The 144,179-nt window shown below is 39.2% G+C and overlaps 1 protein-coding gene and 1 long non-coding RNA gene across 3 annotated transcripts; one reads left to right on the top strand and one right to left on the bottom strand.

Annotated features, from left to right (window-relative positions):
* Window positions 1-25,011: 25,011 nt before the first annotated feature.
* Window positions 25,012-107,417, bottom strand: LOC105481896 (guanylate cyclase 2C). Of its 2 annotated transcripts, none has more exons than XM_011741690.3 (27): window positions 106,995-107,417; window positions 98,938-99,050; window positions 97,152-97,216; window positions 93,797-94,012; window positions 92,207-92,328; window positions 90,494-90,590; window positions 87,687-87,804; window positions 85,455-85,590; window positions 83,708-83,793; window positions 80,468-80,579; window positions 71,550-71,631; window positions 67,078-67,183; window positions 64,917-64,979; window positions 63,940-64,011; window positions 63,387-63,491; window positions 57,119-57,205; window positions 55,478-55,610; window positions 52,359-52,496; window positions 51,134-51,222; window positions 41,202-41,293; window positions 37,913-38,071; window positions 34,436-34,628; window positions 33,483-33,657; window positions 31,672-31,770; window positions 29,092-29,186; window positions 27,308-27,384; window positions 25,012-25,724 (listed from the first exon to the last, which is right to left on the bottom strand). In XM_011741690.3, the coding sequence occupies exons 1-27, from the start codon at window positions 107,209-107,211 to the stop codon at window positions 25,550-25,552; spliced, it is 3,222 nt and encodes a 1,073-aa protein (XP_011739992.1). In that variant the 5' UTR covers window positions 107,212-107,417; the 3' UTR covers window positions 25,012-25,549. The 2 variants fall into 2 exon arrangements, with proteins under 2 accessions (XP_011739992.1, XP_070928273.1); XM_071072172.1 differs by having other exon boundaries at window positions 25,013-25,724; window positions 107,137-107,213.
* Window positions 49,320-63,041, top strand: LOC105481892 (uncharacterized). The gene is made up of 3 exons (XR_987257.2): window positions 49,320-49,454; window positions 50,843-51,041; window positions 62,907-63,041. It is a non-coding gene; the product is annotated as an uncharacterized lncRNA (long non-coding RNA).
* Window positions 107,418-144,179: the final 36,762 nt, after the last annotated feature.

The following is a 144,179-nucleotide window of genomic DNA, read 5'->3' as shown; positions in this document are numbered from 1 at the left end:
GTGGAGTTCAAGCTGAGTCCAAAAGACAGATCGTATTTAGTTAGGAGCAAGGAAGGCACAGGAACAGATACTAACAAGCTCAAGCCAAAAGGAGAAGGCACTGAAGTGTAAGAGGGATGTGCCCCTCCTTCCTCCCTAGCTTGGCCTGTTCCAGTGTGCCCAGCTCCCTTCCCAGAGTATGGGTACTCTAGTTCTTCTCCAAGTGCTTTATTTTTATTTTTATTTTTTTAAGACAGAGTATCTCTCTGTTGCCCAGGCTGGAGTACAGGGGCATGATCTTGGCTCACTGCAACCTCCACCTCCCTGGTTCAAGCAATTCTCATGCCTCAGCCTCCTGAGTAGTTGGGACTACCAGCATGTGCCACCAAGCCCTCCAATTGCTTTATGATAGCAGCGGGTTCCCAACAACCCCCTCTGTACTCTTTAGGCATGAAATCAGGCAAGTAGCCAACAACAGAGTGGAGCCTCCAGAGGGAACCTCTGGGTGTGAGCAGTCCAGGCACTGCCCTGGGCACTGGCATTATGCCCTGTCACAGAAGTCCTCTGCTCTTTCCACAGGCCCTGGCCACCTGCAGACTACATCTCATCAGTTAACAAGCTATTAGGATAGGGTTCTTTCACCAAGTATTCACCTAGAAACAGGATAATTTTCCATCCTTGACGCCTCTGCATACCTCTTACCTGTCCCTTCTTATTTTTCTTAAATTTCTTTTTACCAAATTATTATTTTTTCAGACAAGGTTTCACTCTGTCACCCAGACTGGAGTGCAGTGGTGTGATCATAACTCACTGCACCCTCAACCTCCCAGGCTCCAGCGATTTTCCCACCTCAGCCTCCAGAGTAGCTGGGACCACAAGCATGCCACCATGTCTGGTTAATTTTTGTACTTTTTGTAGAGACAGGATTTCAACAAGTTGCCTAGGCTGGTCTCCAACTCCTGAGCTCAAGCAATTCACCTGTCTTGGCCTCCCAAAGTGTTGGGATTACAGGCATGAGCTACCTTGCCCTGTTTACTTAAAAAAAAAATTTTTTTTTAAATTTATACTATAAGTTAGGTCTGGCTATGTTGCCCAAACTGGTCTCAAACTCCTGGCCTCAAGGGATCCTTCCACCTCAGCCTCCCAAAGTGCTGGGATTAAAGGTGTGAGCCACTATATTCAACCGTCCTTAAGCAAATACTTTTGTTTGTTAGTTATGCCATCCTCCTGACCATGATCATAATTCTAACATGTCTTTGCTAAAGGAGAAAAAAAAAAAAAAAAAAAGCAATAACAGTGAACACTTCAAACACAGAAACTGTTACAGGATCTCTGTGGTGTCAGTTTTCTGGCTGGAAACCTCTGTGGCGGGTGGTGCCTTTGCCTGAGTTCTTGTCCTGCATCCAATGAGAATGAGGTACACAGACAAGCGAAGGGTGAGTAAGACAAAGACGATCTTTAGTAAAGTGTTAGAACAGCTCAGAGGAGAGCCGCAGTGGGACGCTCCTCTCTGTAGGTAGGTTGTCCGTGGAGTGTTCAGCTCTCAGCAGAACAGAGGCCCTGGAGAGGGTTGCTCCTCTCTGCTACTGGTCTTCCCAATGTCTGTTGCTCTCAGCAGAAAAGAGGCCCTGAAGAGGGTTGCTTCTGTCTGCAGAGGGTCATCCCACCCCACCGTTTCTCCCTCTCTGAGTCCTCTCCATCCTCTGCCCTGTTCTGACTGAGCCCTGGGCTTTTATGGACTTCAGAGGGGAGGAAGTGCAGGCTGATTGGTTCATGGGCAGCCAATGGGCAGCCAGACCGGCAGCCCACAGGCCTTCAAGTCCTTTTGTTAGGACTACATGGCTTCCTCCCTGGCCTGAAGGTGGGGCCTCACCAGGGACCTGTCCCCTTCCACCCAGGAATCTGCTTCCTGCTGCCATTCTTGGCCCCGGGGCTTGGCCTCAACCCTGCTCCCAGATCAGAGTGGGCACAGGGAGTGGAGAGAGGCCAGGCAGGGAGAGCAGACACCCCCAAGCCCGCAGGGACAGGGTCTGGGGGCCCCGAGGAGCCCCAGGGGTGCAGGCTACGAAGACTCTCGGGTCCTGCGCTAACTCTGAAGGGTGTAACTCGGCAGGCGTGGGGCTTCTGCTCGTCTCGGGCTCCTGCCTGCCTGCTCTGTAGAGCCTGGTAGGCCCAGGTCTGCAGCCGTGGGTCTATGGCAGAGATTCTGCCTGCTCCTGGGCCCCCCAAGAACACAGGGAGGCTCAGATCCACAGCAGCAGTTTGGGCAGTTGCAGCCCCGCCCAGGAGAGCAGGGCCTCTGCCTGCTCCGTGGAGCGGGAGGCCTGGGTCTGCAGCTGCATTTGGGAGCTCCCAACTTAACTCACAAGGGGCGGGGCTCCCCCTGGCTCCATGTAGAGTGCAGCCCCAACCCCGTGCCTCCTTGCTGCAGCCAGCGTGATGGCAGCAGCCACTGCCATCAAAACCAGTTCATTTCTGGTTGGAGGAGTTCTGCTGAAGGAAGACACCAGGGTTGCCCTTGAATCCCAAGAGCAGGAAGCCCAGGCCTACTCTTTGGCACTTAGGGAGTGAGGATAAACTCTCTCAGAGGTGGTGCAGTCTCTCCTCCTTGCTTTGCTTAGGGTATTTGCTTTATGCTTCTTGGCCTACTCGCTGATTGGCTTCTTTCTCTTCCATCTGCACTTGGTAGAAATATTTCAGTTCCACTCTGGGAGGTCGAGGCAGGTGGATCACCTGCGGTCAGGAGCTCGAGACCAGCCTGACCAATGGGGTGAAACCCCGTCTCTACGAAAAATACAAAAATTAGCCGGGCCTGGTGGTGGGCGCTTGTAATCCCATCTACTTGGGAGGCTGAGGCAGGAGGATTGCTTGAACCTGGGAGGTAGAGGTTGCAGTGAGCCGAGATTCCACCGCTGCACTCCAGCCTGGGCAACAGAGCGAGACTCCATCTCAAAAACAAAATTTTTTTTTAGTTTTCAGCCATAGCTCTACATGACCTGCCATCTTCATCACTCAACTCTGATTGACTTGTGACTTCCTGCAGCATTTCCTAGAAAATGGAATTGGCCCTGCAGGGGTTGGTAGTTTACTTTATCCCAATCAGCTGTGACCAGGGGAGCGTATTTACAGCTATGCAGAGGGCTGTTTCACCTTTTGGCAGGGGTTAGGTGAGGGGTTGTTTACACAGAGGATCTGAGCACCTAAAGATTTCTATTAATACAAGAGAACTTGAAGCAGACACTGAAAATTGGTTCCCTTTTTAATCATTTTCTAGTTTGGCTCCTTGAAAGCTTAACACCGTTTCTCAGACTTCTTTGCAGCTAGGACTCTGCCAGGCAGAAGCAAGATCATGTACAGAGTCCTAGCCGCAAAGAGGTGGAAACCTTAGAGTAATGTGAAGAGGCCGCCATGTTTGGGGAGATGGTATTTCCGGCAGGCAGGTGGCAGAGGCGACTAGTTCCTCCAGGGCGACTGTGGTGCAGTTTCCAGCATACAGTCTCTCATGGTATCGGTGCCAAGCAGTGGCTGCTGTGGTGTTTTTCCGAAATAGTTCTCTATTGTGACTAGGTATCATTTCTGGATTATCCTGACTTTGTGAGGGTAAACGTCTGGAACCTTTGATGGCAGTTGGATATTGTCACAACATGCAAGCATGTAATTTTTGTGGTTTGTAAAAGTATTATTCTGATACAGATTTGAAATGGAAAAAAAGCAAAAGACCCCTTCCTCATAGACTGAGAAGCACTGGCTCTCTATTGCTTTTTTTTTTTCTTTTTTGAGACAGAGTCTCACTCTGTCGCCCAGGCTGAAGTGCAGTGGTGCAATCTCAGCTCGCTGCAACCTCTGCCTCCTGGGTTCAAGCGATTCTCCTGCCTCAGCCTCCTGAGTAGCTGGGACTACAGGCGTATGCCACCATGCCTGGTAATTTTTTGTATTTTTAGTAGAGATGGGGTTTCACTCTGTCAGCCAGGATGGTCTCGATCTCCTGACCTCATGATCCGCCCGCCTCGGCCTCTCAAAGTGCTGGGATTACAGGCGTGAGCCACCGTGCCTGGCCACTGCTTTTGTTCTTGAGCTGAGTGAGCCACTGGGCAAGCCACAATCTGTGTAGAAGCTGCAGAAGGCTCCTGTGCAATTTGCACTCTTACAAAACACCTGTACTTGTATAAACGACAAGGCAGGACTTATTTCCAAAGAAATATAGAACTGAAAGTGATAACTCTTTTTTTTTTTACAACAAACATGAATAGTAAATCATGAATCTGTCCAAATATTAGGACACATTTGAGACAGGACAATGTCACTGCTTTCTTTGCCATGTACTCCATCTACCCTGGGGTTAGGTTAATACATAAAATGATTTGACACTGGAGTAATCTACACAGTGCCAAATTGCAGTTATTTAAAGGTGCAAGATACGATGTATTTTAACTGGGATTGCACTGTATGGTGTCTTTGTATGTGCATACACATACATAAAGTTTTACGTTCCATAAAAGCATGGAAAATTGATGATGATATTTTTAGCAAACATGAAACAATGTGCTGTTGCTGCAAATACAAAGCCTTTCTCCAGGGGGATTATAAAATGGATATTATTATATTTTTATAATGCTTATCACCGCTATTAGAACAAGAACGTTTTGGAATATATCATTCAACAGCTGGCCTGCCATGTGCTGGCTGAATAAAATCATGGGACTCAGGCATAAAAGGAGCAATTTCCCACATCATTTTTGTTGTTGTTCTTTTTTTAGTCATAAAAACAGACTAGATGATCATTCAAAATACACTCTCAGAAAGACAGGAATACTACATTTTGTGCAAATAGTTAGGTCCCTGAAAAAAATTTGTTTGGGTTAATTTTTCCTTCTATAATTGAGTGCCATTTTGTACACATGCGAAACAATACATTTTAAAGAAAATTCTGAATCTTTAAAAAATATAATCATCCTCAATTTTTATGACACAATATTTGTTTCTTACTAATAATCTAAGTAATAAATGCAGATGACTAAAAAGTAAAAATACCATTAATGTAATAAAAAGCAAGTCACCCAGCTGACATTTCTCTTCCGCTAGTCCCATGTCTCTGGGATTGACCCTTTTTACTTTTCCTGTCTTTGCGTCTTCTGAAGATTGTTACCATAAATTGCAACAATATGCCTTTACGGTTGTTTATTGTTTTACTAGCTGAGACATTATATGACTGATTTCCTACTATGATAGATGAAGAGTCAGTTTACTTGCAGTGCTCTCAGTCTTATTCTCTAGCCTCTTCCATTATCAGTGGTATCAGTTCCTCCACTGGCTGTCTCTGTAACTTCAAATTTATTTCATTTCTTAGTCTTGACCCAAGAACCTTATAAAAGCAGTTCCTCTTAGGGTCCCACTATTTCCTCTATTATTTTAGAACTGGCTAAGTATTTAGTAGAATGTTCTTCAATTTGAGTTTGTCTGATGTTTTCTCACGATTACATTAAGGTTATTCATTTTGTTTAACTTTTAAGTTCAGGAGTACATGTGCAGGTTTGTTATATAGGCTAACGTGTGTCATAGGAGTTTGTCATACAGATTATTTTGTCACCCAGATGTTAAGCCTATTACCCAATAGTTATTGTTCCTGATCCTCCTCCCAGCCTCCACATTTTGATAGGCCCCAGTGTGTATTGTTCCCCTCTGTGTGTCCATTTGTTCTCATTTATTTAGCTCTCACACTTGTAAGTGAGAATATGTGGTATTTGGTTTTCTGTTCCTGTGTAAATGAACGTACACATGCGTGTGTCTTTATGGTTAGAATGATTTATATTCCTTTGGGTATATACCCAGTGATGGGATTGCCGAGCTGAATAATAGATTTGTTTTTAGTCCTTTGAGGAATCACTACGATGTTTTCCACAATGGTTGAGCTAATTTACACTCCCACCAACAGTATATAAACATTCCCTTTTCTCTACAACCTTGCCAGCATCTGTGTTTTTTGTTTTGTTTTGTTTTGTTTTTGTTTTTTTTTGAGACAGAGTCTTGCTCTGTCACCCAGGCTGGAATGTAGCGACGTGATCTCAGCTCACTGCAACCTCCACTTCTCGGGCTCAAGCAATTCTCCTGCCTCAGCCTCCCAAGTAGCTGGGATTACAGGTACTTGCCACTATGCCCGGCTAATTTGTGTATTTTTAGTAGAGACAGGATGTTGCCATGTTGGCCAGGCTGGTCTCAAACTCCTGACCTCAGGTGATCTGCTCACCTTAGCTTCCCAAAGTGCTGGGATTACAGGTGTGAGCCACTGTGCTGGGTCTATTTTGACTTTTTAATTGCCATTCTGACTTGAATGAGATGGTATCTCACTGTGGTTTTGATTTGTACTTCTCTAATGATCAGTGATATTAAGCTTTTTTTCATATGCTTGTTGGCTGCATATATGTCTTCTTTTGAAAATTGTCTGTTCTTGTTCTTTGACTACTTTTTGTTTTTTTTCCTATACATTTGTTTTAGTTCCTTATAGATGCTGGATATTAGATCTTTGTCAGATGCATAGTTTGCAAATATTTTCTCCCATTCTGTAGGATGTCTGCTTACTCTGTTGATAGTTTCTTTTGCTGTGCAGAAGCCTTTAGTTTAATTAGATCCCATTTGTCAATTTTTGCTTTTGTTGCAATTGCTTTTGGCGTCTTCATCATGAAATCTATGCCTGTTCCTGTGTCCAGAATGGTATTGCCTAGGTTGTCTTCCAGGGTTTTTATAGTTTTGGGTTGTATGTTTAAATTAAGTCTTTAAGGCTGGGCGTGGTGCATCACGCCTGTAATTCTAGCACTTTGGGAGGCTGAGGTGGGCTGATCATCTGAGGCCAGGAGTTGGAGACCAGCCTGGCCAACATGGAGAAATGCAGTCTCTATTAAAAAAAAAGTAGACAAATGAGCTGGGCATGGTGGTGTGTGCCTGTAATCCCAGCTACTTGAGAGGCTGAAGCAGGAGAATTGCTTGAACCCAGGATGTAGAGGTTGCAGCGAGCCGAGATCATGCCACTGCACTCTAGCCTGGGTGACAGAGGGAGATTCCATCTAAAAAAAAAAAAAAAAAAAAAAAAAAAAAATATATATATATATATATATATATATATATATATATGGTATAAGGAAGGAGTTCAATTCCAGTCTTCTGCATATGACTAGCCAGTTATCCCAGCACCATTTATTGAATAGAGAGTCCTTTCCCATTGCTTGTCTTTGTTAGCTTTGTCAAAGATCGGATGTGGCATCACCTACAGACATGTATGTAGGTATATGGCATTATTTCTAGGCTCTCTATTCTGTTCCATTGGTCCATGTGATTGTTTCTGTACCAGTACCATGCTGTTTTGGTTACTGGAGCCCTATAGTATAGTTTGAAGTCAGGTGGTGAGATGCTTCCAGCTTTTTTCTTTATGCTTAGGATTACCTTGGCTATTTGGGCTCCTTTTTGGTTCCATACAATTTTTAAAATAGATTTTTCTAATTCTGTGAAGAATTTCATTGGTAATTTAATAGGAATAGCACTGAATATATACATTGCTTTGGGCAGTATGGCTACTTTTATTGATTCCTCCTGTCCATGAGCATGAAATGTTTTCCCATTTGTTTGTGTCATCTCTGATTTCTTTTTTCTTTTCTTTTCTTTTTTCCTCCCTCCCTCCCTCCCTCCCTCCCTCCCTCCCTTCCTTCCTTCCTTCTCTCTCTCTTCTCTCTTTCTTTCTCTGTCTCTCTCTCTTTCTCTCTCTCTTTCTCTCTCTCTTTCTCTCTCTCTTTCTTTCTTTCTTTTTGACACAGTTTCACTCTGTCACCCAGCCTGGAGTACAGTCGAGAGATCTTGGCTCACTGCAACCTCCGCCTCCCAGGTTCAAGCAATTTTCATGCCTCAGCCTCACAAGTAGCTGGGGTTACAGGCACGTGCCACCATGCACAGCTAATTTTTGTATTTTTAGTAGAGACGCGGTTTTGCCATGTTGACCAGGCTGGTCTCAAACTCCTGACCTCCAGTAATTCACCTGCCTTGATCTCCTAAAGTGCTGGGATTACAGGTGTGAGTCACCACGCCCGGCCATCTCTGGTTACTTTGAGCAGTGTTTTGTAGTACTCCTTGCGGAGCTCTTTTACCTCCCTGGGTAGCTGTATTCCTCGGTATTGTATTCTTTTTGTGGCAATTGCGAATAGGATTGCATTTCTGATTTGACTGTCAGCTTGACTGTTTTTGGTGTATAGGAATGCTAGTGATTTTGTACATTTGTTTTGTATCCTGAGGCTTTGCTGAAGTTTTTTTATAAGTTTAAGGAGCTTTAAAGTTGAGATTATGGGTTTTTTTTTAAGATATAGGATCATATTGTCTACAAACAGGGATAGTTTGACTTCCTCTTGTCCTATTTGGATGCACTTTATTTGTTTCTTTCTCTTGCCTGATTGCTCTGGCCAGGACTTCCAATATGATGTTAAATGGGAGTGATGAGAGAGGGCATCCTTGTCTTGTGCCAGTTTTCAAAGGGAATGCTTCCAGCTTTTGTCCATTCAGTATGATGTTGGCTGTGGGTTTGTCATAGATGGCTCTTACTATTTTGAGGCATGTTCCTTCAATACCTAGTTTATTGAGAGTTTTCTACATGAAGTGATGTTTGATTTTATTGAAAGCCTTTTTTGCATCTATTGAGATAATCAGTCTTTAGTTCTGGTCATGTGATGAATCACATTTATTGATTTGTGTATGTTGATCCAAACTTGCATCCCAGGGATAAAGCCTACTTGATTATGGTTGATGAGCTTTTTGATGTGCTGCTGGATTTGGTTTGCCAGTGTTTTGTTAGAGGATTTTTGCATCAATGTTCATCAAAGGATTGGCCTGAAGTTTCCTTTTTGTTGTTGTTGTTGTGTCTTTGCCAGGTTTTGGCATCAGGATGATGCTGGCCTCATAGAATCAGTTAGGGAGGAGTCCCTCCTCCTAAGTTTTTTGGAATAGTTTCAGTAGAAATAGTACCAACTCTTCTTTGTACATTTGGTAGAATTTGGCTTGAATATGTCTGGTCCTGGGCTTTTTTTTTTTTTTTTGGTAAGCTATTTATTACTGATTCAGTTTTGGAGCATATTATTGGCCTGTTCAGGGATTTAGTTTCTTCTGGCTCAGTCTTGGGAGGGTGTATGCATCCAGGAATTTGTTCATTTCTTTTATATTTCCTTGTTTATGTGCATAGAAGTGTTTGTAATGTTATTTGATGGTTATTTGTATTTCTGTAGAGTCAGTGGCAATATCCCCTTTAACATTTCTAATTGTGTTTGTTTGGATCTTCTCTCTTTTATTCTTTATTACTCTAGCTAGTGGTCTATCTAGTTCATAAATTTTTCCAGAAAACCACTTCTTGGATTTGCTGATCTTTTGAGTGTTTTCTCATGTCTCAATCTCCTTCAGTTCAGCTCTGAGTTTAGTTATTTCTTGTCTTCTAGCTTTGGGGTTGGTTTTCTCTTGATTCTTTAGTTCTTTTAGTTATGATGCTAGGTTGTTAAATTAAGTTCTTTCTAACTTATTGATGTGGGCATTTAGTGTTGGAAATTTCTCTCTTAACACTCCCTTAGCTGTGTTCCAGAGATTCTGGTATGTTGGATCTTTGTTCTCATTAGTTTCAAAGAACGTCTTATTTTCTGCCTTAGTTTCATTATTTACCCAAAAGTCATTCAGGAGCAGATTGTTCAACTTCCAGGTAATTGTATGGTTTTGAGCAGATTTCCTAGCCTTGATTTCTAATATGATTGTGCTGTGGTCTGAAAGACTGGTTGTTATGATTTCAATTCTTTTACATTTGCAGAGGAGTATTTTGTGTTCAGTAATGTGATCAATTTTAGAGTAAGTGTCATGTGGCAATGTGAAGAATGCATATTCTGTTGCTTTTGGGTGGAGATTTCTGCAGATGTCTATCAGGTCCAGTGCTGAATTCAGGTCCTAGATGTCTTTGTTAATTTTCTGCCTAGGTGATCTGTCTAATACTCAGTGGGTGTTGAAGTCTCCAGATATTATCGTGTGGGAGTCTATGTCTCTTTGAAGGACTCTAAGAACTTGCTTTATGAATCTGGGTGCTCCTGTGTTGAGTGCATATATATTTAGGATAAGTAGGTCGTCTTGTTGAATTGAACCCTTTCCCATTATTTAATGCCCATCATTGTCTTTTTTTATCTTTATTGATTTAAAGTCTGTTTTGTCTGAAATTAGGATTGTAACCTCTGCTTTATTCTGTTTTCCATTTGCTTAGTAGATATTTCTACATTCCTGTATTTTGAGCCTGTGGGTGTCACTGCATGTGAAATGGATCTCTTGAAAGCCACATACCAATGGGTCTTGGTTCTTTATCCAGATTGCCACTCTGCGTCTTTTGATTGGGAGCATTTAGTCCATTTACATTCAAAGTTAGTATTGATATGTGTGGATTTGATCCTGTCATCATGATGTTAGCCAGTTATTATGCAGACTTGTTTATGTGATTGCTTTCTAGTGTCACTGGTCTGTGTACTTCATTGTGTTTTCATAGTGGCTGGTAGCAATCTTTTCTTATTTAGTGCTTCCTTCAGGAGCTCTTGTAAGGCAGGTCTAGTAGTAATGAATTCCCTGAGCATCTGCTTGTCTAAAAAGGATCTTATTTCTCCTTTGGTTTTGAAGCTTAGTTTGGCCAGATATGAAATCCTGGGTTGGAATTTTTTCTTTAAGAATGTTGAATATTGGCCCCCAAACTCTTCTGGCTTATAGAGTTTCTTCTGAGAGGTCCATTATTTGTCTGATGGGCTTCCCTTTGTAGGTGACATAATATTTCTAGCTGCCTTTAACATTGTTTCTTTTATTTCAACCTTGGAGAATCTGATGATTGTTTCTTGGGGATGATCTTCTTGTAAAGTATCTTATTGGGGTTGTCTGCATTTCCTGAATTTGAGGGTCGGCCTCTCTAGCTAGGTTGGGGAAATTCTCATGGATGATATCCTAAAATATGTTTCCCAAATTGCTTACACTGTCCTAATCTCTTTCAGGGGCATCAGTGAATCATAGATATGGTCTCTTTATATTATCCCATATTTCTCAGAGATTTGGTTCATTCCTTTTCATCTTTTTTCTCTATTCTTGTGTTACTGTCTTATATCAGAAAGCCAGTCTTCCAGCTCCGAGATTCTTTCCTCTGCTTGGTCTATTCTGCTATTAATACTTGTGATTACATTATTAAATTCTTATAGTGTGTTTTTCAGCTCTATGAGGTCAGTTACGGTCTTTCCTATACTGGCTATTTTATCTGTCAGTTCCTGAATCATTTTATTGTGATTCTTAGCTTCCTTGGATTGGGTTTCAATGTACTCCTGCATCTCAATGATCTTCATTGCTCTCCATTTTCTGATTTTTTTTTTTTGAAGGAGAGTCTCACTCTGTTGCCCAGGCTGGAGTGTAGTGGCGTGATCTTGGCTAACTGCAACCTCTGCCTCCCAGGTTCAAGTGATCCTCCCACCCCAGCCTCTCGAGTAGCTGGGATTACAGGCGTGCACCACCATGCCTGGCTAAGTTTTGTATTTTTAGTAGAGTTGGGGTTTCACCATGTTGGCCAGGCTGGTCTCAAACTCTTGGCCTCAGGTGATCCTCCCACCTCAGACTCCCATAGTGCTGAGATTACAGGCATGAGCCACCACACCTGTCCCATATTCTGAATTCTATTTCTGTCATTTCAGCCATCTCAGCCTGGTTCAGAACCCTTGCTCCTTGATGGTTCAACTCATCCATTTCCCTGGAGTCACTGGGGGCCAGAAACAAATCCCAGTGCAGGGTAGCCCCATGCAGGATTCCCCGATTCTTCCTGCTTCAGTCCAGCTTCTGTGTCTTCCCTCCATCCACTCTCAGTGCTTTTCTTCTGAAGGTCTGTTAGGAGTGTACCAGTTGTCTTGGTCTCTCAGTAGCAGCTGCTCCCCCTGGCTATGTCTAGTCAGCCATCTTTCTTTCTCTCGAGGTTATTCATTTTAAGGAAGAATATTACAGAGGTATTAGAACCCTCCCAGTGCATAACATGATGTTAATATGTCATTACTTGTGAAATTAACCTTAATTATCTGGTTACTGTGGTATCTGAAGGCTTCTCCACTTTAAATTACTATGTTTTCTGTGTAACAATACATCTTTGAAGGAAGGTACTTTGAAACTATGCAAATATCCTCTTTCTTCTTAAACTTTCACTCACAAATATTAGCATTAATTGGTGGACCTTGCCAGTAGCAATGATTATAGTAGTGTTCTAATATTTATTTTTAAATTTTCTTCATTTTTCTACTTGTTAATACAGTTTTTCGGTAAGGTGGAGTTCTCTCTTCTCCATCAGTTATTTATGGTTAATCATTTATTTATATCTGTATGGAGTCATGGATATTTACTTTATTCTTTAGATTATAATTCTGTATTTTATTTTATTGTTTTCAGCTTTGGTCACTGGGAGCTTTTTAAAATGAACTTCCATGACATTTTGACGAGCCTCCACTTTTTGTTTTTTGGTGTGTGTGTGTGTGTGTGTGTTTTGTTTGTTTGTTTTTTTTTTTTTTGCACCTCATTACTTTCTGGCAATGTGAGATGATCCAGTCTTATTTTGTATTTTTCCTGTCACAGCCTTGAAATCAATCACTTCCCTAAGGAGTCCTGGTTCTTTTTAAGAATGATATCTGGGGGCTGGGTATTGTGGCTCATGCCTGTAATCCCAGCATTTTGGAAGGCTGAGGCAGGAGGATTGCTTGAGGCCAGGAATTTGAGACCAGCCTGGGCAAAATAGTGAGGCCCCATCTCTACAAAAAGTAAATAACAAAACTGGGCATGGTCCACCTGCCAACTACTTGGGAGGCTGAGTTAGGAGGATTGCTTGAACCTGGGAAGTTGTGGCTACAGTGAACCATGGTTGCAATACTGCACTCCATAGCCTGGATGGCAGAGCAAGACCCTATATGAAAAAAAAATGGTATTTAGAAACCACAATCTTGACACTAGTTGTCTTTGTTGCTGTTGGGGGTATGACTAATTCTAGGTCTTCTCAGTGAGTTAGTATATACACATATATACATTTATTTCTCTAGCTATCTATTAAAAATCAACAAGATTCATAATGTTACTACTGATCCAATCCAGTTCTTCAAGGTTGATTCTGGCATTCCCTTTTTGTTTATTTATAACTTTTTTCTCTGACAATGAGAAACCTGTTGCTCAAATCTAAAATACATTTATCTAATTAACCTAGTCTACATTTAGTAGTTTCAATTCTAACTTACACACTTCTGAAAAACAAATTTATCAATTAGACTACAATGTTTTGTACAGTGCCTTTTTTAGCCTTACACTAGGCACTAAAAATGCTGTTTCCCAAAGTATCTTATGTCAGCTCCTTTCTTTACCACCCTCTTCAATGAGGGTATGCCGTTTTGTATAATAAAGTTAGATTTATTTTTCACAGTCTGCATTCCATATTGGGTTCCATCCACATCTGATTGCTTTATAAAGAATTGCCTACAGTGAAAGTTTTCCTTTGTGGTATACAGTTCTGAAATTTTGAGAGATGCATGGTCATGTGTTTACCATCACAGTACCATACCAGACAATTACATTACCTCCAAAATACATTTGTTCTATCATTTTCTTCTTCTTCTTCTTCTTCTTCTTTTTTTTTGAGACAGGTTCTCTCTGTCACCTAGACTGGGGTGCAGTGGCACAATCTTGGCTTGCTACAATCTCTGCTCTCCAGGCTCAAATGATCCTCCCACCTCAGCCTCCCAAGTAGCTGGTAACATGGGCACACACCACCACACTCGGCTATTTTTTCCCTCATTTTTGGTAGAGATGGGGTCTCACCATGTTGCCCAGGCTGGTCTTGAACTCCTGAGCTCAAGCAATCTGCTTGCCTCAGCCTCCCAAAGTGCTGGGATTACAGGCGTGAGCCACGGAAACTGGACTTGTTCTATCTTTTTGTAATCAAATTCTTCCAGCTCACAATTCCTATAAATCACTGACCTGGTTTCCATTTCTAGAATTTTCCCTTTGCCAAAAAGTTATTTAAATGAAATCATGCAATATATAGTCTTTGGGGTCTGGTTTCTCTTAGGGAATTGTGTTTAAGGAATCATCTGTGTTGGCTTTTTAACATTTAATTTTGTTATTTATTATTTTCTATGGATACATAATAGTTCTACATGTTTATGTATTACATATGATATTTAGATATATGCCAACAATGTGTAATAATCAAATATGGGTAATTGGGATACCCATCACCTCAAACATTTATCATTTCTTTGTGTTGGGAACATCCCAAATCTTCTCTTCTAGCTTTGAAATATACAAGAAATTATTGTTAGCCATGAGCACTCTATTGTGCTGCCAAACACTAAATCTTATTCCTTCTATCTAAATATATTTTTATTCATTAACCAATCCCTCTTCACCCCCACTTTTCCACTACCCTTTCCAGCCTTAGGTAAACACCATTATATTTACTACCTCCATGAAATCAATTTTTATTTTAACTCCCACACATGAGTAAGAACACACAATATTTGTCTTTCTGCACCTGGCTTATTTTATTTACCCATAATGTCCTCCAGTTCCATCCATCTTACAGCAAATGACAGTATTTCTTCCTTTTATATGGTTGAATGAGATTTCATTATATATATAGACCACATTTTCTTTAGCTAGTCATCCATTGGTAATCACTTAAGTTGATTCTATATTTTGGTTATTGTGAAGAGTGCTGCAATAGACATGGGAATACAAATATCTCTTCAATATCCTGATTTTCTTTCTCTTGCCTATATACCCAGCATTGGGATTGCTGAGTCACATGGTAGTTCTATTTTTAGTTTTTGGAGGAACCATCATAATGTTCTTTATAGTGGCTGTACTAATTTGCATTCCCACCAACAGTGTACAAGTGTTCCTCTTTCTGTACATCCTCACTAACATTTGTTACTGCCTGCCTTTTGAATAAAAGCCATTTCAACTGGGGTGAGATGATATGTCAGTGTAGTTTTTCTTTGCATTTATCTGATGATTAATGATATTGAACTTTTTTTATATACTCATGGGCCATTTCTATGTTTTATGTTTTTTAAGAAATGTCTATTGAGGTCTTTTTGCCTATTTTTAAATTAGATTAATAAATTTTTGCTATTAAATTGTTTGAATTTCTTATATATTCTGGTTCTTAATGTTGGATTGGTAATTTGCACATATTTTCTCCTTTCTCTGGGTTATCACTTCACTTCATCGATTGGTTTCCTTTGTTCTGCAGAAGCTTTTTAGTTTGATGTACTCTCATTTGTCCATCTTTGCTTTGGTTTGTTTGTGCTTTTGAGATCTTTCCCAAAAAATCCTTGTCCAGACCAATGTCCTGAGTCATTTTTCCTATATTTTCTTCTTGAAGTTTTTTAGTTTCCGTTTTTACATTTAAGTTAATTCATTTTGAGTTGGTTTTTGTATATATTAAGAGATAGAGATTCAGTTCCAGCACCATTTATTGAAAATATCTTTTTCCCCAATGTGTGTTCTTGGTGTCTTCGCCAAAAATTAGTTAGATGTAAGCGCATGAATTTCTTTCTGTGTTCTTTATTCTGTTCCATTGGTCTATGTGTCTATTTTTATTTTAATACCATACTATTTTGATTATTACAGCTTTGTAGCGTATTTTGAAGTCAGGTAGTGTGATGCCTCCAGCTTTGTTCTTTCTGTTTAAAATTGCTTTGGCTATTTGGGGTCTTCTGTGGTTCTGTACAAATTTCAAGATTGTTTTTTCTATTTCTATGAAGAATATCATTGGTATTTTGATAGGGATTGCACAAAATCTGTAGATTGCTTCCTTGATTTTTTTAAGGTTGTTTACTATTGGCATATAGAAACACTACAGATTTTGGTATGTTTATTTTGTTTTCTGCAACTGTACTAAATTTGTTTATTAGTTCTAACAGTATTTTGGTGGTGTCTGTAGGGTTTTGGATATATAAGATTATGTCCCTTGGAAGCAGGGACAATTTGATTTCCTTATTTTCAATTTGGATGCTTTCTTTTCTTTCTCTTGCCTATTTGCTTGGCTAGACTTTCCAATATTATGTTAAATAAAATTAGGCATCTATGTCTTGTTCCAGATCTTAGAGGAAAAGCTTTCCAGTTTCCCCCATTGCGTATGATGCTAGCTGTGAATTTGTCGTATATGGCCTTTATTGTGTTGAGGTATGCTCCTTCCATGTCTAATTTGCTGAGAGTTTTTATCATGAAAGGATGGTTAATTTTATCAAATGCTTTTTCTGGATCTATTGAAATAATCTTATGGTTTTTGTCTTTGATTCTGTTAATGTGGTGTGTTACATTTATTAATGTGCATATACTGAACCATCCTTGCATCCTTGGGATGATTCCCACTTGATCATGATGAATCATCTTTTTAATATGTTGTTGAATCCAGTATTTTGCCAGTATTTTGTTGAGGTTTATTGCATTTATATTTATTAGTGATATTGGCCTATAGCTTTTTGTTGTTGTGGTGGTGGTGGTGTCTTTGCTTTGGAATCAAGGTAGTGCTGACCTCACAGAATGAGTTAGGGAGAATGCCTTCTCATCAATTATTTTCAAAAGTTTGAGCAGAATTGATATTAATTCTTCTTTAAATTTTTGGTTTAATTTAGCAGTAAAGCCATCAGGTCTTGGGCTTTTCTTCGATGGGAAACCTTTTACTATTTCTATCTCATTCTGATTATTAGTCTGTTCAGGTTTTCTGTTTCTTCATGATTCAATCTCGGTAGGTTGTGTCAGTCTAGGATTTTTCCATTTCTTCTAGATTTTCCAACTTATTGGCATATAGTTGCTCATAATAGTATCTACTGTCCTTTGAATTTTTGGTGGTATCAGTTGTAATGTCTCCTTTTTCATCTTTGAAATTTTTATTTGAATATTTTTTCCTTATTAGTTTAGCTAGGCATTTGTCAATTTTGTTTATGTTTTCAAAAAACCAACTTTTCATTTTGTTGATATCATGATTTTAGTCTTAATTTCATTTATTTCTTCTCTAGTCTTTATTTTTTTGTCCTTCTACTAGGTTTGGGCTTAAGTTGTTACTGATTTTATAGTTCTTTAAGGTGCATCATTAGGTTGTTTGTTGAAGATCTTTATCTACTTTTTTGATGTAGGTGTTTATTGCTATAAAATGTCCTCTTAGTACTGGTTTTGCTGCATCCCATTGGTTTTGGTATGTTGAATATCTATTTTTATTTGTTTCAAAATTTTTAAAAATTTTTTTCTTAATGTTTTAATTGACCTATTGCACTCATGATGTTTTATGAACAATAGTTTATTTTTTACTGCTTTGTGGCATATGATTGTATGGGTACTCCATAGTCACTTTATTCATATATCTGTTGAAAAATATGTTTTTTAAAATTTATCAATAATACTAATATAAACATTCAGAAACATATTCATATGAACATAGTTTTCATTTTATTTGCATAATTTGTTGGAGTGGTGTTGTTAGATCCTATTGTAAGTGTCTATTTAATTCATATTTTAAAGGGCTAAAGTATTTTCCAAAGTTTCTTTACTGTTTTAAATACCTGTTAACAATGTATGAGAGTTCCACTTGCTCTGCATCCCCATCAGCACTTCATATTGTCAGACTTTAAGTTGTAGCCATTTGTAGTATTATCTTTTTGTTGTGTTAATTACACTTTACTAATGACTAATGATGTTGAACATTTATATATGTAGATATATGTTTGCATTTATATGTCTCCTTTGGTGAAGTGTCATAAAGGAAACTAAAATAAAGCTACAATTTTCTAAATCTGTGTAATTCAATAGGAAATCAAAAACAAGAAGGTAAATACATGACTAGTTTTAGAACATTAAAAATAAAGAAATTTTACCTGTGTATATTCTGTTTCCGGTACCATTCATTTCTTTGTATGGATCCAAGTCTGTATCTGGTATTGAATGTCTTCTGCCTGAAGAACCTTATTTAAAATTTACTATAGAATTTGTCTGCTGACAATAAATCCTCACATTCATTTTAGGGGCATGAACATCTTTATTTTTTATTTTGAAATATGGTTTTTTTTTTTTTTTTGTGCTGAGTATAAAATTCTTTTTTTTTCCTCTCAGCATTTTGAACATGTCATTCCATTGTCTTTTAGCTTGCATAGTTTCAGAATATGAGTCTGCAGTAATTCTTAATATTTGTCCTTCTGTGTGCAATGTCTTTTTTTCCCCTTTGGCTATCTTCACAATTTTTTCTTTATTTTTGGTTTTCAGCAGTTTAAATATAATATGCCCATATGAGGGTTTGGGAATTTATCCTAACTGGATTTCTCTGAGATTCTTAAACTTGTGATTTGGTGGCTGTCATTACATTTGGTAAATTCTTCCATTCTTCAGCATGTGGATCTATAGTTGTCTTACCCTTATTTATTGAAGAGATTGTCCCTTCTCCAATTTATGTTTATAGTGCTTTTGTTGAAAATCAGTTGAATCTAAAGGCATGAATTTATTTCTGTGTTCTCTATTCTCTTCTATTGGTCTATCTGTCTGTTTTTATGCCAGTAATGTGGTTTTGGTTACTGTAACTTTAGGTATTATTTTTTCAAATATTTCTTCTGAATTATTTTGTCTGCTGGGATTCCAGTCACATACATGTGAGACCATTTGATATTCTCCCACAGCTCTTAGTAGCTCTGTTTTGTTTCATGCACTTCTTTTTCCCGTTGGTTAGTTTGCAAAATTTTTTACTCCTGTGTTAAAGTATATTGATATTTTAAATTAGTTGTGTGTAATTTTTATTATCTATTTTTAATGTCTTGAGAAACCTTCATACTGTTTTTTATAATGGGTGTATTAATTTTCATTCCCACCAACAGTGCACAAGCATTCCATTCTTTACATCCTTGCCAGCATTTGTTATTTTTTGTCTTTTTGATAATAGCCATTCTAACTAGGGTAAGGTGATATCTTTATTTTAATTTTTAAAAATTTAAATAGCTTTACAGGTATAAGTAGGGGTGAAGTGATATCTTACCATGGTTTTGATTTGCATTTCCCTGTTGAACATTTATTTTTTCATATATCTCTTGAACTTTGGTATATCTTATTTTGAGAAATATCTATTCAGGTATTTTGCTTATTTTTGAAATTTTAATTTGGATTGTGTGTGTGTGTGTGTGTGTGTGTGTGTGTGTTGGCTATTGAGTTGTTTGGGTTACTTACATATTTTGGATATTAGTCATTTGTTGGATGAATAGTTTGCAAATATTTTGTTGCACTCAAGCAGGTTGTCTCTTCACTTTGTTGGTTGTTTACTTTGCAGAAATTTTTAGTTAAATATAGTTCCATTTGTCTATTTTGGTTTTTCTGACTATGCTTTTGAGGTCTTAGCCATAAAACTTTTGCCTAAGCCAATGTCTTGGAGTGTTTTCCCTATGTTTTCTTCTAGTACTTTCATAATTTGGGGTTTTATGTTTAAGTCTTTAACCAACTTAGAGTTGATTTTTGTTTATGGTGAGACATGGGGTCTAGTTTCACTCTTTGGCATGTGGATATATAGTTTTCCTACCCTCATTTATTGAAGAGACTATCTTTTCTCCAATGCATGTTCATGATGTTTTTGTTGAAAATCAGTTGAATGTAAAGACATGAATTTATTTCTGTGTTCTCCATTCTATTCTATTGGTCTGTGTGTCTGTTTTTATACCAGTACCCTGTGGTTTTGGTTACTGCAATTTTATAGTACATTTTGAAATCAGGTAGTGAAATGCCTCCAGCTTTGTTCTTTCTGTTTAAAATTGCTTTGGCTTTCTGGGGTCTTTTGGATTTCCATATGGATTTTCTTTTTCTATTTCTGTGAAGAATGCTATTAGTATTTTGATGGGAATTGCATTAAATCTTTACATTGTTTTGGGTAATTTAAACATTTTCAAAATTTTAATTCTTTGAATTCATGAACATGGAATCTTTTCCATTTATTTGTGTCCTCTTCAATTTCTTCAATCATTGTTTTATAGGTTTCATTGTAGAGCTCATTTAACTCCTTTATTAAGTTTTTTCCTAGGTATTTTTTTTTCTTGGAGCTATTGTAAGCAGAATTGCTCTCTTGATTTTTTTCCAGTTAGTTTGTTATGGAAATACAGAAATGTTACTGATTTTTCTATGTTGGTTTTGTATCCTGCAACTTTTCTAAATTTATTTATTAGTTCTAACAGTTTTTGGTGGAGTCTTTTAGGTTTTCTATATATATGCTTATGTTGTCTACCAACAGGGAAAATTTGACTTCCTTCTTTCCAGTTTGGATGCCATCTATTTCTTTCTTTTGCATAACTGCTGTGGCTAGAACTTTCAATACTGTGTTGAAATTATGAGGTAAATGTGGGTATCCTTGTCTTCCTTCAAATCTTACAGAAAAAGTTTTCAACTTTTCTTTGTTCACTATGATGTTAGCTGTGGGTTTGTCATTATGGCCTTTATTGTGTTGAAGTATGTTTCCTCTATGTCCAATTTGTTGAGAATTTTTATCATGAAGGCAGGCTGAATTTCATTAAAAGCTTTTTTAGCATCAGTGAAAATGATTTTATGGTATTTATCCTTCATTTTTAAACTTTGGTGTATCATCTTTATTAATTTGTGTATGTTGAACCATTCTTGCATCCCTGAGATGAATTCCACTTGATCGTGGTGAATGATCATCTTCTCAATATACTGTTGAATTTTATTTGCTAGTATATTGTTGAGGGATTTTGCATGTATGTTCATCAGTGGTATTGGTTTGAAGTCCTTGCCTGGTTTTGGAATCAGAATAATGTTAGCCTCGGACAATGAGTTTGGAAGTATTCCCTTCTGCTTAACTTTTTGAAATAGTTTGAGTAGAATTGGTATTAGTTTTTCTTTAAATGTTGGTAGAATTAAGCAGTAAAGCCATTGAGTCCTGAACTTTTCTTTGATGGGAGAGTTTTTATTACTGCATCAATCTTGTTACTGTTCTGTTCGGGTTTTCTATTTGTTTATGATTCAATTTTGAAAGGTTGTATGTGTTCAGAAATTTATACATTTCTTCTAGATTTTCTAATCTATTGTTATTTAGTTGTTCCTAGTCTGTTATGATTCTTTGTATTTCTGTGGTATCAGTTGTCATGTTTCCTTTATCATCTTTGATTTGATTTATTTGAGTCTTAGTAAGTCTAGCTAAAGGCATGTTGTTTTGTTTATATTTAAAAAATTTTTCTTTGCTTTGTTGATCTTTTGTATTGTTTTAAAAATCTCTATTTCATTTAATTCCATTCTATTACTTCTTTTTTCTACTAATTTTGGGTTAAGTTTGTTCTTGTTTTTCTAGTTCTTGAGATCAAAGTCATCTTGCTTGCCATTTTTCTACTTTTTCAATGTGGGCGTTTATTGCTATAAACTTCCTTCTTAGAACTGCTTTTGCTCTGTTCCATAGATTTTTGTATGTTGTATTTCCATTTTCAGTTGTCTTAAGAAAAATGTCAATTTCCTTCTTAATTTTTTCCTTGACCTAATAGTAATTCAGGAGCATGTCGTTTAATTTCTATGTATTTGTAGAGTTTCCAGCATTGCTCCTGGTTTTTTTTTTTTTTTTCTTTCTTTCTTCTTTTTTCTCACATGCCCATGCCCACTGTGTCAAATTCTCCTGTCATGGATTTCTAGTTTTATTCCATTGTGGTCAGAAAAGATACTTAATATAATTTTGCCTTTAAATTTATTAAGACTTGTTTTATGCCCTCACATATTATCTGTCTGGACAAATGCTCCATGCACTTTTGAGAAAAATGTGTATTTTGTAGTTGTTAGGTAGAATCTTCTGTAAAAGTCTGTTAGGTTCATTTGGTCTAAAATACAGTTTAACCTCCATGTTTATTAATTTTCTGTCTGGATGATATGTCTATTGCTAAAAGTGGGGTGCTAAAGTCCTCTACTACTTTTATATTATAGACAATCTCTCCCTTCAGGTCTATTCATATTTGCTTTACATTTTACCTTAGTATTGGGTTCATATATATTACAATTACTACATCCCCTGTTGTATTGACACCTTTATATTTATATAATAGCTTTCTTTATTGTTTCTATACTATTCTTGACCTGAGTCTATTTTATATGATATAAGTACAGCTACTCCTGATCTTTTTGATTTCCATTTGCATGGAATATCTTTTCCCATTCCTTTGATTTCAGTCTGCACATATCTCCAGAGGTGTAGTTTCTTATAGACAGCATGTAGTTAGGTCCCGTTTTTCTTTAAAAAAAATTCATTCAGCTACTCTGTCTTGTTTTTTTTTTTTTTTTTTTTTTTTTTTTTTTTTTTTTTTTTTTTTTTTTTTTGAGACAGTCTCACTCTGTTGCCCAGGCTGGAGTGCAGTGGCATGATCTCGGCTCACTGCAACCTCCACCTTCTGGGTTCAAGTGATTTTTGTGTCTCAGCTACCTGAATAGCTGGGATTACAGGTGTGTGACACCATGCTGGCTAATTTTTGTATTTTTAGTAGAGATGGAGTTTCACCGTGTTGGCCAGGCTGGTCTCAAACTCCTGGCCTCAAGTGATCCAACTGCCTCAGCCTCCCAAAGTACTGGGATTACAGGCGTTGGGCCACCGTACCTGCCCTACTCTGTGTCTTTTAATTGGAGAATATAATCCATTTACATTCAAGGTTATTATTGATAGGAACATGTTTTCTGTTGCCATTCTTTTAAGTGTTTTTTTTGCATTTTTCTGGTAATTTTTTTATTTTCTTCCTCTCATACTGTCTTCCTCTGTGGTTAAGTAATTTTCTCTAGTAGTATGTTTTAATTCTGTGCTATTTATTGTTAGTGGCTCTATTATAGATTTCTTTCTTTGTGGTTACTATGAGGCTTACATAAAACATTTTATAGTTATAATAAGTTATTTTAAACTGAAAAGAACTTAGCAAAGCAACAAAACACACTACACTTTAACATCATTCCCCCTCCATGTTTTGACTTTTTGATGTTTTAGTTTACATCTCTTTATATTGCCTTTCAACCAATTGTTGTAGTTATTATTATCTTTAATAAGTTTTAGTCTTCATAAATAAGATATTATCAGTTTATATACCATAATTACAGTATTATTCTGAATTTCTATTCTTACTTTTAGCAGTGAGTTTTATACCTTCAGATGTTTTCTTGTTATATGTTAACATTCTTCTCTTTCAGACTGCTGGACTCCCATTAGCATTTCTTGTATGAAAAACCTCATGTTGATTAATTTCCTCAGGGTCTTTTTTTTTTCTCCCGGTCTGGGAATGTCTTTATCTGTTCCTCATGTTTGAAAGATAGCTTTGTTGGGTACAGTATTCTTAGCTGACAGTTTCTTTTTCTCAACACTTTGAATATATATCTCACTCTCTCCTAGTCTGCAAAGTTTCTGCTAAGAGATCTACTGCAAGCTATATTGGAGCTCTATTGAGTGTGCTTTTTTTTCTCTTCCTAGTTTGAATATTCCTTCTTTATCTTTGATTTTTGATAATTTTATTATGATATGATTTGGGGAATTCCTCTCTGAATTTGACTGGTGACCTCTGAGCTTCCTGTACCTGAGTGCTATCATCTTTCTTCAGTTTGAAAATCTTTCAGCTATAATTTTAAAAATATGACCCTTTTCTTTCTCATCTTCTTCAGGAATTCTTATTATATGAAGGTTAGTTTGCTTGATGGTATCCTATAATCCTTTTTAATTCTTCTTTTCTGATGGGTAATTTCATATGTCCTGTCTTCAAGTGTATTGATTATTTCCTCTGATTAAACATGCTATTGAGGCTTTATAATGAGCTTTTTCAGTTTAGCTATTATATCCTTTATGTCTAAGATTTCAATTTTTATGTGTGTTTTTACATTTTTTTCCTTTGTCAATTTTCTCATTTTGTTCCTGGATTGTTTTTCAAATTTCATTTAACTTTTAAATCTATACTCTCTTGTGCTTCCCTGAACTCTTTAAGAAGATTTTTCTGAATTCTGTCAGACATGTTGCAATTATTTGGGGTCTATTACTGGAGCTTTGTTGATTTCTTTTGATGGTATCATATTTCCCTGAGTTTTCACAATCCTTGTATCTTTACATTGATGCTGCACATTTGAGGAGATGGTCACCTCTTCCAGCTTTTACAGTCATTCTTTGGTGGTGTTAGACCTTTAGTGCTTAATAGTGTAACTTAGTCACTGGTCTGCTGTTGCTTCCTGGTCTGGGGAAGCCTTAAGAGAGTGCTAGAATTTAAAGGTTGTTTAAAAGGAAAAAACCTTTTAGTTGTTTCCAAGTGAGAAGAAGATTCCACATTAGCACTGGGCTTTGTGGGAAATCTAACCAGAGATTCAGGCTTTCCTGTGGGTTTTGCCTTAAGACTGTTGCATCATCCAGTTTTCTCAGTGTGGCATCTCTGCTGATTGGAGCAGAGCAGCTGCAAGGTCTGCATGTTAGTTTCAGCAATCAGCACCTCCGCTTTTCGTCCCCAGTTCACCCCTGGTGTTTCAGCCCACCTGGTCCTCACAGTGGTTCATGAGACAGGACCAGAGTGAGCTTCTTGTGAAGATTCTCAGACTGGTGGGGAGATCAAACTTCCATCTCCAATTTTCTCCTTTTACCTTGTAAACTGTGGGTCTAAGGAAATTATCTGTGAGTGGTGCTACGCCAGCTTGGGGGTGGTGCAGTCTAATGAAGTGGGTATTATGATTCCTAATTTACTGATGAAAGATCAGGAGCTTGGAGACATGGAATACTTTATAGTTAGAAAAGTACGGTACAGGAACTTAACTTTTGCCTTGGTCCCATACTTAGATCACTGCCATCCACATTGTTAATTGGACAAGCTGAAGGAATACCTCTGTTTAAAGGTCAGAAATTCCCTCACGTGTAGGAGGTGATACTAACCTTCAATGTTCTCACCCTTGAGTAACAATGCTAGCTTTGCCATACTTCAGGGTGAGTGAATGTAGTCAGTTTTTCAGTAAGCGCGAGATGATGGGACTGATGTATTCCAGGAAAATGGGCAAAATGGGTAGAAACGCATACACAGTCTTGGGAAACCTTTAGCTTTTATTCTTTCCTAATATAGAGCATATTTTCTGCAAAAATTATGAGTTAAATATACTTTAATGAAGATAAGGTATTTAAAATATAATTATGACAATTTAAAAAATCTTATCAATACAGAAGGAAAAAGAGCCAGTAAACAAAAACAATACAAACAAACAAAAAATAAATGAAATAAGAATAAAATCTTCTCAAGTTCTAGATAGTCTATTCATTTCTTTTCTTTTCCAGGGTGGAAGCTGCCTGGAACAACTGCTGGAATGAGGCTCCAGAGTGGAAGGTAAGTATTTCACTGAGAACACACATCTGATTCATGCAGAAAGTCCATGTTCCAGACAGGCAGCCAAGCCTAAGTACACTTCTGCTTCATTGAGGTCTCAGGAAAATGCAGGCTTTCAGGACACTTGAGGTCGCTGCCTCCGTGCAGCTGTATTTTAATTTGCGTGAGTCCTTACACCTCATTTAGGTTTAAAAATAGGTGCTCTCCTTGTCCGTGGTATTCAGTTGCAAGTATTCCAGAGTGCCTTTTTTATAGCTGGCTACTCGTCTGGGTTTTTGGCTTCTTATCCCTGCCGCCTGTCTTTTCTGTAAAGAGTTGGCAATCATGTCTGAAAATTCTGCTTGCAAACGCTGTTGATTCTCCCTGCAAACAGGGTGGGAAGAGAAAATAGAACTTCTCAGCAATTCATACAGAATATTCCTTAGCTCCAGAATAATCAGTTCAGTTACTCAGTTAATCTTTGAATGCCTATTCTGTACAAGACACAGGAAATCCAAAGAATACGAAATGATCCCCGCCTTTGATGAGCTTAAAAAACTATTATCTCTGCTAGGAAATTAGACTTCAATTTCAAAGTGAAACGATCTGCTGCTGGAATTTGGAGGCGTGGTTGGGAGGATCTAGGTTTACATATGCCACTGCAGGAAGGGGAAAAGAAGCAGGGAGGATGCTCGGCCCCTGCCACACAACCCTGAAAACTCATTGGTCCCACACATACCTCACAGTGTGAGTCTTGTTTGGGGAAGGCTTAGAATGGTGGAGGGGGCCACGAGTTTAGAATGGACCTGGGACGCTCCAAGTAAGGAGCTAGGTTTCTCATGCCCCAGGGAAGATTTGGCTTGTTTTGGCTTTTCTAGAAGCTTGCCATCTCTCTGGGTCTGCCATCTAGGCCTCTGCAAGACAGAGTTTCTCAACCATAGCAAAAGCCAAGGAAATGGCCATATGGTTGCAGTAACATGTATTGATAGGCAACTGGATGACAACTTAAGTCACCTTTAGGAGAACTGAAACCTGTCAGTTAACCCTGAAACTTTGTCTTCCTCATCGCAGGGAGAACACAGACTTCATATTAAGACCCAGAACCACAGTCTTGGGGCTGAGGCAGGTCCTGTTTTCATTAGGCAACTCAACAGAAAGATGAAGACAGGAGTGGAATGCAGAGAGCCTCTTTGCCCCCAGTGTGCACCACTCCTGTGAGAACCAGACAGGCATGAGGTGAACTCTAAAGTGTCTTCTGTTCTCCCGAGCGAGCCTGGACCACAATGCTAGCTTTGCCATTGCTTTATTGCAGGGCAATATAGTCAGGTTTTCAGCAGGGACAAAATGATGACTGGTACAGTCTAGGAAAGTGGGCAGAATAGGTAGAAGCTCATATCCAGACTCAGGAAACTTTTAACTCGTTCTTGTCTAATATATAGTATATTTTCTGCATAAACTGTAAGTATACTTTAATGGAGATAAGACATTTAAAACATAATTTTGACAGTTAAAAATATCATGAATACAGAGCCAGTAAACAAAATGAAACAAATGAAATAACAAAATCTCCTCAAGTTCTAAATAGTCTGTTCATTCCTCCTCTTTTCCAGGTGGAAGCTCCTTCTTGGGATAAAGGATCCAGAGCTTAAAAAAAAAAAAAAAAGGTAGTTTTATACTGAGACGACACATCTGATTCATGGAAGCAAGGTCTATGTTCCAGACAGGGAAGCCAAGGCTAAATACTTTTCTGTTGTCATTGAGGTCTCAGGAAAATGCAGGCTTTCAGGATAATTCCCTTCTTGCAGTCTAAGAAGGGAGGTTTCTAAACCTTCTCATGTATAGTCCCTTCTTATGCAATATATGCCACTTGTAAGGCACTTGCCAACTTAAATTGGCTTTAAGTAGCGTAACTTACAAAGCCAAGATCTCTGATTTCCTCCCTGTCCCTGCCACACCCAGAAGCTTACACAGTAGGAGGGGTTGGCAGGTTGAATTTCTGGTCCTTCATCCCGGTCAGCCAGTAGGTAGTCTCATTTCCTCTTCCCTGGTAAGACAAAAGAGTTAGGTACCACGGAGGCCAATGAGTCAGTTCAGCTGTAGACCACTGTTCCCATAGTGATCTGTTTCCGTGACACGTTTCACTTCCGCATTTCTCATCAGTGCCAATATTTAAGCACATCACACATTCCTGTTACGATTTGCATTATCTCTAGACAGATTTTTATTTCCAAGTGCCTTTTTAAAAATAAGTTTCTCATTCAGCAGACATCCTTTTCTTAAAGTAGAGTTTTCTTTTTTTTCCCCAAAAGACATTTTAAAATATCACTCTAGCAACATCACAAGAACTCTAACTTAAAAAGGAAGAAAATTCATCTGCAATTCTGCTACGTCAACAAATCCAACTGCTTGTCATTGTCCATATTTCCTTCTAGCCTTTTTTGCAATAAAGTTTTGTCACAAAACTTTTGCTACAGTTTCCCTATCTTATTACAAACACATGTACATCACAATTAAGAACTCATTAAGTGGCATTTGTGGGGTCCATCTGGAGGCTACGGAATGTATGGAAATTTACTGGAATACTGGAAACTCTGTTTTTGCTAAAGCTGGTATTTGAAAAAGAGATACAAAATACATATTGTCCAAACACAGCCAGTGAACTATTATTTAAAAAAAAAGTGTAATAATATATATCTGTAATATAGATAAATAATTTAAAAATGAATGCTATATATATATATATATATATATATATAACTGTTATATATTATTAAACTCATTTAAAAAAATAGTGGTTCATTGGCTGTGTTTGGACCATAGTAATCCATAAACCGGTTCTATTTTGGGGTAAATGTTCTTTGTAAAAAATGTATCTATGGAGGACTCAAAAAGCAAGTGTGATGATGTTAGGACACTTACATGAAAGGAGACTTTTCCAAGGTGCAATCAAAATACAAAGGCCAGAAGCACTATGGCTACTGGAGGCAAGTAACTTACAGTTAATAGTTGCTTTGCCAGTTGTGGAAAGATTGTAATAACTTTGGAAAAGCAGCCTGAGAAGCAACTGGAGACATCTGATGGCTTTGGAGGGCAGCTGTTTTAAATGTGAGGAACTGCATGAAGACGCTAGAGTAGTGATTCTCAAATATTAGTGTGGTCATTTTGTTAAAAAACACATCATCTTGTTAAAAATATAGATTCCTGATCTACACCCACAGAGAATCTTGCATAGCAGGCCTGGTGGAGTGTCCAGACATCTGCATTTTAACAAACTTCCAGATGAGGAGGAGGAGGAGAATGGGGCCACACCTTGTCATTCACTCCTTGTGATTCTAGAGCTTCGGAATAGTAAAGCAACTGGCAAGAGAGGTGACCTCAGATCATAGCAGCGTTGTGTAGTAAGAGTAGGGAAGTAAGTGGGGGGACAAGGGTTTTGATTTAAATTAAATAAGTCCTGGACCAGACAGTTTGTAGCTCTTGTGTTTGGAGGAGGAACTGGAGACAAAACCTGGATATGGGAGGGGAAATGGTGGCAGAGTTCAGAATGTCAAAAGGGCTCTTTGGAGTAAAGGAAAATTCTGAGTTCACATTTTTTGGTGGTCATTTCTCTTGCAGAGGATGGAGGGTGCTCATTGTGACGAGTACAGAAAAGGATTAGCATGCTCCTCAACTTTCCTGGCCAAGGTTCAAAGGAGGTGGCCCAAGCGTGTCTGAGGGCTTTTTCCATGTATTGTCTCTGTGGACTCCCTACCTTTAAGTACGTTTCTCCTCTCACTTCATACAGGAACTGGCACTCAGTTCTCTTCAGAATGGCTATGGTGGAGCCACTCACATGAATTCTCAAAGCTGGAAATGCAAAATAGATAAATAAAAATCTCAGCCATTACGTGGCCTATTTGTTTTCCATTGATTCAGGATATCAACAACACCTGAGATAAGAATCCTAAATCAAGAAGAAACAATTGTGGCTATTTTAATGAAAGAACACTTAAAAATAACATCAGAGAGATAAGAAATGGTATAGTTTGGATATTTGTCCCCACCCTAATCTCATGTTGAATTTTAATCCCCAGTGCTGGAGCTCTGCCCCCTCGCCAGGTGTCTGGGTCACAGGGGTGGATCCCTCATGACTTGGTGCTGTCTTTGCAATAGTGAGTTGTCACAAGATCTGGTCATTTAAAAATGTGCGGCACCCACCCCCTGCCACTCTCTCTCTTGCTCTTGCTTTCGCCGTATGAAGTGCCTGCTCCGGCTTTGCCTTCTGCCAAGAGTGAAAGCTTCCTGAGGCCTCCTCAGAAGCAGATGCAGGCACTATTCGTACTGTACAGCCTGCAGAACCATAAGCCAATTAAACCTCTATTCCTATAAATAACCCAGTCTCAGGTTTTTCTTTATAGCAATGCAAGAATGGCCTCACACAAGAAATATAATTTCACATGGTAAGAAAGAAGGCCTGGCATCAGTTTTCAGGGCCCTGAGTGATGGGGATCCCAAGGTTTTGCTCCATAGATTCGCATTCCAGCTCAGAGTAGTAGCCTGAGGGACCTCGTTTTAGATTTGACTGGTAGTGCCAAGCTTGGGTGTTGGAGTCTGGCTTTGGGTGCCTGTGGAAAAGTTCCAGTAAATAGCTAAAGACTTGTGGGCAAGGTGAAGATTCGGGAGAGTTGTGGGGTCTTGATTTTCTCCGATTTCCTTCTTCTGGAACATTGTTATCCTTTGACAAAAGACGTGGTGAGGGCACGCCCATTCACAAGTCCATTGATGTGTACCACCTTTCCCAATATAGGGGCCTAATAGCAATACCACGAACAATAACAACAGTAAGAATAACGACAATCCCAAATTGTATACCTGCCATATACCATGATTGCTAAACGTTTAACATGACATCATCCCAAATGATTTCAGAAACCCTCCTGGCAAGGTTGGTATTCCATTTTCAATTTATATCTTTATCTTTCTGAGGGCTAGAAGGATCAGGTAGCTTTCTCCCCAACTTATACTTATAAGGATTAACATAATTTCAATCGTAACCCGTGTGTCTGACCCCGACCTTATCCTTTTCCTTGACGGCATGATTTGCCAGGACAAACTAGTATCAGATTGTCAGTACACTACCAAAATACCATTCTGCCTCCTGTGGTTTTGTAAGCTCCAGCCATGTCTACCAATGCTTTTTTTTTCTCTTCTATATATTTCTACTACTAGCACTGTCATCAGTATTTATTGAACATCTACTTCATGCAGCACATTGTGCCTCTACCTTGCCAAGCAAATGCAATATATTCCTTTGTATATAACAAACGCTTAGATTTTTCTTTACTACAATCAATTCTCAGTTGGGCATGATGGCTGTTGCTTGTAATTCCAACACTTTGGGGGACCAAGGCAGGAGACTTCCTTGAGCCCAGGAGTCTGTGGCCAGCCTAGACAACATAGGGAGACCACATCTCTACAGAAAAACTTAAAAATTTAGCTGTGCATGGTGGCATGCCTGTAGTCCCAGCTTTAAACATTTAGCTGTGCATGGTGGCATGCCTGTAGTCCCAGCTACTCAGGCGGCTGAGGTGGGAGGATCACTAGAGCCGATGAGTTCAAGGATGCAGTGAGCTGTGATTGTGCCATGGCACCAAAGCCTAGGCGACAGAGTGAGACCCCATCTCAAACAAATGCACAAAAATCAATTTCCAGAAAAATCGAATATGCTTTGGGAGGCCAAGGTGGAAGGATTGCTTGAGGTCAGGAGTTTGAGACCAGCCTGGGCAACATGGTGAGACCCAGTCTCTATTAAAAATTAGCTGGATGTGCTGGTATGTTCCTGTAATCCCAGCTACTTGGGAGGAGGAGGCCAGGAGTTCAAGTTTACAGTGAGCTATGATCATGTCACTGCACTCCAGCCTGGATGACAGAATGAGAGCCTATCTCTAAACAACAAAAACAAAAAAGGAAAATAAGAGGGAAACAAGAATGTGAACCAGGGTGTATAGTTCTTACCTTGCCTACTGATTTTTAATTTAACTTTCATATTTCTATGGTAAATGCCATGACTATTCTAAGTAGAATATCCCCGGATTCATTGTATATGAGCCAAAAATATAGAAGCAGTCTAAAACTGAGCAAAAGTGGAAGAATAAAATAATTATCAGTAAACAACAACAAAAGCAAATGTAGCAAAAGCTGGATTGACACAGGTTTGTGTTCAGCTAATGTGAAGAATTATTCTACATCTCACTGGCACTTTGTATCTACTTATTGTGCATTTTATCTCACAGTCGCCCTCTGCTGGAAGACAGAATATTTGTCCTCTGAGAAAAACAATCTCCCTTCTTACGGAGGCCAGTGGATTCCATCCTAGAGGCTGTGTTGACTGTATCTCCAAATAGACAATAACGAGGCATCTTGATTCCCACAACTCCAGCAGCGCAGGGACCTGAAATGAAGGACAGAAAGCAGGAAGTGGAGGCCATAGAAATTGCAGAGTAGAGTGAAGACAGGTAAGCCTCTCTGCATGGTCACAATCTGAATGCTTCCTGTCATGGACAAGTGGCTGACGATGTGAAATGTGAGCTGGGACTTTTGCTTTAAATGGATGAATCCAATGAAGCATCATTATTCAATGCATGCGATCATAAAGTATTTTGCTCTCACAAAGAAAACGACATTTGTAGCAAATAGAAAGGCATCCAGAGTTCCAGATCGCAAAGGTGATTTTAAACAGAAGGCTCTTGGGAAGGATGAAGATGAGCCCCACTGCTTGTTTACTATGCCAAACCACACAACCCTGAATTTCACACTGCTGGAGGGCACTGTAGACTTGAAACTTCAATGGCTGAAGTTTGTTTTATTTTTATTTTAAGGTGGCATTTCTGGGATTGGTGCCATGACAATGGAAGACAGAAGACAAGACAAAGGCATAACCTTCCTTAAGCATTTCATGGACTGGGCGAATGCAGCTGGATGGGGAAGCCTGTGGCACAAGGAGGTTCTAACAAGCAGAACAAAAGCCCAGGCTAGACTATGCACTGTGGGGTATTAGGTAGGAAATAAGGGTTATTCAGTCAAGCATTTGCATAGAATGACTGAGTGCAAGGAGTTAACAGTTTTAGAAGTTAAAGATTAACTCAGAAACTGCAAAGCTGGGTTTTAAGCAATGCTTTGCAAAAGATTCATCTAGATGACTTCTGAGTTCCTCTTACTATGTTTTTCTATAACACCTGTAACTCTTCTCAAATCTTGACGTTCAAGGCTGTTGAATTAAACTACGTTTGGCCTGAGGCTGCCTCTTAGGGGTCCCTACAAAACAAACTGCAACCTAGCTTGACACATAAACAAACTAAAAGCCTAACTAGGGTATACTTATGTTACCGATAGCTGAGTCTCAGCCAATCGCAGTAGCTGAGCTTCAGCCAGTCACAGGCTGTCAGCTGATCTGACCTTGATCAAATCAGGGAAACACAGAGCTGTGACCAATCAAGTTGTTTCTGTCCCTCACTTCTGTTTTCTGTCTATAAACATTGCCTGCCCACCTTGCCCATGGAAGCTCTCTGAACCTCTTCTGGTTCTAAGGGCCATCTGATTTGAAAATTGTTCTTTGCTCAGTCAAACTGCATTAAATTTAATATGCATAAATCTTTTCTTTTAACAAGGCTATGTAACTTTCATGGTCTTTGAAAGCGACTCATGTACTTTCTGTACTACTGCAGTGGCAGGGAGGGGAGGGGGCATAAATAGTATAGAAATTTCACCAGCTGTTTTTTATTTTCCCTGGTAGATAATCTAATCCACTGAAGATACTATAATATTTTAGTGGGAAAATATATTGAAGTTGGGGGTGGGGAGAAAGGGAATGGGGAGGAGATAAATGAAATCATAGGTATGGTGATTTAAATAGGAGTCCAAAGCTTCTTGTTTTTGTACATGTTATTTCAGCAGTCAGTGGTGCCCTCAAAGGTCTTGTTCTTAGAGCTCTTTAGGAACTGGGTCTGAATATCTCAGGATGCATAGTGGGACCTCACATTTGGCAAAAAGAATTAAGAGTAAACGTGAAGTCGATCACACTTGAAGACCTTTTATCCTTTCTGATTTAGTTGGTGCCCAGCAGTACATGTGGTTCCCAATTTGCTAAAATGCTCAACTCCATACCAGAGTGAACGCCAATGCGAATCCATATTGGGAGGCCAGGAAGATGCTCCAGCTCAAAGGTCCCCATGAAGCTGAGGATTTCCAAGGCCATCTTGGCAATGTCTATTGCATGCCGATTGCCATTTCTCTTAGGCAAACCACTAGCCACCATGTAGGCATCACCAATGGTTTCCACCTGTGGAAACAGTTTCTCATGAGTGGCTCTGCCCCTTTGAAAAGCATAGACATTAAACAGAAGTAATTAATCACATATTAAACACAAAAAGTGATTTGGGAACACAGTATGAGCATAGCCCTTTACACTTTTTCTGGGGCCAATTCAATCAGTTCTATGCTGATTCCTTCAGAGTTTTTATGGTTAATGGGTGATAAAATTGCTATAAAGGAATTTAGCCATTTAAAAGTACTTCATAAGTATATAAATTGTCCAGATGTGGTGACAGTTCTAGAAATGTTCAAATAAATAATCTGAATGGTTTTATGTAATTTGAGGAACACCCTTAATTACCTGAAAAATAATCCTTTAGCAAATGTCAACGTACTATTTGACAGAATATTACATTTTGTAATGTGTAATTGTACACATTCTTGTAGTACGATTTTCTATTTATTATAACCCCAGTGTCTTCTCTGCTTCATTTGCAGTCAGCCTAAACACTGCCCATTTTTTTGGAGGTGATTTAAGAGTATGCCATTTTGTCTAAATTTAGTACTTTAAATTCATTCCTGCTGAACTTCCTGTTGTACCTTTTGTGCTGCTGCTTAAATGGTAATTTTGACTTTTCACTCCTCTAATTCTTCTACTTCTCTTCACCTTTAGCTCAGATTCAACCACCAATTCACTAAATGTGAAACTAGAGAGGACAAAAGTAGTAACAGAAACAACCAATTCAGGCTCTGATGACCTGGGGTTGTACAATTAATGGTTTCAGCCTGTTAGGTGATGTGGTTACCTTGTAGACATCATGATGATCAACAATGTGGTCAAAACTCTTATAGATGTCATTAAGCATGTCCACCACTTCCATGGGGGTGCTGTATTTGCAGATAGTAGTGAAACCTACAATGTCACTGAAGTAGATTGTAACTTCCTCATATAGTTCCGGCTCTACAAAGCCTTTCTCCTTCAGAGACTTTACCACTAGCCTAGATGAACAAAGGAAACAAAATGCCTTCAACTTCAGCAAATTTTTTCTTGTTTCACGTAAATCTTTCAGATAGTAGTGATTGTCTACTAGAAATTCTAGAATTTGAGACTTCCAGTGAATTGAGTGAATAGGAAACAAAGAGAGGTTGCTTACATCATATACATGAACATATTACACACATACACATATAATAAATGTTGTGAACACAGATGAATATAAGCAGGTTCAACATTAACTTAGTGTTTGATTATTAGCCCTAATACACATGAACAGAGAACTTTAATAGCCTCAAAACTCTCATATACACATACTTGCCCACTTTTTGCTTCTCTATTGATAATCAACTTCTTACAGATATGGCTCTATATGCAGAGGCTGAGGAGAGTGTGGTATTACTTAAATCACCACAGGTATCAGATCTGAATTTCCCAACAAAATTGATAGTTTTACTTTCCTGGAATGTGTAATACGGCATTGCTTAATATTACTATGAAATAATTATGAAATTAATATGATTTATTACTATGAAATAATATTACTATGAAAAATTACTATGCATTTAAAGAACCAGAGTTTGTTTGATACATTTTGAACCAGATTTGGGTCATTTAAAAAGCAAAATTAATCATGTAAATAAATTACGCTAAAATTGTAGAAGTCAAATTAAAGCAACTTTTAGAATATCTTTGGTGAATGAGGAGCAACATATCAGATTCAAGATTGAGGAAAGAAAACCAGAAGGGACTCCATACTTGGTGTGCCAAGTTACCTCTTCATTGAGAAAAGGGAGTGGAGGCTGACATGAAGTGGGATGTTCCCTGTCTGTCCTTGGCATCACTTTGTAGTGGCCCTGAGTATGGAACCACTAGAATCAGAAACTGGAAGCTGGGAGGTTCCACAGAAGTCATTGAAAATAAATCTTTTATTTTTACAGATGAGAAAGCTGAGTTCTAAAAAAGTATGATTTCCGTAAGGTCCCACAGCCCATTAGAGACAGAGCCAGGATTAGAACTCAGGAACACTTCGGTCGCACCCACCAGTCTTTTTTTGCACTATACTCCCTGCATAACCCAGGCCTTGGATATTCAGGGAGATGGGGAAGATTTGGAGGTATGCTGACTGCAGCAAAGGAGGTGGGCTGTCCCAGAAAGAAAACAACCAATCAACCACAAAGATTTCTAACACTCGTTTGGAGAACCTCCAGAGCATCTGGAGAAACCTTTTTAATTGGTGCAATGACAAAACTTGGAACCTTTGAAAAACATTCCTTTGCCGTGGCTTGGATTCCTAGGGACACATCTGGAGTGGTTGTTCTTGATGTGCCCTGTATAAAGTGCATAGTATTTTGGAGGCTACGTAGACGCAATGACAAAATTGGATATTCTGCCATATTTGCAATTCATTGTACTGCTTATATCTGAAAAGTCATATGAGTTTGGTGATATGGTTTGGCTCCGTGTCCCCACCCAAATCTCATGTTGAACTGTAATCCCCAATGTTAAGGGAGGGACCTGGTGGGAGGTGATGGGATCATGTGTGCAGATTTCCCCATTGCTGTTCTTATGTTAGTGAGTTCTCATGAGATCTAGTTGTTTGAATGTGTGTGGCACCTCGCCCTTTGCTCACTCTCTCTCTTGCTGCCATGTGAAGAAGGTGCTTGCTTCCCTTTCACTCTTCCACCATGATTGTAAATTTCCTGAGGCCTCCCCAGCCATGCTTCTTGTACACCCTGTGGAACTGTGAGTCAATTAAACCTGCTTTCTTCATGAATTACCCAGTTTCAGGCAGTTCTTTATAGCAGGGTGAGAACAGACTATTACACTTGGAAAATAGTGTGTTTTCCAGAGAGAGAAACTCATGTTGTAAATAAATGAAGGAAGGGCTGGGACTTAACATGATGAGCTTTGATAACAGGTCGTTGCTGACATAGATAAAATTAGTATACAGAGTGGATCTCTTAGAAAGTCTTCCCGTAAGAAAAAACTTCTGGCCAGGCACGGTAGCTCAAGCCTGTAATCCCAGCACTTTTGGAGGCAGAGGCGTGTGGATTACCTGAAGTCAGGAGTTTGAGATCAGTCTGGCCAACATGGTGAAACCCTCTCTCTACTAAAAATGCAAAAATTAGCTGGGTGTGGTGGCAGGCACCTGTAATCCCAGCTACTTGGGAGGCTGAGGCAGGAGAATCATTTGAACCCAGGAGGCAGAGGTTGCAGTGAGCTGAGGTTATGCTATTGCACTCCAGCCTGAGCAACAAGAGCAAAACTCCACCTCAAAAAATAAAATAAAATAAAATAAAAATAAAAATAATTTAAAAAGAAGAAACTTCTATTTTAATGTATTTACCCCAAGGGGTACTGTTCAAATAAATGTTTAAGTGATATCTGGTTCCTACATGCAGTCTTAAGTTTATTTGCCCTCTGCTACACGTATTTCTTTTTGATTCTTCTAGTTATTGCTCATGCATGTTTTAGTTTTATCTTGCAAATATAATTTTTACATGAATAACCAAAGTGAGCTGTGTGGAAACCATGATGTATTGTAGCTCCTGAAGAGGCTTGTGTGATATAATCTTTGGAAATCCAATAAAAACATCTACCAACTAATGGTCCAAGTGGCATATTGAACTAAGGCTAGGAAAAAAGCTGAAATGGTGAGCCAGCTGATTCAAATCACTTGAGTGACATTACTGGTTAAAACCACCGCCAATGAAACCCTGGGAAGGCAGCCAGATAACCAGGATATTGTTTTTGTCACAACTCAGCATTAAAGACCAGGCAAGGAATTATGCATTATGTACCCAACATTTATGGAGCTCTGATAGAAATTATCATCCTTGAAGCGAGTAGGAAGGGTTCCCTACTGTTCCCAGGGACTCTGAGGGCTCATGGGTTCTGCCCTTCTATCACAAGGTTACAAGACACCACTTGCCAAGTGTCTTCCAACTCCTTTCCCCCAAGCTGTGATCCGCCTCCTAGTTTTCTTGCAGGTGATTTGACTTTCAGAGGTTTGAGATTTTGAGGTCAGAGTTGCTAAAGGAGATCAGGGACTCCAGCTTGGGCCTCTTGGGTAGAATCCCATCTCTGCCATTCACAGGTGACCTTCAGGACATTACTTAGTGGAGTACAAACTGAAACAAGGCTTAGCAAAATTCATGCATTTTCAAACCAATAATCTACTGAAGAATATATAAAAGGAAACAAATCCTATATAGACACAACGAAAAGCAATGCTAGAAGGATATGCTGAATATTTCAGCTCCCACATCAGCAAGATTTGCCTTACCTTGGAAGCAACATAAAGTTAAGTCTGTCAGCCCTGTCCCTCTCTGCCTTGTATAGCTGTGTCCTTTCCTCTACCAGATGTTCCAGGTTTCGAGAATATAGCTGTAGACGTCGGATCAAGGTATCCATATAGCTTTCATTTTTTTGGTCATGAAAAAGTCTGTAGGTAGTAATAGATAAAGAGCTCTTATATATTATTAAAAAAATGAACATCCAATAAAACAATGGACAAATATGATGAACAGATAATTAAAGAAAAATAAAAGCCAACAAACACAACAAAAAAACTCAACCTCGTCCAGGCACAGTGGCTCACACCTGTAATCCCAGAACTTTGGGAGTCCAAGGTGAGAGGATCACTTGAGGTCAGGAGTTTGAAACCAGCCTGACCAACATGGTGAAACCCTGTCTCTACTAGAAATACAAATATAAGCTGGGCATAGTGGCGCTACTCCAGAGGCTGAGGCAGAAGAATTACTTGAACCTGGGAGGTGGAGGTTGCAGTGAGTCGAGATCGTGCCAGCTACTCCAGAGACTGAGGCAGGAGAATTGCTTGAAGTTGGGAGGTGGAGGTTGCAGTGAGTCGAGATCATGCCACTGCACTCCAGCCTGGGTGACAAAGTGAGACTCTGTCTCAAACCAACAAACAAAAAACCCAACTTAACCTCAGGACAAAAATAAGATTAAAAAAGGGAAAACAAATGTAAAAATGATGGTAATCAGTGTAGAAGGAGGAAATACATACAGTACAAAACCTTCCTGAAGAGCAATTTGGTAAAAGTCTGTCACAAGCTTTAAGAATGCATATACCAATCAGCTTATAACTCTATTTCTGAGAATTATCCTAAGGAAACAATCATGAATGTGTTTAGAGTTAACAACAAAAAAAGTCACAGTATTCTTTACAAGAGCAAACATTTGAAAATAATCTAAATATATAACAAAAATGTAGTTAAAATATGATAGGACAATGGAACATTAACATTCTAATTTGTATCATAAAATACAAATTAGTATTGTCGAATACATAGAAAGACACTCCCTCTGTATTATTAAGTGAAAAAGTCAGTTTATAAAATAGCAAAAATTATAATCTCAATTTTATTTTTTGAAGACTGGTGGTCACCTATTGGGAAACAGGTGATGTTTTACTTTCTTGCTTGCTTATTTATATTTTCTAAAATATAAAAGAAACAATTTGCAATAAAGGAAAATCTTTTAAAAGCTGGTCTAGGCCGGGCGCGGTGGCTCAAGCCTGTAATCCCAGCACTTTGGGAGGCCGAGACGGGTGGATCACGAGGTCAGGAGATCGAGACTATCCTGGCTAACACGGTGAAACCCCGTCTCTACTAAAAAATACAAAAAACTAGCCGGGCGAGGTGGCGGGCGCCTGTAGTCCCAGCTACTCGGGAGGCTGAGGCAGGAGAATGGTCTAAACCCGGGAGGCGGAGCTTGCAGTGAGCTGAGATCGGGCCACTGCACCCCAGCCTGGGCGACAGAGCAAGACTCTGTCTCAAAAAAAAAAAAAAAAAAAAAAAAGCTGGTCTAGAAGTGATAAATGAAAGTGTAGGAGAAGGACTAAGAAAAGCCAAGCCAAGCCTCATATTAGCTCCTCAGTACAGAGAGCCAGGGTCCTGACACCAGAAGCCTAACTCTGGATTATTTTGTCAGATCAAGGAGACTGAGATGAGATGCCAGCTTTGTGTGACAGTGGGTGGTATGACAAACCTTGGTGCAGAGGTCGGGGAGAAGACACATTGAGTTCTCCTAGCATTGTGAGGATCAGAGATAACGTTCATAACGTCTAAGGCACAATTGAAGGTGCTGAATAAATCACAGTCATTTTACTGTTGCAACAATAACAATCACTTCTGATCTCAGGAGAAGATGGCCTGCATCATCATCCCCTGGGATGGGGAGAGATGTTTGTTAAAAATCCAGTACAGTTTTGTGCCCTACACCAGACCTATGTGACTGAAAATTGCTAGGCTTGGAATGAAGAAACAGAATCTTTTAACAAGTTCCCCAGGGAATTTTTACTTGCAACTGCCAGTACAGAGTCTAGTTGGGTAGAATGGATGTGGGAGCAGTTGTAAGAGATGAAGTTGGGTAATCTCACTCTAGGATGAATTGATTCAATTAAAACAGTTTCTCACCTTTGACTGCATATTTTAATCACCTGGGAGCTATTAAAAATCCTGACACCAGCGTGTACCCCAGACCAATTACATCAGCCTCTCTAGGGTAAAACCCCAGTATCAGTATTTTTAAAGTTCCTCAGGTGATTCCAAGCTGCAGCCAAGTTTGAGAACCACCACACACGTTAAAGGCTGAGTGTCAAGGACCCAGTGTCTTCATGAGCATACATTTTATCAGTCACACATAAAGTCTCATCTGGACAGGACAGCGAAGGAGAAAAAAAAAGGGGGCTAGAATTAATTATTATTTCCTGCTCCATTCCCACAACTGACAGCTTAGTTCTACTAATTAATGACCACATGTTCATTAACTTCAATCCACCTCATCTCCTCCAGCTCTAGACTTTTACTCTCATTACGTATCTGAATCTTTTGACCTAATGAGAACTACAGAAAGACCTGGAAAAAATCATAAAAATCATCTTGTTCAATCCAAATTTTCTAACAAGAAAAGTGATACCCAGTGAAGGTAAGTGTTTTGTCTAACGCCCCACAGCAAACTCTTATCAGATTTTAGTCTAGAAATTGGATTGCCTAACTCTTAATTCAGTGTTATTTTTCTCATTCTGCAGTGTATTAACTGAAAACATGGGTTATCTAGAAATTAATCTCACCAGATAATTATGTACTTTTCTCCCCCACCTTGAATTATGCTCTGATTCATGACATGTCTTAAGTACCTAGGGCCAAAGCTGGAGATTTTAAGACTTTAAGATCCTAAGAACATGCCGACATTAAGAATTGTCTAGGAGCTTTACAGATTCTCAGGACTCACGCTACACTTCTAAATCCTAATTACCCACAGAAGGACCCAGAAGCTCTATTTGTAACAGACAAATTTATAATCAGCTAAAGTTTGCTTTTTAATCAGACAAGTTTTGACCTTGACTATTTAACTTTTCAAGTGATTATTTCCCTGGGAAAATGGTCTGATAGTCTCCATATCATTTTAATGTTATGAAACAGGTGTTGGTTGCAACCTGGAATTTTTCACTGGAATAGACATTCTCATTCTTAGGTGCCACTGAATGTCAACTACAATTTTTTTAAAACCCTGAAATTAGTGAATAAAAGTAAACATTGCAGCAATACCCAAATATCTTGGCAAGTGTAGTCTCAATTTTTTTGAAATCTGGTCTCTTTTCTGGATCTTCTTCCCAACAGCTTTTTACAAGTAGGTACACCTGGAAGAAAAAAAAGGACAAATTAGCTCAGTGGATAGTAAACTAAATCAAGAGAGAATTCTTATTCTCATTGATGGGAGTGATTAAGGCAAGGAATAGTTTAAAAATATCTTCAAGTCTGTCAATGCGGACAAGAGATCCCCAGCTCGCTGGTTTCTGTCTCAGGCATGACCACCTGCATTATCTGATCCAGTTATTCCCTTGGGTGAAATTAATGAAAAATGTGATACCAATTTAGAGGAGGACAGGTTGATAGGGGAGACTAAGCGAATTTACAAGAGCTTGCAAGGTTTACGTTGGAGAGAGAAAAACGTAGTGAAGGTATGGCAGGCCTCCATAACAACTGTTTCAGTACTGACTGCATGGTGAACTTAAATATTAAAAGCCAGCGCCCTTATACAAAGGCTGGAATGTAACAAAAGTCCACCAAGAGTTTTGCGTAGGCCTTTCCTGGGCCTTAAAGCATGACAGAATAACGAAGGAATTCTTAACAGGACCCATTTAGGATTAAACAAGTTTTATTGGGGGTCTGAAGAAACTCCCCAGACCTCCACAGAGAAGTTTATTGGGCATCTGAAGGAACTCCCTAAACCTCTGCGATTTAGCAGGAGACAAGAGAAGGGTAATCATCCCAGCACCTGGACTGATTTAGATTAAGTAAACTTACTGAGGCTCTAGAAGAAGGTCTTCAGGACTCAGACCTTAGTTATAGATTAAAAGAAGTTAATCACGCATGTCTTTAAATGAATGCATACTTACATGTAGACATATAGAAGGTATAGAAGCTCTGAAAAAAATTGTAATTTTCAGTTGGTCTGGTGATAATTTCCAGGCCTTCTCCCTATAACTGGTTACAGAAATAAAAACTCTTTTCCTCCTCAGTTCATCTACATCTTGTTATTGGGCCACGAGAAATATCAGCCCAACCCTCAGTTTGGTGGGGGAACAAAGGCTCAGTGAGTATGAGGCAAATGGCTCCAAATGAGAATAAAAGCCCTACTGTCCATGGTTCTAACTTATAGCAAACAATAGTATCACCTGGGGAACATCTGCACAATTTCTTATGCCTAAGCCCCACCCTAAGTCATTCTGATTTAATATATTTTGAAGTGGTCTTACTAGGGTTTCCAGATTTAGCAAGTAAAAGTAAAGGACATCAAGTTAAATTTGGATTTCAGACAAGCGATGAATAATTCATTAGTATAAGTATGTCCCAAATATTGTATGGGCAAAGGACACTCGTAGATTTTTAAGTTCTTCAGGTGATTATAATGCACAGCTGCAGTAGAGAAGTGACATGGAGAGAAGGAGGTATGGAGGAAGAGGTAGGGAGACAGGAGGAAGCCCATGGAAACCTCATCTTATCTCCTACCACCTGTTTGCAGCTTTTTTTGTTTGTATCAAAATGTGTGGTGAAGACCATTTGTCTTAAATAAAGTTTGTTTTTCAGTCTGTCTAAAAACAAGATCATAACTGACACTAGATGCAATCCTTGTCCCTGTACTTTGCCTGAACAATTCCCTGGGAAGGAGCTAGAGTCGCGGTATAGCCTGTAGTTGCCAATATTCACCACTAGATGATGCTCCTGCCTTGGTAAGTCATCTGCCGACTCCCTTAGAGCAGTAGAGGCAGAAACAACAAACAACTGGGCCGATCCAGTGCCACAGAGTGAAATACTGTAGTCAGCCCTCTGTCTCCATGGGTTCTGCATTCAGGATTCAACCAAATGGGGATGGAAAATATTTGGAAAAAACTGGATGGTTGTGTCTGTATTGAACATGTACTGACTTTTTTTTTCTTGTCATTATTCCCTAAACAATACAGTACCACAGATATTTACATAGTATTTACATCATATTAGGTATTATAAGCAATCTGGAGATAATTTAAAGTACATAGGATAATTTATGTAGGTTATATGTACATAATATGCCATTTTATATCAGATCCTTAAGCCGCTGTGGATTTTGGTATCCACAGGGGTTCCTGGGACCAATTCCCTGTGGACAGAGGGATGACTCTACCGGGTGTTTCTGGGCATTGCTGAGTGATCTAGTTTCGACTCTGTATTCTATTGGCATCAGCTACTTGACATGAAATTTTATTCCTCATTTCTAATTCCAGAACTGTCCAACTACACAAATGAATTAAAGACGATGCTGTTTTCGTGAATAAGGTTTTAAATAGTTGGATACACTCAGATTAGAAAAAAAGAGCTTGAGAAAGGATATACTGATTGTGTGGAGGAATCCTGGAATTCAGAAAAGCAGGAGGAAAGAAAGGAATGAGGAAAGAAAGGAATGAGGCTAGGAGCAGCTGTATTTCAGAAAGTTGTATTTCAACATACTATTACTATTGAAAAAGAAAGGGGAAGGGGAGAGGTAAAAATGGCCCACTCATGCCATGCAGACTCTGGCCATAAAATTCATCTGGCAGTGTCTTTGTAAATGGAAGGAAAATGTTTCTATTTTTATCCCACAAGGAACAAAAGATGTTTTTATTTAAAAATAAATATCTCAAAATACTTTACTCGCTATCTTCTTGGATTATTAAGGCTCGGGTAAAATGCTAAAAAGAAAAATAATTAGAAAATTTTCACAGGGCTTCAAGGCCTTTTTGAGGGACTATTTAAAAAGCAAATGTAAAGAGCTTTTGCTCCATTTCCTTCAGAGGAAGGATAAAATGAGTGAAAGTACATTTCTCTATTCTTTCTAGATGTTGGCATATTTCCTTTTAAATTATTAGATGGGATTTATAAGTCTAGTAAGTATTACACATGCACACCTTGTTCATTGAGCTTATAAAAATTGAGAAGGACCCCTGCCTACTGAAGCCAGTGCCTGTACACACCACGGGGTGGCGTCTGAAGACAGGTCTGAGGACAGGTTCACCTGGCTCACTTGCACCCTCCCAGTGCTTCAGCATACCATGCAGGGGGCCCTAGAGATCTCCTAGCCCAGTCCACCACTGTTGGCACCTGAGTACACCTTCTGGGGGCCACATAACCTGCTGCTACCACCACAGCTGGTACCCACCAGTATATACCACTTGTGGACCTGCAGACTGGCCTGCCCAGCCTGTCACAGCCACTACCAACACCAGTGCAGACTGCTTGGGAACCAGAAGCTTGTCCTATCATGGCTACTTCCATTACTCATGCCATGCCTGCTGCCCAGGAACCCGGGAATCCACTCACCAGCCTAGGCCACTGCTGCTACTGCTGGCACCTGAGGAAGTTACTTGGAGGCCAAATAATTGATCTGCCTAGACCCACTAACATTGGTACCAGCATAAGCTGTCCTGGGGCCCAAGGACAGCTTATGCTGGCACCAGTGCCTCCAATGGGCCCTGAGGACTAGCCCACCTGGCATTCCAGTCTTCAACAAAATGTCACCACTGCCTCCACTAACAATGACATCCTAACCCACTAGGGAAATAACAGACCCACTGACACTGCTCACAGATGAGTAAATTATGTGGAGACTACACTACTGCATGCACCCAGAATCAAAGCCAGAGTGCCTCACCCAACCAGTACTATCGATACATCTTCAGGAAAAAAGTCCTCCCCTATGAAAGCAAATGTTAAAATTTGGAAGAAGTAATTGTTACACCAGATGCACAGATATCAACATAAAGGCACAAGAAGTATGAAAAAGCAAGGAAATATGACACCTCCAAAGAAACACAATAGTTCTGCAGTAACAATTTCCAATGAAAAGGAAATTAATAAAATTCTGGAAAAATAATTAAAAATAATATTAAAGGAGCTCAGTGAGATACAGGAGAATAAAGAAAAATAATACAAAGAAATAAAAAAAAAAAAAACTCAGGATATGAATGAGACATTTACCAAAGAAATAGATAGCATAAAAAAGAATAAAACAAACTCTGGAACTGGAGGATTCATTCAATAAAATACAAAATACATTAGAAAGCTTCAACAATATGCTAGATCAAGCAGAAGAATTTCAGAACTTGAAGACAGGTCTTTTGAAATAATCCAGTAAGACAAAAATAAAGACAAAAGAACAAAAAAGAATGAGCAAAGCCTACATGATGTATGAGACACCATAAAGTGGCTAAATATTTAAATTTTTTTGTGTTCCAAAAGGTGAAGAGAAAATAAAAGGAATACAAAACCCATTTAACAAAATAATAGCAAGAGATTTAGACATTCAGATACAGGAAACTCAGAGATCCCCAAATAGATATAATTTAAAAAGATCTTCTGCATGGCACATTATAGTCAAATTGTCAAAAGTTAAAGAGAAAATTATAAAAACAGCAAGAAAAAAAGCATCTGGTTACTTATAAGGAAACCCCCATCAGATTAACAGTGAATTTTTCAGCAGAAACCTTACAGGCCAGGAGAGGAGGGATGATGTAGTCAAAGTGTTGAAAGAAAAACCAAATTCCAGTCAAGGATACTATATCCAGCAAACTTATCTTTCATAAATGAAGAAGAAATAAAGGCTGTCCCAGACAAGTGAAAGCTAGGAAAATTTATCACCACTAGACCTCCCTTACAAGAAATACTTACGGGCGTCCTACACCTTGAAGTGAAAGGATGACATCTACCACCATGAAAACACATGAAAGTATGAAACCCACTAGTAAAGCAATCACACAAAGAGGGAAGAGAAGGGTCTCAAATGTTACCACTACAGAAAACCAGAAACCATAATGATAAACAAGGGAAAGAAGGGAACAAAGGATGTATAAAACAACCAGAAATCAATTAATCAAATGAAAGGAATAAGCCCTTACATAATAATAACCTTGAATGTAAATGGATCAAAAGTTTCACTTAAAAGATATAGACTGGTTGAATGTATTTTTAAAAATGACCCAACTATAGGCTGCCTACAAGAAACTCATCTTGTCTGTAAAGAAACATGTAGACTGAAAGTAAAGGGATGGAAAGATATTCCCTGAAAATGGAAACCAAAAGTGAGCAAGAGTAGCTATACTTATATTAGATAAAACAGACTTTAAGTAAAAATCTGTAAAAAGAGACAAAGGTCATTATATAATGATAAAGGACTCAATTCAGCAAGAGGATATAGCAATTCTAAACATATGCACACTCAACATTGAAGCATAGAGACATTTAAAGCAAATATTATTAGATCTAAAGGAAGAAGTAGATTCCAAACTAATAATAGTTGGGGACTTCAACACTCCACTCTCAGCATTAAGCAGATGATAAAGACAGAAAATTAACAAAGAAACATTGGATTTAAACTGCACATTAGAACAAGTGAACCTAACATTTACAGAACATTTCATTCAATAGCTAAACAATAAACATTCCTGTGTTCAGCACATGGAACATTCTCCAGGATAGACTGTATGTTGTGACACAAAACAAGTCTCAACATATTTATAAAGAATCAGAGTTATATCAAATATGTTCTCAGGCCACAATGGAATAAAAGTAGAACTCAATACCAGGAGGAACTTTGGAAACTACACAAATACATAAAAATTAAACAACATGCTTCTGAATGACCATTGAGTCAATAAAGGAATTAGGAGAAGTTTGAAAAAATTAAGACAAATGAAAATTTAAACACAGCATACCACAACCTATGGGATACAGCAAAAGTACTGCTAAGAGAGAAGTTTATAGCAATAAATGCCTGCATCAAAAAAAAAAAAAAGAAAAATTTCAAATCTAACAAGGCACCAAAAGGAATTAGAAAAGCAAGAACAAACCAAACCCAAAGTTAGTAGAGGGAAAGAAATAATAAAGGTCAGAGTAGAACTAGAGAAAATAGAGGTTGAAAAAATAATACAAAGGATCATTGAAACCAAAAGTTGTTTTTATGAAAAGATAAATAAAGTCGATAAACCATTAGCTAGACTAACCAAGAAAAAAATGAGAAAAGATCCAAATAAACAAAATCAGAAATTAGAAAAAGACCTAAAAACTAATTGCACAAAAACGTGAAAGATTATCAGAGACTATTATGATCAACTATATACCAGCAAACTGAAAAATACAGAGGAAGTGGAGAAATTCCTGGATGAATGCAATCTACATAGATTGAACCAGAAAAAAATAGAATACCATAGAATACATGAACAGACCAACAATGAGTAATGAGACTGAATCACTAATAAAAAGTCTCCCAACAAAGAAAAGTCCAGAACTGGATGACTACTGCTGAATTATGCCAAACTTCCAAAGAAGAACTAACACTAATTATCTTCAAACTATTCAAAAAAATTGAAGAATAGGGAATTCTCCCTCATTCTACAAGGCCAGCATTACCCTCATACCAAAACCAGATAAGGATACAACAAAAAAGGAAAACTGTGGGTCAATATCCCTGATGAACATAGATGCAAAAATCCTCAAAAAAAAAAAAAATACTAGCAAACTGAATCTAACAGCACATCAAAAAGATAATATGCCATGATCAAGTGGGATTTATCCCCAGGAAGCAAAGATGATTTAATAGATGCATATCAATAAACATGATACATCAACAGAATGAAGAAAAAAAGCCATGTGATCATCTCAATTGGTGCAGAAAAAGCATTTGATAATATTCAAGATCCCTTCATGATAAAAACTCTCAAAAACCTAGACATAGAAGGAACATATCTCAACATAATAAAGGCCAGCCATATATCACACACCCACATAATAATAAAAGCCATATATTACAAACCTGTAAGTATCACACAGAATGAGGAAAAGCTGAAAGCTTTCCCTCTAACGACTGGAACTAGACAAGGATGCCCAATTTCACCTCTCCTATTCAACATAGTACTGAAAGTACTAACCAGAGCAATTAGGCAAGAAAAAGAAAAGGCATCCAAATCGGAAAACAGGAGTCAAATTGTCCCTCTTTGCAGATGATATGATCTTACGTCTAGAAAACCTAAAGACTTCAGCAAAAAGCTCTTAGATATGATAAATTTAGTACAGTCAAAGGATATAAAATTAACATACAGGCCGGGTGTGGTGGTTCACGCTTGTAATCCTAGCACTTTGGGAGGCCAAGGAGAGCGGATTGCCTGAGCTCAGGAGTTCAAGACAAGCCTGGAAAACATGGTGAAACCCCGTCTCTACTAAAATATGAAAGAAAAAATTAGCTGGGCTTGGTGGCAGGTGCCTGTAATCCCTGCTACTTGGGAGGCTGAGGCAGTAGAATTGCTTGAACCCAGGAGGCGGAAGTTGCAGTGAGCTGAGATCACTCCACTGCACTCCAGCCTGGGCAACAGAGTGAGACTATCTCAAAAAAAAAAAAAAAATTAACATACAAAAATCAGTAGTGTTTTTATATACCACCAATAATAAACTCAGCGGGAAAGAAATCAAGAAGACAATCCCATTTACAATAGCTACAAAAACAAAAAACAAAAAACAAAAAAACCCACCTAGGAATAAATTTAACAAAGAAGGTAAAAGACCTCTACAAGGAAAACTGCAAACACTGATGAAACTGAAGAGGACAAAAACAAATGGAAAGATATCCCGTGCTCATGGGTTGGAAGAGTTAATATCACTAAAATGATTATACTGCCCAAAGCAACCTATAGATTCAATGTAATCCTATCAAAATACCACGGTCATTTTCTCACAGAAATTGGAAAAACAATCCTAAAATCCATATGGAACCAAAAAAGAGCGCAAATAGCCAAAGCAATCTCAAGTAAAAAGAACAAAGCTGGAGGCATAACATTACCTGATTTCAAAATGTTCTATAAAGTTACAGTAACCAAAACAACCTGTTACTGGCATAGGAACAGACACATAAACAATGGAACAGAATAGAGAACCCAGAAATAAATCCACACATTTACAGCCAGCTGATTTTCAACAACGGCTCCAAGAACATACAATGGGGAAAGGACATCACATCTCTTCCCATATACAAAAATCAACTTAAGATAGATTTAAGACTTAAACAGAGGACCTGAAACTATGAAACTATTAGAAGAAAACATAGAGAAAAGACTTTAGGACATTGGTTTAGGCAAAGACTTTATGGCTAAGACCTCAAAAGCACAGGCAACCAAACCAAAAATAGACAAATGGGACTATATTAGACTAAAAGGCTTCTGCACAGCAAGGGAAACAACAGAGTGAAGAGAGAACGTGCTGAATGGGAGAAAGTATTTGGAAACTATTAATCTGACAAGGGTAATATTCCAGAATATACAAGGAACTCAAACAACTCAGCAGTTAAAAACATTCCATTAAATCAACACACTGTTGATTTGATGGGAATGTAAATTAGTATAGCTACTATGGAAAATAGGATAGAGATTTCTCAAAACACTAAAAATAGAACTACCATATGATCCACCAATCCCCCTGCTGGGTATTTATCCAAAGGAAGAGAATTCAGTGTATCAAAGGATGCCTGCACACTCACATTTATTGCAACACTATTCACAATAGCAAAGATACAGAATCAACTTAAGTGTCCATCAATGGATGAATGGAAAAAGAAAATGCAGGCTGTATACACAATAGAATACTATTTAGCCATAAAAATAATGAAATCATGTCATTTGCAGCAACACATATGGAACTGGAGGTCACTATGTAAAATGAAAGGCACAGAAAGACAAATATCACATGTTCTCACTCATGCAGGTGCTAAGAAAGTTGATCTCATGGAGGTGGAGAGAATAACGATAGCCAGAGACTGGGAAGAGTGTAAGTAGGGGAGGAGATGAATGAAGAGAGGTAGGTTAATGGGTACAAACATATAGTTAGAAGGAATAAGTTATAATGTTTGATAGCAGAGTAGGGTGACTACAGTTAACAACAATGTATTGTATATTTCAAAACAGCTAGAAGAGAGGACTTGAAATGTTCCCAACACATAGAAATGATAACTACTTAAGGTGATGGATCCCCTAAATACATGACTTGATCATTACACATTCTGTGCATATGACAAAATATCACATGTACCCCACAAATATGTACAAATATTATGTATCAATTTAAAAATAGAGAATGAGGTCAGGAGCAATGGCTCACACCTATTATGTAATCCCAGTGCTTTGGGAGGCCAAGGCAGGTGGGATCGCTTGAGGTCAGGAGTTTGAGACCAGCCTGGCCAACACGGTGAAACCCCATCTCTACTAAAAATACAAAATTAGCAGGGCATGACGGCAGGTGCCTGTAGTCTCAGCTACTTGGGAGGCTGAGGCAGAAGAATTGCTTGAAGCCGGGAGGCTGGGGTTGCAGTGAGCCAAGATCCTGCCACTGCACTCCAGCTTGGGAGACAAAGCAAGACTCTGTCTCAAAAAAAAAAAAAAAAAATTAGAGAATGAGATGTGTACTTTAGAAGCCAGATCATTCCTGAGTTGGAGAGTGGTGGGAGGGCATGGGGAATGTGGTAGGCTGAGGCTGGCTCCCAAAGACATGCTGCGTCCTAATCCCTGGATCCTATGAATGCTACTTTATTTAGAAAAAGAGCCTTTGCAGATATAATTAAGTTAAAATTATTGAGATGAGGTGATTATTCTGTATTTTCTGAGTGGACCCAAATGCAATCACATGTGTCCTAATAGAAAGGAGATAGAGGGAGAATAGACAGAAGAGAAGCTGTGACCAAGAAGCAGAGATTGAATTGTGTGGCCATAAGATAAGGAATGTTAATAGCCACCAGAAGCTTCTGGAAGAAGTACAGAATGGATTAGCCCCTTAGCTCTTCTGGAGGAAGTGTGGCCTTGCTGAGCACTTGATTTCGGACTTCTAGCCTCCAGAACTGTAAGTGAATAAATTTTTGTTGTTTTAATCTGTTACATTTATGGTGATTTTCATAGCAGGCCAAGGAAACGAATGCGGGAAGATATACTCACTTCTAGCTCTTTTTCCTCTGCCGTTTCCAAGAATAAATCTGGACGGAAGGGTTTCATTCCATTGGAATTTTCCACTCTGAAAATCTTCTCTGGTTGGGTGAGAAAATTTTAAATTACAAAGAAGAATACAGCATGAAGAAATGGAAGGAATTTCAACAGAAATCCAGTTGGTTCACTCCTCTGGATGGCTCTTAGCTCAGTGAGAGTGCTGCAGAGCCTAGACCAGCACTCAGTAGACAGGTGTTAATTTGATGAGGCACCCAGTGAAAAGGTCTCATCCCACTTATAACCAGAAGGTTACCTTAAGGGATAGGCTACTGAGTGGGGCACAGTGCTTCACACCTGTAATCCCAGCACTTTGGAGGCTGAGGTTGGGGGATCACTTCAGCTCAGGAGCTCAGTCTGGGCAACATGGTGAAACCCTGTCTCTACATAAAGTACGAAAGTTAGCCAGGCATAGCGGTGTGCACCTGTCGCCCAGCTACTTGGAAGGCTGAGCCAGGAGGATTGCTTGAGCCTGGGAGGCAGAGACTGCAGTGAGCCAAGATCATGCCACTATACTTACTCCAGCCTGGGGGCGACAGAGCAAGACACTGTCTGAAAAAAACAAGAAAGAAAGAAAGAAAGAAAGAAAAGAAAAAAAGAAAAAAAATGCTACTGACCCTGTAAAACTCAGCTCGGGCACCACTGCCTTCAGTAGGCTTCTTCTGTTCATACTTGACCCCACCCTCTCTACATCCCTTAGTCACCGTACTCCCCACCAACCAGTTAACAGTTAGCACATAATAAATGCTCAGTAAGTGAGAATTGAATGAATGGAAGGAACCATTTTCCCCTGAGAGGACACGTGGCCAAAAACTATAGATCTACTCTTAGTGAGAACTAAAATATGTATGTCAACCTGTTAGAGTGATCTAGTTTAGATGTTAAGCAGGTACATTCTCTTATTGGAATCAAAAGGAAAGAGGAGAATTGTAAAGGAAGATTGTTAACAATAATACCGACAACAGTAACACCTGGCAGTGTATGTTGTCTTATGCTTTGCAGGGCACTCTAATATTTAATCTTCCTAATCCTCTTATAAAATGTATAATGCCGATAATAAGTCATTAATTTTGCAGATGAAGGAATTGTGATGTGGTTACAAACAGATTAGGGTCTCAGTAAGCCTAGAAAGCAGGTTGGCCGACTCCCAGAGGGGGCACATGAAGGGGTTTAGGTGTACCGTTCCGGTCTCGACAGCTCGAAGTGTAGAAGGTTTCTTTCCGCAGGATGATCTCCTGTGCGATGATCCCGTAGCTGTACACATCTCCTTTCTGAGAGACGTTGGCTTGGCGGAGGTGCTCTGGAGCTGTCCACAGGTCTGTAAATGCAGACATTGAGATTACAAAATTGAGCAGGGTGAGTGGCTCATAGGCCTCCAACCTACCTTTGCTCTCTAATTCCCTACACCATCCACTCTAAATATGGGTGATCGCTTATGAGTGGCCTTGAATTGATATGATTCCAAGCTTTTGAAAACTTTTGGCAAATACCGGTGATCAAAGAGAGAACACACACCTTTTAGACTAACTATGAAATGTTAGGATCTGGGTGAGGTCATATGGCAGTATGTTATTTAAAACTACTAGGATCACAGTCTTGAAAACTCTCAAGGTTTACCTGGAATGGGGTCTGATTGTGGTAAATGCTCAGTAAATGTATGTTGAATGAATACAGTAGAATATGAGAGGTTGAAGAATTTAGTAGTTTATGGGACATATGGAATGAACCTATGAAATCCTTTAAAATACAAATTTTGGCCCAGTGTGGTGGCTCATGCCTGTAATCCCAGCACTTTGGGAGGCTGAGGCAGGCGGATCACAAGGTCAGGAGATTGAGACCAGCCTGGCCAATATGGTGAAACCCCATCTCTACTAAAAATACAAAAATTAACCAGGCGTGGTTGCGGGCGCCTGTAGTCCCAGCTACTCAGGAGACTGAGGCAGGAGAATAGCTTGAACCCAGGAGGTGGAGGTTGCAGTAGGCTGAGATTGCGCCACTGCACTCTAGCCTGGGTGACACAGTGAGACTCCATTTCAAAAAAAAAAAAAAATTTTATGTATACTAAATATATTTTATTTAAATATTATAATTTATTATTTAATGCATCTATATACATATTTAAATATAAATTTACCAAAAGAAGATAAAGACAGTACACTAAGACAAAGAGACTATGACTGATATTTTCGTTTGTTTTTTTTTTTTTTTGAAACGGAGTCTCGCTCTGTCGCCCAAGCTGAAGTGCAGTGGCCGGATCTCAGATCACTGCAAGCTCCGCCTTCCGGGTTTACGCCATTCTCCTGCCTCAGCCTCCCGAGTAGCTGGGACTACAGGCGCCCGCCACCTCGCCCGGCTAGTTTTTTGCATTTTTTAGTAGAGACGGGGTTTCACCATGTTAGCCAGGATGGTCTCGATCTCCTGACCTCGTGATCCGCCCGTCTCGGCCTCCCAAAGTGCTGGGATTACAGGCTTGAGTCACCGCGCCCGGCCATGACTGATATTTTCTAGGCATAACATACTGGCAGCCTCCAACTGAGCTAGGGCCCGCAGTGGCGTTTTTGTTGGTTCCCGCAGTATTCTTAAAAAAGTAATGCACATAATTTACTCACAGTTTACTCCTGTCCCTGCCACTCCCTAGTGTCTACATCTAGTTCACTCACTTCACATGAGTGCAATGCTGTATTTAGCTCCCATAGATACTCAAGTTTTGAATCCTTATTACACACCCTATTTAGTAATAACAGGGGCATGCAATTAATTTTTCTTCAACATGCTTCACAAATTTTTCAGGATCACCTTACTCCTTATAAACTTTCTCAGACTTGTCTTCACCAGTTTCAATGAAACATGTATAGATTCATGTTGTTAGGTGCAGTAACATGTTTATGATGATGCACGTTTTCCTTATTTGGTTCTCTGTCCAAATGTACATCACCTTTTTGAATTTATGTCTTGTGAATTTTTGTGACTTGTGATTCATGCCCAGTTGATCGTAAAGGTCAGGGGTTGTAGAAAAGGTAAGTAAATCTACTTATGCTAGAATTTCAGGTAACCGACACCATAGGTAGGTAGGTATAAGTGAGTGCTGTTCAAGATGATAGGATTTGACTTGTAATTTATCTGATTTTTGTCATGCTGGGTTATCTGATGATGATTTGTACTATTATGTCATGAACGATGCTTGGCACACAGGTCTTCAATAAGAAATTACTGGATTGAGTTCAATATTATATTATACTTTACATGATGTGGATGTAGGGACAGAACTGCAATTTTTCTTTTATTAAGGAAAAACGAAAGGATCGCAAAGTTGAATTAGAAATATAATTTAGTGTTTGGATCTAGGTAGTATTTCTTTTTTTTTTTTTTTTTGGAGACAGAGTTTTGCTCTTTTTGCCCAGGCTGGAGTGCAGTGGTGTGATCTCGGCTCACCGCAACCTCCGCCTCCCGGGTTCAAGCGATTCTCCTGCCTCAGCCTCCTGAGTAGCTGGGATTACAGGCATGCGCCATCACCCTGGCTAATTTTGTATTTTTAGTAGAGACGGGGTTTCTCCATGTTGGTCATGGCTGGTCTTGAACTCCCGACCTCAGGTGATCCACCTGCCTCGGCCTCCCAAAGTGCTGGGATTACAGGCGTGAGCCACCGTGCCCGGTTGATCTAGGTAGTATTTCAAGGCAATGTGAGTGCTAGATATCTGAGTCTGTTTAACTGTGAGTCATAGTAAATGTTCAACATGAAAAGCCTTTTATACTTTACAAATCTGTTTTCTTTATGTTATCTTTTTTGACTCTCACCACAATCCTGAAAGAGGTAAGAATATATTTTACTGGTTAGAGTTTTTTCCTTAATATTTCTTATTGCCACAGATAAATGAATGATGTCTCAAATGGAAAGTCGGTCCTCTGGTTTGTACTCTACCTTCTTGGACAAATCTGAGTCTCAGTGCTGTCCTCCATAAAGGAAAAAGGTTAAATTAGATGATGTCTAAGGTCTTTTCCTGCTCCAACCTTCTGTATTTTTTTCACCTAGTTCAAATCCTACAAGCCATTAAGTTATTCATGATTTCTCAGTGATATCAAGGGACACATGGATGAAGGAAATCCACAGAGGACATTTGTTTAACTCAGGAAATACTTGCTGACTGACAAGTGGGAAGGTCTGGAGAATGAGCCAGCTGTTGTCTCTTGTGGCTTTAAGTGCTTATCTTCTGATCAGTATTACAATTTCCTGACCATGCTACATGGGTTTGAAAAAAAAAATCAGTTAGGTAACTAGTGAACACTTCATTCATTACAGACCTTTTTTTGGAGGTAAAATGGAATTGCAGCCAAAATCAGTGATCTTCACCACCATTCTACTGTCCACTACGCAGTTGGTAGATTTCAGACGACCATGGACTTCTGTCTTACTGGAGTGCAGATATGACATTCCCTGTAATTTTTCAGATGATAGAAAAACAGAAATGTGACACACTTCAGCTGCTTCATTATTTTAAAGAAAAAAGTGACATTTGGAAACCATTTCAGCAGACAGTCACACCATCAGGTTTTAATTTTAGTCCCACTATTTTTACTTTAATGTTACTGAAGCCCTAATATTTGCCTACACATTATATCTCGTTTCAAAGTCTGTTTAAATGACAGAGTAGAAGGGAATTGTCTAAAATCTCTGCTTAAGTAGTTGTATATAATATGAGGCAAAGGGTTGTTTTTTTTTTTAAAGTGTTTCTGCTTACCACTTATTTGGTCTGTGACCCTGGGTAGGTCTCTGGTCCTTTTTTACATGAATTTAAAATAAACATACAAATAATAGTGCCTTGCCTTTCCAAAGGGGCAGGGGTGCCAGGGTAGATTATTTCCTAAAGTGGAATTGGTTTCATCCTATTTTGAAACAATGTTTCATTCATTGTGTTTCAAAAGGGGAAGCCTGGCCCCTTGCAATGGCTCAGGCCTGTAATCCCTGCACTTTGGGAGGCCGAGCTACTCAGGAGGCTGAGGCAGGATAATCGCTTGAACTTGGGAGGCCGAGGTTGCAGTGTGCTGAGATCGCGCCACTGTACTCTAGCCTGGAGGACAGAGTGAGACTCCGTCTCAAAAAGGAAAAACAGAGGAAGCCTGTTTTTGGCTGATGTGCTTCTCTCTGGTGGTTAGAGGGTGTCTCAGCTGAAGCTGATTTTCAGCCTGGATCATAGGAGTGAAATGTGTGTGGCAAATCGATTTTCGTAACACATTTTTCAAACTGATTCTGAACCCATATAACTTTCAGGTGGGTTAAGACTGTATCAAACAGCTCCCTCTCATAACCAACTTTTCTTCATTCTTGAATGAGGCTCTGGTTACTCATGTCCACTTCTGTTTTCCTATCACGTCTGAAAATATACATGTCCACATTTATTATTGATTCCTGCAAGATGGTTTCCTGTACTTAATACTTTCTCTTATAAAGTTGAGGATTCAGTTGTCTTTTTTATTTTTTAAATGGAGTCTCACTCTGTCACCCAGGCTGGAGTGCAATGGCTCCATCTTGGCTCACAGCAACCTCCATCTCCTGGGTTCAAGCAGTTCTCCTGCCTCAGCCTCCCAAAGTGCTGGGATTACAGGCTTGAGCCACTGCACTCAGCCCAGTTGTCTTTCTTGTAGTTTTATATGATTTCGATTTCTGGAAAATTTATGAAACTGCATGCCCCACACCCAGACTACAAAGGATATAATAACATAATAATAACTGATATATATTGAACATTTCCTTGTACCAGGTCTTGTTATAAGCACGTGCATTATTTCACAAAATCCTCACAACCTAAAATCCTACAACCCTATGACATAGCTATTATTATCATTTTACAGATGAAGAAACCAATGCACAGAAGGTTGAATAACTTGTTAGATCTGTTTTCTTATATTTAATTTTCATATTTTCTGTGTGTGTGCTTCTCTTACCTTAGCAATGTCATACAGGACAGAGATCTTAAACTCCCAATCCATGAATGTGCCATCAGGGTAGGAAATTGTGTCATTTAAAACTTCCTGAATAGGAAAAAAAGAAGAAAAGTTGTTGCAAGAAAGGATATTATGGAGAGACTATTATGAAACAAATAATGAACTGCAAATTATGAGACCTTAGGATCAGGAACAAATTGAAATTCCACTGTCTGGGTTTTCATGAACCTATTTTTGTTTTCTTTTCTGCATAAGAAGCTTTGGGCGGTTTTTGCCACCTGGATATGAGCAGGAGGTACCCATAGCACCCCAAACTTCAGTTCTTCCATCAGACAGATGTAGAGGAATAAGCAGCAGGTCGGGAGACTGCTTAACAGGTGACTGCCTTGCATGTTCTGTCTCATCTAAATTGGACCCATGTTTTAAAACAGGCAATTGCTATAAGAAAATTCCTTCATTAAGCTTGTGTTTTTACTCACCTAATCAGTTACATAAATTGGCTTAATTCCTTTTTTTTTAGAGTTTACTAAGTCCTCTCTCAATAAGAGAGATCTTGGATTTTTTTGTGAATTGTATGACCTGGGATTTTTTTTTTCTTTTTTTTCTTTTTTGTTTGTTTTTGAGACAGAATCTTGCTCTGTGGCCCAGGCTGGTGTGCAGTGGCACAATCTCAGCTCATTGCAACCTCTGCCCCCAGGGTTCAAGCGATTCTCCTGCCTTTGCCTCCTGAGTAGCTGAGATTACAGGTGCATGCCACTATGCCCAGCTAATTTTTGTATTTTTAGTAGAGACGGGGTTTCACTACATTGGCCAGGCTGATCTCGAACTCCTGGCCTCAAGCAGTCTGCCTGCCTCAGCCTCCCGAAGTGCTGGGATTACAGGCGCAAGCCACCGCGCCCCGCCTATACCTGGAATTTTCAAGTCACTATTTTAATATGATGATGGTTTTACAAAGTTGCAGGATTTTAATTAAGCTAATACGTAACTGTTCTTCATGGTAGAACTTTAAAAAGGACTCTAACTGATAGCAATAGTTTCTTATTTTAGGAAAAAGCCCAATTTGATTTTTAATTTTAACTCAGGCACCGTACCAAGAATTTCCAAGGAGGGGTCTGAAGTCCTTAATCATTTCAGGTAAGGCTGGTTGGGCTGTGGGTACCAGGCCAAGTTGATGGAGGGGAGTCATGGGCAGACAGATTCTTTTCTATGCCTTCTCTCCCTTTAGCTCACCATTCACCCATCCTACCCTGTTCTCATCTGCCAAATTGTAAAAAGCATATTATTCTGTTTTGATGATAAAAGGAATACATGTTTACTATACAAAATGTGAAAAAAATTATACAATATAAAAAGGAAGTATAAAAAATTATGGCTAATTTGCACCATCTAATTTATTCTCATTTTGGTATTTTCTTCTAGTTTTCTTTAATGTAGATATGGAAAGTATATGTAATAAATATTATAAAAGTGGGATCGTAATGTATATGCAGATTTATATGTTTTTTCTGAGCAATTTTAATAGGTGACCTGCATATTTGTTTTTTAAAATTATTGAGTGTTATCTCTAGAGCAGGGACTGTGTTAGTGCTGGGATTATAAGGGACCTGTTGAAGTGTGCACAGTCTGGTGAAGGAAACTGACATTCATAAAACAATCAGACCAATAAACATAAAATTATCACTGTGATAAGTGCGATGAAAAATTGCCTAAAATCTGGGAATTTGACCCCTAAAATCTGGGGTTTGTTATAAAGATTAAATATGGCTTCCTTCAGGAAATGGCTGTTGAGCTGAGATCAAATGAAATAGGGAGCCAAGAGTTTTGGGAAGAGGTAACAGCAAGGGAAAAGAACCTTTTGTGGAAAAGAGAATGGAAAGGTCCTATTATCTCAGCACCCATTTTTATTTATTTATTTATTTATTTATTTTTAGATGATAAATTGCTTTATTAAGGGATCGTGGTTATTATTTTGTTATGTTTTATACTGTCAGCACCCATTTTTAAAATTACCCTTCTTTAGTTATATTTGTCATATACTTAATGGTATTCCTGGCCCATATGTTTTTCTTCCATAAATCATTTGCTTGTTCATGAGCTGTCACTACACTGCCTTGATTATAATAACTTTCTAGTAAGTGGCTTCTTCATTCTCTTTTTCAAAACTGTTCTGGTTATTATTGCTCATATATATGTGTGCGTGTATATATATGTATTTCTGATGATCTCTGTTAATTAAGAAAAGTCTTTGCCTTCGATTGCAAGTTCGTTGTTTTCAGAAGAATTTATACATTTTCAATGTGAATTTGTCGGTATAGGGTGTCGGTAAACTGGCTGTCTGTTAGCAACAGCCCTGATTTGTAATATGCTTGCTGAGTACGATGTGAAATATTTCCACCCTGAATGATTTCAGCTTCCAGAACTTTAACACTGACTGGCAAATTCTTGAATAACTTAACAGTCAGCTCTGAGCTAGTACCAGCCAGTTCCAGCACATCATTGATTCCTAAGAACTTGACAAAGTTCTGTTAAGATTTATTTAATGTCTTAGAAAACTTTCAGTGTTCTTAACTGATTCTTTGCATTTCATGTTGAGTATTTTCAAATAAATATTTTTGTTAAAAATATTAAGGAGGATTTTTTGAGTTGTATTTTCTGACCAATTACATGATATACACATTATATATGTAAATTATTTTCTATATACTTATTTTGTTTCTGGTCATCATATAAATTTCTTATAATCTTTAGTATTTGAGGCTTTTGCATTTTCTAGGTAAACAATCATATCTTTATATTTATTTATTTATTTGAGATGAAGACTCGCACTGTTGCCCAGGCTGAAGTGCAATGGTGGGATCTCGGCTCATTGCAACCTCCACCTCCTGGGTTCAAGCAATTCTCCTACCTCAACCTTCCAAGTAGTTGGGATTACAGGTGGCCACCATTATGCCCCACTAATTTTTTGTATTTTTAGTGGAGACAAGGTTTCACTGTGTTGGCCAGGCTAGTCTTGAACTCCTGACTTCGTGTCCTGCGCCCCCCCCACCCCAGCCTCTGACTCCTAAAGTGCTGGGATCACAGGCATGAGCCACCACACCTGGCCTCATCTTTAAATTAAAAAAAAAAAAAAAAAATCTATTGCTTTTGTGAAAGTTGTCAAAATCAGAATGGAATCGCAAATGTTGAAAAAATCCTGACACATACAGCTAGAAAAGGCCATGAAAACCAGAGTTGTCATGCTTGTGTACTTCATAACAAAAACTATCACAAAACACTCCACAGAAACCTCAACCTTCCACAAAGGCCATCGCAACCTCACACACAAAAAATACTTATACAAGGACATCTGCTCAACATCTGCCTGTCCAACCTCTGACTGGCATCATCCTTGCTAGTGATCTTTGTAACACAACAATTATATAATCCTCTTTGTTTTTTTTTCCCCTTAAAATCCTTTGTCTTCCTTTATCTCTCTGAATATGCACATAATTTATGATGGCATATGTATTCCCATGACAGTGTTCTTTTCCAAATAAACATCTTTCTTTTAGAGAGCCACTCTCTGTTTGTTATTTATCTGGACACCTTCCAATAACCGTGTATCTTATTTCTGTTTCATGCATTAGTGCTTTGGTTAGAACTTTCAGAAGTTAACTAACAGTAGTAAAGGGTGCGGCTAGGGAGTCTTTGCATTAATAGAGATGAAGTCAGTTGTTATTTTATGATAGACAGTCTTTGCAATGTTAAGAAAGTATTGTTTTATTTCTAACTCTACAGGAGTTGTTATTATGGGGGAGCCTAAGAATATTTCTGAAATGAGGTCTGGGAATTCTCTGGCATATCACCGTTTAATTGTTGTTTTCCTTGTTGAGAACAGGTTGCAAATATTAAATCTGGTATCCTCTTCCCTGAGCTATGGTTTCACAGCTTCATTTCATGCAGGTCTTACTCTAACGTCATCTTGCCAGAGAAATCTTCCATGGCTATCTTATCTTAAGTAGCATAACTCAGGTATGTTTGAAAGGAGGTTATTATAAATAACAAAAGAGCTTTTCTCACCCCCACCACCCAGTAACAACGGGTTTTAGGAACCAAGAATGAAGACAAAATATATTTCTTACTATATCACAATATTACATTAATAGCCATAGAAGAAATGATAATTCCAATAGAGAGAATACCAAAGTCAGCTTAATTCTTCTAATGTTGAAGTTCAGTAAAAGTAATTCTCATTATCTATATAAAAACTATTTTCAAGTTAAACAAAAACATGAACATACTCCAAATTCATTTAACATTGAACAAAGTTAGCATGAGATTGAAACTAAAATCTGACCAAAGGCTAACTGTAGTTGTGAATGCAGAGGAAAAAACATAATAAAATAAAAGAAATGCTAAGCCAGTTGTATATACAAAAAGCATAACACAAACAATTGGATATGGTTAATTCTATGAATGGAACAATATTATTATAATGTACCAAATCAAAAGGTCATAGGAGAAAAACCACGAGTGTTTTAATGGATGATGAAAGTGATCATTTTAATTGATACCTGATCAAATAAATACACATTTCTAGGAATAACAATAACTATTTCAGGTCTTTCAGAATTAGAAATACTTTTCACATGAGGTCTAGACCACACTCTCATTTAATTTCAATGAGACAGAAATTTTAGAATACTAATTAATAGAGCCTGGCCAAAGGGTTTCACATGGCTTATTATTGCCTGAAACTGATTCAGAATTGGTCTAATTAAATTTTTTTTGGAAACAGATTTCATGATTATATCGCTTCTGGAAGTTTCCCTTTTTAAAGATTATAATTTAATAGTCGTAAAGTATTCTTCCACAATTAAAACATCTTTTCACTGCTTTTTTATTCTCGATTTTGTGTATTTGCATGTTTGTTTTAAAAATAATATCTAGAAGTGAAAGGCTTGTGTGTTTTAATAATTTTGTTTTTTAAGTTGCAAGTGCATTTAAAAATCCTATCCTATTTTATTTGATTTATAATGATTGATATTTAATAGCTTCCTTTCCTTATGTTATAGTTATTCTTCTAAATTTTGCATTGGATACTTAAATTATTATTGTTATTATTTATTTTATTATTATTTTTTTGAAACGGAGTCTCACTCTGTTGCCAGGCTGGAGTGCAGTGGCACGATCTCGGCTCACTGCAACCTCTGACTCCCTGGTTCAAGCAATTCTTCTGCCTCAGCCTCCTAAGTAGCTGTAATTACAGGCATGCACCACCACGCCCAGCTAATTTTTGTATTTTTAGTAGAGACGGAGTTTCACCGTGTTGGCCAAGATGGTCTCGATCTCCTGACCTCATGATCCGCCTGCCTCGGCCTCACAAAGTGCTGGGATTACAGGTGTGAGCCACGGTGCCCAGCCTTGTTTATTATTTTTTAAGAACTTCTACCTTAGCACCATTTTCCTCTTTGATCTTAATTCTCCTGGCCAGCTGCCTGCTCAAGATTTCTCTACCACATTCCATTACGCTAGTCCCTCATGGGCTTGCTTTCCCTTCTGCTATACAGCAAATGAATTCTCAAAGTGCTAAATATAGTTAATGGCTTAATGTGTCACTTTTTCCTTATACCACTGTTACATTTCATAGGGATTAATACAGAGAAGAGCCCTCAGATGTCAGAATAACAAGCATGAAAGAATTTTTAAAAGAAATAGTAACATTTAGGGCTACGATTTTTTCTTGGAGGGTAGATTTGAGTTTATACTGCATAGTGTGAAAACTAATATTCTCGCTTTTTTTTCTTAGTTTCTCTGTTTGCTTTGGACTTGCTCAGTCCAAATACCTGACCTCATCTGGCAACTCCTGGATGATCCTTAGTCCAAGAGTGGAGTAATAATTTGGACAGCAGCAGAACCAAGAATGATGACCAAGTCTTCTAATGCTTATTTGGTGCTATCATGATTATCCTTTTCTCTTTTAACACAAAAGCAAGTATTCATGTAAAATAAAATGTATTTGGAGGTAATCACTCATTTTTTCCACTTCCATTCTCTGTTTACTCCCCTCCCTAAATCTATTATCTTTTTCCTGAAATTTTTTTTGGCTTGTTTATAAAAACATAATAAGACTGATTGAAAAAATCTCGGAAAGTCTGGAAAGCTTGTGACCCCACCAACTCTCCATGATCACTCTTTAATATTATTTTACTCGATAAATATTTTTATTTAAAGTCCTGCTGAATATTTTTATATAATTAGAACATTGGAAATGACCATGGTTTCTTACCCGGAGGGATCCTCTCTCACAGTATTCTATCACCCCGAAGATCATGGTATCAAGTTTCACGGTGCCATAGAACTTGGTCAGGTTGTAATAGTCAATCTGAAGCAACTAGAAGAACATGTTTGTTTACAAAGCAAATTAGGCAGAACAGGGTGCCAAAGTAAAAATTAATATGCCAATAAAATGTGTTTTCTTTCAGATCTTTGAGAAGATGTGTTGCTCTTAACAAATTGAATGTCAGTACCCATTGCTTATCACACATTATATTAATCTCATTCAACAACCTTTCCTTTGTTAGTAAGAGGCCTTGAGTACAAACTTTACTTTCAAATAGTATCAGGTCCACTTTCTAGGAAAGACTAGTAGATTTCCAGAATTTTTTACGCCATTGACCTCACTTTCCAATATCTCTTCGTAGAATTTTCAACAAGAAATATAGTCACCATTTCTTGGCCTGAGGGCTTCTCTGTCAGCCTCTTACTCCACGAACAACCTCAGTGATTAGAAGAAATGGAGTGAAGTTATTTCTCAAGAGTTTGAAGTAAGGGCTACATACCTTGTTCAATTCTATCTTCTGTTTTTCAGTGAAATTACCATCATTGTGCTTGAGATCTTTGAGAATCACTCGCTGCAAAAATCAATGAAATTTAGGAGACACTGTTGTGGTATAACTTGTTACATGCATATTATAACAGTTTGTGTGTCTCACTAGACTGTAAACTTTTGAGAGCAGTGACAGTATTTGATTGTTTTTTTTTTTTTTTTTTTTTTAAAGACAGAGCCTTGCTCTGTTGCCTAGGTTGGAGTGCAGTGGTGCAATCTCGGTTCACTTCAACCTCCGCCTCCCGGGTTCAAGCAATTCTCATGCCTCAGCCTTCCCAGTAGCTGGGACTACAGGCATGCACCACCATGCCCCCAGCTAATTTTTGTATTTTCAGGAGAAACGGGGTTTCGCCATATTGGCCAGGCTGGTCTCAAACTCCTGGCCTTAAATGATCCACCCGCCTCAGCCTCCCAAAGTCCTGGGATTACAGACATAAGCCATTGTGCCGGGCCTTGATTGATGTTTGTATCCCTGGTGCCTAGTACCTGGGATATGGTAAGTTCAGTCTTGAATGTTTCTTTAAGAATGACTAAATGGAAGGAAGGCAGGCAGAAGGGAGGGAGGGAAGAAGGAAGGATGGAAATAAGATGCAAATCTCTCATATGAGATTGTTGTATTTCTCAGCAATGAGCCAAAATATAATACTAGGGTTGCCCTCGACTACTCTGAATATCTTTTATATTTCATTTTTCTGCCTACACTCCACCCTTCCCCAACATTCTATTTGTTTTCCATTTTCCCCAGGATTGTGAGTTTTGTAACCCTAGAAGCAGGGCCCTGGCCACCCCTGTGAAGCTCTAAGAACAGCCCTTGGGAACAGACTGGGCACTCCCATCATTGTGATACTGACATCAGGGGCCGGGGCAATGAGGGGTCAGAAAGCCCCGAGCATACCCCAGTGGAGAGTTCAGAGAAGTGGGAGACGTCACCTTTTTGTCGTATTTGCACTGTCGTAGTCTCTGGATTGTATCTCGTCTTTTGTCATCATCGATCTGGCACAAGAAAAGGCTAATTATTCCAGAAACTCCATATCTCTTCCCTCCTTTGAGTTTACTGTCCCAAAGACTTATTTCCTTAGCCAGATGACTCATTCATTCTGATGAACGAATAAAATCTGTACTCATACACATTTTGTACAGAAACTGACAAGAAATAGATGAATTATACTTCTAGGAATATTTAGATTTTAAGAAAACATACAGAGACACATGTTTTGGGCTTACTCCAAAAGAGAAAATATGAAATATGGGGTTTTGAGGCAGTGGGGGGGTGCTTGAGGAATGACACCAAGGCTAGACTTGTGCAGAGGTGGCGCGTGTGGGAGCCCATCAGGTGCTGTGCAGAGACAGAGCGTGCTGCACACGCTCCTTCTGAAAGTCCCCTCTCCTCTTCCTAGTGTTATATTAAATAGACAGGAGACCATTGGCATGAGACTGTCTTTGTATTATGAGTTCCTATAAATGGCAGACCTAACTTAGTATATAGGCAAACTGAAAACTGATCTGGGAGTCTATTTTTGTAACAAATGGCTCGATTTCAGCCAATCACAGGCAGCTAACTGAACAGACCATGCCCAAATAAAGCAAATGCCTAGCTGTAACCAATCAAGTTATTTGTGGACTTTACTTCCTTGTACAACCTATGAAAGCTCACTGCCCATGCTGCGGGGTGGAGCTTTCTGAACCTCTTTTGGTTTTGAGGGCAACACAATTCATGAATCACTTTTTGCTCAAATAAATGATATTTCATCTGTCCAGAGTTTTTCTTTTAACACTAGGTACTTCCAGTTTGTCATTTAGGTCAACAAATTCTCTCTTTGGAAATTCAGTAGTCTTAAGGTTGTTTATACCTGACTGTGAATTACTGTTAAATTGATTTCATCCTGACACTTAGCTGAGACAGATTGGTCTTTGTGGGTAGAATTTTCACAAAAATTCTTTGTGAATAGAATTTTTCTGTTGGAGGTTCAGCAGGAGGAGGGTCACATTGGAGCATGTCATATTTCTGAAAGAAGGGAAGACCTGGTCCTTGGATAGATATGAGGGGATCGGAGCCATTAGAGGGCAGCACGCAGGACTTGGGGAGGAGGGTCAAGAGCTGGTAGAGAGGTTCCAGAGACAAACTTAGACCAAATGCAATTATATTCCTGCTGATTTTAAGCAAGGAAGCATCTCAAATCACACCACATTATCAGTTTGGCCCTAGTCTGAAGGAGTCCACGAATTCCCATCTGTGGAGGTCTTGGGTCTCCATATTCTCTTAATATGCTTTGGTATAAAAGCTGGGATAATTATATGGTATATGGAATGTGTTACAATCTCAGGCTTTGCAGTTAGACAGACTGGGTTTAAATTGTAGCTGTGTTCCTGGAATTTCCGCCCTGCTACTTCACAGTGCTCAGGAGAAGATGAAATGGGTTAATGCATGTGGTGCATTATAAGTGCTCAGTAAGTGTTAGCTATTATTACTTACAGTAATCTTACTCATTAGTTGCATGTGTCCCTGCACTGTTTCTTAATCTTTTGTCCTTCAGTTTCCTCATCAGCAAAATTATGATGATAAAGCTTAATTTTGGGTTCCTGGAGTAGGAGGAGTAGATGAGACAGCACAGGTCCTGCATTGACTGTGCTAAATGGAGTAAGTTATTATTGGCTGCTGCTATTTCCTGGTTGAAGGTGAATGTGAGCAAATATAAGCAGAGGAGGCGTCTTTCTCCAGGAATGAGTAAGACAAGTCATAGGTCCTTCGTACGGATAGATTAGCATCCAAGGTTTAGGGGAACTCAAATGCTCCGCCCATTCCTACATCCCTTCCATGGCAAATTCCCTTTATGTGTATTTCTCTTCTGGGTCAGATGCGGAGAATGAGAACACACCATATCTCAGCCTCCAGGGAGTGCTCACTGGATTAACTAGCTGACATGTAGGAGAATGGAGAAACAAGGGGAAGGCAGAGAGTTGAAAATTAGAAAGCATCTAAGTCTTGCTTTCTAGAACAACTATCCCTACTTGGCACATATCCTGCAATGCTAAGTCTTGTCAAATACCTGGCAAATTGCGCCCATTCTTCAACAAGTAAGGTAGGCTTTACCTTCAGGCTAACGTGATTGGTCTCATTGGTCTCCAGAGGAAAGATATTTTCAGGAGGAATGTGGGACCATTTTTTCTGACGAAGTTCATAATCTTTTTTATATTTTCTGTGAAAGGAATAAAGCCGGTCAATAGGTTTTTCTTAGTATCCACGCCATTCAGCTTCTGAAGACTGGGAGAAGTTTAGAACCCTGGTATGCTCAAGTAGATGTGCGTGGGGGAAGGTAGCCCAATGACAGAACACCATGTTCTCCAAACTGAAAAGTGCTCACTGCCAGTGGACCTGCAAGGGTTTCTGATGGGCTTTCATAGCAGTGGCCCTCAACCTTTTTGACACCAGAGACTGGTTTCCTGGAAGACAGTGTTTCCATGGAGGTGGCAGGGGGTGGTTTCGGGATGAGACTGTTCCACCTCAGATCAGGCATTAGATTCTCATAGGGAGCATGCAACCTAGATCCCCCGCATGCGCAGTTCACGATAGGGTTCACGCTCCTATGAGAATCTAATGCCCTGACTGATCTGACAGGAAGGGTTGCTCAGGACGTAATGCTCGCTCACCCACTGCTCACCTCCTGCTGTGCGGTCGGTTCCTAACAGGCCATGGACTGGCGACTGGGGACCCCTGTTTCCTAGTCTTTCTTTTCTTTTCGCTTCACTTTCCCAGGTTTTTCACTAAGGCAGTCGTTCACGATAGTAAAGGATTTAAACTGATGACATAGAAGGAGTTAGGAAAAAATATAGGAAACAAATGTAAAGTTGGTAACGCTGACAGGCAAAAATGTTAATTTTTAAACCACCAGAGAATACACCAGATCCCTAAATAAGCCAGTTCCTCTTACCCATCTGTGCCTTTTCAAAAAATATGTTTAAAGAAAATGGAAAAGTACAGAGAAAATGTAACAACACCTATCTCAACTACAAAATGTTAAGAATGTATAGTTTCCTTCAGATAGTATCGGTCCCCAGATAGTGTAGGTTGGGGATTAGGCCCCCAACCCCTGGGGCCTGGACTGGTACTGGTCCATGGCCTGTTAGGAACTAAGCTGCACAGCCGGAGGTGAGAGGTCAGCATTACCACCTGAGCTCCGCCTCCTGTCACATCAGCAGTGGCGTTAGATTCTCATAGGAGCGTGAACCCTATTGAGAACTGCACATGGGAGGGATCCAGGTTGTGCACTCCTTATCCTTATGAGAATCTAATGCCTGATGATCTGAGGTGGAGCAGTTACAACCCGAAACTCCCCCACCCCCAAAAATTGTTTTCCACAAAACCAGTCCCTGGTGCCAAAAGGCTGGGGACTGGGTATAGATGAGGCAGAATTCTTGGGCTATAGAGGATGTACACTTTCAACTTTACAGATATCACCAAATTGCTTCCCAAAGCAGTGGTTATCAATTAATTTACCTTCTTATCTTGAGAATTCCCATCTTCTATATTCTTGTCAACATTTGGTATCGATAAACTTTTTTTTAACCTTTGTGATGTAAGCGAAGCAGTGTTTCATTATTGCTTTACTTTGCATTTTCTTGATTACTAGTGAGATTATTCTTTCAAATATTTTCTAGCTATTTAGTAGAATATATAGACTCAGAATTATATAGAATTATGTATTTATAATTTTGCTCATTTTTCCCTACTGTGTATCTTTTTCTTAAGCTTGTTAACTTACATATGTTCTTAATATATTTTGAGAAATAAATCCTTTGTCCTTTTGTTTTTCAAATACCTTTTCGTAGTTTATTACTTCTTTTAACTTTGTTTTCCAGAAAGTTTTGATTTTTATTATGGTCATATTTATGTATTTTTTCTTTGACTTCTCCTTTTTTATCTTGACTGAGAAGTACTTTCCTAATGTGACATCATAAAGTCATTTTTATTGGACAGGCACAGTGGCTCACACCTACAATCCAGCACTTTGGGAGGCCAAGGTGGGTGGATCACTTGAGGTCAAGAGTTGAGTCCAGCCTGGCCAACATGGTGAAACCCCGTCTCCACTAAAAATACAAAAGTTAGCCAGGTGTGGTGGTGCACACCTGTAACTGCAGCTACCACTGAGGCCAAGGCACGAGAATTGCTTGAACCCAGGAGGCAGAGGTTGCAGTGAGCCAAGATGGCGCCCCTGCACTCCAGCCTGAGTGACAAGAGTGAGACTCAGTCTCAAAAAAATAAAAATAATTTTAATTTTAAAAACTCATTTTTATTAATTTATTCTAAGTTTTGAAGTTTGATTTTCACATAATCAAACATTTAAAACTCCATATAAACTATGCTTTAACATTTAAAACTCCATATAGAGTAAACTATGTCTTTGTGTATTCTTTTAAATATATAATAATAATAAAATATAACATGATACACCAAAATAAAAATAACTATTTTCATTTATATAATGCTTATTATATGGTAGTTTGTGTGCATGTTTCATTTCTAATCCCTACAACAGCTCAGATGAAGAAATTGAAGCTAAGTTACCTGTTTTAATTTTGCTTTTTACATGTGGAAAGCCTACTTTACCAACATCATTTCTTTTTTCTTTTTTTTGAGATGGAGTCTCGCTCTGTCGCCCAGGCTGGAGTGCAGTGGTGAGATCTCGGCTCACTGCAACTTCTGCCTCCTGTGTTCAAGATTCTCCTGCCTCAGCCTCCCAAGAAGCTGAGATTACAGGTGCCTGCCACCATGCCCAGCTTATTTTTTGTATTTTTAGGAGATTTTTACCAACAGGGTTTTACCACGTTGGCCAGGCTGTTCTCGAACTCCTGACTTCCTGATTTGCCTACCTCGGCCTTCCAAAATGCTGGGATTACAGGCGTGAGCCACCGTGTCCGGCCACCAACATCATTTCTTAGCTGACACATACTGTCATCTTTGTCATATTATAAGTTCTTGCTTGTATTTGTTTCTGGAACTGATATTCATTGACCTGTTTTGTCCCTAGTTTGCCTTTGCTTTTTGGTTATTTGACAAACTCATACTCACCTTCTCAAGGCCATGCCTTCCTTAATGTCCCCTAAGCAGAAATGATTATTCTCTTCATATGCTTCCATCTAAGTCTGAGTATTCTTCGAGTAAATGCATATAAAATAGCATATTACTGACCCTAAGACCTGGAGGCAAGTAGGATGAATATCAAGACCTTAAAGGCTCTTGGGCTGTCACCTCTGTATCCCAGGAGACTCTTGGGACTCAGCAAAGCCAACTGTCATTCATACTGAATTAGGGGATTTCTTAAATGGTTTGCTAGTTTTCTTGCGTAGGCCGTTGTAATGGCAAACTGCATGTGTACCACCTGTCTGCCAGGCCCCCTCATGGGCATAGCATTGCACTGGCCATTAGGAAGCCCTATCTCTGCCTCCTATGTTTAGAGACAATGAGAAACACCTGTTATTATCTTTGATCTTGTGATTTACCCCTATTTTAAACTGATTCCCATTTAGACTTGCTTTTGGGGGGAAGTTTTGGTTTCTTCTCACTCTTCACTAAATGGTAATGGTCACCACACACTGTAGACCATCACCTATATTTCTGAGCAACACAGTTACAGGAGCCAAGCACTGTTGTCAGATTGAAGAAAATAGTCTACTTCCTTTTCTGGAGAAAACATCAACCATTGTATGGTAGGCTGGACATTCACAAGAGAAAGAATAATGACACACAGACCAAAGTGTATAATACCCAGATAAAACTGTTGTCTTGTTTAGCTAGGAAATGCAAGTGAACCTGGTAGTATAATAGGGTATTATAAGTTTGGCATTTAACATATGCAGATTAGGAGGTAGTGTGGTATTTACTCACTCATTTATGTATTCAACAAATATTTCTTAGTACACACAATGTCTCTGGCTAGGCATTTGGTAGATCCAAGTTGAGCCGAAAAATCTTGGAACTGATGGTGAGAAGGCTTGAGTTCTAGTTCTGGCCCCACCCACTACCTGGTGATAAGATTCTAGAGAAGCCATTTGAGTTTCTGGGCTCTCTCTCCTCAGGCTAAAATAGGAGATTTGGAATAAATTGTTTCTAAAACCTCCCCCAGCCTAAATAGCATGCAATGTAATGAGTTTGATGTCTCCCATGATATACCAACATAATAAAAATAACTATTTTAATCTATATATGCTTATTATATGGTAGTTTGTATACACGTTCCATTTCTAATCCTTCCAACAGCTCAGATGAAGAAATTGAAGCTAAGTTACCTATTTAAGTCACTAAGTAACATGCTTAAGACCGCAGAACTAGTAACTCAAAGAACTGGGATTTGAGTTCAGGCATCTCTGGCTCCAAAGCCCTAATCTATTCACTCAATAATATTCTGCCCTTCACATAGTCTTTGATGCAGAATGTCTTCATTATCTTAGGCCAGTCTACAGGCCTCTTTGTGAATATTCATCATCAGCAGCAGACAACAGGCCTCTCCTGCTTTCCCTCCTTGCCTCTCTGGATACCGAGCACAGGCATGATAGAGGCGACTGTACCTGAGCATCAGAAGAGCGACAAGCAGGAGCAGCACCACAGCTCCGGTGAGGGTGAAGACTGCAATCATCAGGATCTGAGGGCCTGTGGAGGAAAATGCGTTAGGAAGGACCTTTGTCAAGAGAGCAAAGGCATTTCCAAGATTCTAGCTGTACAATGTAATTTGGGGACGGGAAAAGAGAACCCCTTAAAAAAATTGATCTTTTAGCCCGGCGCGGTGGCTCACACCTGTAATCCCAGCACTTTGGGAGGCTGAGGCAGGTGGATCACGAGGTCAGGAGATCGAGACTATCCTGGCTAACACGGTGAACCCCTGTCTCTACTAAAAATACAAAAAATTAGCCGGGCATGGTGACGGGCGCCTGTAGTCCCAGCTACTCGGGAGGCTGAGGCAGGAGAACGACGTGAACCCGGGAAACAGAGTGAGCTGAGATTGAGCCACTGTACTCCAGCCTGGGTGACAGAGCGAGACTCCGTTTGAAAAAAAAAAAACTATCTTTCATTAATTTCTCTCTGGTAACGTAAGTCCCGTGTCTCTACTCTCTGAACAGTCAGGGAAAGTGGCTTAATTTTGGCTATTCTGACAGCATATACATCTCTATTCTTTCTAACAGCAATCACCAAATGTTACACAAACATTAAATAGTTCATAGCACACAAAAAAATGTTGGTGGTAGAAGTCTACCTGGTGTCCTTGAAACCAGTATACCTAAGAAGGGTTCATAGAGGATGAGACATGTTTTTGTTTTCGTTTTTTTCTTTTTGAGACGGAGTCTCACTGTCACCCAGGCTGGAGTGCAGTGGTGCAATCTTGGCTCACTGCAACCTCTGCCTCCCTGGTTCAAGTGAGTCTCCTGCTTCAGCCTCCAGAGTAGCTGGGATTACAGGCGTGCGCCACCATGCCAAGCTAATTTTTATATTTTTTGTAGAAATGGGGTTTCGCCATGTTGCTGGTCATGAACTCCTGGCCTCAAGTGATCCGCCCGCCTCAGTCTCCCAAAGTGCTGGGATTACAGGCATGAGCCACCACACCCAACTGAGACAACTTGTTTTTAAATACAGAGCACACACTGGAAGAAAAGTAAGTCAGTATAGAACATTAAGTGACAGTGTTGCATGCCAGTTCTTTCTAAGCTCTCCTGGGTTAGTGAGGGAAGTCAATGAAGAATGGGATTTTATTTACTAGAACACTAGTGTGTGGGTGGAGTTGTATAGATGGAGTAAGCTGACAGACTGTCAGAAGAGTAAGTGGAATCCAGGAAAATGTGGATCCAACCCAAGGAAGCACTGAAGCAGTGTCTGAGTATGCAAAGGAATACTCCTACACAGAGAAGGACAGCAACAATAAGACTGCATGGGAAAGTCGTGGTTCATATATGCCGCGATGAATCCCTATTAGGAAGTCAGTAGGCTCAAGAACTAAAAACGGAATAGATTCCAAGCAATAGACAGAATGTGGAAGAAGCTGGGAAGTGATTAGGAATATGATGAAAAAGACATGTTTCTTTATATAGCAAGGAAAGAAAAGAGAAACCCAATCAGGAATTCTAAGGAAAAAATGTTCAAGGAAGTTGAACATTTGTCCAAAATGAAACAAAGTAAAATGTGCCCTGACTTTGAGAATTAGGTATTCAAAAAGGAGAGAAAATCAATTTTCCTTTGTGGTACAAAAGGGAGACATTGGGGCTATATAGAAAGATGTTGGCTGGGCATGGTGGCTCATACCTGTAATCCCAGCACTTTGGGGGGCTGAGGGGCAGATCACCTGAAGTCAAGAGTTGAAGACCAGCCTGGCCAACATGGCAAAACCCTGTCTCTACTAAAAAAACAAAAAATTATCTGGGTGTGGTGGTGGGCGCCTGTAATCCCAGCTGTTCGGGAGGCTGAAGCAGGAGAATCGCTTGAACCCAGGAGGTGGAGGTTGCATTGAGCCAAGATTGTGCCACTGCACTCCAGCCTGGGAGACACAATGAGACTCCATCTCAAAAAAAAAAAAAGAAGAAGAAGAAAAAAAGAAAGATGTTATTATGTATACGTAATGAAAATGTTTCCTTGTTTTCAACTTATAGAATCAAGTTATAGGTAAAGAACAGAGGTCTTTATTTTGGTTACCAAATAAATATTATCAACCCTGGCAAAGAAAAATATAGGAGAATTTTGGAGATGGGAAGGAGGTAGAAGAAAGAATTATGGCACTAACATCTTCATCTTACAAAGTGGGAGGCAAGATATTTTATATACAACTGATGGGACAACACTAGAAGCTCATGCATATTAATTAAAATGAAAAAGGTGTTCAATAATTGTACTGACAAAAGAGATATAACTACATGGGAAGAAGTGAGAAAGAGGGCTAGCGAAGATGAGCTAAATCTTCATGTATCAATACAAAAAATAGATAACTGCTAAAGCTTATACATCAAGAAATAGAAGCATCTTATTTAGATATGCAAAACACTAAAAGCAGAAATGACTGAGAGAGCGGAGGTGCGCAGAGGTGGGATCAGGCACATTCACTTTCCATTAGGAACACATCTGCTACTGGATTTTAAAATCATGTGTGTGAATTTTTCTTTTTCTGACACAGAGTTTCGCTCTTTTTGCCCACGTGGAGTGCAATGGCACGATCTCGGCTCACTGCAACCTTCACTCCCCCAGGTTCAGATTCTCCTGCGTCAGCCTCCCAAGTAGCTGGGATTACAGGCACACGCCACCACGTCCAGCTAATTTTTTGTATTTTTAGTAGAGGTGGGGTTTCACCACGTTGGCCAGGCTGGTCTCAAATTCCTGACCTCAGGTGATATGCCCACCTTGGTCTCCCAAAGTGCTGGGATTACAGGCGTGAGCCACCGTGCCCAGGCATATGTGAATTTTTCTGTGCTAAAATATAATGGATGTAGGTGCCCCTGAAAAGGAGGTATTAGGATCTCTTTATGAAAGCAGCATCCTAAACCCTCACGCTGTATTCTCTATCATGGCACCGTAATCTAAACTCCTGGGGGTACAGGCCATGTCCTACTTATTCATTCCTGTTCATCCTTATACCTTTGGCACCCAGCATGAGACCTGGTATGTGGTAAAGTATCAATAAAAATGGCTAATAAAAAATAATAGAAGAAAAACCTGGCCCTGGTCATCTTATTGCCTGAGAAGAGGCAAGGAGAAGGTGCTTGGACATTAAAATACATAAATAAAGACTCCTGTGCCATTAGGGGTCTCATGCCACGTGTATTTTAAAACTGTTTTTGTTTAATCACATTATGTCCTTCTGAAGTAGATGGTTTAGCTTGGGGTAAATACTACAGCTCCTTTGTATAAGGGCTGAATTTGAAGGGTTTATGCTTTGCAAACATGTGACTTTGCCTCTATTACCTTGTTTTGTGTTCAGGGGAAATTTTCAATGGTGAAAATGTGAACTTTGGATTTCTACTCTCAACTGAGCAGAAATAAATTCATACTTTGGAGTTGAACTTGCATTATGGGCACATCTAACTGGTGAATTCTGTTTGTTACCACAATCACCGCTTCCATCACTATCACCACCATTGCCACTACCACCATTCTCACGCCCTAAACCCCAGACAGAAAACAAAAGTGAGTACAAGAAATACATTTTCAACACTCACTGGTCTATCAAATTCTATGAAATTTGCACTTCCCCTAGACTAGAGTATAAACTGGAGGGAATATGGGGACTCCTCAGCCCACCTCAATTCTCTGCCTCCTACAGTATGAACACTTCACTGCACTAGATATAATTATAATATTTATATATAGTATTTAAATATACTATGTAAATGTAGTCATTTTTAATTAAACACGCTTTTTAGTTTTGCCTTTTAGATAAACGCAGTATCACGATCTAAATTCCAAGGTTAAGCTTCTGCTGCCTTCTGGTGGCTGCTGTAGTTATCGCATTCTATTTAACTCATCTCACAATGAATGAGAGAGTATAACCTCCAGGTCAAATGACATTACGGTTGGAAGGAACCTGATAAACTTCTTGATTTAACAGGGGAAGAAACTCACACTTAGAAAAGAGAAATAAATTGACTGAAATTAACAGAGTATAGCTGAGTACTGGAGTCCAGAGTAGAAATATACTCCCTTATCTCACGTTGTCATTCATTCATTCATTTATTCATTCCAAGGCTCTGTGTTGGGGCAAGGAGATATGAATAAAGAATAAGCCCTGAGGGTGCGCGGTGGCTCATGCCTGTAATCCCAGCACTTTGGGAGGCCAACGCGGGTGGATCACGACGAGGTCAGGAGATCGAGACCAGCCTGGCCAACATGGTGAAACCCCATCTCTACTACAAATATAAAAATTAGCCAGCCACAGTGGCAGGTGCCTGTAATCAATCCCAGCTACTTGGAAGGCTGAGGCAGGAGAATGGCGTGAACCTGGGAGGCGGAAGTTGCAGTGAGCTGAGATCGTGCCACTGCACTCCAGGCCGGGCAACACTGCAAGACTCCGTCTCAAAAAAAAAAAAAAAAAAAAAAAAAAGCTAAGGAAAGATGAGATTCAAGTTAAATCTTGAGGATGAGTAGATGTTTCCCACCTCTATGGAGATGTGATAAATTCTATTCAGAGGGAGCAGCATAAATAAGGACACAGTGGCATAAATTTGCACGACCCTTTAAGGAAGTAGGGAGGAAGTTGAGGGCATGGGGAAGGGATAGGTGAGTAAAAGATAAGGCTGGACGAGTAGGGAGATTACAGACACTTTGTGCTGTATTAAGTATTTTGGATTGTATTCTGTAGGTAAAGCAGAGTTGCCAATTGACATGTTAGCAACAGGGCAGTGACATGACTGGACTTGTGCTTTCTCTCTGGTAGCAGGATGGGCTGGATGGAAGTGGGCAGGACTAATGCAGGAAGTCAGTTGGACGTCATTGTGATACAGGAAGCAGATGCTGAGGACTTGAAAATGAGGACGGGCACCAAATCTGCATTGTCCATTGCTGTTTCCCAGGTGCTCAGAACATTGTCTGGCATTAAGTAAACATCTTTGTTAAATAAACGAAAGAACGGGGATAGTGTAATCTCCTGGTGAAATGTTTCGTTACTTAGTAGCTGTGTGCGCACAGATGAAAGTTCTAGTCATGCATATCTTATTTCTATACTATTTCAAAGGTTGAGTTGCTGAAGCGGCTTCATTGTCTGGGGACATACCCAAGGTTCGTCATCTCGTGACAAGAAGGTTAAGGACACAGACACAAACACGGAGCGGGGTAAGGAGCGGAAAAGTGTAATAGGCGGGAAAGAAGAGAACAGCTCACCGTAGAGAGGTAGGAAGGCTCTGAAAGGAAAAATCCCTGCTTGTGATGGGAAGCAGTAGTTTATATAGGGATGCTTGAGGAGGCTGTGTCTGATTTATTTAGGGCCCAGGGGACTGGTTTGACCGGTGTGCCATTAACACAGCCCACGAAGAAAATGACCCTCTCACCCTAATCTTGTATTATGCAAATGTGACCTCTGCCTGGCTGGCGCCATGACACCCACACATGTGGCTTTACCTGGCCGGCACAACGACACCCCCCACACATGGCTACAAAGAAAAGGGAGGGAAAATCGCTATATTGGGTGGATCTGGCTTTTAGTACAGCTGCGGGCATTCATCTATGCGAACTTCCAGCTTGCTTATTTATTCTTGCAGCTCAGCTTTTCAGGCTGCTTTTTGCTAGAAAAGAAATGGTTTGGAGGCTGTTTTCAATTAAAAGAAAAAGCCTGGCTGGGCACCGTGGCTCACATCTGTAATCTCAGCACTTTGGGAGGCCGAGGTGGGCGGATCACATGAGGTCAGGAGTTCAAGACCAGCCTGCCCAACATGGTGAAACCCCATCTCTACTAAAAATACAAAACTTTAGCCGGGCGTGGCGGCAAGCACCTGTAATTCCAGCTACTGGGGAGGCTGAAGCAGGAGAATCGCTTGAATCCGGGAGGGGGAGGTTGCAGTGAGCCAAGATTGCACCACTGTACTCCAGCCTGGGTGATAGAGCCAGACAATGTCTCCAAAAAAAAAAAAAAGAAGAGTAAGAAAAGAAAAGAAAAAGACTTACTGAGGACTCTAGTACCCTCGCTACCTGCCTAAATAATTTCTTTTTAACTCCTATATTATCGCTTCATTGGTAAAGTTTAGAGCTAAATGTAGTAAGTAACAGTTAAGTATTGAAAAGCTCTGGCTAACTGAGGTTGTTAGTTAACTGAGGCTGAAGTAAAGTTGCTCAGGATAATATAACGTCCCTGTAGGATATAGTATGAATATTTAATGTGATCTGTTTTAAGTAAGGAGAACTCTCTCAAAAAATACTTTTTGAGAAGTTCAGCACTTTACAGATCACAGACCTATTGAATAACCAAAATACTAAAAAACTTGAAGGAAATATATTAAAAACAGAAACCTAACATTGTCACTGACGGTTATAATTAAGAAGAAAGAAAACATAATTTGAACTCAAAAAGTTACAAAAGAAAGAAGTTGAGAGTTGCAGAAGCCCATGAGAAAAGAGATATATTTCAGAAGTCAAGTTTGGTTTAAAACTAGAAAACCTGAAGATGGTTCCAGAAATAGTTTTAAAAGCTTATTAAATAAAACTCAACTTTAAAAAGCAACCATAGCAATAAATCTGAAGTCAGCTCAGTATTGCTTATTGTCTAGAAGAATGCCATCTTCATCCCCCCCTCCCTCATTGCGTTAATCAGCTGCTAATGCCTGTTGGATAAAAGTACAGGAATCATTTTGGACTAAATTTGACTCAGAGTGAAAGAAAACTAGAAATGTAGGTATAGCTCTGACACAAGCAAGCCCTTCAAACCAGAAACATTCCCTTTATATCAGATCAAACTTTCAGAGTTTCTGGCTATAGAGTGGAGCTGGTATAAAAATATTTGTAGCTTATAATTTTTAATACTTTTTGAAAATAATAAAGTAATACAGAGTCATTGTGGAAATTTTGGAAAATTCAGAAAAATAGAATAAAGCAAAAAAATATCTTCCAGGATCCCATCACTCAGAGGACACCACTCTTAACAGTTTAACATATTTCTTTCCAGTCTTATTTCTATACATTGTTTTACAAAGTTAGAATCTCATTAAATAAGAAGCTGTATTTTTCTATTACATTACATCATAAGTTTTCCCATGTCATTTAACATTCTTTGCAAATAATTATTTTAATTGGTTGCCTGATGCTCTATTTGTGAATAGATCATAATTTTCTATTTTTTTTTTTTTTTAGGCAGGGTCTTGCTCTGTCATCCAGACTGGTGTTCAGTGGCACAATCATGGCTCACTTCTGCCCTGACTTACTGGGCTCAAGTGATCCTCCCACCTCAGCCTCCTGAGTAGCTGGGACCACAGGTATGCACCACTATGTCCACTAATTTATAATTTTTCCTTTTTTTTGAGACGGAGTCTCGCTCTGTTCCCCAGCCTGGAGTGCAGTGGTGTGATCTCGGCTCACGGCAACCACTGCCTCCTGGATTCAAGCGATTCTCCCACCTCAGCCTCCTGAGTAGCTAGGATTACAGGCATGTGCCACCATGCCCACCTAATTTTTGTATTTTTAGTAGAGACAGAGTTTCACCATGTTGGTCAGGCTGGTTTTGAACTCCTGACCTCGTTATCCGCCCACTTCGGCCTCCCAAAGTGCTGGGATTACAGGCATGAGCCACCACTCCCAGCTTTAATTTATAAATTTTTGTAGAGATGGGATCTCACTGTGTTGCCCAAGCTATCTTGAACTTCTGGCCTCAAGCAATCCTCCCACCTTGGCCTCCCAAAGTGCTGGGATCACAGGCGTGAGCCACCATGCTTGGCTCTAAATAATTTTATTGATGGTGTTTCTACTTTTTTTTTTTTAATCTTTGGACTAAATATCTGTCCAGATTTAAGACTTTTTCCTAAAGACTTTTTCCTAGTCACATGGAATTACTGCTCATTATGGCAAGCCCTGGCCAAGCCAGTCATGGACAGATTTTCCTGAGACCTCATTGCCCGGGAGATCCTGACTGGCCCTGCCTGCTGCAGATGGTCAGTGTGCAGCTTGCACGGGTGAAAGCTGGCCAAGTCATGTTAGGGCTATTCATGACATGATAGGACCTAATCTTAAGTAGGTGGGTGACTATCACTGCAACCCAAATATGTGTCCAGGGAGGGAACAGGGGAGACTATAAAGGCCAGGATCACTGGTCACCCCTCAGCCTGATATGTCAAGTATTTCTTGCTGAAATACACAACCTTTTAGCTTATTGCAGTAAAATGTAAATGGAGTAAGAATGTATGTCTCTGTGCTCATTTTTGCCAGTTATGAAACCCGGTTTTCTGTGGAATAATTTATGTCAAATGGTAAGACATATTTTAAAGACATGTATAGCTAAATGAGAATAAGAATATTTTCTTTCTTTCCTTTTTTTTTTTTTTGAGACAGGATCTCACTCTGTTGCCCAGGCTGGAGTGCAGTAGAACAAAGATAGCTCATTGCAGCCTTGATTTCCTGGGCTCAAGTGGTCCTCCCACCTCAGCCTCCCAAGTAGCTGGGACCTCAGGTGCACACCACTATGCCTGGGCAATTTTTTTTTTTCTTTTAGTATTTTTGGTAGAGACAGGGTTTCACCATGTTGTCCAGGCTGGTCTCAAACTTCTAGGCTTAAGTATTCTTCCCGCCTTGGCCTCACAAAGTGCTGGGATTACAGGCATAAGCCACCACGCCTGGCCAGAAATCAGTGTTGAATCAGAACTATAATATCATTCATTGTGCAGGGAAGTAAAGACCACATTTACAAACCCAGCAAATCAAACTGGGACAGCAGACAAAACACAGCAAAAAGCACAGGCTAATTACATAAACAATAGAGTTTACTTTTCTTATCAGGAAAACAGTGTTAGGGAAAGAAAATTCATTAGGGATATCTTACCCCGGTCTGTAATATCATTAGGAAGTTTAGAGTTCTTCCAAGTGAATGTGGGGCTCATATCCACAGGGTTGGTCTGATTTACGTGGGTATCATAGGTCAAAAGAACCTTGTACTGTGTCAGGGCACAAAAAAGGAAAAGGATGAACAGTAAATCATTTTAGAACAAATTCTGGTGAGATTAATGATTCTACTCAATGACACTTGATTTATACAACACTTCTCAGTGAAAAAAGGCAACTGTTAACCAGCTAGTTAGGATCATTTATTGGTTCCCAGCATGAACATAGATATAAGTTCAGATGGACCGATTACTTTCCTGTTTCATTATGCCCATACACTACACCATTAACTCCTGTCTGTCCAGCACAGATTCTGTGGGCCTTTGGTAACCTAGTTCAAGTCTTTCATTTTTCAAATGTTAAACTAGAGGCCAAGAAATATTAAACGGCTAGCTCCAAGTCACATGACAAATGAAACACTAGTGCTTTCCACAATATTAAGTTGCTTTTGAAAAAAGCTCTCAAGAAAATGCAGCAGAGCTAAAATCCATTATGTCATTTTGATACATGTCAAGGGGCCCTGAAATAACTACACTTCTCAACTTCTATCAGTTACTTAATTTTCTAATCTCTTCTATTCCTTGGCTCTAATATACTTTTCTTGTACATGACACTAATTAGTTTCTAAAATAAAAGATTTCATTTTCAAGTAATTTGCCAATGGAAATATTAATATATTCTTAAATTACTGCTGCATATATTGAGTCAATTTTGTAAGGGAGATCTGAAAGATGACTTGATATGGTTTGGCTGTTTCCCCACCAGAATCTCAATTTGAATTGTATCTCCCAGAATTCCCACGTGTTGTGGGAGGGACCCAGGGGAGGTAATTGAATCATAGAACCGGTCTTTCCCCTGCTATTCTTGTGGTAGTGAATAAATCTCACAAGATCTGATGGTTTTATAAGAGGTTTCCCCTTTCACTGGCTCTTATTCTCTCTTGCCTGCTACCATGTAAGATGTGCCTTTCGCCTTCCACCATGATTGTGGGGCCTCCCCAGCCATGTGGAACTGTGAGTCCATGAAACCTCTGGGAAAAAAAAATTTTTTTCTCGTTTTTGGGGAAGAAAAGGAGGTTTAATTTGACTTACAGTTCCACATGACTGGGGAGGTCTCATAATCATGGTGGAGGGTGAAAGGCACTTCTTACATGGTGGCAGCAAGAGTGAATGAGGAAGAAGCAAAAGCAGAAACTCCCGATAAACCTATCAGATCTTGTGAGAACTTATTCACTATCACGAGAATAGCACGGGAAAGACTGGTTCTATGATTCAATTACCTCCCCTGGGTCCCTCCCACAACACGTGGGAATTCTGGGAGCTGCAACTCAAGTTGAGATTTCGGTGGGGACACAGCCAAACCATATCAATGACCATCCTTTTAAATTTACCACTGTACCCTCAAAATGTTCTGGACAACAATGTTATATTTTCTTTTTCTTTTCTTTTTCTTTTTTCTTTTTTTTTTTTTGAGACAGAGTGTTGCTTTGTCACCGAGACTGGAGTGCAGTAGTGTGAACTTGGCTTACTGCAACCTCCGCCTCCCAGGTTCAAGTGACTGTCCTGTCTCAGCCTCCCAAGTAGATGGAATTACAGGCATGCACCACCATGCCTGGCTAATTTTTGTATTTTTAGTAGAGACGGGGTTTTATCATGTTGGCCAGGCTGGTCTCGAACTCCTGACCTCAAGTAATCCACTTGCCTCGACCTCCAGAAGTGCTGGGATTACAGGGGTGAGCCACTGCACCCAGCCCAATGTTATATTTTCATAACTTTACTCTTTCTTTCTCTCTTTTTCCTTTATATTAGGATGTGGCATATTGAATCTCTCTTGAGACCTATCCTGAATATAGATTATCATCCTTTTAACCTTACATTTTGAGAAGATCCCATTTCCCCAAATATACATGTTATATAGCACAACCGATGGTATTACATTATTGAAAAATTCAACTGAATTTGCTTATAGAGAGAATAAATGCACAGAGCAACATTTTCCATTTAGAAGTGTAGTTATGAGACTGACATTAGATCTCACATGTTTCTGCCTGCTTCTGTCTATGAAGGTCATGGGCACCATCCCAGATGTGAATAACTCAGAGAGGAATGCATGTACCTTTGTAATCACTATTAGTAACTGAAGTATTGATGGGATCTTATGTTAAGGTATTCTTATGGAATGTATACTAAACATAACATTATATTAAAGGTTCAATATAGGATCTAGAAACTACGAATTACATTTATGGAATGCTGCTAGCAAATTTCTGGTTTAGCTTTCTCAACCTGGATGTCGTTTCTCTAGCTTTTCACATTTTCCATTGCAGATATCTTTTACAAAGCTGGGTTGATAGACACATTTAGTATATGACTTAGGGTGTCATAACACTTGCATCGGAAAATAAAGAAAAATGAATACATCTTATGTTATGTTAGGACCTGACCTCCTATATAAACCTTTTTACCGACCACTTGGTTAGCTGAAACAGTGGCTTTTATAGTTTGGATGAATACAACATTGGATGACATGAAGACAGGTGTTTTGTTTGTTTGTTTTTTGTGATTAAATGCTGACCAGCCATCAGTGGTGTGCCAGATAAGAAGCTATGCACCGAAGAGATGGAGAGGTGAGTAGACCACTTCTTTAAAGAACCTACTATGTAGGTGAGGAAAAAAAAAATGAATGTAATATGAATAAAAGCATAGCATTATAGGGCTGTTTATTTGGGGCTCCGATGTATACATTTAATGATTTTCCTGAGAGTTCAAATGGAGATAACAGGGAATATTTCATTGAACTCTTTAGTTGTGAAAATGAGTAAAAAATTATTGGGAAAGACTTGTGATCCTCTCATTGGTATCCCCTCAATAGTCTGGTTGTTATATTATATAATTTGTTCTGGGCGGATATTTAAAATATCTATACCTATCTATATGGATATAGATATAGAGGTATAGATATATTAATAGTAAATAAAGTGGATATTCTTAGTAAGAAGTTTTATGGGTCAAAATGCTTCAGGAATACTACCCGAAGTGGGGTGTAATTGTGAAGTTGAAATGAACTGTCTTCAGATTCTAAACATAATTTCTCTAATTCCTTTGCTAGTGCTCCTCCTCCAAGTTATCCCTCCTCACCCAGTCACAGCACCCTGCATTTTCTGACAAGCAGTGAGACATACTTTCTTGGTGTCCACAGACGTATACAGAAGCACCATGGTACTGTCCACATCCCCCCAGTCATCCAAGGTCACTGGACCGTCATACCCTAGGGCAAGATCAGAGCATGTTAGAGGCCATTGTTGATTTTTGTCTACAGATAAGTTGGATCATGACAGAGAGTGTAAAACAGGTTCAAATAGCTCTGTTTCAAATGTACTGAAAACACTGTTGACATTAATAGTCTAATCAGATGGCACCTGGATTGGCTTCTTGGCCCAGAGATCTCTGGAGGGCATTTTTATGGGAGATGTATTTATTTAGAAAAAACAAAAAACCTTTTCATTGCATTTAGGGTGGTACTAAATGTAATGAGTCAATAAGTCCCTCGATTATTAGTGATACATTTTTGCTAAGAATATTTCCAGAACTCCTAGCATAGTGTGTAGGGTCACTGCACAATCTTAACATAGATTGTAGGAAGATCAAAATTTTTTCACTATCACTTGTTTGCTGAAGACATTGAAGAAAATTACTTAAGTTTTCTGCGTTTCAGTTTTGTCATCTATGAAATAGCAATATAAGATAAACCTATTTAGTTAAAAAAAAAAGTGATCAAATTAGCAACTTCACATGGTTCAACATAACAATGAACATTTATTTCCTATTTACGATATACCAGGCTCTGTGCTAAGTGATTATACGCATTATCATACTATTCTTCCTGGAATGTCATGACATAGAAACTATTATTATCTCTGTTATATTGGTGAGAAATCATTTATTTAGTCAGAGATATGAAGGGTCATACAGCTGGTAGGTGGCGGGAACCAACATTTGTTTGTTTCCTAAATGTTAAGCCAAATGTTAAGCCCGTGCTAATCCATTAAAATGCTCAACCATGGTCATGGAAGTGAGGAAATTAAGAGTTCATATAAAGTGCCTGGTAGAACCTGGGACACATGGGATGACCAACAAATTACTGTGTCTCCCTCGCTGCATCTTCAGTGAAGCAGAAGTGATCTCGTCCCACCTCTGTCACACACCATAGCCACTGGTGCAGCCCTCAGTCCTAATGCTGGGCATCTGCTGCCCTCCGAAGCCTGCAGAGACAGTCACTTCCTCTGCAGTAAAATCAAGGTGTCATAGAGGAAGACTCTGCGGCAAGTTAGAAAAGGCCACTATAATTTTTCTTTGACTTAGTACACATTACATTTAGAGGAAAATTTCTTCACAGTCTCAGGATGAGATCTGGGAAATGAAAGATGGGAGTTTCACTAGGGACTTGTAGGAAAGGGCAACGCTGATCCATGCAGTTCAGGAGATTCATGTTGTTTTGGAGGGTATTATTTCGAGGAGTTTTGATAGCCAAAGGTTTAACACAGGGTCCCAGATCCTAGAAGGATAGAAAAGGGGATATGGACGGACCCAAATCGAACTGCAAATATTTATCCTTTTGTTAGTCTCCAAGCACAGTCAGGACATCACTGCTCAAAATACTTTACGATGAGCTTGGTTCATAAGTACAGAACCTGCACTACCTGCCCTTTCTGTGACATCCAAAGATTCTAAAAGACTGAAGCATAAACTGGGGTTCAGTTATCAATAACAGCACCCTCAAAGTTTATGTAATGATCTTTGCATCCAGTTGAATTTAAAGGAATTTAGCTGTGGAATCATCTATTGTTAAACCCTCTTTGTTGCCCCAAATCCACTCAGAAAGCCCATATTTCTTCACCTTGGGGTTATTTGCTCTTTATAGACCAGTACCTTCAAAAGTGAGATTCCTGAAAGCATGAGCAAATTTGGGGGTGGTAATATTTTCTCCATTTTCAAGAAATGTCTTTAGCATATGTCCAAAGAGCAGGATTCCATTCAAATAGGCAAGAGCAAAGTCTCGTTTTGTCTAAATAAAAAAAGGAAAATATTAAAACGGGTCCTTCAGAAAAGAATCTGGTCTTGAGCCTAGAACAAAAGGTTGTTGGGATCAGCAGGGTAACTGGAAATTTAAAGGGATAGGAGGGGAATTGAAGGGATGTTATTTAATGAGACTTTTAGAAAACTCTTCCTTGGAGGCCGGGTGAGACGGATCATGTCTGTAAACCCAGCACTTTGGGATGCCAAGGTGAGTGGATCACCTGAGGTCAGGAGTTCGAGACCAGCCTGGCCAACATGCAGAAACCCCATCTCTATAACAATATGAAAAAATTAGCCGGCTGTGGTGGCACACGCCTGTAATTCCAGCTACTCGGGAGGCTGAGGCAGGAGAATCACTTGAACCTAGGAGGTGGAGGTTGCAGTGAGTCGAGATCCCACTGCACTCCAGCCTGGGTGACAGAGTGAGACTCCATCTCAAAAAAAAAAAAAAAAAAAAAAAGAAAGAAACAGAGAAAGAAAGAAAAATAACTCTTCTTTGGGTCAGTGTTCTTTATGATCCCATGTCACAATTCTGTCTTCTCTTGGAATCAGTAAAATGAGGGAAGTAACTATAAGCAGTTATACTTCATTCCTATGATGAAAAAAATACAAATCAACCAGGAAAGGCAACATGAAGCATTTTCATAATTCTTATAAGATTTTATATAGAAATAATGTTAGCTTGTAGTTGATTGTTTTTATTAAAGTGCAAAAGAGAAACCCAAAAATCAGAAACCAAAAACAATCCCTGCATTTCAGTATTCTGAATGGAACATGAGCAGTTTTGATTGGATGATACCACTGAACTTGCTTTGAATACAATTCTGATTGGGTATTATTTCATGCCCCAAATGCCTGCCCTGGGAAAAATAATGGAGAGGGTCAGAACTGCTGTGCCTCGGCTGCTGGAGAATGGTGACCTTCACAGGGCTGAGTGATGGATTAAAAGCCCTTGCTGAACTGAGACCAAGTGGGTTCCATTACCTCGGGCATGTTGAACTGCCCATTTGCAAAGAATTGTATTTTTGCTAGAACCATGAAGAGGGTCAAGTGATATCCAGATATTACACTCAGAATTATATTTGCTGGAAAAATAAAACCCTTTCATTGGTTTCAGTTTCTTTTGCTGAAATCATTTCATGAGGTAAAAAAATCCAGTTAAGACCCAGCTCCAAAAGAGGATGCAGTCTCTAATTTTGGCACGGTCGTAAATGGGGGGACTTAGAACTTCTAGCTGGGAAAAACTGTGACACCCCAGAGATATCCATCTTTCTTTGCAGCTTTTTGGGCCTGGCCCTTGACTTGCCATCCCAAAGTTGTTTTAATGTCATCATCATTGCCCCTTCCTTCTCCTCCCATCCCAGTCTGCTCTCAAAGGTTTGTCTCTGTGGGCAGAATGCATCTAATAGATTTAATCGTATGAAAGTACAGGGACTGACAAAGCCCAATATACTATTAGAATCAGGAGCCCTGCATTATAATAAGGTAGCCATGATTTAGTGTCCAAATGGAGGCTCTTATTTCTGCACAAATGCTAAAGCAGATGGTATAGTGGGATAACAGGAATACACCAAAACTCTCCTGGGCAAATTTGGACAATGGTCAACTTAATTATAATGGAAGACAATGTCTTAACCTAGGAATACACATTTCTAATGGGAGGATTTTAATATCAGTGACAGGAAAATTTTGCTTTAGGACATAGGGAACTTTCCCGTAACCCTTGCTTTATTTTACATTGTTTAATGTCTACCTCTTATAAGTGTAAGATTGACCCTCATTAGCAGGGCTTCTTCCTGTCTTTCCATATTGTTACTTTCATGCCAATGTTGCACATGTGTCCGCTGTTGGGCTGTTCTATAGTCTAGCAGAGTGACCTACAGTTAAGAGCTTTGATAGGGACCCTGCTGTTTCAAAATGCTGTACATGTAGTTGGTTTCAGTTGACATTTGTTGAGTGCATTGGAGCAAGTAAAAATAATTGCTCATTTTAGAATTTGGGTCCTAAATGGACAAAAAGTATCTTACCCTTGACAAGGAAAATAATAATATATAATTTATACTATAACATAAAATAATAGCTTACTGGGGATAGATTCCTGGAGAAAGAGCTATTTAGGAGGGAATTCCCAGGAGACTGCGTCAGAACAAGGACATTTTTCATATAGTCAGGGGCTGTGACATTGTCCTCAAAGTACTGGTCACTGTAATAAAAAGCACAGATTCCTCATGAAAATTAGGAAAAATAGAGATATATCTTCTACAGTTCACACAAACTATATCATCATCCTTGAAAATAGTTTAAAACATTTTTTTTCATTAATCTGCAAAACTTTCTACTTTCCCCAGATAGAATTGTTTTCTTCTGTGCTTGCTAGGTTAAATAAGAGAATTTAAGCAATTGTGGTTAACATACATAAAGGAAAAGAAAACGAGAATACAGAATTTCTTGATTTCTTTGAGATTTTGGGGGGCTGTGGACATGTGAGCTCATGCTTGCTTTTAAGGCTTGGTTTGTAGGTAGAAACTTTCTTTTCCTTAAGTGCTTTTAACAATTTAGAGATATTGAGACATGGTAGAGAGAAATTTTATCACTAAACTTATGTTTTAGATGGTGAAACATAAGCATAAAAAGACTAAACCTCTCCTCTAACACGGTAAGCTTTTTGATATATGGAACATTAGCTTATTGATTCTTGTACCCTCAACTCCTAAACAATGCCTGGCACATTGTAGACTCTCAGTACTGTCTAAGATTGCTGTGCAAATGCTATGGTTTATTTTTCCTTTTACTTTTTATTTTATTTTATTTTTAGATGGAGTTTCGCTCTCATTGCCCAGGCTGGAGTGTAATGGCATGATCTCGGCTCACTGCAACCTCCGCCTCCCAGGTTAAAGCGATTCTCCTGCCTCAGCCTCCCGAGTAGCTGGGATTACAGGCACCCACCACCACGCCCGGCTATTTTTTTTTGGATTTTTAGAAGAGACGGGTTTTCAGCATGTTGGTCAGGCTGGTCTTAAACTCCTGACCTCAGGTGAACTGCCTGCCTCTCCTAAAGTGCTGGGATTACAGGTGGGAGCCAATAGCCCGGCCTCAAATGCTATGGTTTCTAAGCTTCCTATTATTTTGAGGTTTGAAAAGAATCTGATGTTTGAACTGCTGTAATTAGGCTGACCATTATTAAATGTTTTATTTAAAAACATTTTTTTTTTAGGAGACAAGGTCTTGCTACGTTACCTAGTCTGGTCTTGAACTCCTAGATTCAAGCTATCCATCCTCCCGCCTCAGCTTCCCAAGCAGCTGAGACAACAGGCATGCACCACTGTGCCCAGCATATTTAATATTTGAACACATCTACTATGTGTTAAGAACTGTATTGGATATTTTACTCCTATTATCACATTAATCCTAGAAGCACCCCTATGAAGAAGGCATTTTAATTCTCATTTTACAAATGAGAAGATTTAATCTCAAAATGCTAACAAAAATCCAAGAGTCAAAACAACCAGAAGTGTCAGAATTAGAATGTGAACATATTATGTCTAATTTAGTCTCATGAGCTTTCCAAAACATAGCCAGGTGTCCTTTGGGATTAGTGACAGAGGAATGCCAGCACTTTGGTGGTTTATTGAGGATTTCTGAAAGTAAAATTACACCAACGTGGGTACACTAAGGGCTCCTTCCAGGGGCAAAGCAGCTATTGAAATCAATGAGGTTCTTGGAGTGAAATATCGGTAACTCTGACCTCTTCCCTGTACTTCTGTAGTTAAGAGTCTAGTTGGTTAATTAAATTACTTTCATGAATGTCTGGCCATCAAACAAGCCTGCAGTTCCTATACTTCATTTCCATTCATGCTGTGAGAAGTATTGTTAGTGTGGGTGAAATGATCAGGCAAATATGGGAAAGATCTAGACAGTAACAGCCTCTTGTCTGAGTACAGACAGGTAATGATTAATGGTCCAGTCAGATAAGTGAAGTCATGTGATCTGGCTTCTGGAGACAAGGGGCATGGGCATGGCAGTGACACCTTCTTCAAGCCTAACTTGATTCAAATATTACCTTGGCACAGCTTGTCAGTGGGGTCTCCAACCATATCAGATAATTAGCGATTAAAAAAAAGATGAGATGTGATCAAAAGTGCTTTCTTCTCTCCAGCAATTTTTCTCCTTGGCCCAGAGAAATGTGGAGGAAAAGAGCACCACCTAGTGACTACACCACAGAGGGTGAGGAATAATTGTGTATATCAGACTCATATAACTGAAACTTCAAGCTTATCAGAGGTGGCTGAAGGAAAAGTAATCTAGGACCAAAGGCCATTAGCAACTGAAGGAAGAAAATGGGGCTGGCATTACCAGGAACAATATTATTGAGTCTTTAGTTGATTTATTATTTCCTGGATAAAGACTTTAAAATCTGGCTAGAGATCAGGGTCATATGTTTTTTCTTTCTTCTTCCTCTTCTTCTTTTTTTTTTTTTTTTAATAGAGATGGGGTGTCACTGTGTTGCTCAGGCTGGTCTGAAACTCCTGGACTCAAGCGATCCTCCTGCCTAGGTCTCCCAAAGTGCCGAGATTACAGGTGTGAGCGACCATACCCAGCCAGGATTCTATGTTGACTGAGCAGGCCTCAGTCATAAATACACATGTGGGTTTAATGGGGGCTATAATAAACCTTTTATATTTACAAATGGTGAAGGTGTCAAAGGAATGCATCTCTGCTAAAGCCACAATTAGGTAAATAAGAATGAGGGTGTGACGGAGTTCAAATATTATCATCATACGTAACCCCATAAGGGGTTGTGCAAAGCAAGAGAAAAGAGAATGTGCCTTTCGGAAATCCTTGGAATACTTCCTTTTTGAAAGGAGGAGGGTTTTTCGAACTATTATACCTACTTGAAAAGATCCACTAGAATAATGACAATGTCTTCAGCCACTGCTCGGTCACCCTTCAACTTGTAGAGGAACTCTGGATCACCACACATAACAATCACTGGAGGAGAAGGTAAGACAAGGAGATAAATATATGACAGTCTACAGACAAACAGAGAGGGAACCAGTTGCCTGAATATGAACCCAGTAGGTTAATGTAAAATTTTTTAAAGATAAACTCCAATTTCTTAAATTCCTCCTTTTTTTTTTCCATTTACAATTATAGAGTCAGAATAGAGCTGAATGGGATCTTTTTTAAAAAATCATCTAGTCCATCATTCTTTTAATTTTATAGATTTAAGGAGGCTGAAGCGAAGATGCCAAAGGGCCAGAGAACTAGTAGATGACAAAGATAGCTGTGACAGTCAAGTTCAGTTCTTATTCCATTATGCCAGGCTGGAGTAATTACAGAATATGTTGTCACAGATAAGTGAAGTATACCTCACCATTTGTAAAAGTGGTTGAAAAAGATATTATAAAAGTGAGAACGGAGAAGAATTTATAAAGTCTCCCTAAGCAACTTGGGCTTTATCTGTAGCCTCTTAACTTAAAACTTCATCTTAGTAACTCCAATGCCAGAGTCCAGTCTGAAGTCTACCACGAATTTCTGCCAGCTATCCTGAATGCACAGTTCTATGAGTGAGAGGAGTCGGGGGAGACTTCATTAGATCTTTTTAGATGCTGTGCCATTATGCTGCCCTGTTGAATTGTAAAGTCTTTAGAGACATAAATACTCACATATTTCTTTCCCACCATATCTTGGTTAATGTTTTTGCAACTGGTAGGTCATTAATATAACAAATGCTTGATAATGGCAATAAATGATAATTTGAATATCAGGGAATCCACCAAGCAAGTATCTTCCCTTGTAGAAAATTCTCACAATTGATTCCTTTGCCCCTGATACATTCTTGTTTGTAGACAGAATTCTGTGGAAAGTGCAACAAATCCCCTAATATCTTAGTGAGGATGAAGTTTGTTTGTTTTTTTTTTTTTTTTATTTGAATAGGTTTTTGGGCGAACAGGCGGTGTTTGGTTACATGAATAAGTTCTTTAGTGGTGATTTCTAAAATTTTGGTGCACCTATCTGCCAAGCAGTGTACACTGTACCCAATGTGTGGTCTTTTATCTGTGGATAAATTTTATCCAATTAGGCTTTCATACTTGGTCTCTAGCTGGTAGATCACTGGGCAGGTAAGATACAGAAAGATTAGGAAAGTGATATAATCTTTGCTTACCTTATAATTTTGCATGAAGCTATATAATCAATAAATTCATCCTCTTGGTCACCAGGAGGACTGGGGCTCAGAATGTGTGAAGATTAGTCACAAATCCAATAATATGTTGCATTGAGGTGAATTTTATAAGAGTTTGCTGAGGGTGGGTCATAATATCATTTGGGTTTATAAAAGCTGGATTTTAGCATTATCATTATTATGTTAATTGTCAGTCATACTTATGGATTTTCTCTCAGAGGATAAGGTTTTAGTCAATGAAAGGAACAATATAATGAAGTTGCACGCAATTATAGATCTCCCAAAATAGACAAAATATGTAGGAGGAATGATGATAGCTCTGCAGTGGAAGATTTGTTGAAATGACTTATAAGGAGGTGGTAGTCATAAAGAAGAAGTTAGCAAAAAAAAAACCAACAAAATTATCTTCATGTCTTCTTACCATTGCTTTTCCTGTTGTGGTCCATTAAGATATCCTGAAACTCCTTATCTTGTCTTAACACCAACTTAAAACTGAGTTCGTGGGAGAAATAGGAAACACTGGCCTCCAGAGCGTTAAGGTACCTGGAATAGGAAAGAGAGAAACTAAGAAAACAGCTTAGTTCCCTCATGGCCTTTCAGGCCTTTCACTTCTTTTTTGCAGATCTATCCTAAGATTTGTTCATCTAAAATTCATTTCTGCTATTAACACGATAGACAGCACACACCATGATACCACTAATTTAGATTGTGAAGCTCTAAATTAGTGAAAGGATGGGGGAGCTTTTAGGGATCTTCATGTATACACGTAAATAGTAGACATTTGGTGAGTCCTTTGTGATGGCTTCCAGCTGCTTGCAGGAAGAGGGTTCTCCTCTGCTTTATCAACTAGTCCCATTATCATAGATAAGTTGAAACCCTTGAATCTACAGTACAAAAATTCAAAGTTGATAGGAATAATTTCTGCTCCTGTTTAAACCTCACATTAGATACTGTGGGTTGATTCCTGTAGGTCCCTGGATGCGCACCCCTGGTGGTATCCCATCTTAGTCTTTTGCATACTTAGGTGGAGAGAGACTGCAGAATTAAGCAGCATCCTGGAAGTACAGGCAGCAACCCAGCCAGAAGATTTCCTCTACCACCTTTGTTGGAGTTGAATGAATCTTTCCATTTTATTTTAGTAATGATACCTGATATGGTTAGGCTTTGTGGCCCCACCCAAATCTCATCTTGAATTGTTATCCCCATAATCTCAATCATCCCCACGTGTCAAAGGAGAGACCAGGTGGAGGTAATTGAACCATGAGGGTGGTTTGCCCCATGCTGTTCTCGTGATAGTGAGTAAGTTCTCATGAGTTCTGATGGTTTTATAAGGGGCTCATCCCTCTTCGCTTAGCACTTGTCCTTCCTGCTGCCTTTTGAAGAAAGTGCCTTGCTTGTTCTTCGCCTTCTGTCATGATTGTAAGTTTCCTGAGGCCTCCCCAGCCATGCTGAACTGTGAGTCAACATTTTTTCCTTCATCAGTTACCCAGTCTCGAGTAGTTCTTTATAGCAGTATGTAAACAAACTATTATTAATACCATACCCATTATTCCTGTTTCTCCCCCACCTCTTGTTCCTCTGAAGAAGTGTAAGATCATCTTTTTCTAATTAATTGTAGGAATAGGCAAGATGCATGTTCTCTGGTATTGTTTCTTACACAGGAGTGTGAAAACATTAACCCCTGGCTTTCATTTACCTTATCTGTAAAATAGGGATCCTATTACTTGTTTTATTTTCTTCAGATAACGTACTGTAGAAAATCAATAAAACTGATGTGAATGTACTTTCAAAATAGTAAAGAGTGTTGCAGATGCAAACTATACTGATTATTTTTACAACTCTATATTTACTTGATCCCCTTTGCTTTTATTTATGTGTGAGAAAGTGAACTGGTGTCTATACCCAATGCTGTTACCGGTGGAAGGTGTACCTGATAATAACTAGGTGGCCTCCATGATCCTATGGCTTCTTTCCATGGCCAGTGCTAATGAAATTTCATGATCCTGCTTACCAGAAACAGTCCTCGGACTCCGTACCATTCTTGTAAACATACGAAGTGCTCCAGGAATAAGTTTTGAAGGGTAGATCATTGGTTTTCCAAAAGTTAACCAAGAAGTATGTCAACTTTCTAGCTGGAGACATCAGCCTGGTTAAGGTTTCTTTATAGTCACATGACAATCCAAAACTTCCAGCTGAGATCATGGGGTAGCTCAATTCCGTGTCAAGGCTGTGTCAAGAGGTTGAGAAGAAAAAACCATTATCAGGATTAACTTTAGTAGCACAAATAAGATCCCTCTTTAACCTGTTTCAGCATGTATGTATGAATGGTAAGAATGAAATCAGGTCATTAAAGCAGATTTATCATGTATATAGGAGTCTTTCTCACAAAGCTGAGTTTAAAAACACTTGTTGAGCATATGCTGTGTTCTAAGCACCCTCTAGGCAATTTTGTGAATATGTGGCTGGGTTATTTTAATTTATTCTAAAGTGAGTTGTCATGATATCTGGGCTGGGATACTAGGGAAGTCGGACTCAGAAAAAGGATGGACCCAGCCACCATTGTTGTAAAGCCAAAAAGATGCCATCTACACTTTGCCGTGCATTGCCTTCTTCCCAGCTCTGCAATGAACTGCCTGTGAGACATCAGCTGGGGATTTGAGAGCTTTCCTTCCCTTGCTCAACACCTGGACCATTTCATAGTTACTTAAACTTATCAATCTTCATTCCCAATCAGGGCCTTGACAAGTGCCAGGAATGATGTTCGCCTGCCTCTTTGCCAGACTGATTCTCACTCATTCTTCAGCTCCTAGATTATGTATCTCTTTATCTATCAGGAAAACTTTCCATGGTACCTAAGACCATGTCACTATTTGGGTGAGTATCTAATATCTGTTTCTTCCACTAGACTATAAGCTCCCTGAAGGCAGGGTCATGCCTGGCTTATTCACCTTGGTGTCTCCAGTCAGCTAGGCTCATATGTAGGTGCTTAATATGTATTTAATGAAGGAAGGAAAACAACATCCCCTTCCTTCTTCAGTGCTCCATCAAAAGGTTTCAGTGAGCTTCCTGCTTGCATCTCAAACTACAGTGTTCACAGTCAGCATTCTCTTTCATTTCTGTTCCTCCAAACTGTTTTTCATTTATTTTAGTGTTTTGAGATTGTAAAGGCTTCTTTGACTACTTTCCATCTCTCACCCCAGCATGATACTATTGATTGATTCTACCTTCAAATATCTTTGCAGTTATTCTCCCTTTCCATGTCCACTTCCTTCTTGCTAATCGAGGCCCTCCTTCTCTGCTGACTTTCCTGTCATCAGTCTCTGCCTGTGTCTTTCCTATACACTGTGGTCAATCATTCTTCTGAAAGTCGGGCTGCTTCTCTTGGCATTCCCAAGCTTAAAACCTTAGTGATTTCTGACGCGAATCTCATTAAATGCAACTTCCTTCACCTGGACTTTCCTCCCATGAACTTCCAAATATGGTCCTACTTAATTTTGCTAGTCTTATCTCTATTATTCCCCTATACATTTCCTGAACTCTGGCTAATACAGAGTTCTTCATTTCCCTGCTTGTTTGCTTTTACACATACTTCTCCCTCTGCCTGGCTAGAAAGCTCATCTCCTCATCTCTCTACCCGTTAAAATTTTACCCATTCTTCAACATGCAAACAATTGCATCTCCTTCATGAGGTTTCTTCCCCCCATTGAATCTTAGTCCCCTCAAACAGAGGTGACTCTTCCTTTCTGTGCACGCTACAGCTTCTCTTTTCTTTTCCCTTTTCTCTCTCTCCCTTCCTCTCTCTTTCTTTTTCCTTCCTTCCTTCCTTCCTTCCTTCCTTCCTTTCTCTCCTTCCTTCCTTCCTTCCTTCCTTTCTCTCCTTCTCTTTCTCTCACCTTTCTCTCTTTCTCTTTTATAGGGTCTCACTCTGACACCCAGGCTGGCGTGAAGTGGTGTGATCTGGATCACTGGAGCCTTGACCTCCTCAGTTCAAGCGATCCTCCCATATTGGCCTGCCACATTGCTGGGCATGCATGACTACACCTGGCTAATTTTTTTATTTTTAAATTTTCTGTAGAGCAGGGTCTCACTATGTTGCCTAGGCTAGTCTCAAACTCCTGGGCTCAAGGGATCCTCCTGCTTCGATCTCCCAAAGCCCTGGGATTACAGGCGGGTGCCACTGATCCCTGCCCTCTGCAATTTCCTCTTTCTATTTCCCTGGTGGCATTGATCTCACTGCCTTGTATTGGTCAGGAGAGTCCTTGTCACCTTCTCTATTTGGGTGGGCAGAGGCTGTGTTTTACTTAATTCTCTCTACTCTGAAACAGCTAAAATGCTTCTTTGCACGTAGAAGGTCTTCATAAATGGTGAATTGGTTTTTCCAATCCTCCTTTCCTTTTGAGCATACTCTATAGCAATATAGTAAGTGATCAGGTTAGATGACAATTAGGAACAAATGCAAGGAAGAGTAAGATTCTGGATCTGTCTGCATTTTGGTATGGAAGAGAAGCTGAAAAAGTGCTCAGTGAGCCTGAGCATCTGAGACTGATTGTAATGGTGGGTGTGAGGTGACAAAAGCAAACTTCGCAACAGAATTTTCAGAGGTCTAATGTTTACCCTCCAAAATCCATTGCGAGTGATCCTCTGCACAGTTTTTTCTGTGTAGATGAAGGGTGATTCTTGATTCAGGGTCAGATTGAACAGGCACAAAAAAGGAACTTGAGCAGGATTTTGATTAGGGAGGTGTAATTAGCAGAACACAGTATATTTTGGTGATAATTACATTGTGTAAAATGAATGAAAGAGATGAGGGTAATTTTCCCAGAGCCAGAAAAATATATTCATTCTAGAATATATTGAGAGCTTTGTTCTAAGATAGTAAGGGCACTGTACAGAGGACTTTAACATCTCATTTATATAATCCTCAAATAACCCCATGAACTAAACATATTGTTATTTTCCCCACTTTCACAGACCTACAGGATAGAACAGAACCCTACTAATACCCTGGGGTGCTGCACTTTCTTTTGTGTTTCCCAGCCCTCTACCCATACTTTTGTGAATATTTTATTTATTAAACTCCTCAAATTATCCAATTTCACTATCTTTCCTGCTTTTGCTCAATACTCTGACTTTTTACTCATACCATGCTTTCTCTCAAGGTCACACGTTAATGACTCAACCTGGGTGGCTACAGACATTCACTCCATGCTGAGCAAGGGAAGTTACCTGGATAAGAGAATGACAGTTATGGAGAGATGGCAAAATACTAGACCTCAACACCTCTGATTGTGTTGCCTGGACTAGACTGTTGTTTCTTTAAGTTGCAATATCATGTCCTGACTTCAGTTCACAGTAGTATTACTTACTACATCTGGAAGGTGGAGTATGTACATGAGGGCCCCATGAGGACACAGCCCATCCGTTTTGCATTCTGTAGGAGAGAAAACAACAATGAATTCCTAAAACTAAGAAAAGTACTCCGTAGACAGGAAAGAAGTAGCAAGGGGAAGGCTCCCAGAGGTTTAGAAAGTGGGGCCTCCCAAGATGCTCAAACTCAGAGCAGCATAGGGTACCTTGAGGTGGACAAGGATCAACTGAGGCATGGAGAGGTTCAAGAGGGAAAAGATGCTACAGGGAGGGAAGGTATTTTACAAAGGTGCGCTGACTGGAGGTGAACCTGGCTTCCTTCTCAGTGCAGGATGGGAAGAGGCAGAAGAGGGACTGGGAGGCTGTAGCATTAGTAGTGTCTGTAGGCCAGATAGTGGTGAGATGAGATTTGGAGGTGCTTTGAAGGGAGAGGGCAAGTTTCAGTTGTGGAGAGAACTATATAACAGGGCTGAAGTGAGTAAAATGCTATGCAATTGATTGGGTGATTATTGATCTTATTTTCTCCTATTTCTTAAGGGGAATCTGATTGGGACCATCTCTTCCCTGGTTTTGGAGAACCAGGTTATACCTCTCTCTGTGGAGGCAGAGAAAAGCAGCATACATTTCTGAAATTGTGATGTGGAGTTTATCGAACTATGCTTGTGCACACCTTACCTTCCCAAGATTGAGAATCACTGCTGTGGGAGCCATTATTCCTGACGGGAGTGTGGTCTGCCTGGTTGGTGTGATATTATTGATTAAAGTTTAGAGGCATGGCTCTACTCCCAGTGCTCTGCTGCTCAGACAGCCTTTCCTTTAGTTTCTGTAGTAAGGGGGTGCATCGCACATCTGTTTGTCTCTAGAGAGCTTGTAATACTCTTTATCTCCATAAAGCTCTGGTTGGGACTGGGGTTTGGGGATTCGGAGGAGGAACTAGGCAAGAATCTCCCTCTTCCCATTTCCATCCTTTGACATTGCAGTTACTACTGTAAGTTAGGTGTCAGATTCAACCCTTAAGCAATTAACTATGATCTGACATATGGCGATGACTTGAAACAGAGATTTTTGGTGTGGGGCCTTGAAATATGTTTTTAAACATGATTTCTCAGTTATTTCTTGAGGGACACAAAGGCATAGCAGTTTATACTATTAAATAAAGAAACTTAAAAACTGGCTGGGTGCAGTGGCTCACACCTGTAATTCCAGCACTTTGGGAGGCCAAGGAGGGCAGATCACTTAATCTCAGGAGTTCGAGACCAGCCTGAGCAACATGGTGAAACCCTGTCTCTAAAATAATATAAGAAATTTGCTGAGCATGGTAGCACATGCCTGTAGTCCCAGATACTTGGGAGGCTGAGATGGGACAATCACTTGAGCCCAGGAGCTCAACTTGCAGTGAGCCATGATTATGCCACTGCACTCCAGCCTGGGCAACAGAGGGAGACCCTGTCTCAGAAAACAAATAAACAAACAACCAAAAAAACAAAACAAAGCAAAATTTTAAAAACAATTTAAAGCAAAAGAATTCCTTTCCTTACAATTGAAAGTGTACGCACAGTACATAGCCAAGGCTCTCCTCACTTTCCTGGATTCATGGAGGGCCCCTGTCATTTGGGTAATCTGTAGGGATAAAGCCAGAGTCTCCTGCCTGGTACTTGGCCACTCATTCATCTATGTGGCTAGAAATGATAGGAGAGCTGCCTCATGGTTATGTGCTTACATTTTACACTAAGATTATCCGGTACCCGTAGGCCATGAGGTGCATCCACAAAAGCAAATACTTACTGAAATTTTCCTGAGTAGGTCAAGGCCTTCACAGGTGCTGCTCCGGCAGTCGCCGGAGTTATGAATCAGACCATCCGAATACATGAAAGAAGCATTCACAGTCACATTTAGGCCTGTCATCCAGAGATGAGGGAAAATAGAACACTAGCGTTATTTTTCAGTAATTGATACCAGCCATGAGATTGATTCCGGGAAAAAGTGGATATCTATTTTCAGGCCTAGGAATATTTACATCCCGGTCCCTTGTTTTACTCCTGGTCACTTTTTTCCTCTCTGTGTCTCTGTCTCTCTATGTCTTTGCATCTGTGTTTCTCTCTCTCTCTCAACGGTTTTATTGAGGTATAATTTATCCATCATAAAAATCACACATGTTGAGTTTACAATGCAATGACTTTTAGTAAATATATATAGTTGTGCAACCATCCACGTGGTCCAGTTTTAGAACATTTTCATTGTGTTCACCGCCCTCTTCATCTTTTCACAACCCTAGATGCAGCAAGTCTCCTGTATGGACTGGAGAGTGTTGGGAAGCAAAGACATAGACATTATGATAACCTGTTCTTTCATGGTCCCCAGGTGCTGTTTGCTGCCAACTTGCAGGAGGCTGCAGTCTTCCTTGGTCTCTGATCTTTATCCATCCAGTCAACAAACAGTTACTAAGTTCCTGCTGTGTGCCAGGCATTCTTCTTTGTGCTCATGATACAGCACTGAACAAAAGTTCCTGCTTTCAAGAGGCTTACATTTTCTTTGGGGGTTACACAGAATAATACATTTCTGATAGGGTGGTCACCAAAGCCCTAGGGGGAACTGGGACCTGCGTGAAGACTGAGCCATGCGATACATGGTTTCTCTGGTCAGAGGGAACAGCAAGGGCAAAAATCCCAGGCAGGACCCTTCTTGGCATTTCAGGGAGAACAGGGAGGCCAGTGTGGTCCTGACAGAGTAAGTGAGAGATAGTGTGGGTGAGATGTGAGGTAGAGTGAGGGCCACACCGTGCATGACCACGTAGGCGTTAGTAAGTGCTTTCAGTTTATTCCAGGATAAGAGTTTTGGAGGACTCTGAGCAGAGAAATGATATTTTCTGACTATTATTTTTAAAGGACATCTCTGGATCTTGATGCAGAGAATAGATTGTGGGGAACAGAAACAGATGCAGGGAGACTAGTGAAGATGCTCTTCATAACCTAGGTTAGATTGGACTACACTAGTTGGAGCAAAAGTAGAGAAAAATGGTTGCATTTAGGGTGTATTTTGAAGGTAGGAAATTAATAAATGCAATATGAAATATGAGAAAAAGAGGACTCAGGATAACGCCAATATTTTTGACCTGAGCAAGTGGGTGAAGGGAACTCCTATTGACCAAGATGAGAAAGAATGTGGGAAGAGCAGGTTTGCTAATGTGGTGTGTGTGGTGATGGAGGTGGACAAGTCAGGTGTGAGATGCCTGTCACACTTCCAGATAGAGAGGACACTAAGCAGTTGAAATACACCCATCAGAAATAGTTATTAATGCAATCATACTTATTGATAAAAGCTGTCACATCTGTGTCTCAGATTTACCATTCTTGCTCAAAAGGGGTGTCTTGGTCAGTTTCCTACAAATCAAAGCCTGAGACAAAAGCTTTATTGAGTTTGTCTTACCAGAGTCCCATATGCAGTAAATAGTGGGATCTGAAATTGAAGCCATGTTGGTCTCGTCCTAAACCAATTATACATTTTTGATATCTCAAATCAAAACTCATACATGAGGGAATGGCCTTTTACCAGCTTAGTGATGCATCAAAGCGTTAAATCCAAAATTTATCAATGGGTATGATTATTTGTTCTCAACGAATCTTGCTGTATTACAATCTTTAGCCCCTGTCTCTCCTGGAGCATTCAAGATACAGAGTAAATAGACGACGAGAAAAATACTTCCTGCATGCCCTCAGGAAGTTCCCTGCAGCCGTGGCCACACTTCTCACATGAAATGAACATGGTTAACAGTCTAACTGTCATCTATTTTTCCCAAAGAAGGTGCTGCAAAATTCTGTTTTCTTTCTTAGTAGACAGGGAAGGAGATTGTATAACGTTACAAAATTTCCAGAAAACCCCTTTGTCTTTAAAACACGTCCTCTTACTTTAAAATGTTTTTCATCAAGGATAAAGAAAACAAAAATGTGTTCATTAGCATCTTAAATTAGATGAGAGTTTTGTTCGGATTTCACTCTGACTCACACATTTCTCCTCTTATAAATTGAAAACAAGTTTCTCTTTGAAATATCTGTTTGGTCACAAGGATGGCTGGCCTTACTGACCAGAACACCATTCCTGGTGTTAGGCATTTCCTCTGTGGGCTACTCCCAAAGCCAAAGTGAATTATGCTCATTCTGGCTTGGGGTGTTTGTATAATGGAGAACTCCCGTATTTAGATGAAAGCAAGGGTCTTGCCGGTGATATCCCTGGGGATTGCTAGGCACCACGTTTTAGAAGGTTATAGCAGAACCATTTGACCTCAATCTGTCTATTACATTTTGGTTCCTTCCATTAAAAAATAATCAGGACAAATGTCTGATTCCTAAGCAGAGATGTTCTTAAGTCTGTCAAGTCCACAGGGAGTCTGGAAACCTCAGTCCACAGTCCGGGATTATGAGTGATTTCTTATGTGTTCTTGTACAAGCCATTTTAATTTCTCTGACTTAGTTTCTCGCATGTAAAATGAGGTTAAAACCAGGTTTGTAAAATTGGATAATTTTTAATCACACCTTTAAAAGAGCAAAGCGTGTCTATAATAGAAGTTGTTCTTCTGAACAAATAATGTTTTAAACGGTAGAGACTTGTTCTTTCAAAGAATGGAGGAGTCTTTGTACTTCTACAGCCACTTGAGAGATGTCTACCAACTAGGCTGCAAGTCATGCCTTGCTTTTTTAAGTTTGAAAACCCTGATACTTTATTTATAAGAGAGCTTAATGAGAGATGCCAGTACTTTGGTAGGACTAACCAAATAGGAGACATCAATGTAATTAGACCAGTCAGGGATATTTAATGGAAGAGAAGAGGGGAGTGATGGGTTTAATAGCAATTCACACTTAATTGAGTGTAACCATGAGCCAGCTTCAGTACTAAGCCCCATATGCCCTTTATTTTCTTTAATTCTCATGCCAATAGAGAGGATATAGATAATTTCAAATGAGGAGAACAGAATGAATGAGGCTACAGTGCATCTGGGGGAATGGCAGAGGGCATGTGAGGAACTATAGAAAATAGGGTTGGAGAGGGTCTTGGAACACTGCAAGAGGACTCAGAAAGTGATGTGAAGGGTAGCACACAGTCACAGGAAGATGGCCACACTTGCAGCTCCTCTCTCTTGACCTCCTGTCTCTATGAGGGCTCTGTTCTCTCCTACCACCATGAGCGACAGTGAAAATGACACTTTAAAATCCAGTGCTCCAGGCAGCCCATGACTGACACAGCTAAACTGAAGTAGAAACTCGGGTACAGTGCCTGGGAAAAAGGGAACCAACATCTGTTGAGTGTGACCTTACACAAGTGACTTCCCTACTGAAGCCCCAGTTCCTCATTCACTTATTAACAGAATAGAGCCAGGTGATCTCTTTCACTATATGCCTAGCTTTGGGCTATGATTTTTAACAGGTATTTTTTCACTTAATCCTCTCTGAATCCTTCAGGGTAATATTTTGTCATCCTTATTTAAACATGAGACAATGGAGGTCTGGAGAGGTAGATTAACTTGTTTAAGGCTACACAGCTAGTAAGTAGTAGGGCGGGGATTTGAACTTAGGGAAGTCTAATTCTAGAACTTGATATGCTGTAGAACAGCATATCCAACAGCATATACAGAACTTGATATGCTGTAGAACAGCAGTTCTCCAAGTATGAGCCACTGAGGTACCCTTAGTCCCTTTCAGGGGATCCATGAGGTCAAAGTTATTTTTATAATTATACTAAGACATTCCTTACTTTTTCCAGTCTCCTTCTCTGATGAGCATATGATAGGGTTCTCCAGAGACTATATGACATATATTATTGTAACAGATTGAATGTAGAAGCCAATATGAGAATATAGATCTCTACCATTAAGCTTGACATTAAAAACATTTGCAAAATTGTAAACCAGTCTTCTCACCCACTTTTTTTTTTTTTTGGCTTGAGAAATATAGATTTTCTTTAATAAAAATATTATTTATGCTAACAGGTATTTATTTTGTTTTTTTTGATGAATTTATAAACAAATGTTTAAAATGTTTCTCAGTTTTAATTTTCAGTACAATCAATACTGATACATGTAACCACATAAACGTAACTCTTCAGCACCCTCAATAATTTTAAAGAGTTTAAAGAGGTCCTAGGCCAGGCGCGGTGGCTCACGCCTGTAATCCCAGCACTTTGGGAGGCTGAGGTGGGCGGATCACCTGAGGTCAGGAGTTCGAGACCAGCCTAACAATATGAAGAAACTGCATCTGTACTAAAAATACAAAAAATTAGCTGGGTGTGGTGGTGCATGCCTGTAATCCCAGCTACTCGGGAGGCTGAGGCAGGAGAATCGCTTGAACCTGGGAGGTGGAGGTTGCGGTGAACCGAGATCACACCACTGCATTCCAGCCTGGGCAACAAGAACGAAACTCCGTCTCAAAAAATAATAATAATAAATAAAAATAAATAAATAGGTCCTAATACCAAAATATTTGAGAACGGCTTCTATGGAGCATAGTATAATATGCTGCCTCTCAATATTTTATTTTTATGTGTACTACTTTCTCTTATTTTTAATTTGATGGGGATAATATCTTCCTTTTTATCACTCCAGAACTCAAGTGATTTCTCTAGAAAATACTAAACATTTTTCGGACAATGACATAACTTCAAATCAAAGGTTTACCTTTAAAATAAGCCATTTCCCCCACTGCAACTTTTCATCCTCTCCTACCGGCACTGTCCGTCCCACAATGATATCTCATTCCTGGGAGGATGGGAAAGCTGAACAATATGGGGTGAGCTCAGAACTCTCTCTTCCTATCGAAGGCTTTAAGGATGGGGTTGGACCAACATGGACCAACATGAAGCTGAAACCTCTGTGCGAGGGTCTAGGAGTGGGACCGGCTCAGCACGAGGGAGCACACCCAGGGTATGGGTCATGTGATTAGCCTTGGAACCATACATCCTCAGGGAGGTGATGTCATGAAGTCGAAGGAATCTCTTTTTTTCATGTTCTTTCCCACTAGATCCTGAATGTTCTTCAAGACCCTCAAAGCTTTTCTGATTCCTAGAAAAAATACTGGTCATTTCCCCTTTGAACATCACCTATAATGCCTGAACTTTTACTTTTCTTCAATGTAATCCTCAGATATATTGTCTTAGAATTTTTCCCAAATAATGATGCTCAACATGTTTAGAACACGAGCTATCTTTCCCTCCAACACCTGTACCTTTTGTGTTTACTATGCATGCATATCCATCCAACAAAATGCATTAACAGATGTAAAAGTCTTGGCATCACAGCTCATTCCTTCATCTCCAAAGAGCTCTCCACTTAAATGATCCATTTAACAACTTGCCCACTAATAACTGTATTTTACAAAGGACATGAGTGAAACCTGGAGATGATAAACAACGCACCCAATGTCACTCAGCTGTAAATAATGGAGTAGGAATTCAAATTCAGGTTGTATGAGTCAGGGACCAAGGCTCTAACTAATATGCTATTTAATTATTTTAGGTGCTTGGTAATATGTTCTAGCAGTAGCAACAGCACAGCAACAATAAAAACAACTACATTAACGTCCTCAACAACAACAACAATGACAACAAAAACTACCATTTATTGAGTTCTTACTATGTTTCAGTCAGTGAAGGAGGTACTTTATATGAGTTTTCTGATTGAATCCACATGCTATCCATATGAGGTAACTACCACTTATTCTAATTTATAGGTGTGGGAACTCAGGTTCCAAAAATTTAGCTGCTTAAGGTCATACCTGTCATAGAATGCTCTGGCTGGAAAATAAATCAAGATCTGTCAGGTTCCAAATATCTGCTTCTAACCATAATGTTCCACTGCCTTGTTTTAGTTAGAAAGTTAGTTCACACTGGGTAAAGATATTACGATGGATTCCAAAGGGTGACCCATGTACTCCCTGGGACCAGACAGATGTGGGTCTGAATTTCACTTCAAACAGACAATCTACATTACCTTACCAAAGTTGTTGAACTCCTGCTGTGAAACCAGTGTCAACCATGCTAACGTCACAGAGCGGTGGTGATTAAAGAGGTGATGTAATTGAAGTACCTAGAACTTAGCTACCCCATGACAGGTACTTAGTAACTGAAGAAACCAAGGTTCAGGGAGACTAACCCAGGATCACAGAGAGAGAAAACTTTGGGGCAGGAATCCCAATCCAGGTCCTCAAAGGACAAATCAAGTGTTCTTTCCATTGCACCACATTGCCTTGGTAAATAAGGGGATTTTATGACCTCCTCGTTCCATTATGGCTCTAGATCAGATCTGTTCACTTATGTGTGAATCTAGTTTCAGAATTGCAGAGATGTTGTGTGTGCACAGAAGTAACTTATTATTCATATCTGAACAGCTGGCCTACTTCCACAGAATTTTAAATAGAGACAATTAAGACATACCATCCTTAAAACCACAAATAACCATTAAGATGCATTAAATACTCATTGACTCAGTAAGTCTATTTCTGGTAATCTAATCTCAGGGAATGGAGAAAAACTACATGAAAATATTCATTGAAGTATTATAAAAATAATGAGAAGTTTAAAACAGATGAAATATCCTACATCAGAGAATTATTATATATATTAACATATGTATCCCCCAAATTAGGTAATTTATATCCAGTGGATATGATATATACTTGATATTATAATATCCAGTGGATATTACACATCAATTCACGTGATGACTAGAAAGGCCATGCCGCTCTTGGAAAGTCACTTGTGCAATAATGTGAAGCGAACCAGAAGGATTCAAAATTGTTTCTATGCCATAGTGATCACCAACCACATTCTTAAAAACAGGAAACTAAGAAGCACATGAAAACAGACTGGAAACATCCAGGTGGCTGGGAATCATGGATGCTTTTTTTCCCCCTTTATTTCATACATTTTATGTAATGTTATAAAATTTATTTTTATAACTAAAAGATACAATGAAGAACTGCAACAATGAATTTGATTGCAAATGTTTTATATTAACTATGTCTGGTAATGACAGCCACAGGATATGTAAAGAGTGAACAGGCTACCCTGTCTCTACTAAAAATACAAAAATTAGCCAAGCGTGGTGGCAGGCACCTGTAGTCCCAGCTACTAGGGAGGCTGAGGCAGGAGAATGGCGTGAACCCGGGAGGTGGAGCTTGCAATGAGCCAAGATCATGCCACTGTACTCCAGCCTGGGTGACAAAGTGAGACTCCATCTCAAAAAAAAAAAAAAAGAGTGAACAGTCTAGAGACAAATGTCTTTGGATAAAAGGCCCAAAGAAAGACTTGGTGTCTATGTGAAACTGACTGAATTCATCTTCTTGATTAGTATCCCTGTGAAATCTTAGGTCTAGACCAAATCTTACCTCTGTGTACAGAAGGAAACATGATGCCTTCCTGGAACTGGGCAATAAACTGAGTTTATTTTTATTTATTTTCTTTTTGAAGAGATGGAGTCTCGCTATGTTGCCCAGGCTGGTCTTGAACTCCTGGGCTCAGTGTCCCTCCTTCCTTGGCCTCCTAAAGTGCTGGGATTACAGACGTGAGCCACAACATCTGGCCTAAACCCAGTTTTAACTGGGACATTTCACTGCCGTGAACACTTTACATTTCCTGAGTCAGGGCTAGTCCCAGAGCAAGGTGAAGTGTGAGTGAGCACAGCATAATAGGGTTCAAATTCTACTCTCTAAGGATCTACTGTCATGAAATAGAGGTTTAGGGACAGCCCTTAGAGAAAGTTGTGTGATCAGACAAAGAACACAAGGTCTTTGCTTAGTAACATTTTGTCCCCAGAGGTAGTAACAGAGTGGAGGAGGATTCTATTAACATTTTCTTACCAGCGTTTTGCAGACGTCCTCTCACTATTTCCAGCCCCTCATTCACCGCATCTTCCACGTTTTCCAGGGGCTCTGCAAAGGCTGAGTTGTCCATCATCAGGACGCTGATTTCATAGCTGCCATTGTGGCAGTTCTGACTCACCTGGGAAGTCAGGTACAGCCACTCAGGCTGGAAGAGCAGTGACCACAAAACCAAGTCCAACAGCAACGTCTTCATGACCCCGATCACGTTAGAACCATACTCCTTGTGCCTACTTGCTTTGCTCTGTTGGGCTTCTTGGGAGGCAGGGAATCCAGATGGTCAGCCTCTAGTGGAGTCCCTCAGCCCACTCTTCCCCACGCTTCTCTCTGGTCATGCCCAACTGGTCACATGGGCCGTGGAATACAGCCTGCTTGCCAGTAATTAGCAGTTACATTATGGCAGGAGATAAACCAAAGTTCACTTTGTGTTTGCACCCAGAAAGGTCAGAGCTATAAACAGAGATTACCTGGGCCTCACCCAATAAAAATGCAATAATTTTTGACGCATCACTGGGAAGAGGGAAAAGAGAAAGAGGGCAATATATCACATACATAACAAACTTTGTGAAATGGAAAATAAAGGTCAAAGGGCTTTAGGAAAACACAGCTACAATGGACTATTAGTGCTTAGGTTTTAGCTGCACATCGAAACGAAATCCTTAACTAGGAAGAGCTGTGTTTCAGTCACTCAAGCAGCAACTGTAAGTTGCTGGGATACATGTGCAGAACATGCAGGTTTGTTATGTAGGTATACACATGTCATGGTGGTTTGCTGCACCCATCAACCTGCCATCTACATTAGGTATTTCTCCTAATGCTATCCCTCTCCTGGCCCCCCACCCCCTAACAGGCCCTGGTGTATGATTTTCCCCTCCCTGTGTCCATGTGTTCTCTTTGTTCAGCTCCCACTTATGAGTGAGAACATGTGATATTTGGTTTTCTGTTCTTGTGTTAGTTTGCTGAGAATGATGGTTTCCAGCTTCATCCCTGTCCCTGCAAAGGACATGAACTCATCCTTTTTTATGCCTGCGTAGAATTCCATGGTGTATATGTGCCACATTTTCTTTATCCAGTCTATTATTGATGGGCATTTGGGTTGGTTCCAAGTCTTTACTATTGTGAACAGTGCTGCGATAAACATGTGTGTGCATGTGTCTTTATAGTAGAGTGATTTATAATCCTTTGGGTATATAGCCAGTAATGGGATTTCTGGGTCAAATGGTATTTCTGGTTCTAGATCGTTGAGGAATTGCCACACTGTCTTCCACAATGGTTGGACTAATTTACACTCCCACCAACAGTGTAAAAGCTTTCCTATTTCTCCACATCCTCTCCAGCATCTGTTGTTTCCTGACTTTTTAATGATCACCATTCTAACTGGCAGGAGATGGTATCTCATGGTGATTTTGATTTGCGTTTCTCTAATGACCAGTGATGATGAGTTTTTTTTTTCATGTTTGTTAGCTGCATAAATGTCTTCTTTTGAGAAGTGTCTGTTCATATCCTTTGCCCACTTCTTGATGGAGTTATTTGTTTTCTTCTTGTAAATTTGATTAAGTTATTTGTAGATTCTGGATAGTGACCCTTTGCCAGATGGATAGATTGCAAAATTTTTCTCCCATTCTGTAGGTTAAGCAGCAACTACTTATTAAGATTTGACTATGTGTTGAGCATTGGCAAGGCACTGAAGATATGGCCATGAACAACATAGATATGTTAATGTCCTCACTGAACATGCACTCTAATGGGAGAAGGCCAACATTAAATAATTATGTCTATTTTCTATTTTTATTTTTTAATTTTAATTTTTTAAAGCTTTTCTTTAATTTTTTTTTTTTTTTGAGACAGAGTCTTGCTCTGTTGCCCAGGCTGGAGTGCACTGGCACAATCTTGGCTCACTGCAAACTCCATCTCCTGGGTTCACGCCATTCTCCTGCCTCAGCCCCCCAAGTAGCTGAGACTACAGGCACCTGCCACCACGCCTGGCTAATTTTGTTTTTGTATTTTTAGTGGAGATGGGGTTTCACCATCTTAGCCAGGATGGTCTAGATCTCCTGATCTCATGATCGGCCCGCCTTGACCTCTCAAAGTGCTGGGATTACAGGCATGAGCCACCATGCCCAGCGTTCATTTTAATTTTTAGGGGTATGTAATAGTTGTTTATTTTTATGGGATAAATAAATATATGAATAACTAAATTCAACAATGAAAAAAATTCAGAGTGCTACGGGAGCATATTGCAAATTAACATAACCTTTTCTAGAGAGTCAAGGAAGCATCCCTGAGACAGTGTCCACTAGCTAAGACAAGAGGATAAATGCATTAGCTGAATGGAAAGGAAGGAGGGCATACCAGGCAGGGGGGACAGCTTGTGCAAAGACCCAGATGTGAGAAGTGGCATAGCATGTTTGAGAAACTGAAGAGCTACAGCCTGGTTGGAGTGGAGAGAACTAGGGAGTCAAGTGGTGGTAGAGGATGCCAAAAGAGTAGGTGGGAGAGGGCATGGACTTTCCTGTAAGGCAATAGGGATTTGGGACTATATCCTAAGAGTCAAGAAAAGGACATGAATTTTGAACAGACTGCTTAGACTTCCATGGAAGAAATGTCCTGGAGAGAGGCAGGCACAGGAACAGGGAACTGATGGGGAGGCTACTGCTATAGACAGAGCCAAAGAACGCCTGGATAAGGATGGTGGCAGTGGAGATGGGTTCAAAAAATATCTAAAAGGTAAAATGTGGGACCAGCCTGGGCAATATAGTTAGATTCCATCTGTACTAAAAAAAAAAAATTAGCTAGACATGGTGGCTCATGCCTGTCATCCTAGTACTTTGGGAGGCCAAGGCTGGAGAACCATTTGAGATCAGGATTTCAAGACCAACCTGGACAACATAGAGAGACCCCGTCTCTATAAAGAAAAATTTTGTAAAAAGTGAACCAGGATGGTGGCCCAGGCCTGTATACCCAGATAGACACTCAGGAGGCTGAGGCAGGAGGAGGATTGCTTGAGGCCAGGAGTTCAAGGTTGCAATGAGCTGTGATCATGCCACTGCACCCTAGCCTAGGTGACAGGGCAAGAACCTGTCTCTAAATAAATGAATAAAATAAAAAAAAAAAGGTAAAATGGATGGGACCTGGTATTTGACTGGATTCAGGACATTAGGAAGAAGGAGGAATCAAAGATGACCCCTGATATGCTCAACTGGTTACTGAGCTCTAGAATTCTGGAACGGGAGCAGGTTTGAGGGAGAAGATAATGACTTCTGTCTTGGGACATATGGATTTTAAGGTGTCTGTGCAGTTGTGAGAACAGTTCCCATGGAATTTTGAGAAGAGAATCTGAACTTAAATGGGAATTGAGAATTAAAATCAGGAACGTGTGATTTATCAGATAACGTCATTGTTGACAACATTGACTTGACCACTAATGGCAACATTTATGTTTTAAAGCTAAAATTGTGAAAAATAAGTGTGTCAACTAGTGCTTCCCTGGAAGCAGCTGCATTTGCAGTTACCTCACCAATCAAAATATATGAATTGTTGATAAGTTCAACCAATCCAAATAGAAGTAACCCACCAAAAAAAAAAAAAAAAAAAAAAACTTTAACATTTAGACTGCAGCCACTCATGAGGTCACTTGAGTGGCCTTTCAGGGACCTTCTGTTTCTCAGCTGATAGCACCCTGGCACTGGGAGCTGCATCTCCCATTGCAGGAGGATGGACTCCTCAGGCCTCAGCCTGGAACTGACTGTATAAGTGAGCATTGTGGGGATTCTGTCTCCTAGGGCAGGACAGGGATTGCTTGATATAACACTGGTTCCCTTAACTCAGCTTTGCTGGTCTCACAGTCCAGCCCCGGTAAAAAGGGGATTACTGAAGCAAACACCTGGAAGGTAGTGTTGGAGTTAGAGGGTAGATTTTCTACATTACTGATTTGAACAGTTCAGGGCAGCTGAGAGAGGGGAGAAGAAAATGACTTTGAACCAAGGAGCTCAAGGAACTCAGAATCCAGTTTGTTGGACAGGTCACGTGTTGAATATTGAAATCAACCAGATTGATAGTAGGTGCTTGCTGGAGAAGACGATCTATAATGCAGCAATAGATGAGGGAGAACAATCAGGACTTCAATAATTGACAGAGACTGATGAAAAGGGATTGAGTGTTATGGTTAAATGACATGTGCCTCAAAAGAACAAAGATTGTGTTTTTATAAAATATTTTAAAATGAGGAAGCAGATCATGCATATAAAGGCTATATGTAATGAATATGTACAGATTAAAAGAATATGAAAATGAACACTCATATAGCCAAGTTACAACCTAGGACCTTCGCACTCCTAGGTACTCTATCCCCAAAACATCATCCTTTTCACCTCCCAGTGTAGCCAAGGGGTGTAGGGAACAGTTAACCAAGAGATAAAGAATATTGAGGCATTTGTTAACCATAGCATGGGTGTTTCAGAAGGCACTGTTAAATGTTTGAGATAAAGAATGGGACGGAAGAAAGATCAGGCGGAGAGGAAATAGTATGAGGGTAAAAGAATACTGGAGGAGACATGATGCCAAGGGCTGTTGTTTTGGAGATGGTTGATGTGGAACAGGATGGGTTCAGTCCTGGGTCTCCTAGAGAGAGGATGGGACCTTCACAGGATTCAGCTTTGATACAGAAGAAAAGTGCTGTGATTATTTTATGGGGTAGGATAGGTTGTGGTAGGTGATTGACAGTGGTCAGGACTGGGTGCCGCATGGGGATTTGTAATGGATGTCAGGAAGAATGGAATATCAGGCTGCAGAGAGGCACACGGCCATCACAAGGAGGCTCAGCCTTTGCTATAGGTAATGATTTTCTGTGTGGCACATTGGTGGCCAAGTTTGAACTCAAACACGGTTTTCTAACTATTAATTTGTTGCTCTTTCCACTTCCTGTGGCAGGAGAAGGAATAGAAGTAAGACACTGTTTTTACTTTTAAAAAATGTGGTCCAGAAATTACAAGTATAAAAGAAAGCCATGTGGAGGGAGTTGGTGAGATAGATAAAACTGCCAGATACTTTGATTCGGCTATCAAGACAGTTGGTAGGTGCAGTTCTGGGAATCCTCTGATTATAGCATGCAATCAGGAACATAATTCCAAATGTGAAGGATCAAAATAGCAGTCCTTCCTGAATCCCTTAAGACAAATAGTGTGTCTTCTACATGTCATAAAACTATAAACATGCAGATCATAATTAAATGTAGGTAGGTTCTGCTGGAGAGTTTCAAGAATCAAAAACAAATAATAGAACATTTGAGTTGGCAGCTTTAGGAGACATATTCTTGGCTGTGGTCTGAATGTTTAGGTCTCCCTCAAATCCATATGTTGAAATCCCCAAAGTGATGCTATTAGAAGGTAGCGGCTTTGGGAAGTGATTAAGTCATAAGAGGAGAGCCGTCATGAATGGGATTATAAAATGTGGGGCCTCTTTTATAAGGGTCCCAGAGGTCTTATAAAAGAGGCCCCAGAGAGACCTCTCCTCCCCCTACCATGTGAGGACACATAAAAAAGGCAGCTGCCCTGGGCCAGAAAGCAGGCCCTTGCCAGACACGGAATCTGCCAGTGCCTTGATCTTGGACTTCCTCCTTGTAGGCCCTGCAATGGGGGATGCGGCTCCCAGTGCCAAAGTGTTATCAGCTGAGAAAAAGAAGGTCCCCGAAAGGCCACTCAAGTGAACTGATGAGTAGCTGCAGTCTAATTTTTATAGATTTTTTTTTTTAATGGGTTACCTCCATTTGGATTCGTTGAACTTACCAACAATTTGTATCTTTTGTTTGGTGAGGTAACTGCAAATACAGCTGCTTCTGGGGAGGAGTCGTAGTGCTAGTGAACACACTTATTTTTCACAATTTTAACTTTAAAACATAAAACAATTTCTGAAGTTTATAAGTCACTCAGTTTATGGTATTTTGTTATAGCAGCCCAAACAGAGTAAGACACTCTTCAATACAGAACAAGATCCTTTCAAGATTAGGGAAAAGAAAGAGGCTGGGAGTGGTGGCTCACACCTGCAATTCTAGCATTTTGAGAGGCCGAGGCAGGCAGACCACTTAAGGTCACGAGTTTGAGACCAGCCTGGCTAACATGGTGAAACTCCATCTCTACTATATGTACAAAAATTATCTAGGCATGGTGGCGGGCGCTTGTGATCCCAGCTACTTGGGAGGCTGAGTCACAAGAATCACATGAACCCAAGAGGCAGAGGTTGCAGTGAGCGGAGATCATGCCCCTGCATTCCAGCCTGGGCGACAGAGCAAGACTCTGGTCTTAAAAAAAAAAAAAAAAAGGAAAAGAAAGGAAATTACTCCACATGGGAAGGGGCAGCTAAGCAAGTCACCTGTGTTTGCCACTCTTTAGTTTCTAACAACAGTTTGGGTCTCTTTTTTATCCTTTCCATTACAGTGCCCTTCCCTCCCTTTGGCCTGTGGGAACACATGCATCTCCTCTGTCTATAGCAATCCTAGTTTTCCCTTGCCACCTCATCTCACTGGAGAAACAAAGATGATTTTTCAAAAGGAATTTTACCAAGGAACTAACTGAAGTAAAACATGAAAATTGTGTGCTAAACACAATGGTAGAAATTCTGATCGAAATGTATTAAAGCACAATGACTGCAGTAAAGTATTTCTTAACAGATGATTTAATAGACTCACCAGATTAACAGAAATAGGCATGGTATGCTTGCAGTCAGTGGACACATGCACTTTTGCTTAGTCCAGTTAAGTTGTATGCTTACTAAAACTTCCTTCTGTTTGCACCCAAATTTGCCAATTTTATTTATTATTTCATCATGTCCTTAATGAATATAATTAAATGGTGATCTAATAAAATGCATACATAAATTGTTGGAAATCTTAAAGTCAAATTACTAAGAAAATTACTGTGGCAAGACTTTCTAAAATGCTGGAGAATACTATATAAAATCTAAAAAGGTTCTGTCCTTACAGCGCTTGTCAATTGTTTTAAAACATCAAACACTGAGGCCGGGGGTGGTGGCTCACGCCTGTAATCCTAGCATTTTGGAGGCTGAGGTGGGTGGATCACCTGAGGTTAGGAGTTCGAGACCAGCCTGGCCAACACTGTGAAACCCATCTCTACTAAAAAAAATACAAAAAATTAGCTGGGCATGGTGGCGGGTGCCTGTAATTCCAGCTACTTGGGAGGCTGAGGCAGGAGAATCGCTTGAACCCAGGAGGCAGAGGTTGCAGTGAGCCAAGATCACACCATTGCACTCCAGCCTGGGCAACAAGGGTAAAACTCTGTCTCAAAAGAAAAACAAAAACAACAACAAAAAACATCAAACACTGAAATAGACGATGCACTATGTGTGGTTTACTTACAAAAGCTGATTCAGAGCTCCAATCAGGGCATCCGTGCTCAAAGAAAATTCATTGGCCTGACTTCAATAGATGAATAAATGAACATGAATATGTTTTGAGACAAAAGTTTTCAGGAATAAATTTACAATTTTTAATGATTCCTGTTTTAACTGATGTTTTTTCCTGTGAAAGGAATACTTGCTGGTCCTCTTCACCTAAAGTAACGTAATGTCAGATAAGTCAGGCAGCAAAAAGGAGACATGATTTTGCTGAGGTCCCACATGGATTTGGATAGGTACGGTGGCTCATGCCTATAATACCAGCATTTCAAAGACCAAGGCAGGAGGTTCACTTGAGGGAAGGAGTTTGAGACTAAATGGATTTAGGTATGCAAACTTTCTGAGTTAGGCATAAATACATATTTTTTATTTTTTTTAATTTTATTTATTTATTTATTTATTTTTGAGACGGAGTCTCGCTCTGTCGCCCAGGCTGGAGTGCAGTGGCGCGATCTCGGCTCACTGCAAGCTCCGCCTCCCAGGTTCACGCCATTCTCCTGCCTCAGCCTCCCGAGTAGCTGGGACTACAGGCGCCCGCCACCGCGCCCGGCTAATTTTTTTTTGTATTTTTAGTAGAGACGGGGTTTCACCGTGGTCTCGATCTCCTGACCTTGTGATCCGCCCGCCTCGGCCTCCCAAAGTGCTGGGATTACAGGCGTGAGCCACCGCGCCCGGCACATATTTTTTAATGTAATAAAATGAGAAAAAGTTGAAGTTTCCAGGAGCAATCCAAGAAGAAGGAGGTAAAGAGGAAAGATAAAGAAAAAGGAAGAGGTAAAACAACAAAATGGCAAGAGGTGAAGCGCTACAAAGAAATAAATGGCCAGTGAAAAAGACATAATGGGATATGGGTTGAAGACTTTTGAGAACAAGGATGTCGGCCGGGCGTGGTGGTTTATGCCTGTAATCCCAGCACTTTGGGAGGCCAAGAAGGGCGGATCACGAGGTCAGGAGACGGAGACCATCCTGGCTAACACATGAAACCCCGTCTCTATTAAAAATACATAAGAATTAGCCGGGCGTGGTAGCAGGCGCCTGTAGTCCCAGCTACTTGGGAGGCTGAGGCAGGAGAATGGTGTGAACATGTGAGGTGGAGCTTGCAGTGAGCCGAGATTGTGCCACTGCACTCCAGCCTGGGCGACAGAGGGAGACTGTCTCAAGTAACAAAACAAAACAAAACAAAAGAACAAGGATGTCTAAAATACACATAAGGTTGCTTTTATTTTCCATAAGGAATAATGCCTATTTCATTCACACAGCAGATATTTATTGAGAGCCTTCTAATTGTTCTCAGCATCAAAGTTATGGCACAAACAAACAAATTTCTGCCTTCATGATCATTGTATTCTAGTGGGAATTTAAAACTGATGAAACATGACAATATAGTTAACTTTTCCCAAACCTTCAAGTCTGTGCCATATGCAGCTTGCCTAATTTATGGGAATGATGGAAAGGTGATCAGATCCTTGTCTAGATTGATGCGATAAGAACAGGAACAGGATGTCCAGATGATTCACAGAAGCAGGAGTTTAAAGTAAGAAAGGTCATCAGGGTAATTCAAGACTTCAGAGACTTGGTCAAACATTGGTGTATTCGTCCATTTTGCATTGCAGGTGTAAAGGAATACCTGAGACTGGGTAATTTATCAGGAAAAGAGGTTCATTCATAGTTCTGCAGGCTGTACGAGCATGGCATCAGCATCTGCTCAGCTTCTGGGAGGCCTCAGGAAGCTTTTACTCATGGCAGAAAGTGAAAGGGAAGCAGGTGTGTCACATGACAAGACAGGAAGCAAGAGAGGGTAGTAGGAGGTGCCAGTTTCCTTTAAACAAGCAGATCCCGCATGAACTAATAGAGCAAGAACTTACTCATCACCATAGGGAGACCATTCGTGAAGGATCTTTCCCCAGGGCCCAAACACCTCCCACTAGGCCCACCTCCAACATGAGGGGTCACATTTCAACGTGATATTTGGAGGGGAAAACCATCCAAACTATATCAGCTGGGGAGGGTTATTGGATCTTCTACAAGTATGAAAAGAGATTCAAAGTTGTCTTAGCTAGACAACAAGGTGGGATGAACCCAATGACACAAAATCATTACTAGTGCTTTGCATCTAAACCTAGTGCTAGTGTCTGGGATGCTTCAAGATGACAGACTTGTTTCTTTTCCCTGGTGTACCTGTGTCCTGGATTCTCCCCTCCCCCATTCCAACTCTATTCAATGCTTGAACGGTGTCTTCCTCTCCCTCCTTCCCAAACCTTTTAAGTACAGTATTCTCTGTGCTCCAGAAAGGCTGGAGCAGGTGATTATTATACTTGTCAGGGATAGATGAAAAATCTGTTAAATTTTCTTCTGCCTCTTGGATTGGCTCTTCTGTCCAGGTGGTTGTGTTTACATACTAAGGAAAGTGTGTTTGCAGACAGTAGCAATATGTCTCAGCTATAATAAACTTGTCTGTGTGCTGGAAACACTTCCTGTTTTCTCTTAAATCAAACATAACAGAAGGAACAGACAGAGTTCACTCCCTAGGGTGCCAAAGCATGGTTAGTTGGGCTGATATTTCAATAGTTATAAAGAAACTCTGTATTTTCCACAGGAAAGCCAGCTAACACTCTTGGTTTTGCCCTTTAGGGCAGTTGAAAGATTACTTCCTTAGGAAGGTTAAAATAGCTTGGAAAAGAAGAAAGAAAGACTGTGATTATTTCTCTGAAGTGTAAACAGAGAAATGGTCAGTTTTGTTTATTGACATATCCTCACCTGGTGGTTAAAAAGGCAGGGAAAGCATTTAAATACAGAATGGCATATCTTGAGATAAAGAGGAGCTTCTTTGAATTCTAGGAGACAGTTTTACACACACACACACACGACTTGGAGCTGGATTTGAACCTTGTTTTGACTCTTTGCTAAGCATATGAACTTTGGGCAGGTTACTTATATTTGCCGATCCTCAGTTTTCTCATTTCTAAAAGAAATTTACTTTCTATCCTAACCAATTTTCCAACTTAAGCCTAAGCCATGACCCTTGTTGGATTTTGGAAATGGGTAAGTGCACCAGGCGATTGATGGGATCTGCTCAAACAAAATCCAGATACCTGTGGTTGAAGAGTAAGTAATCCATTCTAAGAAAAACAGGCAAGCATTGGCGTGTAGAGATTAGCTGTCATATTACTCAAATCTGTCTGCAGTTCAGTTCATAAATTCATACCTTAGTTTGAGGGAGAAAAAGGCCTGGAATAAAAAACTGGAAGAACAATCCAATGGCGCACTGGTTGAATATTAAGACATAGATATCATTGCTTAGGGCCCCTCTACAAGGCTCCATCACATAAAAGTGAGGCTATTGTTCCTGACCTGGGCCCTGTTCATTAGGCCTGAGCACCACCTGATGAATGCTCATGCTCAGTAGGTCCTTGGCAGTACCTAGCACACATAGGCACACTGGACAATGTTCAAAACATGCCCAGCAACTTCTAGAAATACAGGGGCAATAACAAGTGAAAATAAGTTACTGTCAGGCCTCTGAGCCCAAGCCTTCATGTATGCATCCAGATGGCCTGAAGCAAGTGAAGAATCACAAAAGAAGTGAAAATGGCCTATTCCTGCCTTAAGAGATGACATTACCTTGTGAAATTCCTTCTGGCTCAGAAACTCCCCCACTGAGCACCTTATGACCCCTGCCCTGGCCCGCCAGAGAACAACCTCCTTTGACTGTAATTTTCCACTACCCACCCAAATCCTATAAAAAGGCCCCACCTCATTTCCCTTCACTGACTCTTTTCAGACTCAGCCCGCCTGCACCCAGGCAAAACAAACAGCTTTATTGCTCACACAAAGCCTGTTTGGTGGTCTCTTCACAGGGACGTGTGTGACAGTTACTACTCTTGCTGTAAACTTTGCAGATCCCAGTGTGGGGAAATTTGGGCTCACTACATCAGAAAATGGTTTCATAAAGTTCCTGGCACCTAGCTGAATAGGTGCTCAACAAATGTTAATTATTGTTATTCTTCGATGCCTTTCTCTACACAGCAGAATAGATTACTCCTTTCTTTTCGATGCTTTTGTGCATTATAGATATTTCTTCTCTAACATTAATTAAAAATTTATTTAATTGAAACTAATTTAATTGGAATTTTAAAATATATGCCAATTTTATTATATTAGAAAAGAATGGTAGTGGGAAGAAATTTTAGTGATATTCACGAAATGATAGGCTAGATGTGATTCAAAAATTATTTCTAAAACAAATATTTAGAATCTACCACAGGAACAGAGGTTTAAACTATATTTATTTAGATCTATCTATTTGTTGTCTGAAATATGTTTACAGCAAACCAGCAGAACATATTTGAAACAAAAAACAGAATTTAAGAAATATAAAATGGTACATACTCCTTTTCATGTTATGCATGAGATTAGGAAAAAATAATTTCTCTAATGCTTAAAACTTGGCAGAATTATTCAAAGGATGAACAAATGTCTGATGGAAAGAATCAGATTTAAAGTGATAAGAAGATCAAGGAGGAGAAAAGATTTCTTAATCCTTCAAGATTGCAAAACCAGCTGCCCAAAGACTCATTAAATCAAATGTATTAAATGCAGTCACATTCCACACACATTATTTTTCTGTTAAAAACAGAAAGGAGTTGTACAGTTTTGCTGTTGGGATAATAAATTAGTTTTGATTTTGTCGTTATGTGGCAGGAAAACAGGGTCTGGAGGCAGGGAACATAAGGCCGATTCACACTTCAGCTATGACAGGAAATATCCTCTCCATAGGGCATACACTGAGTAAATGACTTTGTAACTTTACTTCATCCTCTTCATTTACATAGGGCAGACCCCAAGTAGAGGGTATTTAAACTCACAAAAACTCTGTAACAGGATCTTTGAGCCCCTGTGCTCAGGCTGGCTCCCACACTGTGGAGTGTACTTTCATTTTCTATAAATTCCTTCATTCCTTCCTTGCTTTGTGCATTTTGTCCAATTCTTTGTTCAAGAGGCCAGGAACCTGGACACCCTCCACCGGTGACAGTTATATTTGTGTACTTTGGACCCAATACTTTTTCCTCCAGCTCTCAAACATCATTGTAGGCTTTTAAAACTCTCAGATACCAAGACAGTGATAGAGTGACCTTGATGACTAAGGATGGAAAATAAACAGAGGGAAGCCAAGGCCATTTACAGCTGGCGCTCACAACATCCTTGGGAAATAAAAGGGGAGAGTATTTAAATTAAGGCATTTGCAAGAGAAGCAGAAGCTAAGAGTCAACAAAATACAAAGCTGTAAATTTGTGGGGAAAGAAAATACTGTTATATAGAAAATGTGAATGTGGAGGCTAGTGAGAATTCTTGGAAAAAATCTAGAAATTTGCAAGAGCAGGTTGCAACATAAACCCGAAGTTAGCAAGAATGATAACTGATACAAGAGGTTTGGTTTTTAGCACGAGAACATGGAGGAAGTCGCATCATGAAGTTTCTGGTGTCAATTTTCTTGTGTCTTCTTGTTGTGTAACTGCCATGCAGAAGGCATGTGGACTTTTTACATGACCCCCACAGAAAAATTGGAGACAAAAAAATAGTTGGGCATTTGCTCTTAAAAGGAGGATGGTTAAGAATCACATAATAGTTTTACAGCTCAAAGCTTTGGAAACTAACTCTAAAAAGGAAAGAAGCGATGACAGCAGTTGAGATGCAGATTTCAAATTCCCTCTCTTCAAGTTGAAGGGCTCCTGGAAGTGGTATGCTCAGACAAAGAAAAAATCATTCCCAAATCAAAACATGTAAACAGCGTGGCGAAGAAGATTGCTGAGAAGGAGGAGAGGGCTGAGGACCTAAAATGGACCTTCAGGAAAGTTCGACGCAGGAAAGTATGAAACTATTGAGGCCCTCCTAGAGAACAGAGGGTTTGACTTCATCTGACTCTGTCTCCTCTGCTTGTGTTTGCTTAATAAATGTCTGCATGTGACGCAGACAACATACAAAAACCTATACTTAAAATAGAAATGATTGGGCTGTAAGATACTGAAATGGCTCCGTTGTCTGAGGTATATACCCTGGTTCTTTGTCACGGTCGAGAAAGAATTCACAACACGGGCATACACGAGGAGTGGGTTTAAGAGCGGAAAGTTCAATAGCCAAAAAGGAAGAGAGACAGAAAAGGTTTCTTCATTCAGAGAAAGCGGGTTGCCAAAGAGAGGGTCTCCGGTTTGTGGCGAAATGAAATCGATTTTGTACAGAGGCTTGAGGAGGCCGTGATTGATTTACATACGGCCCAGGGGATTGATTCGACCAGGTGTGCCATTTACATAGCCCCAAAAGACTGGCCCTCCCACCCTAGTCTTTCATTATGCAAATGTGGCTTCTACCGGGCTGGTTGCCATGATACCTGTACACATGGTTTTACCTAGAGGCTGCCAAAACACTGGCACACGTGGTGACAAGGGAAAGAGGGCGGGAGGTGCCATATTGAATGTACCTGGCTTCCAGGTACAGCTGCCGGCATTTACATATAAAATCTCCTAGTTTGCGTATCTATGCCTGACTTTTCAGGCTGCTTTCTTTTAGGGAAGAAATGATTTGGGGCTGCTTTTCATTAAAAGAAAATTTCACCAAGAACTTGTACCCTTTCTGGCTGCCTAAAAATAATTTCTTAATAAATCCTGTTAATAAGAACTTAGGGAATCATAAAAAGGCCACTGAAATGAAAGTGGGAGAAAGCTCAAATGCTGTGAATTAACATCTGCCATTTATTGAGCACCTACTGGGAACTTGCTACTCAGATTATCTATCAAACACCCAAGTCTGAATAACCATAATTTGCCTTTCAAGTAAAAATCATTTCCATAAAACAGTGTCTATTGCAGCTTATGACTCAAGCAATCATACAAATAAGTTGTAGTGGATGAAGAATATAATGACCACTAGTAGAGTTTGGTGCCACTGCTTTGATCTGTGCTGAGGTTGCAACGCCTAAGGTTCTTGCCTAGCCACGCCAAAGAACTGGTGTGGCGGCTAACTGCAGCGAGTGGTAGAGACACCGACGGAGAGAGAGAAAAAGCTGTAGGCTTTATTGAGCAGAGTGAAAGTACAAAGAAGGGGTCCCAAACAGGTAGCCACTGCTGGTTTTGGGAGATTGCCTTTTGAACTCTTTAAGGCGGGAGATATGTGCGGCGGGAAGATGTTACCAGAGGGAGAAACAAAGGCAGTAAATTATTTTATGACATGTCTTAGATTTTGAGGAAAACTGGAATTGCAACTTAGGTTTTATCTACTTTATGACCTTGCAGCGGCATGGCAAAGGAGACAGGATCTTACAGGACTTTACAAAATATGTTTACAAGGAATTGGAATTGGGAGTATAGATAAGGTCCGCTGATCACAGAAAAACGGGCAGTTAACATTTCTTTTACTTTAGTTTTGGGGGAGGAGGAAGGGAGACAGGGAGAGAGGACACAGGGAAACTTACAGCAAAATTTTTGCTGTTGATAGCTTTCTTGGGGAAGAAAACACATGCACAAATCCTGGTGTTAGGAATATTTTAAGCATATATCTTCAATGTTATTCACCCAGGACTAAACTAAGTCCTGATGCAGGAAATGAGTGAGTTTCACAGCTTTCTGAGCCCCTCCTCAACCCAGGAAGCCCAGCTGGCACCTCCTCTCAAAGTTACAGTGGTTTTACCGTTATTGCTTTTGTATAATACTATGTGAACCCAGAAATCTGAGACAGGCCTCAGTTAATTTAAAAAGTTTATTTTGCCAAGGTTGAGGATGTACCTATGACACAGCCTCAGGAAGTTCTGACCACATGTGCCCAAGGTGGTCAGGGCACAGCTTGGTTTTGTACATTTTAAGGAGACATGAGACGTCAATCAGTATATGTAAGAAGTACATTGGTTTGGTCTGGAAAGGTGGGACAACTTGAAGCAAAGGCAGGAAGACTCCAAGTGGGAAGGGAGCTTCCGAGTCACAGATAGGTGAGACAAAAACAGTTGCATTCTTTTGAGTTTCTGATTAGTCTTTCCAAAGAAGGCAATCAGATATTCATCTATCTCATGAGCAGAGGAGTGACTTTGAATAGAATGGGAGGTAGGTTTGCCCTAAACCGTTTCCAGCTTGCGTTTTCCTTAGTGATTTTTGGGGCTCAAGATATTTTCCTTTCACACTATTAACATGAATGTCAATATAAAAAAAAGGCAAATAACATTTTAGTGTTCTTATGATATTGATCTCATTGACCCCTTTAAGTGTCTTGGGGACCCTCACCTAAGGTGTCTATGAACCACACTTTGAGAACCACTCCTCTGCATAATTGTCTTGCTCACATTGCAGGTCTCATCTCCTATCACTCTCTGCTTGGCTCTCCAAGTTCCACCCACTAAAGGACATTTATATCTGCTGTTCCCGGAAAACTCTGCCCCCTGGTGTCCTTATTGTTATCAGATCTCAGCTCAAATGTCACCTTGCAAAGACACTTTCTGTGATCACCCAGTTTAAAGACACCCCTTCCCCATAGTCATTCCCTATTACATTATCCTACTCATTTTCTAGAAAAAATTTTATCATTTGATATTAGTTTACTTTTTGAATTCAAGGAATTGAACTATCTTGTTCATTTCTGTATCCCTATCTTTTAGAACAGTATAGTCAAAATTCAATAAATACTTATTAAATAAATAGGTTTTCAAAGGACATTGAGGAATGAAAAAGAAAAGGTGAATATGACAGTGATTTGAATCATATAAAGCCTTACAAAGTTGTTTACTATAGTTTTCAATATTAATCTCCTGATGACTATGATCTTCTGATGATTATTTTCCATTTTTTAAATGTTATAATCAGATTTTAATATTCTTTATATAGCAATATGGAACTTGTATTCTTTTCTTTTTCCTTCCTATTATTACACTTAGATGAAGTGCAAAATATTTTAAGGTATAGCAATGTAATCCTCCTTATATGTAAAAAAAGAGATTTCTTCCATTTGTGTCTTTAGAGGATAGCGTAAAGTTTAAAAACTATGGACATGATCAATTTGGGGATAACTGACATCTTTAGTATATTGAATCTTCTTATTCAGGAACATGGTATATCTACCCCTTTATTTACATATTTCTTAATGTATCTAAATGAAGTTTTATACTTATCTTCCCAACTATTTATATATTATTTATTAGAAGTATTCATAACTAGTATATATATGTTTGTTTTACTAGAAATCATATGTTGCATATTTTAAAAATAAGTTCCTGGCTAGAAACTTAAATTTCAAAATATTGATCTTGCATCCGATAACCTTGCTAAACTCTTTCATTACATTCTAGTAATTTCTAGACAAAAGAAGTTTTCTATGTATGCAAACATATCAACTGCTAAATATTCTTTTCCCTTTCTTCTCTCTTTATTATGCTGTTTCAAATGGGAGCGGGGAGATTCTTCATCTTAGCTTGCCTAGGTGGGGAGGTAAGACAGTTTTTATACTCTTATTTCCCCTCTTGTCTTATCTACCGTTTTACCTAACAGTTTATATCTTGTTATGTTTCTGATTTTAAAGGTAATGCTTTTAACATTTTACTACCAAGTAAGATATTTACTGTAGGCATTTAGCTTTTATTTTATTTTATAGTTTTAGATTTTTTTTTATCAGGATAGAGAGATTTTTTTTCTATCCCTAGTTTTAAAAGTTTTTAATCATAAAAACTTTATTATTTAAACTTGATACTGACTTTTCTGCATCTAGTGAGATTATCAAAATGCTTTTTTAAACTTTTTTTTTTTTGAGAAAGAGTCTTGCTCCATTACTCAGGCTGGAGTGCAGTGGCATGATCTCAGCTCATTGCAACCTCTGACTCCCAGGTTCAAGTAATTCTTGTGCCTCAGCCTCCTGAGTAGCTGGGATTACAGGTATGCGTCACTACGCCCAGATTATTTTTGTATTTTTAGTAGAAACGGGGTTTTGCCATGTTGGCCAGGCTGGTCTTGAACTCCTGGCCTCAAGTGATCCTCCTGCTCTTGGCCTTCCACAGTGCTGGGATTATGGGCATAAGCCACAGCACCCAGTCAACTTTTTATTTTTTAATAAGAAAATTATATCAGCATATTTTGTCATGTTGAACTATTCATGGAATAGTTGCATTCCTAAAACAAATGCAACTTGGTCAAAATATATTTATTTTCTTATTTATATATTGCTAGGTTTGGTTTGCTAGTATGTTATTTGGATTTTTGCATCTGTATCTTGAGTAATATTGGTCCACAATTTGCCTTTCTCATATGAGAAAAAACTGCCTTTTTCAGGTTTTGGTGTCAAAGTTGTTCTAACCTCATACAATTAGTTGATGAGCATTATTTCTTTTTCTGTTCTTTGGAAGAGTTTATATAAGGTTGGAATCATCTGTTCTTGAATGTGTATGGAGGATATGATTTTTTAAACAAACACAAACAAGTACAAATCATAGAGGAAATGCTAATTTTTTTCTTCCTACATTAGAATTAAGAGGTAAAAAAAATTATCAAATGCACTATAAAGTGAATGAAAATACAACTAAGAAATAATTGCCGTGTGCATAATTGTGTATAATAAAACTTTTACAAATTAATAAGAAAACAATTGAATATAAAAGTTATCTGTATAATCTTATTTGAATCATTCTCCTCTGTTTCACCCACCTAATGTAGGTAATAACTTTTATTACTTTTACTTTAATCATTATAGTTTTTTTAATGCTTAGAGCAATATGTATTCGTGTTTCACCTCCTTTTATATCTAGTGACATGACTTAACGGCAAAAATCCTGGAGATATTTCCATATCGGTACATACAGATCTTCATTCTTATTTTTTAAATAGCTGCATAGTATTTTTATCTTGTGGGTTTCTTACTGTTTTTAAAGAAATCTCCTGTTTTGTGAATGTGAACTTTTCCCAATTTTTGGCTATTACAATATGCTACAATGAGTTACCTTATACACATGTCACTTTATAGCTGTATAAGTGTATCCCAGAAATACTTTCAGAAGGGAGATAGTTGGGGCAAAGAGTAAATGCAGGCTTTAGTTTTAGTAGATATTGCTAGATTACTCATTTTGCCCTTTCATGTTAACATTCCAATCTGTAGTGTGTGACAATACCTGGCTCTTCACAGCTCTTTTTTTTTTTTTTGAGATAGGGTCTTACTTTGTCCCCCAGACTGGAGTGCAGTGGTGCAGTCATTGCTCACACAGCCTCAACTGCCTGAGCTCAAGCAATTCTTCCAGCTCAGCTTCCCAAGTAGCTGGAACCATGGGCATGCGCCACCACACCCAGCCATTTTTAAAATTATTATTCATGCAGACGAGGTCTTACTAAGTTGCCCAGGCTGGTGTTGAACTCCTTGGCTCAAACAGTCCTTCCACTTTGTTCTCCCAAAATGCTGGGATTACAGGCGTGAACCACTGTGCCCGGCCTACTTCACAGCCTCTGATGCAGAATCTGTTGTTAAAATTTTTGACTTTTAGTTATTTAATAGGTGAGAAATGATATTTCAGTGGTATTCCTATAACATCTTATTAACGGATCAAGAATCTTTTCTTAATGCTGCTTGTTTGGTTGGTTAAAAGAAAATAATTAAAAATAAAATTAAAAATGTTATAAGTTTAAATAATTCTCAATAGCTATACAACTTTAGGCTGACTGTACTTTAAAGACATATTCTGCTGTCCCCTGGCATCCATCATTCCTGTTAAGAAGTTATCTGTCTTATATAATCACTTTATCTTTTTTCTGTAGCTGCTTTTAAAGACTTATTTTTGTCTTTTGGGTTCTGCAGTTCCACCACAGAGTTTCTAGGTGGATATTTATTTTTATTTATTCTACGTGTCATTCACTGATAATTTTGATTATGAGGATTGGTTTCTTTCACCATTTCTGAATATTCTCAACTACTAGCTCTTCAAATGTTGCCTCATTCTCATGCTCTCCATTCTTTCCTTTTGAAACTTCTATTAGACAGAGGTATGCCTTCTCACTTTATTCTCTATATTTATTCTCAACTTTTATTTTAGGTTCAGGGCATACATGTGCAGGCTTGATACATGGGTAAATTGCATGTCACTGAGGTTGGATGTATAAATGACCTCTCTTGTCATGCAGGTAGTGAGTATAGTACCCAACAGGCAGTTTTTCAACCCTTTCCCCTCCAACCCTTCCCACTCTAGTAGTACTCAGTGTCTCTTATTCCCATCTTTATGTCCATATGTACTCAACGTTTAGCCCCCACTTATAAGTGAGAACATGCAATATTTCAGAATTGTTTTAGCTAATCTAGGTCTTTTGGCATTCCACATTAATTCTAGAATAATACTGCCTATGCCTTTTAAAATCTCACTGGTATTTTGACTGACATTACATTAAACCTATACAATTTGGGGACAATTAACATCATTACTATAGTTCGTCTCCCAATTCATGAACATGGTATGTCTCTCCATTTATTTAGATCTTTAAAATTTTTTTAAATTGACAAATAGTAATTGTGCATATTTATGGGGTACATGTGATGTTTTGATATGTGTATACATTTATAATGATCAAATCTAGTAATTAGTATATATATCACCTCAAACATTTATCATTTACTGTTGTTAAAACATTCAAAATTCTCTCTTCTAACAATTTTGAAATGTACAATACATTATTGTTAACTAATCTTACCCTACTGTGCAACAGAACACCAGAACTTATTCCTGCTGTCTAACTGTGCCTTTTTACCCATTGATCAACTTCTCCCCATTCTTTCCTGTCCTCTACCCTATCCAGCCTCTGGTAACCACGATTCTACTCTCTACTTCATCTCTTTTATATTCCACATATGAGTGAGAATTTGTTTTACTGTACCTGGTTTATTTCACTTAACATAATGTCCTCTAGGTTCATTATGTTGCCACAAATGATAGGATTTCATTGTTTTTATGGTTGAGTACTATACCGCTGTGTGTGTGTGTATATGTATATATAATATGTCACATTTTAAAAAATCTATATATCAGGCTAGGTATGGTGGCTCACGCCTGTAATCCCAACACTTTGGGAAGCCAAGGCGGGCAGATCATTTGAGGTTAGAAGTTCAAGACCAGTCTGACCAACATGGTGAAACCCTATCTCTACTAAAAAAAAAAAAAAAAAAAAAAAAAAAAAAGCCAGGCATGGTGGTGGGTGCCTATAGTCCCAGCTACTTGTGAGGCTGAGACAGGAGAATTGCTAGAATCCAGGAGATGGAGACTGCAGTGAGCCAAGATTGCGCCACTGCAATCCAACCTGGGCTACAGAGCAAGAATTCATCTCAAAAAAAAAAAAAAATTTACTTATCTGTTGATGTACACTCAGGTTGATGGTTGATTCCATATCTTGACTACTGTGAATAGTGCTGCAATAAACATGGGGTGCAGGTATCTCCTTGACACACTAATTCATACTAATTCTATTTTTTAATTTTTGGATATATACCCCGTAGTAGTACTATTAGATCATATGGTAGCTCTGTTTTTATTATTTATTTATTTATTTATTTATTTTTGAGGCGGAGTCTCATTCTGTCGCCCAGGCTGGAGTGCAGTGGCGCCATCTTGGCTCACTGAAAGCTCCACCTCCTGGATTCACGCCATTCTCCTGCCTCAGCCTCCCGAGTAGCTGGGACTACAGGCGCCCGCCACCACGCCCGGCTGATTTTTTGTATTTTTAATAGAGATGGGGTTTCACCGTGTTAGCCAGGATGGTCTCGATCTCCTGACCTTGTGATCTGCCCGCCTCAGCCTCCCAAAGTGCTGGGATTACAGGCGTGTGCCACTGCGCCCAGCAGCTCTGTTTTTAATTTTTTGAGAAACCTCCATACTGTTTTCCCTAATGTCTGATACTAATTTACATTCCCACCAACAGTGTATTAAAGTTCCCGTTTTTCCACATCCTCATCAGCATTAGCATTTGTTATTTTTTTTTTTTTTGTCTCTTTGATGAAAGCCATTTTAACTGAGATGAGGTAATATATCTCTTTGTGGTTTTGATTTGCATTTCCCTGATTAGTGATGCTGAGCATTTTCCATATCCCTTTGGCCATCTGTATGTCTTCTTTGGAGAAATGTCTAGTCAGGCTTCTTGCCCATTTTTAAGTTGGGTTTGGATTTTTTGGGATGCTGTAGAGCTGTTTGAGTTCCTCGTATAATCCAGATATTAACTCCTTGTCAGATGCATAGTTTCAGGTATTTTCTCTTGTTCTGTAGGCTTTCTCTTTGGTCTATTTCCTTTGCTGTGCAGATGTAATTGCTTGATGTAATTGCATTCACCTATTTTTGCTTTTGTTGCCTGTGTTTTTGAGGTCTTACCAAAAAAATTCTTGCTCCAGACAAATGCCATGAACCATTTACCATAGATAAATAGACAGATAGATAGATAGATAAATGTTTTGAGACAGAGTCTGCCAGGCTGGAGTGCAGTGGCATGATCTTGGCTCACTGCAACCTCCACCTCCCGGGTTCAAGTGATTCTCATGCCTCATCCTCCCGAGTATCTGGGATTACAGGCACACGCCATCACACCTGGCTAATGTTTGTATTTTTAGTAGAGATGCGGTTTCGCCATGTTGGTCAGGCTGGTCTCAAACTCCTGACCTCAAGTTATCCACCCACTTCAGCCTCCCAAAGTGCTGGGATTACAGGCATGAGTCACTGCACCCAGCCCACTTACCCTATATTTTATTCTTGTAGTTTTGGATCTTTTTTTTTTTTTTAAAGAGATAGAAACTCACTATGTCCACTACATTGCCCAGGCTGGCCTTGAACTCCTGGGCTCAAGTGATCCTCCTGCCTCAGCCTCCTGAGTAACTGGGTCTATGGATGTGCACCACCACCTGGCTACATTTAAGTCTTTAGTCTATTTTGAGTTGATTTTGCATTTGGTGAGATAAGGATCTAGTTTCATTCTTCTGCATATATATCCAGTTTTTCAAGCACTATTTATTAGACTGTCCTTTTCCCAATGTGAGTTCTTGGCACTTTTATTGAAAATTAGTTGGCTGTAAATATGTGCATTTATTTATATGTTCTCTATTCTATTCCACTGGTCATTGTGATTTTTTTTTTTTATGCTGGAGACATGCTGTTTTGGTTATGATAGTTTTGCAGTATATTTTGAAGTCAGCTACTGTGATGTTTTCATCTTTCTTTCTTTCTTTCTTTCTTTCTTTTTTTTTTTTTTTTTTGCTCAAGATTGCTTTGGCTATTCAGGGTCTTTTTTGGTTCCACACAATTTTTTTTCTTAACATGGCTATTTTGAATTCCTTGTCTAATAGGTCACACATCTTCTCTCTGGGATTGGTCAGTAGCCCGTTATTTTGTCTGTTTAGTGAGGTTATAATTCTGATTGTACTTGGTGATTGTGGTTGCATGTTGATGTCTGCACATCGAAAAATTAGGTATTTATTTTAATCTTCAGTCTGGCTTTATATGTGCCCATCCTTCTTCAGTGGACCTGTTCAGTTATCCAAGCCAACTGTTATGAAAGACTGTGAACATTGCAGCTGTTCCAACACTAGAGGGTGCCCTAAGCCCATATTTGCTGTGAGTTTCACAAAAGTTCCAAGGTTGGCATGCACTCTGGCAGAGATGGACCTGGTGAAGATCCAACGAGTGTACCCAAGTAGAGTGAGAATATTGGCCAGGGACCCGAGTCTGGAAGCCTGTCCCATAGGCCAAGACAGGCGAGGTTTCCAGGCCAATTCCTCAACTGCAACAAGAGGGGATGGAGCTCAGCCTGGACCACCTTGGTACCTGCTGTGGGATGGGGGCTTGTGGCCCATATATGCATGTATCCCAACAGTTCTCCAGAGATGCTGAAGTTGAGACTGGTTCCCCTCAGAATTCACTGTGAGATGAAGGCCAGTGAGTTTACCCCAGTAGGTCAGGTGGGTGCACATCCCACAGTCATTTCCTGCACAAATGGGACAGTTCCCCAACTGAGGAGCTGGAGCTGACTGGGCCCCCTCAGGAACTGCTTTGGGATGGAGGCTGATGTTTCCATCATGTAGGCTTACGTGACTGACATGTGTAATCCCTAGACTGTGAGATATTGGCGAGTCTTTCTCTTGAGTTCTTGCACAAACAGTAATGAGTTGGGATCCCAGATGAGGAGGGCTAGGGCCCAGTTACAAGGTAACTTTCAAATTCACTTCGAAGACCATTGTCAGTGGACAGACAAGCCTTTCTGCCAAGGCACTAATGTGCACGATTCCTCCTGGACCCCTTGGCAACTTGTACTGGTTCAAGGATAAACAGGACTGTACCTAAGCCTTTTGGGAAACAAGGCTGTTTCTAGATTTAAATCCCAGGGGCATGATCAGCAGGTCTGCCACCTGGCTGTTGGTCTGCACTCTCAAAACAGTCTTTCTAGCTCTTGGGCTCCCCAGGGATTCATAGCTTCCTAACTGAATCCCGCAGAGACTTGTCTGTGGATGAATGCAGAATTCTTGTTTTGAGAGGATGTGAGTGGTGACTTCCTATTATACCATTTTGCTGACTTGTCTCTGTTACACGCGCCATGTGAAGAGACCACCAAACAGACTTTGTGTGAGCAATAAAGCTTTTTAATCTTCTGGGTGCAGGCGGACTGAGTCTGAAAAAGGAGTCAGAAAAGGGAGATAGGGGTGGGGCAGTTTTATAGGATTTGGGTAGGTAGTGGAAAATTCCAGTTAACGGGGGTTTTTCTCTTGCGGGCAGGGGTAGGGGTCACAAGGTGCTCAGTGGGGAGCTCTTGAGATTCATTGTCCAGGAGAAGGAATGTCACAAGGTCAATTGATCAGTTAGAGTGGTGCAGGAGCAAATCGCAATGGTGGAATGTCATCAGTTAATGCAGGAACTGACTATTTTCACTTCTTTTGTGGTTCTTCAGTTGCTTCAGGTCATCTGGATGTATACGTGCAGGTCACAGGGGTTATGATGGCTTAGCTTGGGTTCAGAGAGCTGACAGTCTGTATATTTTATTTGATTTTATTCATCACTGTTTTGTAATTTTTAGCATTAAAATAATATACATATTTTCTTAGATGTGTACCTAAGTATTTCATTTTTTGAGTGATTATAAATGATATTTTAAATTTTGATGTTCAAATATTTATTGCTGGTATACAGAAATAGAATTAATTTTTATAGGTGGATCTTGGGTCAGTGACCATGCTGAACTCACTTATTAGTTCCAAGACCCTTTTTATAGATGCTTTAAAATTTTCTACACAAATGATCATCTAATCTGTAAGTAAGGACAGTTTAATATTGTTTTCATTGAAATATATGCCTTTCAGTTTTCTTCTTCCCTTATTCAGTGGCTGTAATGTCCAGGACTATGTTGACTAACGTAGTCAACTGGTGAGAGCAGACATTATTTTCAATCTTGGGGTTCACAAGATTCAGCCTTTCACCATTAAATATCATGTTAGCTGTAGTTTCTTTGTAGATGATATTTGTCAAGTTAAAGCATTTCCCCCATCTTTCTCATTTTATGAGAATTTTTATCATTAATTAATGTTGAATATTAACAAATGGTTTTTCTGCATCAATTGATAAAAACTGTGTAATTTTCTGTTGATGTGATAAATGATACTGATTTTTCAATATTGAACCATCCTTGTATCCTGAAATAAACCCCACTTGACAGTTGTTTATAATTCTTTTTATAAATTGCTAAATTCTACTTGCTAGTATTTTGTTAAAGATTTTTTATCTATGTTCATGAAATATTGGTCTGTAGTTATTAATATCTTTTCCTCATTCTTTCTTTTTTTATTTCTTGCTTTCTTGTGCTGTTTTTGTCTGGTATGGATATCAAGATAATTCTAGATTTATAAAATTAATTGAGAAAATATTTTCTCCTTTTCTGTTTTCTGGAAGAGACTGTGTAGAGTTGGCATTACTTCTTCTCTTTATATTTGGTAGAATTCTTGAATGAAACTATCTAAGCCTGAAGAGATTCCTTCTTGGAGAGTTTAAAAAAATTTGAAGTCAATTTGCTTAATACTTATCTGTCTATCAGCACATATTTCATTTTGGTGAGTTGTGGTAGTTTGTGTTCTATTTTATCTAAGATAAATTTATCTTAGATATCTGAGATAATTTTAATATCTAAGATAATTCTATCTTAGATATAATAGAATAAAATAGAAATTTGTCTACTTTAAGTTGCCAAATTTATGTGTATAGATTGGTTTCCTTATTATGCTTTTAATGTGTGTAGGTCTGAAGCACTATACCCTATTTTATTTTTGATATTGGTAATTTGTGTCTTTTCTCTTTTTTAAAACAACTTTTCAAGAGGTTTGTCAATTTTATTGACCTTTTCAAAGAATGATTGTCACACTGATTTTTCTGTATTGCCTTTCTGTTTTCATTTATTTCTGCTCTTATTCCTATTCTTTTTTTAAAATTGTACATTTCATTTATTTATTGTTATTTTTTGAGACAGGGTCTTGCCATGTTGCCCAGGCTGGAGTACAGTGGCACAATCATGGCTCATTGCAACCTTGAACCCTTAGGCTCAAGCAATCCTCCTGCCTCAGCCTCCTAAGTAGCTGGGACTACAGGCCTGCACCACCCTTCCCAACTAATTTTTGGTACCTTTTTTGTAGAGGTGGGGTCTTGCTATGTTACCTGGACTGGTCTTGATCTTCTGGTCTCAAGTGATCTTCCCACGTTGGCCCCCGCAACAACTGAGATTACAGATGTGGGCTGCTGCTCCCAGCCCATCCTTATTATTTTCTTCCATCTGCTAGCTTTGGGTTTACTTTGCTCTTTCTCTTCTGTGTTTCTGAGAAGAGAGTTTAGATTAATACTTTGAGACTCCTCTTTTCTAATGTATGTAATTTAGTGGTATAAAGTTCCTTTTTAGCAATGCTTTGGTTTTAGCCCACAAATTTTGATATGTTGTGTTTTCATTCAATTAAATGCATTTTTTATTGCCCTTGAAATTTTTCTTTGAAAGAGAACAATGTAAAATGTGTTGTTTGGTTTCCAAGTGTTTGGAAGTTTTCCTGTTATCTTTCTGTTATTGATTGTTAGTTTAATTCCTTGGTGGTTAGAGAACACATTCTGTATGATTTAAATTAAAAAAAAAAATTTGAGGTTTGTTTTATGGCCTGGGATGTGATTTATCTTATTACATATTTCTTGAGCACTTGCAAAGAATGTGTTTTCTGCTGTTGTTGGATGGAGTGTTCTATAAACATTGATAAAATCCTATGGGTTGATGGTGTTGAATTCATCTATCACTGTACCAATTTTCTGTCTAGTTCTATCAATTAGTGAAGGAGGGGTATTGACATTTCCAACTACAGTTGCGGATTTGTCAATTTTTTCTTTTGTTTCTATTTGTCTTTGCTGCACATATTTTTCAACTCTGCTATTTGGTGCATACACATTTAGGATAGATATGTCTCCTTGGTTGATTGACCTTTATCATTACATAGTGTCCCTCTCTGTCTCTGTCTCTGTTTCTGGGTTTGTTTTTTTTTTTTAATGCTCTGAAGTCCACTTTGTCTGATATTAATACAGTCACTGATGCTTCTTTTTTAAAGTGAAACATGGTGGCTCTTTATTGAAATTTTCGTGTGAGGACAGAAACTATTATAATACATTTAATTAACTTGGAACATTTGTCCAAAGATATAAATGAATACCTTCAAATGTCCTAGAATCTAGCATTTCTAAGCCAGATTATGCTCTTCTATCATTTTCATTCTTTAGCATATGACACAAATGGGAAATATGTCAAGGGGGTGTATGGTGTGTGGTATTAAGGAATGCTATTCCTGATGGCTTGCTATTGTATGGTTTCCAAAATTGTGCTGAAATAATTTTACATTTGGTTGCCTTACTTATTCTCAAGCATTTAAAATAAATATACATGTGAGAAAGAACACAGATACACTTATATCAACCAGTAAAATTGTTCATTAATTATCAAATATAGTATATGTTAAAAGCCTATAGGGTTTAGGTTGCTATGTTAGTGACTGGCAAATAATACTTTTACTAGTTGTAGAGGTTTTACTGGAAAAGACAGATGCTTTAATTTTTAATTATTATTATTATTTTTGAAACGGAGTCTTTTTCTGTCACCCAGGCTGGAGTGCAGTGGCACGATCTTGGCTCACTGCAATCTCTGCCTCCAGGGTTAAAGTGATTCTCCTGCCTCAGCCTCCCGAGTAGCTGGGATTACAGGCAACTGCCACCATGCCTGGCTAATTTTTTGTATTTTTAGTAGAGATGGGGTTTCATTATGTTAGCCAGGCTGATCTCCAATGTCTGATCCACCCACCTCAGCCTCCCAAAGTGCTGGGATTACAGGTCTGAGCCACTGTGTCCAGCCAAGACAGACACTAAAAATTATAATAATTTACTTAAATAAATAAATATACACAATATGTGTGTGTGTGTGTGTGTGTTTTTGAGACGGAGTCTTACTCTGCTGCCTAGGCTGGAGTGCAATGGTGTGATCTCGGCTTACTGCAACCTCCACCTCCCAGGTTCAAGGATTCTTCTGCCTCAGCCTCTTGAGTAGCTGGAATTACAGGCACAAGCCACCATGCCTGGGTAATTTTTGTATTTTTAGTAGAGATAGGGTTCACCATGTTGGTCAGGCTGGTCTTTAACTCCTGACCTTGTGATCCACCCACCGCAGCCTCCCAAAGTCCCAGCGTTACAGGCATGAGCCACCACGCCTGGCCCACAGTATGTTTTAAAGGAAGAACAGGGATTTATGTAAACCCATATCAAGGCACTGGAAATTAGAATTGGAAGGGAAAATGGTTGGAAAAGCATGTGATAGAGTTTTTTCGATTATTTTTATTTTATTTTTTCAGCTGTATTAAGGTTTAATTGACAAATTAAAAGTCTATAATAACAAATTAAACCTTAATAGTATACATTTATGGATTGATAGTATACATTTGTGGCATGAAACATAATGTTTTACTGTATGTATATATTGTGCAATAATTAAATCAAGCTAATTAACATATCCATCATTTCATATGCTTTTCATTTTTTATGATGAGAATAATTTAAGATCTACTCTCTTAGAAATTTTCAAGTATACATTATATTATAAATTTTATAGTCACCATGCTGTACAATAGATATCCAGAATGTAAATCCTCCTGTCTAACTGAAATTTCATACCCTTTGATGGACATCTCCCATCAGTCACTATTCTGCTCTCTGTTTTTATGAGTTTGACTTTTTTAGATTCCACATATAAGTGAGATCATGCAGCATTTGTCTTTGATTAATGTTTGCATGATGTGAATTTCTGCATCCTTTTACTTTCTATCTGCCTATTATCTTTATACTTGAAATGAATTTCTTATAGACGTCATATATTTGGGTCATGTTTTCAAGTCTACTCTGCCAAGATTTCTTTTAATTACTTTATTTGGCCCATTTACATTTAGTGTAATCAATAATATGTTAGTGCTTAAGTTTGCCTTCTTGTTTTATTTTGTTTTCTGTTTGTTCTGTTTTTTGTTTTTATGTTTTGCCTTCCTGTGGATTACTTGAAAGTTTTGTAGAATTCTGTTTTGGTTTATCTATTGTATTTGTAGTGTATCCCGATGTAATAGTTTTTAAAATTATTGCTCTAGGTGTTATATATACATAACTTATTATGGTCTACTGGAGTCATCATTTTACCAATTCAAGCAAAGTACAGAAATCTTACTTCCTTTTATATTTCTTTATCCTCCCCAATTTATAATTGTCTTTTCAAAAAATTATTTGTTTTCCTCTTACTATCATTCCCAGTAATTGTCTCTGTGTACATTTAGAACCACATCAGATAGTGTTGTAATTTTTGTTTTAATCATCAAATAGAATTATGGAAACTCAACAGGAAAAGAAAAGTGCATTGTAATTACTGATGTTTTTGCTTACCATATTCTTTCTTCCTTTGTAATGTTTAATGACTTCTCTTTTTTTTTTTTTTTTCTGTCTTTCTGGTTAGAGAATGTTTCTGCCTTCTGGTTAGAGCCATTATCTTAGAGGGGTCTACTGGGGAAAATTATACTCATTTTCCATGATTTGAGAATATCTCAATTTCCCCTTGATTCATAAAGGATATTTTTGCTGTATATAGAATTCTGGGATGTCAGTTATTTTCTTTCAGCACTAGAAAATTGTTGTGCCATATTTTTCTGGCTGTCATGGTCTCTGATGAGAAATATACTCTTCCTGGAATTGTTTTCTCCTCTATATAAGGTGTTTACCTCTCATTGCTACGAAGACTTTTCCTTTCTCTTTAGTTTTCAGAAATTTGAATCTGATGTGTCTTGATGTAAATTTTTGTGGAGTTTTTCTCTTTGGAGTTCATTTAGCTTATTGAATCTATAGGTTTATGTATTTTGGCAAATTTGCGAAGTTTCAGGGTATTATTTATTTGAGTACTTTTTCAACTCTCTTTCTCCTTTCAGGATTCAAATGACAAAAATGTTAGATGTTCTGTTATATTCTCATGAGTTCCTGAGACTCTGTTTACTTTTTGTGGTCTATTTTTTTTTTGTGGTCTATTGTTCAGATTGAGTAATTTTTATTCTATTTTTAAGTTTGCTATTTTTTTTCTTTTGTCTTCTACATTTTGCATTATACCTATACACAGTTTTTTAAAATTTTAGGTAAAATTATTTTCTAGTTATAAGTTTTCTATTTTTAAATAGATATTATTTTTAGAGTTGTTTGGGGTTCACAGCAAAATTAAGCAGAAAATACAGAGAATTCCCATACATCTCTTTCTCCCACACATGCACAGCCTCCCCTACTATCAATATTCCACACCAGAGTCATACATTTGTTACAACTGATGAATCTACATCAACACATCTTTATCAACCAATGTCTATAGTTTACATTGGGGCTCATTCTTGATGTACATTCCATGGGTTTTGAAAAATGTGTCATGTTATATATCTACCATTATAGTATCATACAGAATAATTTCACTGCCATAAAAATCACCTATATAGCTTTTTGTATCTTCTATTGTTTTGCTGAGACTTTTAATTTTTTGTTTCAAATGTGTTTATAATTTCTCATTGAAATATTTTTATGATAGCTGCTTGAAAAAGATCATTCTAACATCTCCATCACCTCAATGTTGGCATCTATTGATCGTCTTTTTCATTCAGTTTGAGTTCTTTATGCTTCTTGACATACTGTGATTTTCTATTGAAATCTGGACATTTGAGTATTATGCAATGAGACTGTGGATTTTATTTTAACCTTCTCTTTAGTCCTTGAACATCACTCTGGCAGAGAAAGGGAGGAGCACTGCTTCATTGCTGCCAGGTAGAAGAAGAAATCGTGGTCTCCCACTCAGCCTCTGCTGACATCCAGTGTAGATGCTCCTCATTCCTGCTGTGTAAGAGTGGAAATTCTAGCTGCCCATGAGGTCTTCACTGATAACTCCTTAACTGGGAGGAATTGGAGTACCTGCACCCCGGGTGGCCTCCCCTGACACCATGGTGAGAGTATGTGTACATGGCTTTATTATTACTGACTGGGTGGTTGTGGAAGTCCTTATTCTCCAGTAGGGCTCTGTTGTCACCACCCGAGCAGGTAGTGGTAGGGGTGCCTAGTTACTGTCATGTGGCAGTAAAAGTTCAGGTTCCCATGTAGTCTCCACTAACAACATGGGTGAGGGTGTGTGTTGTGACAGGGGGAGCGGGTGCTTATTACCCAGTGAAGATAAAATTTCTGGCTCTCTACTTGATCCTCTCTAATACCATCCTGGGGTATGGGCCTTTGGAGGACCTTCTTACATCCTGGCAAGGATGAAAATGTGGGATTTCACTCAGCTTTTGCTGCTGCTGGTGGTGGTAGAGCTAAATTTTTTTCTGTGATATTTGGCTGGAATACAGCAGTTCTTATCTAAAACTTTTCTTACTAAGCTGCCCTTTCCTAGTCCTCTGGATAGAGACAGCAGGCTTTTGTTGGGAATTGTTTTGTCTGCACTTGTAGTGTTTCCTGACTGCCACTTTCTGCAGTTCCATGTCTGGGATATATGAGGCCGGAGGAGGACCCAGGAAACTCACCACCATGTTATTCACTGCATTCTAAGTCTCCTCATTGGTCTGTGTTTTTCTCTCCACCTTTCAGAGTCTTCTTATGTTTGTTTTATGCATAATATACAAGGTTTCTGGTATACTTAGCATGAGGAATAGGAAAAAGTACATAAACTCTATTTTTCTGGAAGTGGAAGTCTGTCATTGAATTTTGCTATAATTTTCTTCTTTTACACCATGACTTCATTTCTAGATCCTTAGCTTGCAGATAGCTTAGGTGGGGAGGCCAAGCAATTTTTCTATGGCATTCAATTAACTGATAAATAAACAGGTAAAGACCAGAGATTGCAGGAGCTGTTTTCCAGTTTTGGGAGGATGGAAGAATGGAGGTTAGCTGTGAGTGGCATTACTGGCTAAGTGCAAAGCTGATCTGTGGATATGAGAGTTAAAGAGAAGAAAGGAGGTAACAAGGAAAGTGGGCAAAGATTATGTAACTGTATGACTTATCTACAACAATGGAAGAGTACTTAAATTGTAAATAATGCATGCAAGACTCTTATTTTGTCAATATATTAGTCTAGTTTATATATAACACAAAATTTATTTTGACATACAATTATTAATTCAGTTTTAAACATGTTGAGGAGGAGGTGACTGTGGAAATTTTAGAGGAGATAATATTAGGTAGGAAATCCAGGTTTGGAGCTAAGGAGATTGGTCTGAATTGGTCTGAATTCTCAACAGAGACTTGGAGTCCATAGGTAAGAGGTAGTAGGTGGAGCCATGGAAAGGTGTGAGATTACCCAGGGAATGTGTTGAGACACAATATAATAAAGAGACAACTCACTGAGAAAGATAATCAGGACACCCTGGCATCTAAAAGGAAGGCAGAGCCTGTAATCCTACCACTTTGGGAGGCCAAGGTGGGCAGATCACCTGGGGTCAGGAGTTCAAGATCAGCCTTGCAAACATGGTGAAACCCCGTATCTATCAAAAATACAAAAATATTAGCCAGGTGTGGCAGCAGGTACTTGTAGTCCCAGCTACTTGGGAGGCTGAGGCAAGAGAATTGCTTGAGCCAGAGAGGCAGACATTGCAGTGAGCCAAGATTGCACCACTGAATTCCAGCCTGGGTGACAGAGACTCCACCTCAAAACAAAAAAATTAAATTAAATTAAAGGAGGGCAGAGGACAAGGATCTTGGAGAAGAGACTGAAGAGGAATAGCCTGGGAGGAAAAGTAGAAAAAAGATACATAATGAAAACCAAGAAAGGATGAATTTCTCAGTGTGCCCTTGAATACGTGAAAGAAAAAATATAAGAGATACACTCACCAAAATTTTCACTACCTGGTAACATTTACTGAAGACTGACCTCTGCAGAGAGTTAAACATTTTGTACACCTGGAAGTGGTGATAGCCACATATCTCCCTTTCATCTCTTTTTATGGAAAAGTCTGTGGTCTTATGAGCCCAAGGTGGGGACTGCAGCACATCTGATTTGAAACCAGATTACTAGTTAAGAGGTTAAAATGAGGTATCGCAAAGAGTCCACACTGAGGAATCAGGGCTTATACTTTTTAAAAAGGCTGTTTCTTCTAGAGAAACATTTTAACTAAGTGTGGTGCTGAAGTTTCATTATTATCCACTGTTTTATTTTTGTTATAGAATGAATTCCGTATCAGTATATGTGGTTCCATGGAAAAAAGACCAATTATTTTGCAAAAATATTATATAAAATCTCTCTGTAAGAATTAAAGAAAGAGGAAGGAAACATGAAAGGTGACTCGACAGCCAAGGACAGGTTTATTTTAGAGAAAACAAACCTGAGAGGGGCTTCTGGCTGAGTTAGGTCAGAACCCGCTCTCTTACAGACTTAAGAGTTTTTAAGGATTCAGGGTGGAAGAGTTTATCAGAGGCTTGGACTGCTTCTGTGTCTTTGTTGTGTTTATCTGGGAGGGAGAGTTTTGTGTCTGTTCCCATACATCTTCCTGCAGCTGCAGGAATACCCCCCCAGTCTGCTTTTAGCTTCCCTGTCTTAGTGCACCTGAAGGGAAAGGAATGCACTTTTTAAGGCCCACTGTTTACTGGGACCCAACGTATGAAGGTGAAGTTTGGCAGAGACTTCCCCCGCACTTCCCCCTGTGCTGGAGCTGTCTTGTCTTTCTTTCACTGTCTGCTCTTTCTGGCTGCTGGCTGCTGCTTGTTAGAAGGGAAGTGATTTCCTTGAAATCCATGAGGCTAGAAAGGGAGCTGGAACTTAAAGTGGCGGTGTTTGTCTAAGATGATGGTGCTCCTGCTCTGTCACTCACCCTATTGTTGAAAATGGTACAAACATCCTCCTTATCCTGCCTATTATTTAATGCATCTCTCTCTTCTGCTTTTTGATATATCCCATCAATATTTTTCTCCATATGCCATCTTAGTTCAGGTCTTTATCACTTCACATGGTTTCAAACATCAGCCTTTTATCTGGTTTGCTAAAGTTTCCTAACCTCAGTTTGTTTTTTACACAGCTATCTGTATCACATTTCACAAATGTAATTAGATTCAGTAACAAAAACAAAATGTATTGTTTACAATATGGCCATTAATTTGCTGACTTCTGCTTATCAAAATGTCATTGCTTAAAGAAATAGAGTGTGGAAGAAACATCTGTGGGTAAGGATCTTAGAAAATGTGAATTGAAGTCCCTGCTATATACCATATAATGAGTTTTATTTTCTTCATTTAGGCTTTAGTTTTCTCATTTGTAAAACAAAGTAGTTTAAATAGATGATCTCCGAAGCTTCTAAATCCTGATTCTGAATATAGCTTGACTGGCCCATGGACATGCAGGTCTTTGCATTGAGTTCCCCATTAAATTCCCTGAGGCATTTTTTTTTCATTCAATAAGGTTTAAGGAACATGAATCAGTAGTGGGTCTTATGTTGGACCCTGGTTGTAGAAAAATTCCCTACCCAGAGAAACAGAAGAGAGCCATCCATCCACATATTTGTACTACATCAATATGTAATCAAGGCAGCAATAGCAGAGTTGTACACAGTGCAATGGAAGGGCAATGATAAAAAATAGCTTTGCCTGGGGATGCTAAACTAAGATAATAGGCAAGCCTACATGGTAGATACAAGAATAGAAAAAAAAAAAAAAAACCTGAAAAGCAAGGAGGCAGAAAAGATTCAATAAAATGTTAGGTAGACATCTGATTAAAGTGGATTATTAAATACAAACTCCTAGTTAAGTGCAGTGAATTAAATGTAAATGCTTACCTTTACTTCTCCTTATTTCTCTAAAATGATAATGCATAGATTAAAAAAAAAACAAACTGTAAAAGAGAAAAAAAGAGAAGATAATAGCAGACCAGAGAGAGCAAGAAAATTGGGAAAAATTGGAAAGAATATGGACATGAGAAAATTCACTTAGAAGACTGAATAAAGATGAAAACTATGTACTCCACAAGTTCAGGGGCGAGCCAAAAAAAAGCAATCTCCGTTTGCATTGAGGAACTCCAAAAGTGTCACAAATTAAAAATGCAAGGTGCCTCTGAAGGTAGTTGCGCAGATAGGGCTGAAAAGAGAAGGTTTGGTTTAAAGTTGGTTTGAGAAGCAGTTAGAGCCTGTGAGGCCCACCCTTACCTCAACAGAGATGGGAAGTTTATTCTCTGGAGACACTGAATGAGAGGATTCAATGTGAAGGATAGACATCTGCTATCCTTCACACTCAGGACAGCAGAAAGGTGAGGAGGCTGAACTGAAAAGGGTAGGGACTAGAAGCCTACACACTGAAAAATGAGACCCCAAGCTCCATTCCACAACTCTGGGTTTGTTTACATGTAGCCTTATTATTCTACAGGCAGAAGATTCTCCTCATGGAAAACTGATACAGAAAAAAAAAAAAAAAAAAAAAAAAAAAAAATCCAAAGATACTGGCAGCTAATGATTCACTTAAAAATAAGTCCCTACCTGTTACCAAACAGAGAAAGTCATTGGTCAACAGGTAGAATTTAAGTACAAAGCTTGCAATCAGCTTTCCAGTGCCTCACGATTAAATATGAATGGGAAGCTTAAATATTATCTGGCATTTAGAGGGAAGCCTCCATTATAAAATATACAGAAAAAAAAAAAAAAAACCCGAAAAAGTACTCCAAAAAATTAAAAGTGTAAGGAGAACAATGAAGCATTAAAAAAAAAAATCTAAGCAGCCCCAAAGATATGAGATAATATTGCAACCCTCAAACAAGTAAAACTCTATGTTTATGTAAAAAGCAACATTCAAAGACCAAAACAACATCTCACAAAGAAATAAAAAGCTATTAGAAAATTCCATTAGGATGAAAGATAAAGCTTAAGAAACTTCCAATAGTACAGCAAAAAATGCAAAGAGAGAATGAATAAAAATATAATAATAAATAATAGATTTCTATTAAGAGGGAAGAGAGAAAACAGAGAAGAGAAAATTATCAATAAATAATAAGAAATAACAGGCCTACCAAGTACCCTGCACAATAAATGAAGACCTACACCAAACACTATGAAGAAATTTCAAAACACAGCCAGAAAGATACAATTCTAAAAGCTTTTAAGACGTAAAAAGTCAAATACACAGGATTAGAAATCAGAATGTCTTTAAATTTCTCAATAGCTTGATGGAAACTAGTTGATATAGTTTTGACCTTTATCCCCTCCAAATCGCATGTTGAATTGTAATCCCCATGTTGGAGGTGGGGCCTGGTGGGAGATGTTTGGGTCATGTGGGTGGATCCCTCATGAAGAGCTTGGTTTCCTCCCTGCAGTAATGAATTCAGGTTAAGATCTGGTTGTTTAAAAGGGTGTGGCACTTCCCCCGTCTCTCTTGCTCTCTCTCTCCTCCTGTGATGTGCCTGCTTCCCTTTGCCTTCCGCCATGATTGAAAGTTTCTTGAGGGCCTCACCAGAAGCAGATACCAATGCTATGCTTCCTGTACAGTCTGTAAAACCGTGAGGCAATGAAACCTCTTTTCTTTATACATTACCCAGTCTCAAGTATTGCTTTATAGTGATGCAGATGGACTAACACACTAGCAGACAATAGAAAAATGTTTTCAAATTCAAGGGAAAAATGATGTTTTATACTTAAAAGTATCAGTCAATTTTAAGAGGAGAATAAAAATTAATTTAGACATACAAGTTCTCAAAGACCTAGAGACCAACCCATACAGACTGAATCAGAAGGCTTCAGAAAAAAAATTCAACATTTTTCACTTCTATAGGGGGAATTAAAGGATCAACCATGATTGATAATTTTTAACTCCAGGGAAAACAAAAATTTTTACAAGAAATTTAATCATAAAATATATGGCTCAGTTATGAATAATATTCATGTAGTTATAATAATATAAATACTTGAATACTGATCTAAACAAAAACTTTGAAATAGACTTGACAGATGGGGGTTGGAAAAGTTCATGAGTAGCTAGAAGGGAGGGATATGTAAGAGAGGTAATTTTTCCTCCTTCGTGATAGGAAGTTTATAGATGAAATCCAAAACTAAAAAGTTTAGATGTAGCAGTTGTTATATGTTATTTAGAAGTATAGAGATAATTACCAGAAGAAAAAGCTGGTTGACATCTGGAGAGCAGAAACTGGGTGCTGGGATAGGTGCAGCAAAAGATTTCTGTCATTCATTATACACTTTGTAAAACAAATTTTGAAGACT

Source organism: Macaca nemestrina, chromosome 10 (assembly GCF_043159975.1).
Source record: "Macaca nemestrina isolate mMacNem1 chromosome 10, mMacNem.hap1, whole genome shotgun sequence".
Taxonomy (NCBI): domain Eukaryota; kingdom Metazoa; phylum Chordata; class Mammalia; order Primates; family Cercopithecidae; genus Macaca; species Macaca nemestrina.
This window is presented reverse-complemented; position numbering and strand designations above follow the sequence as displayed.

What these genes read in the sequence shown, in the direction of transcription:
- LOC105481896 (XM_011741690.3), bottom strand. Translation starts at nt 107,211, where the DNA reads ATGAAGACGTTGCTGTTGGACTTGGTTTTGTGGTCACTGCTCTTCCAG. An exon ending in TCTCCAGGAATCTATCCCCA is followed by an intron (nt 85,591 to 87,686) that starts GTAAGCTATTAT and finishes TTTTTTATTTAG; the next exon opens with ACAAAACGAGACTTTGCTCT. An exon ending in AACTTTATGTTGCTTCCAAG is followed by an intron (nt 34,629 to 37,912) that starts GTAAGGCAAATC and finishes TTGTTCATCTAG; the next exon opens with GCTAGTGGTAAAGTCTCTGA.